Source organism: Coptis chinensis, chromosome 8 (assembly GCF_015680905.1).
Source record: "Coptis chinensis isolate HL-2020 chromosome 8, ASM1568090v1, whole genome shotgun sequence".
In the NCBI taxonomy this organism is placed as follows: domain Eukaryota; kingdom Viridiplantae; phylum Streptophyta; class Magnoliopsida; order Ranunculales; family Ranunculaceae; genus Coptis; species Coptis chinensis.
Genome location: NC_141463.1, coordinates 32,978,294 through 33,122,472, shown reverse-complemented (window position 1 = coordinate 33,122,472; position 144,179 = coordinate 32,978,294). Strand labels below are relative to the sequence as shown.

Sequence of the window (144,179 nt, the reverse complement as noted above, 5' to 3'; positions counted from 1 at the left end):
GATGAAATCCAACAAATGTCCTTGCATGGAATGTATAGTATTTGGCTGCGTGTCGACTGTCGAGGTAAGGTTTTGGCCAAATGCTCGATTCTATATTAAGTACAAATATGGCTCAGAAAGAAAATGAGGACTTCCTTATTGTTACGTGAAAAGATTAAAAGTATAGTATCATTTGCTCATTTGACTTCCTTATTTTTTAAGGAAGTGGGATATTTTTGTGGGGGCTGCTTTCCTATTATACTTGACTTGAATCCATCCTGCTATAGTACAATGATATATCAACAATGCCTACTGAAGCTTGATTCATTTATGGCTGGCAAGAATGTATTACAAGATGATTGGAGCCTTAACTTATTTTTCATCCCTTTTGAAAAAAACGACTCCAGCTTGAACATAGTTTTTTTTTTAGATCATAGAACATAGTTACTCTATAGTACGAATCCTAGAGTTATTTTTAGCCAATCAATTAACTGATGTATCCATTCTATCTGCATGTAGCCACTTTAAGCGTGTGTGCCCTCATGAGACATGACTAAGTCAAGCATTAAATGATAGACTGCCCTTACTCCAAGTCAATGGCCCTCATAACTATTGGCTGCCTTCAGAATTCAGATCACCTTAAAACATGAAGAATGAATAGCAGTAGCATAGTAGCTACATAGAATTCAATTGCAAAAGGTCACACAGAGATGGCAATAACTGATTTAATTTCTTCGTAGGAGAACTAACAACTAAACTTCTAAAACAACTCATCTTGCCAATCACAATGGGTATGGGCTTTGGGCGTGGGGATGAGGAAAGAGTGGTGCTCTTGGAAGTGGTAATACAGCTAACAGTTTTGTTCCCTGCAGTGTGATGTGGCCATCACTGGATGAGGACTTCCAGGATGCTTTGGAGATTGCTGGTCAAGAAGCTAGAATAGCATATGAGGAACCAGGACGGTTGGCAGAGATAGATAAAAAAAATTGTCTTTGGCCATGGAAGAGATTCAACATCTTCGATCCAAGTTGACTCTAACTGAGCGCTATGTTAGCATACTACATGGCTCTATATTTGGTGGAGTATCGAAATTCTTTAATCATTTGTTTTAATTATGAAAATTCATTTACCATTTCCAAAGGAAGGTGAAAAGGACCTGCATGACGATGTCAATGAAGTGAAGTTGATTGGTAAACTAAATTGTATTTGCACAACATAATGATGTACCTTTTCAATACAAATGAAAATCTCCATTCATTTTATGCTCTTAATAAACAAACTTGTACATTTTGTAGTCTTATATATAATGTTGGTGAAGCAGTGCCATGATGGTACAATCGTTCATATTAATAATGAATGAAATATCTCCCTTTGCAAACTTTCAAAGTACTCTATTGCTTCACATTAACATTATCTTACTTGCATAGAAATTCAACTCTAGGTTGATCCTTTTGATGATTAAACTAAAGCCAGGAAAGAAAAAATAAGCAACAATCTAAGTTAACTGTGAAAGCTTTCTTTCTTGATTTCAGATATGCGTAACTACAAAGCCTCTACAATGATTTTTTGAATCTCTCCCATCATATTTATCTTACCACAGATCCTGCAGCCTAGCTCAAACTTAATCCCTACTTTTTTAAAGCTCGAATGAAAATTGCTAATGGCAACAAAAGAATGAAGAACAACCAATGAAGAGATTTTCCACACTCCACATTGATGACAAAATATGCATAGCTTATATGTTCAAGCAATTACTAAACCCTTTAATTTGTAACCTCCCCTCTAACCTGATACGTACTAAGTCTACCAAGATCACTCCAAAGTACTGAGTTGTTTGTTTTCATGATGCTCAATTATACAACAACCAAACTTATCACTGAAGAATAACAAGGGATCTGCCAAAGGTACTCCACCCAGATTGCTCGGTTCATCTTGCACCGCTTTCACTTTTTCTTCGGCAGCAACCAGTGCAGCCTCGGCCATAATCAGCTGACTATGAGCTGCTTCCACAGCTGTCATTGCCTTAAATTTACAAACAACTTATCAAAAACCTTGCAGCCTTTCATAAAAAAAAAACTCTTGGTGTGATTAAAAACAAAAAACAAGTGGAATAAACCAATGAATACGTCTATACTTTCACACAAAAAAAATCATAAGCAAAGATATCTGAGTGTTTATACATCTTTTCCTCATAAGTTCATACTAAACAAAATCTCTCCAAAAATCTCTAAGCAAACTGTTTTTTCTTGACAGAGGTTGCAAAGACTTGTGCTCATAAGCTCAAGATCCTCTTCAGTGTTGTCTCCTTTTGCAAAAGCTCGACGATAAGAATTGTTATTTAGAACAATAATATTTCAAAAAAAATTAGAAAAACATAAACCCATCAAACAAAGTATATATATATTTTAAGCAGTGAATCATAAGCCATCAATATACATATATTATTTATTCAAGTGGACTTTAGGTTTTTGAGTCATTACCTATTTATGTAGCAAGTCCGGCCATAGGCCGGGCCAAATGGCAAGTGTTGTGTGTATCAAGGCTCGTTTTGGGCTCGGTATTAACTATTAAGAACATTTGTAGGTGGGTAATTGTATTTATCCAAATTGTGTGATTTGTATTTTGTAGAGTGGTTCTAAATATGAGACGTCTCTCACGGGACAGAGGAAGTATATGGAAAATGAGAAAATGTGATGGATGAGTATATGCCAAAATTTTAAGGATCGCTACTAATACAATATTAAGATTCTAGAGACTTAGGAATTGTTTGTTTTTTTTTTTTTTTTAAGCATTCAGCCCCGCTGAAAACTAAAACTAACTTTTCAATCTTCAGCAAAGGTAAGTTGTTTGTTTTTATTAGGGTCTTCAACATTCAAACATACCAAACCGACTTCAGCATTCTGCGTTTCTTTTCTTATTGAACGCTGAAGAAAGAGTCGCTCAAGTTAGGTTTTCACCTCTACCCTTCCATAACTTGATAACTCTTCCACAACGTAACTCATCTTCTCCCACTTTTGGTTGATGCGTTATAATAACTAGGTACATAAAAGTCGTGTTTTATCATTTTTTTCTAACAAATACAGATTTCTCTACTCTATTTATCTTTGATCCATTCTTAATATGTGTTGTGTGTACCGTTTATATATATGTTTGCTTTTGTGTTTTTGTTGTTCTTTTGATTGGCAAAGATATTTGAATGCGTTGGAAACAATTCCTTCATTGTAATATGTATTGATTAATCAACATGTTTTGAATGATGCATATAACTAGTACAAACTTGAGTGTTATTGACATACTGAATGGGCATATTCCTTCATCCTTCATGTTGTATTAGAGCTTGTATAAGACGACCTTCTGGTTTTTGTTTATGGTTTAGAAGATGATCACATCTTGTTATTGCTTGGAGATACTAAGATGATGGTCTTAAAATTTCAGAGGCATTGTGTCTACAAAGCAATGGCAGGCACACGATGTTCTAGTCGAATATAGGGTGTGGAGAATATCCTTTTGTTATAGGTTAAGAACCTTTAGAAAGTAACCAGGAACAAGAACTATCAGATCACATCTTGCTCACTAGTGGATCAGCTCTATTGGATAGTAATTAAGAAAGCGTACCAAAGACAACCACAATAGTGGTTATGAGAGAAACCCTTCTTTTGTATTAAGGACATCTATCTCTGGTCTTCTGAGTTAAGGACAAAATTTTTAGCTCTTTCGTTTTGAGTGTTTGACCTTTGACCATTGACTTTCACTTTGACATTGAGTTTAACTTTTTCAGCACTTTTCCACAACAGCTTGAGTTTTCATAATAAGCATTAATAAGGCTCCAATTGGCGCTAGAATGCAACTTTTATGGTAAGTGGTATGAAATAGCCTGTAACCTGGAAAAGACAATAAAAGTTATGAGTTGTCTTTTCATTATGTGTAAGAAGGGTTGTAATGTAGTAATGTAAGGGTAATAAAACGCACCTTTGGGAGCTGATCAACCACCCGCAAATAGCATTTTGCTTGTCCTCAAACAAAGATAAGAGAAAAAACTAGGATCACAAATGAGTGATTTATTATTATTTATACTAATCCCGTTTTGCAGAGTGCGATTGCATTGTGATAATCAGTAATTTTAGGTTTGTTTTTTTTAGTCCAAAGTTTGTAAATCGTCCGACTAGTCAAGTTACCTTATTCACTTGGGTTGGTAGCATAGATCGAGTAAGGGGTCATCCAAACCTTAGGACTAGGCAAAGTTCACAACTGAAATTACAGCTTCAAGGGATTTAGTGAGTAGGATTTTAGGTTATTTCTTATGTTGCTCAATTAAAACTTGGAATGCAAGTTAACATAAAATTACAAATATTGATTTCTTAGTAAATTAAATAGAGAGAGAGATACAGGAAGAAGGTTAATCATAATCATGCAAGGTCAGTTACAATTTTTTAGAGTACCTTATCACTATAGCTCTAATCCGTCTTGAGTTCATAGACAAACCCAAAACGACGTCGAGTATCAATCCCTAATAAGATGCACTCATCTCTGAGTTCATTTCACTAGCATGAGGAGTTGAATTAACATTCCATCTCTGGAATATCACTTCAGCTCCTGGTTTAATTATACACCAGCTGGGCAAACCAGAAGGTTAACGTCTACTATAGGGTCTCGCACGAGACTTGACCTAGAGTATCAACACTCTAAATTTGGTCAGACTCAGTGATATTGGGACTGGATGTATAATCAAAACCTATTTTCCTAAGTAATGATTCTGGACTATTCACCACAGCCTGATCCTCACATGAGCATCATTAACTCTCCCCTTGGGAGGGTTTTAGCTCATGGTCCTTGGATGGATTTTATGTCTTGCATGTATGAAATGAAAAGTGAAAAGAAGCAAATGAAAAACTGGAAATTTAATTTGAAGAAAATATATTTTATTAGAAGTTCAAGACTTCCTGTACCAACCTAATACAAAAGCTTCAAAATGATAAAATACTATGCATGAAATGTAAACAACAAAATGGAATGCAAGAAGATCCCCTTTCTTTCTCTAACATCCCCAAAATATATATCCCCCTCCCACACGTGAAGCCTTCCCACATTTATTATAAGTTTGTCTTTTCCTTTTCAAAACATCCAAACTTATTTTTTACAAAGTTTGTCTTTTTTCTTTTCAAAACATCCAAACTTTTTTCACACCTTTTCTAATCAACAATCTAGTCATGTATTTTCTTGTCTTATCTTGTTTTGCATGGTGTCCAAGAGTGCCCATAACTTGCCACTTGTCTATGCATGATGACTCATCATTTTTTGTGGGCCCGCAGAGTGGATCCACATGCTGTGCGTGTCCAGTGGCGGCCCAGATTTTGACAGTTTTACAACTTTCTGTCTTTGCGTAGAGCTCATCGCCCTGGTCGTTCTGGTAGTTTACTTGTTGAAATCGGAGTCCAGGTTTGAAAGATGTGAGCTTCGGAAGTTTGTTGCTTCTTTACACGTGGTTCCGTTCTGCACTGGTTTTGTCCCTTTGGAATCTTCGACTTTAGTCAAGCTTTGTTGGGCTTCACTGGGGTTGAGTGGGAAGATTTCAAGTATGCACAGTATTCCCGTACTTTGATGCATGTTTTATCAGCATATTCACGTTAACTACAAAAACCTGCAAAAGTACGAAAATATAATTATTTCATTATTATTAAACACATAATTAACCAAAATTCTATGTCTCTATGGGGTTTAGTATTACAGTTTTGGGTGCTTATCACATTGACCATATGCAATAAGGCCTTAAACCACTAGGAATTCCCTAGTGGACGAGCTTTAAGCCTCGTGAGAGTTTTCCAGATAAGGTACTCACAAACTTCTTCTATCTAGCACAAATGGTATTGTTTTCTTATTTATTCTTAGAAGTATATACATCTTATTTAGCGGGGAAAAAGGACAAGCTCCTTCAAACTTAGAATAACATATGTACAATAATTTAATCATCTAAAGATAAATGCACAAACATGAGCAATGAAATGCAAAAGTAGAGTTGTTTCCGAAACTTTTGGAGAGTGTCCTTAAGGTAGGTTCTCACAGGGATGTGTTAAAACACAAACTCTCTAATAGATTCACTTAAGTTTCGTTCTCTCAAATCCAGCAGGCATTTATATTCCTCACATACACGAATGACGTTCAAATTAAACCGTGGTCGATTGATCATACTTGCCACTTACTATTACACCATCTTATTTCCAATCGAGCTAGATGTATTTTATTATGAGTTATGGGGCTAGGGTGATAGTTTAGAAAGAAAAAGGAAGGGAAAAACAAAAATATGATAAGTTGAGAAATTAGGTTTTCAAGATACTTGTAACCAGAGAAGAACCTCGTTTTGTTATTTGTTTCCAAATTGTGATTCATTCTTTAACCTTTTGCCTTTGTGACTCCATATGATTTTGAATTTTGGGAATTCTAATTTTGCTTTTGTTTCCTGATATCTACTCTTTTTTATTTTGAACTTTTAGGAGATTCGATTTTTTACTCCTTTGAATTTATTTTGAAGTTTTGGTTTTTGATGGGTCTTTATTTTCTTTTCGAAACAACTAATTGATCTGTTTTTGTACAAGATCTTCTCTTATCTTTTTATGATATTTATCAAATTCTCAACTTGTCAGCTGGGTAAACTTTTTATTATGTGTTGTAATGGGTCAGGAATTGATGGTGAAGAATAAAAAGACTTTTAGAAATTGTGATGGCTCAAAAGGGGTAACTAGAGGAAAAACTATCTTTTTGTGTTTTTAATGTTTATTTGGCTATATCGATCCAAAAAGGGCCTAAATTCTCTCCTGGGATATGATGTGGTGATAAAGCAAGTGAACGTGTGATCTTTCTATCTGGACATCCTTTGTGTCATCACTTAATAATAATTTATATGAGATTTTTGGCTAGATTCTCACAGGATATGGAACTTAATTGTTCTAACCTTAGTCTCGAAAACTCACTACTATATACAATCAAATGCTTATGCATATCATTCATGAAAAGATCCAGAAACGATTGTGCGTATATTAGTCTTAGTTCGAAGAACAAATCATTACTCTGTTGCTATAATGAGACTTTTAGACTATTTATTCGTCATAAAAAAAGGAAATAAGACCTTTAGTACTGTTTCGGCCACCACAAATGTGGCATAATAAAAGCCCAATTCAATACAAAACCACACTTAGAGCCCACGCTCAGAACAACTTACTTACCTACCTACAATAAAACCCATGCTCAAAGCCCAAAAAGCCCACGCTCAGAGCATATCTACAATAAAGCCCATGCTCAGAGCCCAAAAAGCCCACGGTCAGAGCCCATGCTTCGAGCTTATCTACAATAAAACTCATGCTCAAAGCCCAAAAAACCCACGCTCAGACTCAATTTATAGCCTACCTACCCACATAACGCAAAGTCTATTCAATTAAACACGTGTCTTAAACATTTGTGAGGAAGTTGTTTGACCGAATCAATCAACTTCCACAACTTCCACAACTTTGTCCACATTCAAGATTCACTTCCATCAACTTCAGATCGTGTGACGATTCTCCAGCAAGTTCTCCAGCTTCATCCCATGATTAGAATATTAGAGAACGAGGAAGTAACCATCACTAATCCGACATATAAAATCCAACATTGGTCATTATCCAGAACTACGCAATCGAGACTTGATCCCAAGCAATATCTTTGTGTACGTAGGCAACTTCAAAACCGAAGTCTAGTCTCAATTCTCCCTAACAAATATCTCATTCGCAATCTCATCTGAACAAGATCACTTCCGACCCAACTTGTGTGGTTTGGCAAATCTTGTCGAAACATATTTGGCGCCGTCTGTGCTCCTACCCTCAACCACAAAACAAAAGTTATGTCAATGACTTCTCGAAAAACAAACAACGGTGAAAGTTTCCCTCTTGCCGCACAAGTTCAGTACTCACCTTCTGCTGGGAATTAACTTTCCAAGTTCGATGGTCCTCGGCCATCTGCGACTAAGAGAGTGTGTAACACCCGTATTTAAAATATGTATTTATTTATTAATTAATTTATTTATTTAAAATTTGTTGGATTGGATTTGGGATATGTGGGCTTGGTTTCTGGGCCCGAGTCTGTGTTGGGCTTGGATTTCAAACCCAAGTATATATTCATATTTTTCTAGAGAATAGGGTTTTTTAAATAAAAAATAAAATAAAAATGGAGGCAGAGATAAAAGCTCATTGGCTAGAGCATTGGAGCGCGAGGATTCGGATTAGGAGGGATTCGTCGTCGAGCTGTTAATAAAGGTGAGTAGAGTTAACTGATAAGCACCCAAAACTGTATTATAAAAACCTGTAGAGACATAACATTTCGGTCAATTTTGTGCTTAATAATCATGAAATAATCGCGATCTTCGCTGCTTTTTGCGGGGTTAGAGCAACTAATGTAAAAATTATGATAAAGCCAAAGATTTAAGCACGGAATAGGGGAGTATACACATGCCTTCCGATCAAGCCCATATGAAGCCCAACAAATTCGGACTAAAGCCCAAAGACTCAAATAGTACGAATCCAAATAAAAACGGGATTACGTGCGTAAGCATCAAACTTCCGGCTCATATCTCTTGAACCCGGGACTCGAATCACGAGTGAGCTGCTCCGACGATCAATCGATGAACTCTACAAATAGGCGGGAAGTTGTAAAATGCCAAAAGACCGGACTGCCACTGGACACTATACGTGGACCCACTAGGCGGGCCCATAAGATTTGATGAGTCATCATGCAAGTCAAGACAAAGGTGCAAATAATTGGTGCAAATTTGACACCTTGCATGAAGTTAATGAGTTAGTTGGATTTAGGTGATGATTATCTAAAAAAATAAAAGGTGTCAAATGGGGGTTAGTTGTGGATAAGTGAAAAATAAATGAGAGGAGAGTGTTTCACGTGGGAGAAGAGAAAAAGGTTCTCTTATGTAAAGGGGGGCTGATTTTAGGAGTTGGAAGCTTTTACTTCCTTGACTTTTACTTTTCATTTACATCCATGTCTTTAATTTTGTTTTTTAAGTTCTTAGTTTTTAGAGAAAAGCTTGTAACTTGTTAATGGGGGAACTCTCTCTAGTTTTTAAAAACTCTTCTTCATTTAGGTAAACAGGTTGTAGTTTTCTTGTTTCATTCTCTTTCTTTTTCATTTCACATATCTTCTTGTAGTTTAATTCAATCCTAGGATCATGAGCTAAAACTCTCCCAATGGGAGGGTTAATGATGCTCATGTGAGGATCATGCTACAAATTTAGGATTCCAAAATCACTACTTAAAAGACTTAGGTTCTATTTTTCATCCCGTCCCAAAATGACGAGATTGACAATTATCCGATCAATTGTTGTAAAAGTAGAACTAGGAGTTGGAATGATATTTCGTAGATGAAATATCATTTCAATTCTACATGCTAGCATGATATGTTTAGAGATAGGTATATTATGTTAGGGATTTGAGATGGTAGTGACCTGTTTCTAAAAGACTTGTAGCCAGGCCTTGCTTGAGTAGAATTAATCCTTCCCTATCTCTCTCTCTCTTTCATTTAACTATAAACAAACTTACAAATTTTAGATAACTTGTGTAAAAAAAAAAAAATCTATCTATAAAATCCTTCTCACTTAGTTCTCCAAAGTGTAGATTCCAAAGTTGTGATCATTTAAATTCTTGTCTTAGAAGTTGGAACGAAAATCCCTACTTTCGAACTAGATTGACATTCTCAAAGAAAAAAAAAACAGTGAGTAAGGAATTATTGAGTTTTAGCACGTAGTAAGTCAACTTCTAAAACACTGAAAAGTGCTAAGATCAAATGGCGCCGCTGCCATTCTAAAGACCCAAGGACCTGTGCTTGCAAAAACCTGGAATTGCTCCAAGGGGAAACCCCCACGCCATCCTTTCATATATTTTTTTTTCTTATGTTTTCTTCGTTTTTTAAATTTCCCGCAATTTTGCTCTTGATAAACATTCGGTTTTGGTTGAACCGATAGGTTCCAAATGCTAGGACACGGAAACTAGGCTACAACAATCACTAAGCTTATTGTGAACCATTTGGTGCATTTGTGCACGTTTCTTTTATTTGGTGGACTTCTTGGGGAATCTTGCGGTGTTCCAAATTTTAAATATTTTTGCATGCTTCACATGTATGTAGTTATTATGTTGTAGTTAATGGACTATATTTTATATTAGGTTAGTAATATGCATGAATCATGTGAATACTCCCGTGAATATATATATGCGGTTACTCGGTCATGAATTACATATTAATGTATATATACATAAAAATAGAACTGTTTCATGGTTATATATATATATATATATATATATATATATATATATATATATATATATATATATATATATATATATCTAAGTCACATGTTTAGCATATATATTAATCTTGAGTGAGTGATTATTTGCATGTTAGCATCTATAACTTAGGAGTTATACATAGTAATTAGGATGTGTTTTGGTATTTTGGCCATAACTTTGGCTACGGTTCTCTGAATCACGCGTGTGAGCTCAATTCTGAAAGATCTCGACGGCGCGCACGCTGTCTCCACTGTTTTCCCCTCCAAAATCTCGAGGTCAAAATCAACTATTTTCCCCTCCAAAATCATCATTTTAGAAAATGGTGTTGTTTAATAAGTCGATTTTGTCATGAAAGAGGAGAACATTCCAGCGAGGGTTAAAATCTGAGTTGGGTAAGTTGTTTCTAAACCCTAAGGGGTGAAGTTGCTCTCTATATGACATTTGCAATCTCAATGAGTATTGACGAAATCGAATTATTATGCAATACAAAAGTCGTATTTTAGTCTAGGTAAAATACGTTGCCTGTTTAGTTTATGTTTTCACATTTTAGTATATATATGCGTACGTATAATATTTTCACATGCTACAATATCTAAATACGTGTGAGTAATTCAAATTTGCTCAGAATCGTAGATATCTGACTTCGCAATATCGATTTACAAATTAGCGTACATATATATCGTATTATATCGATGTATATTTGCTTGTACGTATGGAAATATTTATCAATGATACAACCTTGCCTATTCGTATAGCTATACGTATGAGTAGAGTATCTTCACATGCTACTACATCTAGTATAGTATGAGTAGATCGTATTTGTATGTTTGTATTTTCACCCTTGCATAAATCGTAAAAAAAAAAAAAAAAAGAACGACCTTGCATAAATTTTAATTCCATAACTCTTAATCATATTCCAACGGTGTCTAGGAAACTTGACAGATTGAGGTTACTTAATTAGAACCGTGCTTGCACGGAAAGCCTCCCTCATATCTCTCTTGTGACCTGGTGTTGGTTTATGTACACGTATTCCTAGTTTCATCGCTACGTTAGCGTGAACTTAGGCCTACGTTGTTCAACTCTAATGATTGAACATAATTATAAAATTCAAGTAATAATAAGTTCCTTCAGTCAATTAGATCTAAGTTTATGCTTGCATGAGATTAAGGTCTGGTTCTACTAAAGAATTTGAACATACTTATCGTAGGAGAAAATACGATAAGCAGTTGCGTAAGTTCTCACCTCCACAAAGTTCTTCATCTATTAATCAACAAGATTCCTTGTCACATTTTCCGTCATTCATTATGGCTGACGAAAATCCAGAAATTTGAAGCCCCTTCGGACTTCTATACGACCTTCTGGGAAGGACCTTCTTCCTGCATCAAACTTGAGGACATTGTCGGTGATTTTCGAATTCCGCCAAATATTTTTAGTTTGTTACCTATGTATCATGGTTTGGATCATGAAAAACCGTACAATCATCTTCGTAGGCTACAACAAGTAGCCACAACATTTCACCATCCAAAATAGTCTCTAAGGAACAACTCTTGCTTCGGCTGTTTCCATTCACTTTAGCGGATAAAGCGTCAATTTGGCTAGCAGGACAACAGCCACAATCCATAGACACATGGAATAAACTTGTTCAAGCTTTCATGCTTCAATTTTACACTCGAAGAAAACTACTTGAAATGCTTGAAAAATTCAATTCTTTTCGTCAAAATCCTCATGAATCCTTTACGGAAGCATGGAGTCGCTTTACTGATCTTCTTTTAGAATGTCCTCATCACCAACTAGACAAAGTTGTCCTTGTTCGTTCATTCTTTAATGGACTTTCTGATCATCAAAAAGAAACTCTTGATATAATGAATGAGCGGCGGTTGCTTCATGGACAAAGGAGCTCTTGAAGCATATACTTTTCTTGACAAACAAGCGAAAAAAAGGTACACATTGGGGTAACACTGATTCTTCTAGGTCATCTAAGGATAATGTTACAAAAGCTACGTCTATTTTTTAGGGTAAAACCCGATCCCGACTTGAAAAAAAAGGATAGAAACCCTCACTAAAAAAGTAGATGCTTTTGTAGTTCAAGTAAACGATCAACTTCCACAACAGGCCATGAGCGTTAACACTTCCCCATGTGTTCTATGTCTTAGTCCGACCATCTTGATGCTTATTGTCCCTTGTTACATGCTACCCTACCCAAACATCGAGGAGGCATGTGCATTCAATATTCCTAATGCACCATGGAGACAACATCCTAATTTAAACTTGCTTGGCGAATAACCAACAAATGGCTCCTCCGGGTTTAGCAAAATCCACCTGCTCGACCAATCAACAATTTTATTCCATACCGCCAAGGAAATAATCAGCAATACCAACAAAGTCAAAATCAATTTCAAAGTAATTCAAATGCTAACTATCAAAACAACCGCGGCCTTGTTCCAAATAATCCAAATTTCGCTATAATCAACAACTTCTCGGAATAATCGTGAACTAGTAACTGTTGCACAACCTATGCCTCCTGCTACGATAGGACAAGTGAGATGTTCTTCGCTTACATGAACCAACAATCACAAATCCTAACGCCTCTATCCAACAATCAATTCAACAATTAGCACAAGACAAGAGCCGAAAGGCGTGTTTCACGCCAAGCGGTTCGAAACCCTAGCCAAAAAACACCGCCTTTGAACTCACCAATATACCTGGTACAAGTACTCCAACCCAAGGTGAGGTGAATGCAATCACTACTCTTCGATCCGGGAAAACCGTTGATAATCAAATCCATATGCCGATGATAAAACAAACGATACCGGAGGTTCAAAGGAATCTGTTTGGATAATGACCCTCAAATGGACACACCAAGTTCAACAACGTCACAATCTAAACAATTGGGAAACGAACGGGTGGACCCTTATGCCAAATTCATACTAAGGCACCATTTTCTGCCCGTTTGGCAAAGAATAAACCGGATGAAAACTTTGATGAAATTAGGGAAACCTTTAAAAATTTGACAATAAACTTACCTTTTCTCGATGCCCTAAAGCAATTACCAAAACATGCAAAATTTTTGAAAGACATGTGCACCACAAAAAGAAGAACAAATGTGCCTCAACAGGCTTTCCTTACTGAACAATTTTCTTCCATCACTAAATACAATGGTATAGTAAAATACAAGGACCCCGATAGACCAACAGTTCCATGCACATTAGGTGATAAGTATACGGCTACGGCATTACTAGACCTAGGAGCTAGTGTGAACTTACTTCCTTATTACTTATTCAAACAACTAGGTCTACATGAGCTTAAACCTACCACGATGACTTTACAATTAGCCGATCGATCCATTAAGCATCCGAAGGCATTGTGGAAAATGTCCTTGTAAAAGTCCAAGATTTTTTTATCCCGTAGATTTTGTCATTTTGGATCACGTGTTGCCCGTGACTCCATTCCTATCATATTAGGGCGTCCATTCCTGCATATTTGCTAATGCGCTCATAAAGCTGTAGGGATGGGTCCATGACCATGTCCTTCGAAATCTTTACGTCGAGGTTAATGTGTTCAAGTTGATGAAACAAATTCCGAGAATGATATTGATGGTGAGATTAACATGATTGACACCCTCGTGACAAGAATATTTCACAAACTCTTTTCGTGAAGATGAAGTACACCAATTCCATTCTTTTGGCGGTTCTGAATTTGATGTTGATGATTATTCAAAGGAGGTACATGAGTTTTAGAATCAATACCACCAATTGACTCTACTACCATCCTATCAAAGCTTACTTGGACCGAACATAAATCTGTTTTCTCGTGGAAGGCGACTTTCCTCAAGAATCTTTAATACCCACTCCTCCCACCCCCGACTTAAAAGCCTATTCTTTCTGGGACTTAAAATACGCATACAATTAGATCCGGATGGTAGTCACCCAATTATCATATCATCACAATTGACTGCTGATTAGGAATCACGTTTAATTAAGGTCATTCAAGAACACCGTTATGCTATTGGATGGTCTCTCGATGACATTAAAGGCATTGACCCTACTGTGTGCACTCATCGCGATACATCTTGAAGACAATGCCAAGACATCACGTGAACCCATGGCGTCGTCTAAATCCAACCATGAAGGATGTGGTACGGGAAGAAATTTTAAGGTTACTTGATGCAAGTATTATTTACCCCATCTCAGATAGTGTTTGGGTAAGTCCAGTCTATGTTGTTCCCAAGAAGTCTGGAATTACAGTTGTGCGAAATGATAAAGATGAATGCATATCCGCTCGTATTCCAGTGAAGTGGCGAATATGCATTGACTATCGAAAACTTAATGCAGTCACTCGTAAGGATCATTTTCCACTTCCATTCATTGATCAGATGCTTGAACGGTTAGCGGGTCATGCATTTTACTATTTTTTTTATGGCTTTTCAGGATATTTTCAAATCGTCATAGATCCTGCTGACCAAGAAAAAACAACGTTCACCTGCCCTTTTGGTACTTTTGCATATAAACGAATGCCATTTGGCCTTTGCAATGCACCCGGTACATTCCAACGTTGTATGCTTCATATCTTCAGTGATATGGTTGAACGTTTTATGGAAGTCTTCATGGATGATTTCTCATTATATGGTAATTCTTTTGATAACTGTTTATCAAATCTTGAAAAGGTTTTAGTACGTTGTGAAGAGAAAAATCTCGTTCTTAATTGGGAAAAATGTCATTTTATGGTTACAAAAGGAATAGTACTAGGTCACATTGTTTTGAAGGATCCGAATCGGGCGATAAAGCAAAGATTGAAAAAATTGCTTCCTTGCCTATACCAACTTCAGTTCGGAAATACGTGCATTTTTAGGACACGCAGGGTTCTATAGGAGATTTATTCAAGATTTCTCAAAGGTTGCCCGACCTTTAACAAATCTCTTACTTAAAGATGCCGTGTTTTGACTTCACTTTCGATTGCAAACAAGCTTTTGAGACCTTAAAGTGCATACGACTACGACCGATAATTCAACCACCGATTGGTCTAAACCTTTTGAATTAATGTGTGACGCGAAGTGACTATGCTATTGAGTCGCCTCTTAGGGCAACGCCGAGAAAACAAGCCAATTGTCATTTACTATGCTAGTAAAACTCTTAATGACGCTCAACGTAACTATACCACCATTGAAAAAGAATTTCTAGCAGTTGTATATGCCCTGGATAAGTTTCGCCCTTACCTAGTTGGTTCTTCTACAATAGTCTACACTGATCATGCGGGGCTGCGTTATCTATTAGCAAAGAAAGATGCCAAACAGAGGTTGATCCGATGGATCCTCCTTTTGCAAGAGTTTACTCTAGAAATTAGAGATAAAAAGGTTGCGAGAACGTGGTAGCAGACCATTTATCACGACTCCGTTAATGATGTAAATAATGAGTCTGAACCAATCTGCGATTCATTTCCAGATGAACATTTGTATTCCATTTTTTCATCTCCTTGGTATGCTGATATAGTAAACTACCTAGTTACCGAGGAGGTCCCTTCATCTTGGACTCGAACGGACCGAAAGAAGTTCTTATCCACTGTGAAATTTTATTTTTAGGATGATCCCTACCTCTTTAAGTATTGTTCCGACCAACTGATACGCCGTTGCATTCCCGACTGGGAACATAATGACGTGTTATCCTTTTGCCATGAACAATCTTGTGGTGGTCATTTCAGTGGTAAGAAAACTGCAGCCAAGGTCCTACAATGTGGATTTTATTGGCCAACGCTGTTTAAAGATGCACACGAGCATTGCAAAGCATGCAACCGCTGTCAGCAGCTAGGACGCATTACTCAACGCAATATGATGCCCTTAAATCTAATTTTAATTGTAGAAATTTTTGATGTATGGGGGATCGACTTTATGGGTCCTTTTCAAATAGTCATGGCTTCCTATACATACTAGTAGTAGACTATGACTATGTGTCAAAATGGATTGAAGCGTTGGCATGTCGTGTGAATGATCATAAAAGCGGTCGATTTTTCAGAAAGGAACATATTTTCTCTCGATTTGGCGTTCCCAAAACTATAATTAGTGATGGGGAAAACATTTACGTAATAAAATTTTTGAATCATTAGTAAAGAAATATGGAGTTACTCACAAAGTGGCAACTCCGTGATCATCTTCGAACTAGTGGCCAAGTAGAAGTCTCTAATAGAGAGATTAAATCAATTTTAGAAAAGACAGTTAATCCATCTAGAAAAGACCGGTCTCTTCGATTATCCGATGCCTTGTGGGCATATAGAACGACTTTTAAGACACCTATAGGCATGTCCCCTTACCGCCTCGTTTTTGGTAAACCTTGTCATCTTCCGGTTGAACTTCGAGCATCGCGGCTCTATGGGCTATCAAAAGCCTAAATTATAATACCGATCGCGGCGAAAGCGAAAATTGCGAGTTAAATGAGCTTGAAGAGATTCGAGTGATGCCTATGATCTCTCGAATCCTATAAAGCCAACATGAAAAGAGTGCATGATAAGCACATATTAAGAAAAGAATTCAAAATTGGTCAAAAGTTTTGTTGTACAACTTCGAGATTACACATTTTTCCAGAAAACTAAAAACTTCGATGGTCCGGTCCTTTCATCGCTCTCTGTTGTCAAACCTTATAGGGCTATCTCTTTGAAAAATGAAAACGATGACAAATAATTTCAAGTAAATGGCCAACGCCTTAAACCATTACAATGAGTTGCGTTCTCCGGATGTCGAAAAGACTCTTCTCAAAGATCCAGTCTATAAAGACTAAAGATTCGCTGGTGTATTTTTTTCCAGGTGTTTAAAACAAGGAAAGTACACCATTAGGGTAGCCGGGCCCTCTTCTATTTTCTTCTCTAAAAACTCCTAGAGTGTGTGGTTGCAAGCGCCGGAACCTTAGTCCACAAAAACTCTATTTCAGAACTGAGTATAAATGTCTTCTGTTCAACGAGCAAACGTGCCTTCTGGTAAACAATGGGTACCAAAAATTTCCCAGCCTTCCTTCTCTTCCCTTTTCTATTCTCTTCCTCGCGAACTCCAGCTCTTCATTTGGTGTAAATCTCACCCATCTCGAATAGGTAATGGTCGCAGTACTTTTGCTCGAAAGTTTAACGTCGCTGAAGGATGGGGTGGTGTATGAATTGTCAAACACCTTTCTGTCCAGTCTTGATTTACTATCCGATATGAGCGGTATAAGGTATATTATTGTCTGACACCAGCTCAGCAGGATAAACTTCGTCGTCGTCCCGTTGCTCCCACAGGGTGGGATTCGTCTTGAGGATCTGACGTTAAAAGACTCCACATGTATATACTCGTGTATTTTATTTTCACCCGTGCATTGTGCACAAAGAGAGTAGTGATGAACAACATCGGATAGTCCCATGTTCGCACAGGCAATGGATTTCACCAGGCCAACCCCGAATAGTTTTCTATTTGATGACAGTTCGGGGCGGTTTGAGTCTATACCATATGTACTAAGGGTAATATTATTATTAGACCATTGCACATTGGTCAGGGATGGTACCGTCCTGAACCCTAGGCCCCCAAAACATAAAGGTTAAGCCACAGTCCGGATTGGATTCGGTTAAGCGAGCCGACATGACAGTTGCCTGATTTTACTGTAATGATTTTCTTCTTGTAGTCCGGTGTTGTTGTCACGTTCTTTTGTATAATGACACATACATCTTCCCTTGTACATTGCCACGTTCATCTCCACTTGTACATTTGTATATATATATATATATATAAAAAAAAAGAGGTTGAAGGTGCCTTCTTCATATTCCAGTGGATGGCATTTTTAATGCCGATCATTTTAGCATTCGATTCGTTTAATTTGGAATTGAAATGAATTGAAATTCCGTGTTTGAAATTTTGGGACATAAGCGAAATTTTCGGAATTCATTTGGGCTTGGGCCAAAAATTAGAACCGACCCAAATCACGTGTCTGGTCACAAAACCCAAATGTTATCTCCATCGTAATTATTTTTAAAAAAAAAAAAACGGTCAGATATCCAAAACGGTCAGATTTTTGCCTATAAATTCCGACACTCCTCATCACCCTTCACTCACCTCATTCTCTCACTATCCAAAGCTTAATCTTCACATATTATCTTTTCATTCAAAACAATGGATCCGATCGAGCGATTGGAAAAGGAGCAACGATGAACGGGTCATCACAAGATTCGTGATAACAAGTATTTGTCATTATTCTATCATCGATCATGCATAACTTCATCCGAATATCTAGATATATGTAACCTCCATATCTCTTTCCCTTTGTCGCTTTGTATATTACTATGGTGTGTTAAATAATTCTCAACCATTTGTGCGGGTTCACGTACTAAATGGAGGAGCATCCTTTTAATAAATTGGGTATATTAGTTGTATTTTTACCTTATCATAAACATAAAATAGTTATCAAAACCATAACAAATAAGAAAAATCAATAACGCAATAAAAATAAATCAAACTCAACTTATTGTTTTCAAAGAAGATTAAGACGCTTACACGGCACGCTTAACACTTGTCACGCGACGCTACTTTCAATTATTCTATCTATCTTCAATTATTGAGGTATATTATGTTAGAGATAGGTATATTATGTTAGGGAAAAGATGGTAGTGACCTGCTTCTAAAAGACTTGTCTTGCATGAGTAGAATTAATCCTTCCCTATCTCTCTCTCTCTTTCATTTAACTATAAACAAACTTACAAATTTTAGATAACTTGTGTAAAAAAAAAATCTATCTATAAAATCCTTCTCACTTAGTTCTCCAAAGTGTAGATTCCAGTTGTGATCATTTAAATTCTTGTCTTAGAAGTTGGAAACGAAATCCCTACTCAAACTAGATTGACATTCTCAAAGAAAAAAAACAGTGAGTAAGGAATTATTGAGTTTTAGCACGTAGTAAGTCAACTTCTAAAAACACTGAAAAGTGCTAAGATCATTAACTCTCACCACTACTAAAACTATAATTTTCGTCTGTTTAGAATTTACCAATTTCATAAACTAAGATTTTCTTCTGTTTAGAATTTACGAATTTACTGTCCAAAATATATAAGTTTTGTTCATTCTTCCGGTTCATTCAATATTCTGCCGGCTGTCCATATAAACTGCTATTGTGAGTATTATGTAGTTGATTGAAGTGGGGAGATAGTGTTGCTGGAGGCACGAGCCCCAAACATCCTCCTCTGTCCGGTATGCGTTACTGTGATACTGTGGGTTGATTTTATTTCGATTTGGTTGATGTCGGGGGACGTCGAGATTGAGATTTGGGTACTGTTGGAAGCTTGAAGCTTCGACAGGCGTTAATGGCGTCGCCCAAGAACCAACGTTAAGGGCGTTTGATTTGTTTGAACTTTTTGTGGTGAGGTTAGATTTGTTGGTTTGAGGTTGGTTAGGGATGTTTGTATGGGTGCTGGAGAGTGGGGAAGAGCCATTGAAGCTTTATGTTCATTAATGGCGCACTAAGAAAAATCGCCAGTAATATGTATTATACTGTTAGTGTTGTTTTTGGTGTTGATTGAAGATTGGTGGTAGTAAGGGGTTGATGTTTGGTTATTAATGGTTGAATGTGTGCTGGTAAGGAGTAAGATTGAAGCTTGAAGGAGCTTTAATGGCGGCGGGAATTTGTCTCAGATCTAGTTTTGGTTGAAGATGTTGAATTCAAGAATTGAGGATTTCGTGTTTATTAAAGTGGTAGGGGTTTTTACCCTCTTCATTTTCGAGTATGTTGGGAGTGGTGGCGATCGGAACTGGTGGTGGCCGATTTGGTGGCTGCTAGAGCTGAGGAAGATGACCGGCTGGGCCTTGGGCGGTTTCAGTTTTTGGACTTTAGTTTTTAGTTGTTTGGGCCCGGTTTTGTTTTAGTTGTTTGGGCCCGATTTTGTTTTAGTTGTTTGGGCCAACATTAGATTGTTTTGTTTGGGCGGTCCACATTAGTTTAAGTTGTTGGGCCAGTTAGTTTAAATGTTTGGGGCCAATTTCTAATATTGTTTGGGGCCAGTCCATAGGACTTAATAGAGATCCAAATGGGTCTTTCCACTTTTAGACTTTTGGGTTCTAAGGTTTGGGGTTTGGGCTCGGCTAGTTGGGTCCGAACCGCTTTCTTAGTCATGAGCCCATGAGTCATACACCTTTGACCTTAGCCATGAACCATGGCTATGACCCTGAACCTGTTGAACATGGAAATGACAGGTTGACTTTGATATTGATCGTTGACCATTGATAGTTGACTGGGAAATGTTGACTTTTTCCAAATTTTCACATATTTAAGAATATGGACAAATGTAGTAATAAAATGTTGTCGAAATTGTATGGACAAATTTAAATGCTAAAATATTGTGGAAGCTAGTATAAATTTGGTTGTCATTATCTAAGAAAGATTTGATGTTGATATTGTGTATATTTTGACACGTGACGAGATAGAAACTTTAGGAGATATAATATTTCTAAAACGCTATAAATATGTTATGTGATACGTTTGAAGCAATTGTGACATTATATAATATATTGGGATATATATATATATATTAAATGCAATAGTTTTGGAGAAATAAATGTATAAACGCTCCATTATCTTATCTGTGAGATGCTACTATGAGGTAGTAGAGTATTTGTGGATATTTCCCACGGGATTGTGGCATAGTACAATAATATATTGGCACGTGGCAGAATGAAAATGGTTATGAGATATATTGAGATATTTCTAAATATTGTGGCTTAGTGCAATAAGGTATTTGACCTGCACGTGATATAGTAGAATGATTATAAGATATAAATGTACGACACTTGAATAAATTACGTAACGAAAATCCTAGAACCTAGCTACCACAACTCATGTGATTTGGCCTTTGTGATGGGTGTATGGGATATGATTGGCCCTTCGGGCGTTTTAGTGAATCTGAATGGCCCTTCTGGCGTAAGTAATGTGATTGGCCCTTCTGGCGTTTTAGTGAAGCTGAATGGCCCTTATGGCATAGCCGAATGGTGGCTTGATTATTCCGTTTGCAAAATTAGAACGAGATGCGTGATATTTTATGCCGTATAATGGCAGTACTCACATAATGGCTTTCGTGTGAGGGTTACTTGGTGTGCGGCATCCCGCTCAGGGTAGTTACGCATGGAGTGGTTCATTATGTGAGGGGAGGCAAGTGGATGTACATGTTCGGCATTGGGAAGCGATTGTGGTAGCCAGGGAAACTAGGTAAGACATAGATACGACGTGATTTTAGGGACACGCAAAGAAAACCTTAAATAATATAATTATGGTAATGTGTTGGTTAATGATATATCTTTAAAGATATGATTGTATATAGTTTTGCAGAAGGATGGGTCAAACTAATTACTTGTGCAGAGACGACCCACTCTGTAATTGAGCATGAAATGCGGTAAGTATAGAATATACTTGGCTGATTAGTAGTTTAGTTAGAACCTAAGGCGCATCGGTAGAGGAACTAAATGCCTTTGTATTATTGTTGGGAAGCTAAGGCGCCTCAGTGGAGGAACTACCTGCCTTAATTATGGTACTTAAGGATGTTGTATTATTCGTTAGATGTTAAGGCGCCTCAGTAGAGGAACTAACTGCCTTATTTATTGGGTATATATATGTATTAGTATGATTTGTATTTTAGAGCTACTCACACCAGCATTTTTATAATGCTGACCCAATTTGCATGTTTGCTTATCGGGTGTGTTCATTAAATGAACACAGTTGATAAGTCTTGACAGGTTTAGTGTTGAAGAAGGTTGGTTGCTACTTGTGGTTTGCGATAGCGTTGCAATTCAAGATAGGTTTTGTTTTCCCTTGAGGTGATATAGATTTTTAGTTAAGACAATGTTATTTGTATTTTCATTTGTAAATTTAAATAAAGAGTTATTGAAAAGAGATTTGTAACCTAATCTTATTTGTAAATTTTTGTAATGAAGAGGACTTTTGTTTAAGTTAAAATTCTTATTGATTTTTAATTATCCGCATATTTAAACTGTTTATGGGTTTTGGGAGTTGAAAGTGCGTCACACCTCGAAGATCGAAGAGTCGGGAACAAATATTGTTTTTCCGAATTCTGTCGAAATTCGGGGTGTGACAGAGTGGGTATTCATGTATTCGATCCATCAACTGAGGTCAACCGTCGTCTCCGACAATTGGAGAGCAAGAATAAAAATATGAAGAAACAGCTGCGTCAACTTCTCAAAGATAATTCAGGGTCCATAACAAAAAGTGTTTGGGATCATTTGAACTCTGAAGCATCTCTGTCAAAGACTCAAAGCACAAACTCCCGCACCAAGAGAAATCGTGCGAGTCGCTTACGAAAGGCTTCGCGCAAATAGAATATGCACTTTCCAGTGTAATCATAAGCGAACCCACAAACTCCTCTGCAGACCACCCTGTGAGGAATCACCAACTCACAAAAGATCTCATGAAGAAAACAGGTTTAGCCGATTCGAACCACACTAAGGGAGATAGGTAAAATATCCATATAGGTCGGCAAGGTAGACTACCCAACCAATGAAAAACCAATAAAGTTCTAACCCCAAGCTTTAGGAGGGGTAGGCAAGCCACTGCAAGTCCTCATCACAACAGCAGTATACGCCGATCTCGACAGCAGCACTATTCACCAAGCAGTTCCAGTTCACAACCTAATCGCTCAAGTTGTAGTCCCAATCCAAGAGTTCATTGTTGGCCAAAGTATGTTGACAATGGTAGCCATAGAGATGGAGACTCACTTGCAACAGATCAAGAAAATGGTTGTAACAATCCAGCACTCCGTCCGTATTCTCCTGATGTTCACCATAAAAGACGAAGGAACCGATCTCCAGTACTGGCTCAGTCACCTTCATCTACATGGACGGGTCGACGAGAACTCACTCCACCTCCTCTGAAGAAATCTTGGCCAAAACGTCCACAATTCGGTCGTGACCATCGTCGAGAGAATGTTCCATTTTCTGAATGACGTCTCCATGAGATGATACTGAAGGTTGTTAATGATAAGGAGTCACGAGAAAACAAAATTCAAAATCTCGCTATAGAGAGTGGTATTGATTCTCCCTTCTCTCTCCAAATCCAAACAATCGTTCATCACAAGGACTTCAAGCAGCTAGAATTCGAGAAGTATGATGAGATTGATGGAGATCCTTTGATGTATCTTGTTAATTACAGAAACAAGATGATCGTATGGACTTTCGACGATGCTCTTCTTTGCAAGTTATTCCTATCCACACTCATTGGAACTAAGTCGATGAGATGGTTTAACATGCTTCTAGAAAGATCCATCCACAATTTTATTGATCTTGCTTACAAGTTTGTCGAGCATTTTCGTCACAACTGGAAAGAACCGAAAAATATTGATTCTCTATTCAGTATTAAACAACAAAAAGACAAAAAGCTCAATAAGTTTGTTGCAAGATTTCGGAAAGCAGCTGTTGAAATTCCAGATGCATCTGATATTCTTGTCATTTATGCTTCAAGGAAGGCATTAATTATGATAGGGACGGTGTTTACAACTTTATAGTAAAAGACGTCCCAACAACTCGTTATAAACTTTTTGCGCAAACTCAACAGTTTATTTGAGTTGAAGATGATGCATCGGCATGAGTTCATAGAGATAGGGATCAAATAAGCAAGCCGCAGGAATAGAGCCAAAAACTAAAGTATCAACAGACAACCGATCAAAAGTCCAAGAGTGATGGTAGGCCACAACAATGGAACGACAAAGAACAAAATAAACTTCCCGAGTTAAAGCTTACCACCCTCAACAAGAAGTATGATGTTATCTATGAGAAGATTAAGGGAAAGACTATCTTATCTCCATCTTTTCCACTCTCCAAAGATACCAAAGCTACACGTGAGAAATCATTGTGGTGCAAATTCCACGATGATTTTGGTCATGAAACTGAACAATGCCGATCTCTAAAGGGTAGAATCCAAGGTTTGATCGAGAAAGGTATGCTCCAGGATTACGTGCTGGGTAGAACGAAGCAAGCTTTAGTCGTGACTGGACACAATGTAACCAAAGTTGGTCATGCTAGAGTTGATTCAATGTCTAACACCCAACTCAAGAATTTCAATCACTCCAAGATCACTGATCTCAGCCACCACTATGTTTATAGTGGATATGATTTTCTCCATGGTATAGGTACTGAGACGTATGAGGAAGGACCTCTCTGTTGGACTGACAATGATCTGATATGAGTGCACTATCCTCATTATGATGTTGTTGTAATACAAGCTTTTGTTGGAACTTATCGTGTGTAGAAAATCATGATCGATACAGGTAGTTCGGCAAGTATGATCTACAAATGTTGTTACAAAAGACTCAATCTCCCTGAGAAAATGATAGTTCCCGATCCAAATCCTATCATTGGCTTTGATGGGACAGCAGGAAAATCAATTAATAGATGCTCTCTTCCAGTGACATTAATGAACAAGGAAGTTGCAATTGATTTTCTTCTCTTAGATTGTAACTCATCCTACAATGTCATTCTGGGAAGAGATTGGATTTACTCAATGGGAGCTGTCGTTTCTACTTTCCATTAGGCTATCAAGTTCTGGTGTGAAAGTGTGGTATGCAAAGTTTGAAGTGATCAGATAGCAGCTCTGAAGTGCCATGAGTCTGTCCTCGAAGATTACAAAGATTTAGAGGTCAAATGCAACACCATCCTAAATGCCTATGCGGTTAAATAGCAATTACAACATTCCATTGACCGGGTAAACGCTATGGAGCAGCGTTTGGGTGGGCCCCCAACCATCGACAAGCTCCTCGAAGTACAGATCGGTAATAAGGAAGAAGAAACCACTTTTATTTATGCGGAAATTTCTAAGAAGGAACAGGATTAACTCATTGAGCTTTTGAAGAAAAATTGCACAATGTTTGCATGGACGATCAAACAAATGCCTGGGATTGATCCTTCACTTGCATGTCACAGGCTAGATATCAACAAAACACAAATGCCAGTGCGTCAGAAGCCTTGCCAAATGGATCCCGATCGAAAGCTCAAAGTGAAAGAAGAGATCGACAAACTTCTAAGTGTTAATTTTATTAGGCCTATACTATATCCAAAATGGATATCCAATGTAGTAGCAGTCCCTAAGAAAAATGGAAAACTTAGGATCTGTGTTGATTTTACTGATGTCAATAAAAAATGTCATGTTCACCCGTGCCCCTTGCCTCATATTTCTGAAATGGTTGATTCCACTTTAGGGTTTAAACGATTTTCTTTTATGGATGCCTTAATGGGATTTTATCAAATTGTATTAGCCGAAGATGAACAAGAACTTACAACTTTCATAACAGACCAAGGCTTATTTTGCTACAAGGTAATACCTTTTGGTCTAAAAAATGCACCGGCAACATATCAGAAATTCATAAATACATCATTTTCAGACTTCTTAGGCAAGTTTATAAAAGCTTATATTGATGATATGGTCATCAAGTCGCATGAAGAGTTTTCACACCTTCATCACTTGCAAAAATTATTTGATCGGCTTGTGAATATTCGAATGCGTCTAAATCCATCAAAATGCGCATTTGGGTTAGCATCGGGTAAATTTCTTGGATATCTTATGACCAAATGAGGCATTGAAGCTAATCCTTATCAAATCCGTATAATTACCGAAATGCCCTCACCAAAAACCAAAAAGCAGATCCAACAACTTACGAGTAGGATAGCCGCTTTGGGTAGATTTATCTCAAAATATTCAGATCAGCTCCACCCCTTTTTCCAAGACATTAAAGGATCTCCGAAATGGATAGATGAGTGTGATGTAGCTTTTCAGAAAATGAAAGAATACCTAGTACAGCCGCCAATTCTTGCTAGTCCTACCACCGGACAAACAATTGACATCTATTTGGCAGCATCAGAAATAGCTGTGAGTGCCGTCTTATTCATTGATGATGAAAATGAACAACCAATTTTCTTCATAAATAAGACCCTTACAACTCCAGACTATAAGCAAGGTATTCAAAGATCGAGAAAATAGCTCTCTCACTTGTCCATACTGCACGAAGATTGAAGCCTTATTTCCAAGGGCATATCATAAATGTCTACACTAAATACCCCTTGAGGAAAGTGTAGGAACCGTTATTTTCAGAATGACTATTTCTACAAACCACGAGAACCCACGCACAGCGGAATCAATGGGGTTCTCACGATTTTGAATAGAGAACATTCCTTTGAGAATCGGCTTAGATGTAATCTTTGAGAATCAAAGCTTTATCAAATCTGAAATCAACCCCTTGATCTTCTGTTGTATTTCTTTAGAACAGATTGGACGTTGTGTGGGCAACGATCTACCAATCCCTTTCTTTCTCACAAAGCTAGATCCAATTTCCTTGCCTCTTTTTCTAATCCAGTGAATAGTGAATTTTGGCCAGAGAGAGATTATTCTATTTATAGGCTACAACAGGGACCATGAGGAGAAATTAGGGTTGGGCCTCTTAACAGGCTTGGGCTTCCCATGTTCGCCTAGAACACACGGCCCAAGTCCGTCAACAAATGACTTATTCAACTAAAGGCCATTGTTGCACTACCACCCTAATCCCAAATTACGTGTCAGCGTTTATGGGCTCCATATTATATGCTCGTTGATCTCCTTGTGTTTAAGATATTGAATATCCGTTAATTAAGTCAAGTTACTGACAACTACATTAATCAACTTCTTATATCCTTGAGTAGTACCACTCAACCTCATTGTCATGTCGGAATAAATCCACCTGCAGGGTTTACATGACAATCTTTTTGAGCTCCTCAAGGGGACATCATCAACCCGACTTCTTGTGGACGGATTCCTTCTATAATCAACAGCACACCTTACAGACAATGTCATTACCCAATCTATCGAGTTTGTTGATTCACAAATGAATCTCACTCATTGATGATTTAAAGCAATGTACAATGCATGTAAGTGCCCGTTATTATATCCGGATTAGGAGGACAAACATCCATAATAACAGAGGCGTTTGTTCTCTTATATAGTCAGTATAAAGAGAAACAACCTCAATTGGTCCTGTTCAATACACACAAAGTGTACTAGTGTAATCCTATAATCAAGATAGACTAATACCAGATTATACGACAACCGTACCAATGGTTTGTCCAAATCCATCTAGGTTGTGAACGATTACTTATACTCTATGAGGTACTGATGATATGATCTTATGTGTGTTCACACCATATCATCTACAACATAAAGTATTAGACACATGCATATAACTAATAACATATATAATATGCATAATATTTGCCCATAAGATTCTCATTCAAAAAATGAAGAATTAGAGTTAATACAAAAGTAATGTTTTTAGTATATAACCTTATCAGAAAGTTCTTCGAAATGCTGATTCAAGCTGATTAGCAGAATGGGAAACATATTTGAGTGCCTACAAAATTATCTACAAGCCTGATCATCTGAGAAAGAGCACTCATTGGCATCACTTATGGCAGATTATCCTGTCGATGACATACCAACCATGGACGAGCAGTTTGAGGAACCCCCTCTTAATCTACAACAAGGATCGCCCGATCCTTCCACAAGTGCCCGATCCTTCCACAAGTGTCGACCCTTCTTTATGGATTCTACACACGGATGGTTCTAATAACAAATTAGGTTCAAACCTTGGTTGTGTTTTGATCCGACCTGATGGTGAGAAAATTGAAAAATCTGTTCGCCTCGGATTTTACGCATCAAACAATGAAGCTGAATATGAAACGGTTCTTTATGCAATGCGAACAGCACTTTACTTGATCGAGTTATTCAATGACTCAAAGCTTGTTGCGAATCAATTTGGCGGATCTTTTGTTGTTTGAAATGATAGGATGGCTACATATGTCCAAAAAATACATGAACTATCCATTCATTTCAAATCCATTGCCGTTCACCAGTGCTCTCGCAATGATAATCGTCACGCCGATGTCTTAGCCTATCTCTCTACCGCAGTTGATGTTAACAATGAAAGAAAAATCTATATTGATTTTCAACCTTTTCCAAGTATAACTGTTATAGAAGAATATGTTCAAAACTTATATATTGCTTATCTATGCTATTTCCAGATGACATCTCGGAATTTCGAATTCGAGCAAGTAAATACTGTAACAACAAGGAAAAGAAAGAGAAAAGAGCTAGCTCAATCGATCGGCACAAGTACAGAATCTCACTTAGAGGAAGCAACTCAAGAAGATTTAGCCAACCATCAAGATTTGGCCAATCATAATGTTGAGAGTGATTCTCCACTCACACATGATGCCGACCAAAGCAAAGTTGATATGGAAGATGAATCCCATGAAGCAGATAATTCTCCAGAAGTAGCACATTTGGATCTCCAATCTATCGACAATGATTCTTCACCAGATGATTGGAGACCTACTTATTTAGAATTTCTGCAACATGAAACTCTACTTAAGGATTCGTCACTTTCCTACAAAATTAAGAGAGATGCATGAAAATTTGTCATAATTCCAAATTCTAAAGGCAAACTCCTACTTTATAGGAAGGCAAACAATTTTAGTCCTCTTCTCAGATGTCTTTCCAAAGATCAAGGTCTTCTAGTTCTCGAAGAGATATACTCCGGACTTTGTGGAAACCATTATGGGGGACGTAGTCTTGCACATAAAGCCATGACTCAAGGATACTGGTGGCCTAGCATGCAAAGACACTCAGCGAAATTTGCCCAAAAATGCATACCATGTCAAAAACATGCAAATATGGGCAAACTTCCAGCAATGGAACTCCATCAAATTCTAAGCCCTTGGCCTTTTGCGAAATGGGGCTTGGATATTGTGGGACCCATACCAAAGGCTCCTAGAAGTGTACGATTCTTATTGGTTGCGACTGATTATTTCACTAAATAGGTAGAAGCTCAACCGCTTGTCAACAATAGATATACGGTGCAGTGTTTCTTATGGAAATACACTGTTTGTCGCTTTGGAATTCCATCTAACATCGTCTCTGATAATGGTAAACAATTTGATGAGGAAGAAATTCACAAATTTTGCGCTTCACTAAAAATTTAGCATAATTTCTCCACACCATATTATCCACAAGCAAATGGACAAGCAGAATTAACCAATAAGACGATTCTCTCGACTTTGAAGAAGAAGCTTCATGAAGCAAAAGGAAATTGGATTAAAGAGTTGTCAACAGTGCTATGGGCTTATCGTACCACTCCAAAGCATTCTACCAATCTTTCCCCTTTCAACCTAGCTTATGACATGGATGTTGTTCTCCCGATAGAATTAATTGCACCAACTACAAGGACAGAAGTAGTACAAATAACTGGAAACAATGATGCTGCTCTAACTTTGGTGACATACTCAATTGATAAAACTCGAGAAGAAGTTTTACAATGTCTAATCAAATATCAGGCAGACATGAAACACAAATATGATAGAAAGCTTTGCCTCAAGAGTTTTGAACCAAAAGATTGGGTACTTAACCGCAACCAGAAGCTCATTGAATCTGGGAAATTGTCAGAGAATTGGGAAGGACCGTTCATCATTGATAGGCTAGCAACTAAAAGGTCTTATTTCCTTCGTCGAATCACTGGAGAAAAATTTACCAAGCCATGGAATGTTTTTCAATTGAAAAAGTTTTATCGTTGATGTCTTTTCCTTATTGAATGTTTGTTTTTCATTCATTGTAATCATTTCATAATTCAATAAAATTCGACCCATCTTTCGTTTTAAGTAGGGATTAATATCCTAAATGTCATTATCATTACGCTATGGGGGTGGTGTCACCCCAACTTTCAATATATATATATATATATATATATAGCTTTGCAATTTTGAACCAAAAGATTGGGCATCACCTCAACTTTTATTATTATTAAAAGGTCACCTATATAATCAATGGAGAAAAATTTACCAAGCCATGGAATGTTTTTCAACACCCCTTAAATTTTGTTTTCATTCATTGTAATCATTTCATCATTACACTTTGGGGGCGGTGACACCCCAAATTTAATTACGTTATCATTATATTATGGGGGCGGCGACACCCCATATTCCATTACGTTATCATTACACTTTGGGGGCGACACCCCAAATTCCATTACGTTATCATTACACTTTGGGGGCGGCGACCCCCCAAATTTCATTACATTATCATTACAGTATGGGGGCGGCGACACCCCAAATTCCATTAATTTATCATTACACTTTGGGGGCGGCAACACCCCAAATTCCATTACATTATCATTACACTTTGGGGCGGTAACACCCCAAATTTCATTACGCCGATCTATCCAGTTTGTGTTTTAATAAACCAACATTAAAAATTCAGTTCCTGATCAAATTGCCTATAAAGTGCAATCCAATCAGTTTATCCAATCCAATTAGTTTGTATCATTGCCGATCAATCTCTGTATACCTTAGCCCAGTTTGTATAATTGATCGAGAACTTGTCGATGGGTCTGTAAGCTAACGATCAATCTCAACAAAACCAATCAAATCACAGTATAAAGAAAACTTATCAATCTAGCTGAATATTGTCAATTAATCCAATTTAAAATCTCTTTGTTTTTTCGTACACAATCAATCAAGTTCCATGAGATATCGACTGAACTTAATAACTAATCCCGATTGAAACAAAAAATTCAACAAAGTACCCACATCACTATTTCAATCAATCTATTCAAATTGAATTTGAATTCCAATTGCTCTGTTTTCTACCCAATCCCCTATTACTACCGACTTCTCTTTGATAGGTAGTTATATATATCTCAACCAAAGGCGATAGAGAACTTGCTTTTTCTTTTTGAGCCTTGCAATTTGTATAACTCATTTTTGCCGATCAATTAATTTTCTGCCGATCCTCTAATCTATTTTAGCTATTCAATTCCGTTAGGAAAAACTCACTTCAAGTGCAGACCCCTAAAAATAATTGACCGACCACTTTAAGTTGCCGATCAACGACCGAATAATATCCAAACTGATCAATAGAGTGATTCAACATATAAACGCCGATCATACAAGCCTATCATCAAGTTGCCGCTCAATACTATTGTCGATCAAACATTTAAGCCGATCGATTTTTGAAAAAGGAACTTCGATCAAGTTGCCGATCAGAACTTTTTGATTAACCGAACTTCTCTCTCAATTTTTAAGACTAATGAAGAAATTTCAACCCGCAAGCTCTCTTTTTATATCTAAGCCTCCAAGGACTCCCATTAGTAGCATATACCAATAGGTTTCAGTTTGTTTCAAACACAAATTTCTATTGGTCTGGCCTCAATATTACAAACTTGTCGCTCGTGCTGATAATCTTTCTTCAATTAGAACTTTAGTTTCCTATCCGATTGGTATTACTAAAGCTTAATACTATCTTAACTAACCATCATTTTGTCACTGCCAATCCCTCTTTGTATTTTGTTCCTGATCCTTTTATTAACTACATACATACATTCTTTCTTGCTGATCCTATGTTGAATTTGATAAATCTCTTGTGAAATCAAATTCTATCCAAACTCTTGCCAAAAGTATTCCTAAACCGATCACATTTTGAAACTTGGCTAACCACTTAACTTTAGCCGATCAATTCTAACCCCGATCAACTTGCTAATCAATTCAAAATCGAACAAATTCAATTACTTGCAACTCATAAAATATTGTCGATCGATTAGTCAATTGCCGATCAAAATTAAAAGTTTGAACTTAGCCAATCAATTCAAAGAATAAATTCAATTACATGCTACTCATTAAATATTGCCGATCCCTTTGAATTACCGCTGGAAGGAATTGCCGCTGAATGTATTGCCGATCCCTTTAAATTGCCGCTAGTTTGAATTGCCGCTGAAAAAGTTCGAACAATCTGCTATTTTTTCGAATGTGTCTTCAGTCAATCTTCTCAGAATTGCCGCTGGTTTGAATTGCCGCTGAAAAAGTTTGAACAATATGCTATTTTTTTGAATGCGTCTTCAGTCAATCTTCTCAGAATTGCCACTGAAAAAGTTCGAACAATCTGCTATTTTTTCGAATGCGTCTTCAATCAATCTTCTCAGAATTGTTGCTGGTTTGAATTGCCGCTGAAAAAGTTTGAACAATCTGCTATTTTTTTGAATGTTTCTTTAGTCAATCTTCTCATAATTGCCGCTGGTTTGAATTGCCGCTAAAAAAGTTCGAACAATCATTTTTTCGAATGCGGCTTTAGTCAATCTTCTCAGAATTGCCGCTAGTTTTGAATCTGCTATTTTTTTGAACAATCTTATCAGAACAATCTGCTATTGTTTTTTAACCCTAGTTTTGAATTCTGGAATCGAATTACCGCTGGTTCCAAAACAATCTTCTCAGAACTTATGCGCCAAAGATATGCTATTTTTTTCATTTCTTTTTTCCTGATCCTCTAAGTAAAGTTGATCAACAAAAATCCAAAGGCCAATTAGCAAAGCCCAATAGACCATTTTCTTTTCTTTAATCCTATTATATTTACCAAACTACCATCACTAGCCAATATTGAAACTGAAAAAAAAAAAAAAAAAACTGTCGATCCTTTGATCTTTTCTTACCCACAATTTACCAAACTGCCATCTATATTTTACCAACCAACTTTGATTTTTACATATCAATTTAATATCCAACTGTTCAAATATTTGCTTACCACTTCTACTTTACTAATCAATTTAATAAAAAACCTACTACATGCCAAAAATTCAATTACATTTTCTTTGCCACACGGGTCGTGCCCATATAACAAAGAGAGGGCGATGTTCCGGCCACTACAAATGTGGCCCAATAAAAGCTCAATTCAATACAGACCCACACTCAGAGCCCACGCTCAGAACCAGCCTACTTACCTACCTACAATAAAGCCCATGCTCAGAACCCAAAAAACCCACGCTCAGAGCTTATCTACAATAAAGCCCATGCTCAAAGCCCAAAAAAACCCACGCTCAGAGCTTATCTACAATAAAGCCAATGCTCAGAGCCCAAAAAGCCCACGCTCAGAGCCCATGCTCCGAACTTATATACAATAAAGCCCATGCTCAGAGACCAAATATCCCACGCTCAGAGCCCATGCTCCGAGCTTATATACAATAAATCCCATGCTCAGAGACCAAAAAGCCCACGCTCAGAGCCCATGCTCAGACTCAATTTATAGCCTACCTACCCACATAACGCAAAGTCTATTCAATTAAACACGTGTCTTGAACATTTGCGAGGAAGTTGTTTAACCGAATCAATCAACTTCCACAACTTCGTCCACATTCAAGATTCACTTCCATCAACTTCAGATCGTGTGACGGTTCTTCAGCAAGTTCTCCAATTTCATCCCACGATTGGAATATTGGAGAACAAGGAAGTAACTATCACCAATCCAACATTGGTCATTCTCTAGAACTACGTAATTGAGACTTGATCCCAAACAATATCTTTGTGTACGTAGGCAACTTCAAAATCGAAGTCCATTCTGAACTCTCCCCAACAAACATCGACTTCGTAATCTCATCCGAACAAGATCACTTCCGACCCAACTGGTGTGTTTTGGCAAATCTTGTCGAAACAAGTACTAAATAGAGAAATGCCTAGTTTTTGCAAAATATTAATATATCACCCCCAAATAGAAATATATTTTGTCCTCAAAGTATGAAGAAATAATTAAGGAAAAAGATTACCATAGAAACATGAGCAAAAATGGCGATACACCTGTATTCTATTATTCATGATGAAAATATACCAAAAGTGTAGTTTAAACCCTTTAATAGTATTCTATTTAGGCCAATTATGTTTATAATAAAAAAGAGTTAGTATTGTTTACGTGTTTTTGTGTATTTCAGGTCTTGAAGCTGTTTATGTGTTTAAAGATGTCATTTTGCATGGAAAACGAGACAAGATGATTGCTAGAAAAGTTCTATATTTAAAGCCCAAGAATCAATAAGAAAAAGTTTTTTCAAGCCTAGTCAAAGCTGGGAAGTCAAAGTCAATTCGGGTAGAAAAAGAACAGAAAAGTCAACAGAATTTCAAATGGGCGTATCTTTAGACTCGGGCCTCAGAATTGGGGCTACTTTATGTCAAAACGACCGGCTCGGAATAAGATTTCAATTGGACCTGGCTTTGCCCAAATCAAAGCTATAAAAGTAGATGAAATGGTACTTAAGTAATTTCCAGCAGTTGTGGCCTCTTCAGACTTAACCTAATGAACTTTGGGCTCACATTAGAGACCCAAAGTCCTCCTTTTTTACCCATGCATGAAAAGGTAACCCTAACCCTCTCCTATTTAAAGAGGGTTAAGGTTACACACTTTCTCTCCTCTTCTTCTTCCCCTTCTTAGTTAATAATTAGTTTAATGTAGTTGTAGTTTAGTTTAGGGGTTAAAATTAGGTTTAGCTTGTAGCCTCCATTAGAAACCTTTCAATAAAAGCTTGTTTATTTAATTCTTCTTTACTTTATTATGTCTTATTATTATTATTTAGTTAGTATGATTCCGATGACACAAAGGTAAACCTCCATTAGAGGGGGTTTATGAAGCCATGTGAGGATGATTGATTAATTAGAATGGTTGTTGTTTAGAATAGAGTTTCAAGTTTGACTCTCATGGTTGTTTAGAGATAAAATCCATAAGAGTTGAATTAGAGTTTAGAGCCACTATCAAAAAGATTTGTGATGGAGTTAAACTCTAATGCTAGTGGAACCTTGATCCGAGAGGACTTGGTGTTCACTAGGGATCAATAGGTAGGGGTGCAAACGGATAGGTTCGGATGCGGATATGGCTGTATCCGAATCCGAATTCGACGTATATTAAAAAAATTATTCGAATCCGATTTCGGATATCTGAAACGGATATCAGATAATATCCGATCCAAAAATTAAAATTAATTAAAATTTTATTTGTTTTGAATAATTTATTTTACCACTATAAAAACTAGTATAAATATTATATTTGTCATTTATTATTATTATTTTGTTATTATAGTTTTATATTATTAGTTTATGATTTTATATAATATTTTGTACAATAAAAAATGAATAAATTAATTATATATAATAACTATTAATTTTTTAAATTAGATCGGATATTATCGGATGCGGATATGTCAGTATCCGAATCCGTATCCTTCGGACATAAAAAAAATATCCGAATCCGAAATTTTCGGATAATATTTGATTTTTCGAATACAAATTCGAATCGAATTCGAATATTTGGATATCCACTTGCACCCCTATCAATAGGCAATTCGATAATCAACCTAATGGTCAATCGAATCGTGTGGTGGATTACCCCTCTCTAATCTTTTTTACCATCTTATAAATTACTATTTCGTATGTATTATTTACTGTTTTCATATCATTATTACTCTCTCATTAGTTAATAGTTTGATTAGTCTAGATTCGTTACAAGTATGTGCAATTAGAGCCACCATCAAAGAGATTTGTGGTGAAGTTAAACTCTCATGCTAGTGGAACTTAACCTTAATCCAAGAGGACTTGGTGTTTGATAAGCACCCAAAACTGTATTATAAAACCCCGTAGAGACATAACATTCCAGTTAATTTTGTGCTTAATAATCATGAAATAATCACATTTTCGTACTTTTGCAGGTTTGAGCAACTAATGTACAAATGATGATAAAGCCAACATATAAGCACAGAATATGGAGTATACATAAGCTTTTCGATCAAGCTCATGTGAAGCCCAACAAATTTGGACTAAAGCCCAAAGACTCAAACAGTACATAATCCAGTCGGAAACGGGATTACGTGCACAGAAGTATCAAACTGTCGAAGCTCATATCTCTTGAACCAGGACTCCGACTGCGACAAGTGAGCTGCCCAGACGATCAGTGCAACGAACTCTATGCATAGGTGGGAAGTTGTAAAAATGTCAAAAGACCGAACCGCCACTGGACACTGCACATGAACCCACTAGGCGGGCCCACAAGATTTGTTGAATCATCATGAAAGCCAAGACAAAGGTGCAAATAATTGGTACAAATTTGACACCTTGCATGAAATTAATGAAGTGGTTTGATTTAGGTGATGATTATCTAAAAAATGAGAGGTGTCAAATGGGGGTTAATTTTGGATAAAAGGAAAGTAAATGAGGGGGGAGTGTTTCACGTGGGAAAAGAGAAAAAAAAGCTCTCTTATATATGTAAAGGGAGGGCTGATTTTGGGAGAGCATTTACTTCCTTGACTTTTATTTCTTTTACATGCATTGTCTTTACTTTTTGTTTTTTTTAGCTTTTGTTGTTTTAAGAGAAAAGCTTGTAACACTTTAATGGTGGACAACACTTCTAGTTCTAAATAAAAACTTATATTTCCCTTAGGTAATTAGTTTGTTTTGTATTCATTTCTTCTTTCTATCTCTTTTTACTTATCTATCTTGTAACTTTCATTTTAACCCATGATCATGAGCTAGACTCTCTCTTTGTGAAGGGCTAATGATGCTCATGTGAGGAATAACCCTTTTAATTTAATTCTAGTAGTTGTTTAGAACCGTAAGCTAGACTCTACATCCTACCCCAAAATGGTAGTTGGTGTGGAGTTTAGTTAGGAACTAAGGTGATGACTTAGAGATAAGTCATTGTCATTGTTTTAGTTTTTCATGCTAGCAACATAATCTTAGAGATGAGTTATGTTGTTAGAGATCAAAATATAATCTTATTTAAAATTTGTATAGGAATTTTAAGAAAGATTAATATGCAATAACTAGAGTCAAGCAAGAAGGGTGTTTCAAAACATGAGTGGATTTACTCCCTCCACACTTTTATAAATCGATTTTCATTTTATTGTAGTTTGCATGTTAAGTAAACTTAAAAATCTAGAATGAACCCAAGTAGTTTAGTATAACCAACCATGTTTGTCATAAAGTAAAATAAAAACTTACTCACTATGTTTCCTAACTTAGAGCATTAGAAATTTGAATGCTGTCCTAGACTTTAGGTGGAATGAAATGTATGATCACGTGAGTAGGGATTTGAAATCTACACCGAAAAGAGTTATTCGAGTTATTCGTATCTTTAGACCGTAGAAGTGTAGAGATCAGTGTTCACTAGGGATCAATAGGCAATTCGATAATCAACCTAATGCTCAATCGAATTGTGTGGTGGATTACTCATCTCTAATCTCTTATATCATCTTATGAATTACTGTTTCATATCTATTATTTTCTGTTTTCATATCATTATTACTCTCTCATTAGTTAATAGTTTGATTAGTCTAGATTCGTTACAAGTACGTATAAGCAAAAGTGGTTCGAACACGACTACTCTCATCTTTATCACATGATATTTGAGACTATTATTATAGATTGATTAGAATGATTTTAGCATGTTAGAACTACTATTTTCACATTTAATTTATTTCTCTTGTCAAATGGCGCCACTTGCCATCTTGTTTGCCTACGTATTGCGTGTTTAGGTAGAAAAACTGTTTTCACTATTCACAAAATACAAACTAAAAACACTGTTCGTAATTTCTTCGAATTTTTCTGCTACTTCGAGAACATACAAGTTGTTCAACCAACTCCCTGCCCTCCCGTGACCTGACTCTAAAAATTTAAAACCCTCACGAGCGCGCGCGCCCTCAAATTGCCTTCACTGAGCGCGACCCACCTTCTACAACTTAAGTACGACCCGCGCCCAATATAACTAAATTCTAAATGTGCACGCACTGTAGGTTAATTAGCTTAAATTATTTTTTTAATATTATTTACAGTCTTATCTCACGAGTACAGTACAGTACTCGTATGCTTTCAACTACAAAATTTTAAAAAATTATTTTTCTTCATTCTAAACGGTGTCTAGCAAACTGAAATAATTTGGGGTTCTCTAACTAAGGAACATGCATGCACATACAACCTCCCTCAAATTCCTAAGTGACATGGTCGTTGGTTTGATACAAAAATACAAAAAAATTAATTAATATTAAATTAGTAAGCCCACCAAAACCCGTTTCATAGGCATAACATCAAGGCCCAACACGAAGCTTATAGTAAAAAGCCTTACCCTAATTCTTAAAACTCTTGAACTAATAAGGTTAATCTTTTTACAGGACTTCACCATTCACCCCGTGCACCTGGACTAGTACCCGTATAATTGTTCAAGTAACACTAGACGTGCTTCAAGGTTGTTGAAGGTGCTATTTATACGCGTGGCAAGGACGCTCCATGTAACACCTCTTTACATCCTCAAATCTACTGTAAGAGGATTCTATTTCTAGTAATAATCAAGCTATTTTTGCATGCTCATTAAGAATTGCATATTAGACTTAAAACTTGCATGAGATTAAGATCTGGTACGCATAAACCTGCCTTATTAGTTTATCGTAGACGCAAAAATAATCGCCTATCTAAAAATTCACACATCACCACACACACACCACCTACACCCACTACATTTGTAGCAATGGGTGAAGAAATAGCATAAAGACCCTTCTCTAATTTCTATAAGGTTTTAAACGATCGACCTAAATCCTGCATAATTTTTGCAGATACTATGGGAGATTTTAGAATCCCCCATATATTTAATTTACTACCTGTTTTCCATGTGTTAGACCATGAGAAACATTATCAACACTTACGTAGGATACAACAAGTTATTACTATATTCCATCATCCTAACGTAACACCTGAACAAATAAAGCTAAGGGTGTTTCCTTTCACCATAGCTGACAAAGTAGCAGCTTGGCTAACAGCACAAAAGCCAAACTATGTTGACACATAGGAAAAACTAGTTGAATTATTTATGGAACAATTTTACCCACCACAGAAGACTGGTGAAATGCTATCACATATTCATTTCTTTCGCCAAAAGCCTAAATAATCATTTTCTGAGGCTTTGAATCGTTTCACTGATCTTCTAGTAGAATGTCCCCATCATAATCTTGGTAAAGACACACTAGTTTGTGCTTTCTTCAAAGGCCTATCCCAACACCATAAGGAGACTTTAGATATAATGAACGGAGGTACTTTCTTAAGTAAAGGAGCCACAGATGCGTATAACTTCTTAGATAATCAATCCAAGAAAAGTAACAACTGGGGAGGTAACGATTACTCCCGCTCCACTTCGTCTTCTTCAACAGTTAAGGCAACCAGTATGTTTGAGGTAAAACAAGATCCTGAACTCAGAACTTTAATTGAATCCCTCAATCGCAAGGTCAATGCCCTCTCTGTCAATAAACAAGAAGCGAAACCCACTCCTGTCATGAACATAAACTCTCCTCGTTGTAATTTCTGTTTTAGTTTTGAGCATTCTAACTTCTATTGTCCTCTTGTCCATGAACATCCACCACCACAACCTGTAGATAATTACGCTTTCACCAACCCTAACCCACAATGGATGCAAAACACTAATTATAATCAACAACAACAACCTACACCCCCAGGAATTAATAATTAAAATGTTAGGCTCAATACAAACTTCCACCAATTTAACCAACATCATATCTAGGACAAGGAGATTTAGGTGACCAGAACAGAAGTTTAGTGCACGTACCTCAGTACTATCAAAATCATAACATAAACACTCAACAAACATTAGTTCCAGTCACCCTTCCTAGCTATTATTGCACAACCGACTAACCCATCAAAAGATGACTTATTATTAACCATGATACAAAACCAACAACAACAAAATAATATGATACATGCATTGTGCCAAAAGGTACTTGAGTTGTCTCCTAACCAAAATAATAACCAAACAGGCGTGTTTCTATGTCAAGTTGTGCCTAATTCTAAGTCAACAAACACTACATTCGAAGTAAACAGTATTCAATGTAATAATAATATAAACCAAGGGGACCTATATGCAGTCACTACCCTTCGTTCGGGTAAAGTAGTTGATAACCAAGTGACTATGCCTAAAGATCACCCGCAAACTAAGAATGAAACCATACCAAGTACTATCATAGAAACTGAAGACCCTACAACTGTAGAAATAACAGTTGAACCACAACCAAAAGGGAAAACCTTACAAGACCCCATAATAGAAATTGATGATCCTATACTTGTAGACATTCCAATATGGAAACCTAGTTGGAAAACGACAAAAGATAAAAATAAGGTTAATACTACTGTTGACCCTTATGCTAAGTATAGAGAAAAACCATCGTTTCCCCAGAGATTAGTTGTGTCTAAAAATGACGAGAATTTTGATGATATTAGGGAAGTGTTTAAAAATATAACTATAAACCTACCTTTTTTAGATGCTATAAAAAGTCTACCTGGACACGCTAAGTTTCTAAAATAGTTGTGCACCACAAAAAGGAAAACCAACATACCCCATGAAGCCTTTTTAACTGAATAATATCCCTCTTTATCTAAACATAACGGAATTGTTAAGTACAATGACCCTGGTCGTCCTAATGTACAATGCACTTTAGGAGATTACTTCATAACAATTGCACTATTAGACCTAGGGGCGAGTGTTAACTTACTCCATTTTTATTTATATAAACAATCATGTCTCCATCAACTTAAACCAACCAAAATGACTTTGCAGTTAGCTGATCAATCTATTAAGTATCCCAAAGGCGTAGTTGAAAACATTCTAGTTAAAGTTCAGGATTTTTACTACCCGGTTGATTTCGTTATTCTTGACATAGAAGTTGTTCATGATTATATTCCTATCATCTTAGGGCGCCCTTCTTGGCAACTACCAATGCCCAAATTAATTGTCGGGATGGATTAATGACTCTTTCCTTTGGAAATCTTTCTGTGGAAGTTAACATGTTTAGACTCAACCATAGACAACTAGGTTTGCCTGTAGAAGGAGAAGTGAAATCCATTGAGAGTTTTGTATATCACATTAGTGCTTCCGACACTTTCCTTCCCACTTTAGTAGATACCCATATTAGGGAAGAAAACAAAGATCACAATTTAGATTTCCTTAATATAACTGAAATAGAGGAAGAATTTTCACCCTGCCTTCCGACCTTATTGGAGATGTAGTCAATCTCACAATGGAAGAGATAGATGAATTCCTCAAAGATGCATATGAATACCACAATTATGTGGATGCGAACAACCTAGATAAGGAATTCAACGAGTTTCTAAGAGCCTGTGATGATCCACCTTCTCAAGAACTACCTAAAGCACCACCCGACCATCATCCACTTGAGCTAATCCCTAATAAATACCAATCATTTACCACCACCTCGATTCCCCTCCCTCCACCTTTTCAAAGACACCCTCAGTTTGCACTTGACCTTCTTGTTTCTCCTGTACTTCATAACTTTCTAAACCTATCTGGTGAAGAAGTAATACCCAAGGACAAGTCACTTAACACTTTCTCATTTTTTCCATCCTTTCCTTTTAAAACCTATCCATATCTCACGTATCTTCCACAACTGTTATACCCCAAATTTCGACAGAATTCGGAAAAAACAATATTTGTTCTCGACTCTTCGATTTTCGAGGTGTGATGCATTCTCAACTCCCAAAAACCCATAAAGAGTTTAAATATGCGGATAATTAAAAACCAATAAGAATTTCACATTAAACAAACACTACACCATAACAGGCTATTTGCAACGGCAAAAAAGCGTTGCTAATAATTTTCGCAACGCTTTTTAAGCGTTACAAATATGGCGTGGGTAAAGTGTTGGAAATATTTGCAATGCTTAAAAAGCGTTGCAAATAGAAATTTCCAACGGTTATTAACCGTTGCAAACAGAACTTTCCACCGCTTATTATAACTATTTCGTGCACAAATTTAAAACCTTTGCAACGGTTTTTTATTTCACAAACGCTTTTTAAGCATTGGTAATTTGTTAAAAATTTTACCAACGGTTTGTAACCGTTGCAAAGTTGTTAGTTAATTTTTAAAAAAAATAATTTAAAATTCGTTTGTAACGGTTATAAACCGTTTGATGGGTTGTTAATAAAAAAAAAAAAAAAAATCTCATATTTTGTAGCGAGACCAGCTAAACCTACAATAAACAATGAATACAAGAATGAATACAAGTACAAGAATACAATAAACAATGTATCATAGTTGCCAATTGAAATAACTGAGTCCACAACCATAAATGTTAAAAATTCTTTTTCACCACCAATCAGCTTTGAAGAGAGTGAGGTTTTTCCTATCAAAAAAAAAAAAAGCTTTGAAGAGAGTGTGCGGTAGCAGCACACTTTGCCAACAAACTCTTCTTTTCTTCCATACTTTTCCCCTCTATACTCGCAGCAAGTTCCTTAATTTTGCTAATTGCCTAAAATACAAGTAGCAAACTTATGGCTTCTAGAACAATTTGTCATGAACATATCCATCCAATCAAACCAAAAGATCAAAATTCCTTACCAAATTGGAAGCAGCTCGAAAACTACGTATAAGACTTTGAGTGGACACCATCCTCAATGAAAGGCTTGGCCTCCTTTAAAACTCTCCCGCAAAAAGAACTACTCTAGTGGTTCCATCACCCACCTGTAGACAAAAAATCCGGTCATTAAAATTACAAGTGAATTCCAAATTTATCCCTAAAACCTAACCAATACAATTATTAATGATACCCTCTCAACTTTTTCTGAGACAATGTCCTTGTTAATGTCATTATCTTCTCTAAAGTATAAGCTGTTAAATGTTGTAGTAATGCAACTATCATAACCCACTCTAAGATAAATATAAACTTTAGCATAAAAATTTCACTCTTTTAGTCAGCCAATCACTAAAATTAGTAAATTTGTTTTCTATTGTATACCTCAGAATCTTGAGGCTTGGCAATATCGACAAGAATCTTAGCAGCAGGATGAACAACATCAAGAAGTTTCATAATAGTAGCACCATCATTAGAAATAGTAGCATTGCCCTTGTCATCATGAATCAATTTATCCATTCCTCAATAAGAAACATATACATGAAGCCGAGTTGCATAAAAGAATCCGACATAATATCATAAATATGAAAGAAAATAGATCTACCTCGTTCCCAAAAGTTTCAATGAATCCGCCAGATAAGTCATATCGAAAATGTACTCTTCATGGGCGTCAAAAGAATTGCAGCAAGTACGTTGCCTTGTATCCCAAACCTATGGAATGAAATTTATAAAGCATCAGGATAAAGAAAAATAAGTAACTAGTATTTAATCAACAGGCATATAAATGGAGTTTAAGATTAGTAATGACTAAATTAGATGATGAAGTCTAACAACAAGATAAGATACTCCACTTTGGTTCTTCTTACCAATTGAATCGTGGGATTTAAAAGAAAATTTCGTCTTTAAAACAACTTTAGCTATCATTATGCATCCAAGGCCCCAGGTTTGTCCAGAAATTTTTTGCAGTTGAATTTGACAGGCAGTATTGCAAACGTGGCAATCCAGAGTTACAATAAATGTCCATGTCAAACACCATCATATGTGTACACACATTTTTTACATGCTCTATCCTATGTACCTGTCACCGCTCACCACCTACACAAATTTTGCTAAACACCCTACTCAAGCCCATATCTTAAGGTAGTGCGCGCTCTTATGGTATTTACTCCTAATTCAACCTACACTCTAATTTGAGAGCCCAAACTAGCATTCATGATGACCTACTGTAAACCCAATAGAAATAAGATGATTTATCAGCAGAAACTACCAATTAAAGAGTATCATCACTAATCTTGACGCATCATGCTTACTGCTAGGCAGAAAAACCACATGTGTCGCCACATTTCAGGGACACAACAAAGTTTGAAGGGGAAATTTAACAAGAGAAGAGCATATAAGGTCCATTTGAAGTGGCATGTAACTCCTTTTTAAGTTGTATCATATGTTCTGGAATCTAGTGGGCATGTGACTCATGTTAATAAATAAATAGCTGTTTTACTTGCAAACTGTTTTTAGGAATTTAGAATTGACCTCTGTTGCTTACAAGTTCTGCCCATATCCCACCACTCCGCGCGATGATTGATCTCCCTGCATGAAGCATATCATGAACCAAAGTGTGTAAGGTAGGAATGAGTCAGGGTTAAGAATTTATCAATAAGCCATGAAATAGCTTTTTCTTTTTCTGATTGGCAGCCATGAAATAGTTCACCTCAAAGAATATGCCAAATAGTGTTTGAAAGCCTTCTTGCTCAGTCCTTCGAAGCATCAACGACCAAGTATGTCATTTGGTTCGTCTCGCTTCTATAGCGTAACATTTGTACAAAGCACCGCGAAAGAAGAAGACACAAGAAAGTAGTCTGAGGATGACCCATTGATTCTTCACCTCATCCAGTCTTTGTGCACACTGATGAGAGAATAGACATTATAGACTTTAAACATACTAGGTCAATGACATCAGATCATCTGAAGATGAGGTGGGAGCAACTCAGAGATGACATAAAGAATCCATCAAATCCCGAAAGAGCATTTATGGAGCCCATTGGATTGTCGACAGCGAACTTCTTCTCTGCCATAACGGCCGAAATTGGACTACACCTACAATCCAATAGACTCCTCTCTTAAGAGACATGGATTGTTTCAAACATCAAATACAACTTTTTTTCTGAGATGATTTGTTATGTCTATTAGTCTATATATAGAAACATGATACAAGCTCTTTACAAAACAAGTGACACAATCATGTCATTATTGTTTCTTTTGGCAAAAGCCACCTAACTATCAAACAAAGACAAAAACATAAAAGCGTAGTCACTCCAAAGATGGGAGACATGGAGTGTTACAGATATATAATGCAGATGGAAGTTTTTATCAAATAATATGCCGTGTCTAGGAATTCCTCATAACCAAATTTTATTAACGACGCATTTGTGTCAATTCAATTACAGAAAAAAAAAAAAAAATATACACTGCATTCCAACTTTTTTTGAACTATAGAGGATCATCATATCATAAAATATGAAAGCCACTGATAGAACATGCATACCTTGAGAGAATAATGGAACCTAGAGATAAAAGAATAAGAACGGGCAATGTTGGGCAATATAGTTTCCATCACTTTTGCTCATAATCCCACCACTACACCTCTCCCGTATAATTGGTTCCCATAGTGTAAGTCTTTCCAAAACCAGTCTAATCCAGACACCCAAACACAAAACAACATTTTAATATCATACAAATTAATAAACAGCACAAGCTACAAACTCAAAAAAAAAAAAAAAAAACTAACTATACCTGGCCATAAGCAAGAACAGTGGCATTGTAACCATGGAATAGTGCATCAACCAACGGAGCATAACCGCAGAACTGTCCACCATTCTCCCTCCTCCTTTATCCGGGGTTGGGACTGGCAGCGCAAAGACTTTCATTACTTTGCACTGTTCAGCTTGCGGTTGCTATCATCGTCATCCTTGCATTAGTTGCATATAGGTGATGATCAATGGTGCAGTGAACAAAACATGGGTTTACGTATGAAAACAAAACTAAAAAACAAAAACATCCTAGTGGTGATGGTGATTGCCTTTCCAAAAAACGAAAACAAACAAAACAGAAAGTTTTCGGTGGAAAAAAGATGAGTGTTTATATTGGCTGTTTTCCTTTTTCTTCCTCTCCCTTTTCAACGGTTTAAAAGTATTTCATGTACTGTATTGCCGATTGCCCTCGCCATAAGTTTTCAAATGGCGACTGAAGTTTCTACTTAAATTACGCCATTCTATCTAGTATCTAATATGCAAGTCACAACTCACAAGTATACAAAGAAGGGTAGGCCCGTAAATGTCTTACAAATCCGAGGCTCCATAGATTAATTAGTGAGACAACTATCCTAATCAAGTTCTATGAAATGCAATTTATATAGCCATCCTAATCACCATTAATATCTCATCCAAGTACTGAACAACTTGAATTATCTGCTTCCTTTTATTTCCTGATGCCCAGTAGAGACAGTCATTTGCAATTTACAATGTAATAGAGAAGCAACAGGTTCAAAGATGTGTGAACTCACCAGTTTCTTGCATAATCTTTCTACTCTCATGCCGCCTTTCCTCATAGACTCGGGTACCACCTATTTCCTTCAACAGATCTAGTCGCTCCGAATCTTTCATTAATGTCAACGATGCTATCTACGTGCATTGATAACAGAACATCAGGCTAAGGAACTTGAAGTTATTTTATAGGAGAATAAAACAGTAATTTACCTTTCCTTGCTGAACAACATAATAAGGATTTGAACGAGAGAAACCAACACTCTCCAATAAATTCATAACTTCTGTTTTCCTATAAATTTACCATGCCAATATTTACTTCCAAGAAGGGATAGTACAGTATGGGAAGTAACATTGTACATTTATACCAAAACAGAAGAATAAATGAAAATAATAAGAGAATGAAACAAACAGTATGCTGCTAACAAACTTACGTGATATGTTTTCCATCCAAGAAATATTCATCCTTTTTCAAGCCAACTGTTCTCCGCAATCGAACCTCTTCTTTATCAACCTAAAAAATAAGCGAAATGAAAGTAAAAACTTGACCAGCTTATAAGAGATGTCATACTTTAAATGGCTTTCAGTGTGCTCCAAAGTTCAAATATGTAATATTCCATCAATTATGTGCAAATTTTCCTAACTAAGAAGTATCTAGCAGATGAAAATTTTAACCCAATGATCACTAAAATTTGGAAGCACAAAAAAGGGGAATAGCACTAGACAAACAACACAGATAACAAATAATGTAAAATTACAATTAATAATGTTATCCTACCAAAAACAAATATTTATATACAATTTTAACAGTTAGCAAAAGTTTATTAAAGTTATACCCCCTGATTAGGCGAACTGAAAAAAGTAGCTTAAGACCTAACCCCTACTTCATGCCATGGTTGAGATTGGACTTCAAACCAACACATGACCACACTCCCTCAAATCCAATATTTCAGTATTTAGTAAACGGTGTCGAATTTTTACCATGCACAACCTATGACATGGAAACTACTCATCCCACTACAAACTTAGTCCTATCAATTACCAACTGTGTTTAGCAGCAACGTGTTTTCTTTTCTCTTTGAGAGGTGTCTTTAGTAATATAGGTCACAAAACTTGGAAAGAAAGAAACAGTAAAAGAGAGAGAAGTCAAAAACAGAATTTTAGAGCCAGTAAAAGAATGTTGTTAAAAGACATTTTTAAGAGAATGATAGATGAAAGTATGACAAATTATAATTATTAAACCTTCAAGAGAGATGAATTTTAAAGTCATAATAGCAAGAAAACAAGTCCTCAAAACTAATCATCACAACAATACATTTTTTTTGTCGACCAATTTCTAAACCGAACCAAAATCACCACCCCAACTCTCAAACAACGACTCAACTCCATTATCAACACCACCACTAGCTACAACAGCTAGTAATGGTGAAGCATCCCCAAAAAATAAAAAAAAAATACCCCAATTAATTCAATTAAACTAATGTTGGCAATTTAACATACAATAAATTGAAACAAATAAATACCCAATTCTATAAATTTAAAATCCCTTAAAAGTTTTGAAGAAAGAAAAATCTTACTTTAATGAGAGAGACAAACCTGGTTACTTTGTTCCAGCAAAAATCCACCGAAAATTTGAAGAAAGATTATAATATCAAAAGTTTCAAGGATTTGAAGAGAGAGAAGTAAAAATTTGAGGAGTGCGAGATGATACTATAAAACTGGATTGGATCGAGATGATGATTTTGAGGAAAAATAATTTCAATTTAGGGATCTGGAAATGCGGTGGTGAGAGAGAGAGAGAGGAGAAAAAGAAATTTGTGTTTTATACTTCGACCCGAAATAATAGAGCGCGATTTTTTTTTGTTTCTCTCTTTTGTGAAATTTTAATTTGTAACACTTCTCCAACCATTTTTAAGCGTTGGCAATTAATTTCAGAAATTCACCCAAATAAAGCAACGCTTTACAATATTGCCAACGCTTATTAAACGTTGGTAACTTACTAACGGTAAATAACCATTGCAAAGCAAAAAAGGGGCGAGTTGCAAATATCCTATTATGGTGTAGTGAAAAGTCCCCTTCGTTACAAAAATTCACAAATCTGATTAAGTTACAAATCTCATTTCAACCCTATTTAGTTATAATTATAACTGAAAATATATAACAACGTTTGTCTCAACTAAAATCTATTACACCTTAAGGGAAAACAAAACATATCCTGAATGCGACTCTAATGCAAACCACAAGCAGCAACCAACCTTCTTCAACATTAAACTTGTCAAGACTTATCAACTATGTTCATTTAATGAACACACCCGATAAACAAATATGCAAATCGGGTCAGCATTATAAACAATGCTGGTGTGAGTAGCCCTAAAATACAACATATACTTATACATATATTTACACACTAAATAAGGTAGTTAGTTCCTCCACCGAGGCGCCTTAACATCCAATGAATAATATCACATCCTTAAGTATAATAATTAAGGCAGGTAGTTCCTCAACTAAGAAGCCTTAGCTTCCTAACAATAATACAAAGGCATTTAGTTCCTCCACCGAGGCGCCTTAGATTCTAACTAAACTAATAACCAGCCAAACATATTCTATACTTACCGCATTTCATGCTCAATTACAGAGTGGGTCGTCTTTACATAAATAATTATTTTGACCCACCCTTCTGCCAAACCTTTGTGTATGCAACATAAATTATAATAAAACAACCATATCATATACCTAATTCCAATCATCTCATTGAACCAAATTCCACAACCACCATCAATCATTTATTATAGATTTAACATACACTTTGATATATCATCACAATTATTGTTTAGAGTTTCTTTAAGTGTCTCTAGAACCACGTCGTCTCTATGTCTTATTTAGTTTCCCTGGCTACCATAATCGCTACCCAACGCCGAACATGTACATCCACATGCCTCCCCTCACATAATGAACCACTCCATGCATAGCTACCCTGAGCGGGATGCCGCACACAAGGTAACCTTCACACGAAAGCCATTATGTAAGTACTGCCACTATTCGGCATAAAATATCGCGCGTCTCGTTCTAATTTTACGAACGGAATAATCAAGCTACTATTAGGCTACGCCATAAGGGCCATTCAGATTCACTGAAATGCCAGAAGGGCCAATCAAATTACTTACCCCGAAGCCATTCAGATTCAATCAAAACGCCGGGAAGGGCCAATCATATCACATACGCCCATCACTAGGGCCAAATCACATGAGTTGTGGTAGCTAGGTTCTAGGATTTTCGTTACGTAATTTATTTAGGTGTCATACATTTATATCTTAGAATAATTCTTGTTCTTGATAGGGTTATATACTAAAAGCATTACTTTCGTATTAACTCTAATTCTTTATATTTTGAATGAGAATCATATGGGAAAATGTTATGCATATTATATATGTTATTAGTTATATGTATGTGTCTAATACTTTATATTGTAGATGATATGGTGTGAATACACAGAAGATCATATCGTCAGTACCTTATAAAGTATAAGTAATCGTTCACAACCTAGATGGATTTGGACAAACCATTAGTACGGTTGTAGTATAATCTGGTATTAGTCTATCTTGAATATAGGATTACACTAGTACACTTTGTGTGTATTGAACAGGACCAAGTGAGGTTGTTTCTCTTTATACTGACTATATAAGAGAACAAACCCCTCTGTTATTATGGATGTTTGTCCTCCTAATCCGGATATAATAACGGGCACTTACATGCATTGTACATTGCTTTAAATCATCAATGAGTGAGATTCACTGGTGAATCAACAAACTCGATGGATTGAGTAATGACATTGTATGTAAGGTGTGCTGTTGATTATAGAAGGAATATGTGTCCCGCAAGAAGTCGGGTTGATGATGTCCCCTTGAGGAGCTCAAAAGATTGTCATGTAAACCCTACAGGTGGATTTATTCCGACATGACAATGAGGTTGAAGTGGTACTACTCAAGGACATAAGAAGTTGATTAATGTAGTTGTCGATGAACTTGACTTAATCAACGGACATTTGATATCTTAAACACGGGAGATCAACGAGCATATAATATGGAGCCCATAAATGCCGACCGCGTAATTTTGGGATTAGGGTGGTAGTCTGCAACGATGACCTTTAGTGGAATAAGCCATTTGTTGGACGGACTTATGCCGTGTGTTCTGGACGAACATGGGAAGCCCAAGCCCGTCAGGAGGCCCAACCTTAATTTCTCCTCATGGTCCCTGTTGTAGCCTATAAATAGAATACTCTCTCTCTGGCCGAAATTCACTATTCACCTTAACAGAAAAAGAGGCAAGGAAAGATAGATCCAAAATTGGATCTAGCTTTGTGAGAAAGAAGGGGATTGGTAGATCCTTGTCCACACAACGTCCAATCTATTCTAAAGGAATATAACAGAAGATCAAGGGGTTGATTATTGATTCGGATTCATAAAGCTTGGATTCTCAGAGTTATCAAACCGGATCTAAAAGGTATGTTCTCTATCACAAATCGTGGACACCCATTGATTCCGCTGCGGGTGGTGTTCGCGGTTTGTAGAAATATTTGCATTCTGAATAACGGTTCCTACAGTTCTATCTCATGCCAGTATACTTAATTGTACTGAAGCTCAACGTTTCTCGTTATAATACAATCCACATTATCACGTGCCAATACTATTTATTGCATGATATCAAAGCATCTCTATATCCAATCTCAAAATTTATTATTTCACGTGGCAATCATATATTGCACTACACCATATGGAATATATCAAGCCTTCATAAATACTACAATTCATTTAAGTAGCAACTCATAATAGTAATCAATCATGTAATGTATTTGTTCAATATATTTATGTGAACTCAATTCCCCATTAAAGGCACGTATTATTTCTATTTGTGCACCATACAAATATTAAATAAATAATCAAAATATATGTCAATTTTACCAATGTCAAAATGGAACGACTTTAAAAAAAAAGAAATAACAACTCAAGTCCAAACATCACGCATAATTATTCGAGTCCAAATCATAAGTCAAGTCAAACTGATTAACCGTCAAAAGCCCAATACTAAAGTCCATGAATCTGAGTCCGTATGTAGTTTAATTCTCATAAAAATGTATATATCTAAGTCTTATAAGAACTCCCCTCTTGTTACGTGCCTATATCTGTATGCTTTACACACTACTCACGTCAATCTTAATTAGACAATGACAAACAAATTTATACAAGCTTCTATAGCATTTTAGCATTTGATTTGTCCATACAATTTACAACATAAAACGTAGCACAATTATACAGCCAAAAGTCCACAATCAAAGCCCGAAACCAAAACCCAAAAGTCTAAATATTTAAAGACCCCATTGGATCTATTTTAAATTATATGGAACCGCCCAAAACCAAATTAGAAACTGGCTCAAAACACAAATGGGTTCTGCCCAAATAATTAAACTGAAACCGGCCCAAAACTTAAACTAAAACTGGTCTAAAACAAAAGATTAATCCGGCCCAACAACTAACTAGTGTTTAGGCCCAAAAACTGAAATCAGAACTGGCCCAACCAAAACAAAATAAAATCGAGCCCAAAGAAACCAACTAAGGCCCAAACAACTTAAACTAATGTGGACCGGCCCAAGGAAAACTAATTGGTTTGGCCCAAGCCCAACCAAAACAGACACAGGTCGTCTCTTCCTCCTCCTTCTTCCTCACAGCAACCTCCACCACCGGATCGACCACCACCAACTCGTCTCCTCTCCATCCCATTTCAACCCAGTGGTTGGGCTCCTGAAGAAAACCCCTAAAACTTTAATACCTACAACAATCGAGTTTGTTAACTTCCGAAAACACTCCCTAACCGATCTTAACCGCCATTAACAGCCATTACCAACCCTTCAAAGCTCCAAACAACACCCAATCTCCAGCACGCCCTCACCCCACTACCAATCATCCATCAACCAACCCATAACACCATACAATAGTTCAATTACTATACCACCACCACAGCAGTATCACAGTATCACACTCGCGCCCCCATTATCGCACATTCAAGCTTCAACAGCCTCATCCAATAAACCAACAACCCACACCAAATACTTAACCCCCAACATCAATCAACAAATTCAAAACCACATCAAAGAAAAAGAGTTCAAATAGAAAACATGACGATTTCTTTATGTTGGGCTTTAACTGCCATTAACGGGCCATAAAGCTTCAACAGCCAATTCAGAGTTTCAGATGTAACAGTTTATCAATACAATAAGAGAAAAAGATTATCGACAGTAAGCGTACAAAAAAAATACATTTAATGGAAACAAAACTCTGACAGCAGTAAAGCTTCGTCCCCTTAGGTTTGGTGAAATAGATAAAAAATGTAGCTACTCACCTGTATTAAAAACTCGATGAATCCCTTATTGTCCGAATCGTCGCGCTCCAACGCTCTAGCAATCAAGCTTTTTATCTCCGCCTCCATTTTTATTTTATTTTTATCTCAAAACCCTATTCTCTAGAAAAAATATGTATATATACCTGGGTTGGAAACCTAAACCCAATACAGACTCGGGCCCATAAATCAGGCCCACATATCCCAAATCCAATCCAGCGAATTTTAAATAAATAAATAAATAATTAATAAATAAATACATATTTTAAATACGGGCGTTACAACAACCATCTATTTTTTCACGATCATTCACTAAGACACCCTTTCGTTGGAGGAAAAAGAAGAGCGTACACGCTCAATTAAGTTCTAAATCCATCAGACTTCACTCTTATTCCACTAAGCCACGTTGTAGAAAATCATGGCGCTTAATTCTGTTTGGAGGTGCTTTTTGTGATAATTATTTATGGAAAGACCTGCAACTCTTTAGATTGTTGATATATGGTAAATTGCATGTTAATATATATTAGATAAAGTTTCGAGTATCTGACTATAAAAGACTCGTAATATTCTTTGGTATACTCCATTCCAACATTATATTATGGGAATACACCATGAGTTTCATTTTCATTTTGTTTTCTTTGTAATTTTGTTTTTCCAAAAATCAAACATATATATAAAAATTAAAAAATTAAAACATAAGCATATATTAGTAAGTCTAGGAAATTTGACTTTAAAAGACCCAAATTTTGTTTGGGGGTGACATATTTTGGTCTTTCATTTCAAAACTTTTTGCCACCATTTTGCCTATCATGTTTACTTCGGTAAAGTCTATGTTAGTTAGTTAATTACCCCCTTCTCCCAAATTGTTTGGGGGTGATGTATTTAATTTTAGTACATTGTACGTTCACGTATTAAAATTGCATGTATAAATATCAAAATTTGATTTAATTGGAATGCATAATGTAATTAGGTACCTTAATTTCGTAAAATATCACTATTTCGTGAAATTTTAGAAGCTAATCCTATAGGATCCCGATATGCGCATGTTTGATTTGTGAACAATGAGTGTTCATACCTTATGCTGATGTATGAACAATGATTGTTCATACTCTAATAGGTGTTTTTATTGATCATACATTATGTTAAGGTATGAACATTGATTGTTCATATCCCAAATAGGTATCAACAATAAGAACAATCATTGTTCATACCTAAAATAGGCATGAACAATAATTGTTCATACTCCAATAAATATTCTTATTGATCATACATTATGTTGAGGTATGAACATTGATTGTTCATACCGGCCTATATACAATGATTGTTCATACTCCAATAAATATTTTTATTGATCATACATTATGTTGAGGTATGAATATTGATTGTTCATGAACAATGATTGTTCATAACTCATGTTGAGGTATAAACAATGATTGATCATACTCCAATAGGTATTTTTATTGATCATACATTATGTTGAGGTATGAACAATCAACATCAACAATGATTGTTTATATGAACAATGAGTACGTGTTCATAGCTCATGTTAATGTATGAACAATGATTGTTCATACTATATATACCGGGTCGTTTCGGTTGGGTCGGGCCATTTATTATTTCGTATCAGGGGTATATTTAACATTTCATCTACCCAAGCCGTTTTTAATTTCACGTCAAGGGTATACTTGAACTTTCATCTACCCGGTCCTTGTGAATGATTACAGAAAAAATGTCCTTACGAGTTACTTTCTTCCCCGATTTGTCCTGGAAAGTTTCTCTCTGTATATTTAAATTCAATCTTATCAATAATTCAAGGAGATACGTACATAACCCCCCACATTTTCTAATTTCTCGTGACAAAGTTAATAAATTGGAAAACCATTTAGATGTATATTTTTCAAGTGAGACGTATTATTAAAGAATGTAACATATCATTTATATATTGTTTAAACACTTCTAAGACCACATTTTTGCTTATAAGTATATATATTGTTTAAACACTTCTAAGACCACATTTTTGCTTATAAGTATAATAACAGAACAATATTTTGTGCAATCTTCTTTATTGACATACTCTTATGGTGTAAGACTAAACAAATACATCTTACAAACAATATAATGCTTTTGAATCCTTTTAGCACCTGCCATTTCCTAACTAACTGTTGGAATGAAGCAAGGATTTTGGGAATCCTCACAAGTGTGGCATTACCACCACCTTGTTTGTAGTCAAGAAGTCTATTCCAAGAATGACTTGAAACTTGTCTAAGCGAGCTACCGAAAGGTTCACCTTTCCTCACCAGTTGTTCATCTCAATGTCAACTTCCAAAGCGAGTCCTTTCACCGGTTCGGCTTCTTGGTTCAAGCCTCTCATATAGCGATTATATTCTACGAGTTTCAATCTAATATGCTCGGATACATACTCTGAGATTAATGAATATGAGTAGAACCAATCTCTACCATTGCTAGTATACACCCGTAGTTGTTGAATTTCACTTCTATGAATATAAAGGTCTTTATCGGGTACCGAAATGATCATAGTATTCAACGAACTAGCTAGTGGGTCTAGCAAGAGAAATAGCCTCAACAACTTTCTCTTTCGTGTCCAACGACACATGATTGTATTCTCGTTTCCTCATTGAAACTATTGGTTCTTCTAGTTCAAAACTAACATTTGGTTGACAATGCCAAATAAGATACACTCACAAACTAATATGTGAATTGTTTATGCTTGAGAGAGAAATGATATAAAGGAATAAATTGGGCAATGGGAATATATAGCGTCGAAACTATCCTGTTATCAAGTTTCCTTTGTTTCTATTCAATATTGGAACCAACACCATGCTTGTTCACTAAGCATTGATAGATTCACCAATCAATGACACCATTTCTTCCAAACTAATCAGCATCTCATCCTTGATCAAATCTGATTTAAGTAATTTATTACCTTATAGCGTTGCTTTGTCTCTTTTTCAAATGGTTCGGTTAACATTCAACTAGTAAAGGTTTTCGTAACCAATGGAAAGTCTCTTTAACTTTTGCCTTTTATTGGTTAATCAAACCATGAGATGGTGCCAAGACACCATTCTCAAAATACATGTTAGGAAGAAGACAAAACAATTATCTTCTATAATGTTTCTCACCAAGTGTGAATTACTGAAGTGTTAAGAAACTCTTTGTTTTGAAGGTTACTTGCAGACTTGAAACAACTAACAATTCTCCATGTGAGTCAAACTCATATGTATATATACTAAACCGATGTCATCCCATAGCTTTTTGTGTTTATGCAATTGCCAATTGCCACTTGTCTCTTGAATTGGTTTGGGTTATCAACAAATTATAACTGTCTTAAAAAAAAATTAACCCAACTGACACATTTTCTTCTGGTGAAGACCGCATGGCAAAACTAATAGCGCACACATAGCAAGGTTTTATGTTCTTCTCCCTCCAAACAAATTGTATGCACATGAACCTGAACCGTTCCCACCTTTTACACCTTTTCGACTGACATCCAGGAAGAACTGCCCCATGGCCACGCAACTGCCAAAATATAATTTCTGAGTGTGTAATTAACTAGAAATGCATACCTATCCCAGTGCATGGAAAGATCATAATGAGGAACTATAACAAGAAAACGTTTCTTCTCAACGAAACGTGAACAAAAACCCGCTTCAAGATTGTTAGTGCATTAACAATAAGTATAACCAAAATTAATTCAAGGCGAAATTCAATTTTCCAACAGTTAACACGTGTCCTATCATATTTTCTTGATAAAACTTGTTCTCATGAAGTCAAGGGGACATAACGGTCAAAATACATTGACTGACGACGGCAAGTACAGTGAGACGTGGGAGTACCGAAAAAGGATATTTGTTTTAAAATTCTAATATATATCGGTCGTTATCAGCTTCACCTTATCTTCTACCTCTCCCCATTTCTCCATTTCTCCAAACCAACTGAAAATGGCGGTAAACTCATTTGTTTCACCTATTTCACCATATTCTACCAAAACATTCCACTTAAAAAACAACTACTACTCAAAACTTGACTTGGTCGGGGAAAGACCTCAAAAGGCATGTGATTATAAAGGGGGGAGAGCTAAGATTAAGACATGTACAGGTGGGTTGAGGAGTAGGAGATTGTTTCCTGTAGCGGCACTGGGTGGACTTTTAGGTGGGATATTTAAGGGGAATGATACTGGGGAAGGTACAAGACACAAGTATGCTGGGACTGTTAGTTTGATTAATGGTATGGAAGCTGAAATGTCGAGTTTATCGGATTTGGAGTTGAGGGAGAGAACTTCTGTTTTGAAGGAGCGTGCTAGGAAAGGGGAGTCATTAGATTCTTTGTTGCCTGTAAGTTTTATTATCATCATGGAGGTTGACTTTACATTTCGCGTATATGAACCGGAAGTTTCAGTTGGTGTTTAGTTTAGATAGTTGTTGTATATCCTCTGGTTTGTTGCCATATACATGGTGATCATGGAAAACAGGTTCTAATAACTAGTTTCACAAGGGAAAGAAAAAGAGGGTGGACCTGTGGACCAAAGATATTGTGAAACCCTGAAATTTCAAATGAAGTTGTATGGTAGCGTAAATGCACTCAATCCATATACGAGTTCTTTCAAATTGCTCGTGTCATTTTTTTTTCATGGATTGTAAGAGGTCACACAAGGTAAATTTTGTAACCCATACTCTACTTGTCAGAGGCATACATTGTGAGAACAGAAGGATGAGGGAGAGCAAATAGGAGAAGAGGAAGACTGAGATAGATAGACGGTGTTTTAGCCCCCTCGTTCAGAAAAAATGATAGGACAGCGCCATTGTTGTGTTGCAATGAAATAATAAGCTAGTTATTTTACTGGAAACATTGTGCATACCGATTTATGTTTCAAATTGTCTTCCATTTAGTTGGCAACAAATTTATTTGTCTTGTATGACACTTTTCTCGGGCCTATCAACTACTCAAGAAATAATTGTCCGCTTTTACTTACCAAAGAGACTGGACCTTTATTGGCAGGAAGCATTTGCAGTTGTAAGAGAGGGTTCAAAGAGGGTATTGGGCCTTCGTCCCTTTGACGTACAGTTGATAGGTATATCCATATGCTTGCGCTTTATATGGTCTGGTTTATCTGTGCTAAAGTTGTGTTAGATTTGTACTTTAGTGATCATACTTTATTAAAATGAAATATGAGGTATGGGGCATTACTTTATAGGTTTTTTGAGCTTGACAGGAATCTTCATTCATTCTATTAGCTTATTAGTTTAGAGGGTCGATGAACTCACTGGATGTGGAATGATAAGCTTCATTTTTCTTGGTCCATAAGGTGGCATGGTTCTTCATAAAGGAGAAATAGCTGAAATGAGGACTGGGGAAGGAAAGACACTTGTTGCAATATTACCAGCTTATTTGAATGCACTAAGTGGGAGAGGAGTTCATGTTGTCACTGTTAATGACTACCTTGCTCGCCGTGATTGTGAATGGGTTGGTCAAGTTCCCCGGTTTCTTGGATTGCAGGTTGGCTTAATACAACGTATGTTTCAGTCTTTTAATAAGTGTCAATTGTTTTGCATTTCTTGAAAAGTTCCATACTTGGGAGTTGAGTCTTACTTCATTTGAGTTGTGATCAATTTGTATGGATTTGATATGAATTGCGTTGGTCTTAATATTAATAATATTATGCATGTTTCCAGTTATTGCTGCAATCTGGGGCCGGAGGGGGGGGGTGGAGGTTCTCAATGGTTGAGATCTATCTGTGATTGTGACGATCTATTTCATTCCAAATATGCACACGAGTGTCTTCCTAGAGCCTACAAAGAAGAAGAATCTATATCCATAGAGCTTTTCATTTTTTGAATAATACAGTTCTCCTCTCATCTCCTTTACCCTATATATATATATATCTTGATATAAGCGAGGCTGGTAGAGAGGTCCCCTACCCCTTTTCATTAATAGAAAAGCTTGATTACATTCTCAGATACTTTGTGCCTATTACATCCTCATAGACTATTTTCCTTACATCTTTAGAAAAAGAACTTGGTACAATTTCAACAAAACTAACAGAAGGGATATTAGAAGCTAATTATCTGCCAGCCTATTAGCTTCCCTATATATATGCTTCAAAGAGAAAACTTCCATCTGTTCAATGTATCTTCTAATTCTTCCCATCATGTGCTTGGCCTGCCATGGGTAGTTTCCCTTTGTGACAAAGGATACTACATTAGTTTGTGCTCTCACCTTTTTCATACTCCTACTGCTTGCTAGCCTCAATCCTTGTTCTATTCCTTGTATCTCTACCAGAGCAATAGAGTTATAATCTGACTTCCCCTTTGCTGCTACTACCACTTCACCTCGATCATTCCTTATTGCTACTGCGCATCCACCATTAGTCCCTTGAACCGTGCCATCTGAGTTGTGTGTGTGCTCTCCCTCATTTGCTTTCTCCCAAGTGCAGTAAATCTGCTCATGCACTTGTTCTTCAATCTCTATGTTCCATTGCTGCATTAGTCTTGATCTCTCAGGTCCTACTTCCATTTTGATATTCAAAGACTGTAACTTAATCTTTACATCTTGAATTATCAATCTTGCTACTAGTTGTGAAATGCATTGTTTGTTGCTGAATATCCTTTCATTTCTCTCCCTACTGCTATATTTATGTTTACTGTCAGCTATATCACTGTCCCATGACACCATCTCCCTTGTTAATTTCCATTTAGTTTTCCTTCTTCATCTTTTATACCTCAAAACATTAAGATTTCTCTCTTATTCTCTGTTTAGAACTACCCTTTTGGTCTTATGTCTTTGATATATCCTATCAGTCACCAAATATTCTTGCACCATATAAAATGAAAAATTATGGAAAAATGGAAATGGAAACTTGAGCATAATGGAAAATATAGTGGAGAAGAATGAGATGAAAGATGAGTTTAGTGCAGACAGTAAGAAGGAAAGATTAAAATATCAACTACTTCAGTAATTAAGGGCGTGTCTGATTTTCATAAGAGAACTGATTCTTCCCTTCTTGTCAGAAAATAAAGTATTTTTTATGAAATATGTTCCTACCAATTTTCATATTATCTTAATTCTCATTTCAATTTTTGATTGAGGATTAAATTCAATATGTCTTCATGCTTCGAACTGGGAATAGTAGATATGTCTTTCTTTTCTTTTCCCTTTCTCTACTTAGTATTCGTAAGTTCAGCCGTTCAAGTGGGGAGCATAATTTAACAGTAAAATGTTTGCTCTGGCAGAGAACATGTCAAGTGAACAAAGGAGGGAAAGTTACTCATGTGACATCACATATGTCACCAACAGTGAGCTTGGTTTTGATTACTTGAGAGATAATCTTGCCACGGAAAGTAAATTTTGCTTTGCCTTGCTTTTCATGTGTTTTACTTGATGGCTTCATTTATGTCTTTTGATTCACAAGAATTTATCTGAAATATAAAATTAAAATGTTTGATATCTGCAGAATGTTGACGAGCTCGTCGTGAGAGGTTTCAATTTCTGTGTAATCGATGAGGTTGACTCCATTCTCATTGATGAAGCAAGAACTCCGCTTATCATCTCAGGACCTGCAGATAAACCAAGTGATCAGTACTACAAAGCTGCAAAATTAGCATCAGCTTTTGAGCGTGATCTGCATTACACGGTAAAATCAAGCTACTTCTAAGCAGTTTTTCTACTGAATTCAGTCAAAGGATATGGGTATTTTTCAAAAAAATTCTTCCTTGAATACCTTCAGTTGATGTGTTTAACTTTCTGAAGTTATTCCAGTTGGCATGAATAATGGTTTATTCTAAATCAAAAGTTTTATGTTTGTACACAGTACTACACACACTTGGCCGAGGTACACTAGTGCAGTCTATTAAATCATCAAGGCACAGCAAATTTTATTCCATATACTAACATATATTATCTACGTTCTAATTATGGAAAATGTAGGTCAAAGTCGACGTCAAACTTGACTTGAAAATATTGGTGGAGTTATTTTCTTATGAGCATTACTTTAATGCTCCAAAACAGAGATGAGGCATGTCTTCACCCTTGATATCCGTGGGCCTTCGGCAAATAAGTACTGAAGCATAGTAATATTAGGTTAATATAGCATACTTAGGATTTTTTTTTTATCGATGGCATACTTAGCATACTTAGGAATTAGGATGAGTGCACAACAGAGATGAATGAAAGGCAATTACCTTAGCTGAGGATTTGTTATTATAGTAAACACTAGTTATTCTAATATAGCCCCTGAACCCATAAGTCCATAAGCCCCCTGTTAACTACGTGAATCTACCATTTTCGATGTGAAACCTGGGAAGTATAGGCCTTCAGGTGTCTCCCATAACAACTGAAGACAAGTTAACATTTTTTCTCTTTGGTTGCTATATCAGGTTGATGAAAAGCAGAAGTCTGTTCTACTCACAGAACAGGGTTATGAAGATGCTGAAGAGATTTTGGATGTAAAGGATCTTTATGATCCCCGAGAACAGTGGGCATCATATCTGCTGAACGCAATTAAAGCAAAGGAACTCTTTCTTAAGGATGTTAACTACATTGTCCGTGGCAAAGAAGTCTTCATTGTGGATGAATTTACTGGACGAGTTATGCAGGTAGTCTTTGATTCTATGGTGCTCCTATTTCCTTAGTAGCATTCCTTTTGAAGCTCTATTTTCCTTTGCATATTGGCTAGTTAGTTCACTCAGCCTGTATTTTGTATTTTATGTATTCCGGCAGGGAAGACGATGGAGTGATGGACTTCACCAGGCAGTTGAAGCAAAAGAAGGCCTGCCCATTCAAAACGAAACTGTAACACTGGCGTCAATCAGCTACCAGAATTTCTTTCTCCAGGTGCACAAGTTTACCCTTTTAGTCTTTTTGTGCCTCGTCACTTCGATTTTTTTTTCTTTCTTTATTTTCCGCATTATAAGTCTCTATTGTTGGTTTCTTGTGATGATACAGTTTCCCAAACGTTGTGGGATGACTGGTACTGCAGCTACGGAAAGTACTGAATTTGAGAGCATATACAAGCTTAAAGTTACAATTGTGCCTACTAACAAACCCATGATAAGGAAGGTATGTACTAGAGTTTTCCATTCAAGTGGAAAAGACGTTTTGCTTAGGTTTCAGGAACTGTGAAAGTCAAAATTTTCATTTATAATTCGAGCTGTATATAAAGAAAAAGAAGAAAGAACGGAAAAAGAGATACTGTAGAATAACAAAAGTAATGGAAGTGGGTATATCAGTATATCACTTACCTGCTCTTTTATGAAAGATATGGACTACTCTTGCCTAGACCTTTATTCATTATTGCATACATTAAATATAAATAGCAAGTTAGAGCATTATGATCGCTTTTACTGTATATTCTCTTTTAGTATTCTAGATTCCTTTAATACCAATTCGTAGGACGGTTTGTCCATTCTGGTGATTGTGGGATAGGAAAACTTTAGGGTGACAGTGTTTTATTTGGTTGTTGGTTGGTGGTAAATATTGGAGTTTAATCATTTCGTTCACTTTATCTCCATTTTAGGATGAGTCAGATGTAGTTTTCAAGGCAACAACTGGAAAATGGCGGGCAGTGGTGGTAGAGATTTCTAGGATGAACAAGACAGGCCGCCCTGTGCTTGTTGGTACAACTAGTGTGGAGCAGAGTGACTCACTATCAGAGCAGTTGCGTGAAGCCGGGATACCCCATGAGGTGAGCTTAAATCTTTATGGAGGATACTACTAAAAGATATCCTCTACTACTAAACTTTAGGTTACTCCATAACCAAAAATAAATATATATTAAGTATTGTTTTTGCATTTTTTTGTTTTTAAAAGTATTAACTTTTACTTTTTATCTCAAGGTTCTCAATGCAAAACCAGAGAATGTGGAGAGGGAAGCAGAAATCGTAGCTCAAAGCGGTCGTCTTGGCCAAGTAACAATTGCAACCAATATGGCTGGCCGTGGTACAGATATTATCCTTGGAGGAAATGCAGAATTTATGGCACGCTTAAAGCTACGTGAAATACTTATGCCAAGGTGACATCTGATCTCCAAATGAAAGTGTTCATTGTTCATATAAATTTCTGTATAATAATAATATTATTATTATTATTGTAACAATTATATTTATCGTTATTGTGGCTCCGTATATAACTGCGATGCAGTGGGGCCGTGGGGGCGTGAGCGGAGGGTGGAGAAGAAAGAGAGAGGGAGAGTTGGGGAAGAGAGAGAGAGAGAGTTGGGTTTGGTTGAGGAGGGTTATGGGCGAAGGAGAGTCATGGGAGAGGGAGCAAGTGAAGAGGGGTGTACGGGGGGGGGAGTAGTGGCGGGGAAGAGGTCGGCTGGGGAGAGAGAGAGAGAGAGTGAAGTTGTGAAGAAAGAAGGGGGGCACAGACAGACAGAAGACAAACAACATTTTGCCTAACTTTCCAAACCCAACTCAAAAACGTTCGATACCGCTCACTTGATTATTATTGTAACAATTATATTTATCGTTATTGTGGCTCCGTATATAGATACTGTTCTCATCCCGCATCTGGTTGTGTAGATGCACTCTTAAGCCAGCACAGGGTTCTTGTTCTGTTTTTCACCATAATTCAACTATTTCTGTTTTAATTTTTTCCCTTCCGTTCTTCAAATAGATGAAAAAGAAAAAATAATCTTATTGGAACTGTGACATCTGCCTATTGGTGTTTTATATGCACTTGTATTTCCCTCGTTGATCATAGCCAAATATATAGGGTGTAGACTAGTATTTGAAATCTTTTTGATTTCCGAGTGTCCTATAGGCGCTTCAACTGCGGTATAGGTAGAGGGAGCTGGTAGCGATTGCTCCATTGTCTGTTAGATGAACTCATAAGCATAGTAGATAAACAATGTCTAACAATTGTTGATCTGCACTGTTCCTTTACGTGGACTACTTGTCGGTGTTTTTATATCAGTATTCATTACTCACAAGGGCCACTTGCATCACGATGACAATTACAAAAGAAGCCATTCTAATTGTAATTGCGTACCACTGGACACATGCAAGGGGATTCAGGATTGCCAGATACTTTTTAGTCATGCACGAGGGCTCGACCAATCAGATGAATTTGCACACCACCAAAAAATATCGAAAAATAATTTTCTTTTAGTTAATTATACTCTTACTGGACGAGGTTCTTTATATTCCTGAAGGTTATCTGTTTTCTCTTCTTGTCGACTTGTGCACCTTATCTGCCACAGTTCCAGTATACTATAGAGGATGGCTTCTTTCTGTTCTGTCCCGTCCTGTTACTGGCTCTTTTACATGTGTGTCACACAGCTCTATCATTTATAAGACGCAAACATCTGCTTTTAAGTATACCTCTAAACATTTCTTACTTGAAATGGGTTTTGCAGAGTTGTTAAGCTTACAGAAGGAGGCTTTGTTTCTGTGAAGAAGAAACCTTCTCCAAAAAAGAATTGGAAGGTTCAGTTCTTGTATTCACATATTAAAGACTGTTATAGCTCTCAAAATCATGAAATATACATGTCTTACAGAAGTGCTTTTTATTTTTCCAGGTGAATGAAAGTTTATTCCCATCCAAGCTATCTAAGCAGAACATTGCATTGGCCGAGGAAGCAGTAGACTTGGCTGTAAACACATGGGGCCAAAGAGCATTAACTGAACTTGAAGCAGAGGAGCGGTTGTCGTATTCATGTGAAAAGGTGAAAACCCATTTCGATTCTTCTTTAGACTTCAGCTAATAAAATTGAAACTTGGAGGTTGTAGAATTGAAAATGAATGCTGGTCATCTGGTGTTAAATAAGCCTGATATTAGGCTATCTGGAAACCAGATCACACTATTGATCAATGATTTGAGGCATTTGAAAAAGGGAACAAAACTAAAAAGGACAAAAACTCCGAAATAATGAACCTTGTCTCTCTTAAAGACCTTAGAAGCTTAAAAGCCTTAAAACTCTTGGTCATTCCCCAGCTTTGATGATATCAAGCTGTTCTCACACTAAACCTGCTCTATAATTAGGCCTTTTCCCTTGGTTAAAGAGTTAGTAGCAAGAATGATGCAAGTGAATCTGGATTAGATGGGGATACTTTAGAGTTTTGCGTTATGCACTCAACATTTCAAATATCAGAGATTTATTGATTTGACTATGGAAATTACAGGGCCCTACTCAGGATGAAGTCATTGCAAAGCTTCGGGAAGCCTTTAAAAGCATTGTTCAAGAATACAAAATCTACAGTGAGGAAGAAAAGAAGCAGGTCCTTTTCGGTTTCCTGATCACACATCATGTAGTGATCACATCATTAACTGCATCCTGTAATTAGTTTGTTGCTGATTATCACAGGTTGTGTCAGCTGGTGGACTCCATGTAGTTGGAACAGAACGCCATGAATCACGTCGAATTGACAATCAGGTTAGGTTTCCTGTTACATTAAGAGCATAGAGAATGTGGCATGGCTTAGTTTGTACTCATGTAATGGGATTCTTGTTTCTATGTGCTCAATGCACTCAACAGGGGAGTGAAGCGATGCTACTTATTGATCAATCAGATAGAAACAAATAAGAACTGAGCTTCCCCATCCGCATCACTTGGGTTTACACTGTGCACACGGAGACACACATAATACATATATAATCTAACACATGTTGTTGCCCATGCTTAGGACATCCTAAAAATACTTTTGACATGTTTATATGCATTTGGATTGGCTTACATGCCAGGACATGTTGGACTACAGATACACTTGTCATATATAGACATGCATATGACATGTAACTTTAAATTTTTTATATCAACATATATTTGGATTTTGTATTCATTGAAAACTCCAATTTCATTAAAAAACCGATTTGGAGATAAAAATTATGAGATTGTGAAATTGGAAAGAGTTCCGATGCCATGAGATGCGTGTCGTGTTACACACTAAACCTCATATTACACAAATATGAGGTTTAATTCTCGATTCCCATTTCGTTTCCTTTGTTCCTTTCTCGCTCACTGGCATGAACTATAGCAGACAATCTCTCCTATCTGCTATACCTCCATTAGCCAGAGCAGCCAAATCAAGTTGAAACATTTTCATTTTTGACATTCATGTTGTTGATTTTCTACTCATATTTCAGATCTCCATCTCTAACAGTCAAAAATAGAAATTAAATTAACATATTTTTTGTTTTTTTAGAGGCAAACCTGTTTTGAATGAGATCAGTAACTCATTGATGATAGCGTGGTTAGATCCCAAATTACATAAACATTGATCTGGAGATAACCACGAATTTTCACTTTATAAGTTGGAGAGCTGTTCAAACCATTATCAAGATAGATAGTGAATCCTAGTGTTTCCAATTATAGATTGCATACACTTCGTGAAGAAGAGATTGATGAAGAGGACATTGATTCTTTCATATAAAACATCCAGCCCATATGAAGACTCAAACCCCCTTATATGAAGACCAATTGTTGTTGCCTTCATTAGATCTCAGTTTCTCACACAACATCAGGGTGCCTTTGGCACCTTTCAGTGCGCCAACCTGTGGCTATGCTACTCATGATATTACAGGTGCCCTTGGTAGCCCTTGACGTGCCCAAAATGGCCATGCTTTGATCACAATGTGACTAGCCTACAAAGACTTATATTAATGTTTTTATTTTTATTTTTAGTTTTTTATTATTTTTTTTGGAATTTGGTTTCTATGAGTGGCCTTATTCAAAATGTCTCATAGAGATGACTCCACCAATATAAATGCTGTCTAGAATCAACTAACGGAGCTGAAGTTATGGCTTTTAATATTAAAATCCAAAAGTACTACAAATCCTTTCTATTGGCCACGCATGCACCTATTTCTTACGCATTTTGACTTTTGATTTTCCTAGTTTGCTTAGCCCTTTCAAATCCTATTTATTTACACATCACATCATGCCCATCCACATCAACTACTTACGCATAATTGGAGAAAACTCCACTGCAGGTTTGCACAATCTCAACTCCATGTCCAAATTGTATCTGCTAGAAAAAAACAAATACTTAATTACTCTTTGGTTGCAAATGAGATGATGCGAAAGAAAAATTGGGTGGTGAAGGTATGGTTCTCAAGGTGGACATAATGAAATCTTATGACCATGTTTTGTGGAATTTCTAGGATTTTGTCATGGAAAATTTTGACTATATATGTGGGCACCTAATATCTATAGATGGGTTTTGGAGGTAAACGGAGAAGAGGGGTTTGTGCATGCATCTCTATGGTGTGGTTTTCCACTCATTAATGGAATTCTAAATGGATTCTTCCTTAGTTCTAGAAGATCGCGATAAGGTGACCTTTTATCATCATGACCAGTATGTTCGTAGGAGTTGTTGATGGTTTTAGAGTATCAGTTGTGGTGGAGTCTATATCCATCTTAGATCTTCAATTTGCGGATGATACCATGATTTTCACAAGTGTTATGATGAAAATTGCTAATACACTTAATGATTTGGTTGGTTTGAAAACTTACTTGGTCGGTTTGAGTTGGAGGTTTGGGGTGCAAGCACATCTTACTCATGAATCAAGCATTGATGACAAAATGGTTGTGGAGATTTGGAGAGGAAGAAGAGCATTTGTGGCGGAGGGTGGTGATGGACAAATATGGTGAGGGGGATACCAAATGGATTGTAAAGGAACCTTCAAATTCTTATGGAAATACTCTTTGGAGGGGCATTGTGGATGGATGGAACAAGTTCGTCAAAGATATCACCTATACACCCAGCACCGGAGAATCTATTTCATTTTGGGAAGACGTTTAGATAGGTGAAGTATTATTGAAAGAGATTTTTAGTGATATCTTCGTGTTGGCCACTAACAAGAAAGCATTGGTGTCGGATTACATGGAACAAAGAGTTGAGTGAAATGTGACTTTAAGAAGAGATTTAAATGATTGAGAACTTGAATCTTATGAATCATTTTTCTCTAGTATTTATAAGGAGAGGGAAAAGTTTGGCGACGTGGATAGAAGGAATTGGTTATGGGACAACAAAGAGGAGTTCTCGGTGTGGAATTGGTTGTGGGACAACAGAGAGGAGTTCTTAGTGTGGTTGTTCTATCATGTGTTGGCTAAAGAGTATGTTTTGCACAACCTAGAAGAAGAAGAGATAATTCATGACTTTCCTTACAAAAAGATATGGGCGGATTCGATTCCATTTAAAGTGGTTTTCGTTTATTGGCTTGCTTTCTTGGGGAGAATTAAAATCATTGATGTCTTGAATAGAAGAGGTATGGAACTCTACAATGTTTGCCCACTTTGTAAATTGAGTGAGGAGAGTGTGGATCATCTCTTTCTTACTTGTGCCTTTCCGAAGAACATTTGGGACTCTTTTTTTTCATCATTCCTTAAACCTTGGAGGGCACCTTCTAACATCAAATAAGCACTAAGTAGTAAACTCATACTACAACCACTTTCGAACAAAGCATCATGGATTGCGGATCACCTCCTTAGAGCTATTGTTTGGAACTTGTGGAAGGAGAGGAACACAAGAATATTTGAGCAACTAGAAAAAGACATCCACAAGGTAGTGGAAGGGATCAAAGAGGAGTTACACGATTGGGCATGTGTTAACCAATGTTTCAAAGGGGTGACCTACCAAGACTTTATTTGTAATTGGGATACCCTTGTACTATAAAAGGGTTTGTAACCCGGGCATAGGGGATCCTCTTGGGCATTGAGTAGCTCCTTGCTACTTAGCCTATTACTTGTAACACTATATTTTTATGTTATTAATGAATTGATTTTTACTGATAAAAAAAATCAGGAGGAGGTGCACCTTGGTGAACTCTATTTTTAGCGAATTACGATCTTTCTTTGTTCCCCGATCCGTAAAAGTATCACTATGCACATGTGAAATTATCTGGAAGATTCTTTGGGGAGACTTAGATGCACATGGTTACAAGAGAGACGCTTTGCCTACCAAAGAAAGGAGATTTGGATTGCAAATGCAGCATTTTACTAGCTAAGTGGATTTACAAATATGGTGAGGAAGGAACATCAATAGTCTATGGTGGAGAGTAGTGGTGGACAATTATAGAGAGTGGGAGAGTAAGTGGTCTTTGAAGGAACCTAGAAATCCCCCTTTTGGACGAGTATTGCTAGTGGTTGTCACAAGTATGGACCAAAATATCGCCGATATATCGTCGATATATATCAGTATTTTGGTACACCGACATCAATATTTCCGATATATATCCACCGAATATAGAACCCTTTTTTTCCCGATATATATAAAAATTTCCGATATAAAACTTTATATCGCTGAGATAATCGATATATCCGATATTTACGATATATATCGTTTGACTTTTTGACCATTTTTTAATATATTTCCGATATTTCCGATATATCCGATATTTTAAATAGTTTGAACTGGTCACAAAAAAAATGGATGTATTCGATATATCCGATATATATCGATTTTTTGGTACACCGATATATTAACTGATATCGATATTTTGGTCCTTGATCACAAGTTCAAAAAAGGCGTGACTTTTCTACTCGGAACCAGCTAAACCATTTCATTTGGAAGGATGTTTGGGTAATGAAGGGGAATGTGCCACTTAGAGGAGGCCTATAAAATGAAAAGACTTTCTTGAAATTCATTTGGGTTATTTGGGGAGAGGAGTAATGAAGGGGTGGTGTGGAATGTGCCACTTAGAGGAGGCCTTAATGATTGGGAAATGTAGAGCGTTAAGACTTTCTTAAAATTCACTTGCCATACGGGGAATTAGATTTGGGGAGGTGGACTCAAAGAAGTGGATTGGGGAGGAGAAAGAGGTGTTTACTGTGAAATTCTTTTACTTGGTCTGGGCCAATGAGTTTATCTTGGAAAATCTAGATACTATGGCAACTGTCTTTAGTTTTTCACAAAAAAGGATTTGGAAAGAATTTGGGATACCTATATCCTCTTCAAAGTTGCATTCTTTTGTTGGCGTACTTAGTTAGAAAGGACAAAAAAACAGTTAATAAATCTAATCCAAGGGGTATGAATCTACAAAAGTACAAAACCATTGTTCGCTTTGCAAAGGGGTGGAAGAAAATATTGAGAAAATTGTTGACCACTTTCGAGCCAATGGTCCACTTGCAGACAATGTTTAGAATTTTTTCTTATTCTTGTTCTATAAACTATGGGATTAACCATTTCATGCTAGAGAAGTCTTGGTGAAGGAATTGATTGTGGGTCTTTTGTCTAGCAAATCCAAGTGGCTAGTGGATCATATTCCTAGTGCGATTGTATGAACTCTTTATAAGGAGAGAATCTTGAGGATATTCATGCTCAAGGAGAAAGAAATATACAAGTCTGTGTGGAAGAGGTCAAAGAGATTTTGTTCGATTGTGGTAGTGGGTGTCCAAGTTTCCGCGGACTGGGTTATATATTGTCATATAGATTTTATTTGCAATCGGGATACTCTTGTGACTTAAGGATCTGGGTGGTAGGACCTAATATCATTTGATGTAATTTGTAATATGTGACTTTTGAAATTGAATGAACGGTATTGAATTTATAGAGTAAAAATAAGTGATGTCAGCCTCACCCCCAACAACCATACTACACAAAAGTGTTTGCAATCAGTGGATAATCCACTGTATCTCACACAACTACCCCTTCCAAAACCGGCCTAAAATGTATTATAAATATATGTTCGTTGATATGGATCTTGATAGCATATCATTGATTTCTTTCTATAATGTTTTCAATATCTGTTCAACAGCTACGTGGACGTAGTGGCAGGCAGGGGGATCCTGGAAGTTCACGTTTCTTTCTCAGTCTTGAGGATAATCTTTTTCGAATTTTCGGCGGAGACCGAATTCAGGTATACCTTCCTTTCTTGGATATAATGTGTCAATGCCAAGTTATAGGGATCAACCTTTTAAAACTTAACTTTGTGAAATGTAGGGTTTAATGAGGGCCTTTAGAGTTGAAGACCTGCCGATTGAATCCAATATGCTAACTAAAGCACTTGATGAAGCTCAAAGGAAAGTGGAGAATTATTTCTTCGATATCCGGAAGCAGTTGTTTGAGTATGACGAGGTCCTGAACAGCCAAAGAGAACGTGTGTACACGGAGAGAAGGCGTGCTCTTGAATCTGACAACCTGGAATCACTTCTTATTGAATATGCTGAATTGACAATGGATGACATTTTAGAAGTAATACTACGCCAACTTGACTATAACCTATTTTGGTGAAGTTAGTACATCTGATACATTATTATCTTGTGTATGCTTTTTGATGTACTTTTGTTTTATCACATGAATAGGCAAATATTGGTCCTTCTGATACTCCGAAGGAGAGCTGGGATCTAGAAAAACTTGTTGCCAAAGTTCAGCAGTAAGCTACTTTCCTGCATTCTCTTTCTCTATATTGTTTTGTGTTCAAAGTCTAAAAGCAGCTTGTGGGCTTTTATTTTCGACCTATAGAAGTCAGTTCAACTCATTGACTTCACAAGAGTTGCAATTAGTTACAACAAGCGAGTCTCGTAGCAAGATGCTACTAGACATTCAACAGGTGTCTCTTTACCCAAGTACACCCACATACACAACAGTATCCCAGTTATACATAAATCTTGGTAGGCCACCCCTTTAAAGCAAGGATTAACACATTACATTGCAATAGTATCCCAACTTGTAGCCTTCAGTGGCAAAAAGCATGGACTTGTTATCTTAACCAAATAATAGCCTATTTATAACAACTGTTTATGTTATACGTAATGACCATTACGCTACTAATGGTATCTGAAGTTAGCTTGCTTACTTCTCTTTGTATTTGCGGTTGTCACTTTTATTTCAATATAGTTGTAGAAGAAATATTGCATTTCTTTTTAAAATTGCATATTTTTCTTTTTTAGAAAAGATTGGAACATGGGTATTATATGCATCGGGATGGAACTATTATTAGAATTATTTCTTTCTATTTGGGTCATACTTTTGAAATGTGAAAACATTTTGTCAACCAATGTCGGGGAAAAACTATTGCTTATACACATATATAGTAACAGTTTAACAAAATCCAGTTTTAAATCAAATCAAAACAAAAAAGACCTAAAAGTCTTTTTTATTTCTTTCTCAAAAATGCATAAACATCTACTCTAATTGAAAAACCCTAATTACAAGCTCTTATTTATATTAACTGACAACAAAGCAAAGCCAATAGGATTAAGACACCTGGCCGTTACTAATTAAAATAAATAAAAATAGACCAAGCAAAGCCCATGCGTGCGCACCCATGGGCTTGACCTAGACCATGACTTTGTCCACATCATTTTCTTCTTAATCTTCACCATATTTTTTTCCAAATGGAGTGAAGGGTTGGATGGTTACCTTCATTTGATTTGCTCAACATTTTCCATATTTCACCTTTTATCTCCATTTATTTGTTGACTTGAATCTTCTCCTTATTTCCTCGCCATTAAAAAGAACTGAATAGAGGTTAATTTGCAGGTATTGCTATCTTTTGAATGATTTGACATCAGAGCACTTGGCAAGCAAAGCTTCAAACTATGAGGACTTACGGGATTATCTTCATTATCGTGGCCGCGAAGCATACCTGCAGAAAAGGGTGATTTTTCCTTGACTCGTAAACATTTTGAACGAATGCGCTGAAGTGTTTATTTTAATAGCATGAAATCAGGGCATATTTTCCTTGCTTCACTAGTCCAAAAATATATGTATCAAGTAACGTATTTATTTTACATGAGGCGCCCTCTGAAACTTCATTGAGTTTTAAAACACATTGAATTACTCGAAGGTGGATGCTGGGAAGGCACCTACGCTAAGAGAGGTGATGGTTGTGCCAGGTGATTTAATTCACATGGTTAGGATTCCGTCAGAGGCTCTGAGTGTTGATTCATTTGGTAGGATCACCCTCTAATCTGTGCAATGGCCTTTTGAGCCCCACCTTGAGTGGTTATTAAATGGTTCAGTATTTGCAGTAGGAGTGCCATATTGGTATTAGTTGCATACCTTTGACTCTTTGAAAAATTGAACGACATAGGCCTACCATTTCCATGTGTCGCACAAAATATTAATTGTTTTTGTTCGCCATCGTTAATATCGATGTTGATTTTCTTTCGTTAATATCGCTAAATTAAAGTGTCTCTATTGTTTTCCACTTATATATGAATGCATTAATGTCCAAGGAAAACCTAAAATATTTTAGCTTCCATAATAATAAATGATACAATTAGGAGAATCTAATCGCCCAGTTGTGGTATTATTGTCGAAAAGGTCTGCTACAAAATTGTAATGTGAAGCTTATCAGTTTGGTTTTAGGGTCATGTTTTTGGGTGGTATACTCTTGGCTTGGACCCCTTCGAACATTAATTAAAATCTTTTTGCTGACATATCATTGCAATGTGAAGCTTATCAGTTTGGTTTAGGGTCATGTCTAATTTTTTTGGTGTGTCAAATTGCAACAATTGATGTGGGTGCAAGCGATGCCCCCTCTCCTTGTGTGATATACTCTTTTTTTTTAACACACAAACATACTTCCATTAGCTTAAAGCAAATAGTTCGTACAACTTGTCACTGACTCGATTAAAACATAACTTGACAGACATAGGAATAGAAAGATTACAACCCAGATCAATATTACTCCTTCCAAGTTCAGCCAACAAGTGTGCATGTTGGAGAAGATTTCTGGGACAAAAGACTACTTGACAAAAAGCAAAAGACATCTTCAAATCTACTAATTCCAGCAAGGTACTTTCTAATTGCCAAGATACATCATCAGACCGACCATTGACTCCATTAACTAGACTTCGGCAATCAGAACAAACTAGGACACAACTAAGTCCTTCCTGGGAGGTCTTTTGGAGTGCCTACTTCAGTGCCTGAAACTCTGCTTCCTCTGCTCCATGTACATCGCTTTGCTTGCTTCCTGCAAACAATAAATCATCATTCCATTTGTTGATGGTGAAACCAATGCCAGATTTCTGTGTGGTTGGATCAAAGCTGCCATCAGTGGCAATGAGGTGCAGATTAGGTGTGAGATTGTTGGGGATGAAGTATTGAATTAATGGTGGTGGTTTAGTGGGTAACATGGAGTGTTGAGCTTGACTGAGAAGACGTGGTACATCGATAGGATGGAGATTACTTTTGTAAACTATGTTGTTTCTATCAGTCCAGATGAAGTGGGCAATGTTTAGGAGGTGAGAAAGGTTCTGGATAACAGTATCTTTTGTATGATTTTGGGTTATGATGGAGATGATCAAATCTTTAGTAGTTAAATGGGGATTCCAGGTTTCAGGTCTTAAGGATAGGGGACCGGTGTACCATAATATCTGTAGTTTAGGACAACTGAATAGGGCATGTTCAATTGTTTCACAATGCTGGAGACATCTAGGGCAGATGTCTTGATCTTTTATGTGTCTATCATGTAGGATTTTATTAGTAGGAAGAATATGATTTAAGGTTTTCCAAGCAAAAGTGATTTAAGGTTTTCCAAGCAAAAGTTTAATACGTAGAGGTGAAGAAATATGCCATAGTTTTGTCCAAATACTTTTGTTAACATTGTAATAAGTAGTATTGAGATTATAGGAAGAAAACCAGTTATAAGCAGACTTAACAGAAAATTTTCCATTTTTCTCACAAGACCAAAAGAGTTTTTCTGGGGTGTTAGGTGAAAGCTTAATCTGCAAGATAGCCTTGACTTCCACTTCCAAGAAAAGACTATTAAGCAGATCAATTTTCCAATGGTTGTCAGTGATAAGATCAGAAACAAAAGTAATGTTTTGGTGATTTGGTTTAGGACCAAAGGGTTTTTTGTATGGATGGAAAGGAATCCAGTTAGTATCCCAGATATAACTACTTCTACCATGTGTAGTATCTCATTTTTTTATTTTTATAATGTTTTTCCACCACTTTGAAGAAGAACTAGTGGCTTTGGCATGCAAGAAGTCAGTATTTGGAAAATACTTGGCCTTTAAAACAGTTACCCAAGACAAATGGGGTTCAGTGAGAATGTGCCAACAAGTTTTGGCAATGAGTGCTTTGTTTTGGAAGTATAAGTTTTTAAAATCATAGCCTCCAAAGCTTTTTTTCATGCAGCACTTGCTCCAGTTCATGTAATGCATCTTTGGAGATCCATTAGCATGAGAACCTCACCAGAAATCATCCTGGAGTTGATCAATGGGATGACAGGCCTCCTTGCTAAATAGCTGGGTTTGCATGTTATAAATAGGTATGGAAGTAGAGACACTTTTAATCAGAGTCCCTCTGCCTGCTTTAGAAAGCAGTTTGTTTCTCCATACACTTATTTTTGAAGAGATAGCTTTAAAAATCTTATTGGGACTATAGAAGTTAGGTTTGTTAGGGTCAAAATCAATTGTATTATTACTGTTAGATAAAGGAATATGAAAGTTTTGCAACTAGTTTTTGAAAACGATGATGCATATTATGACTAAAGATTATAGAAGATTTACTGAAGTTCACAGATTGACCAGATAGGTTACAATAGTTAGATATGCAATCCATCGTGTTATGGGCTTCAACTAAGTTAGCCCTCATGAAAAGAAAACAATCATCAGCAAACATGAGGTGAGTTATAGGGGGTGCATGTTTTAAAAAATTTATACCATGTATTTTCTTGTTGGATTGTAAATTAGCAATGTATCTAGAAACGTATTTAGTACAAATAGTAAAGAGGAAGGGGGAAATTGGATCACCTTGGCGAATGCCACGTGTAGATGTAAATCTACCAAAGGATAAGCCATTCAAGCTAATAGAGAAAGAAGCAGTGCTTAAGCAAAGGTTTATCCATGATATAAAGGTATCAGAAAACCCAAATTGCTCTAGCATTTTTTGAATAAAAGGCCATTCTAACTGATCAAAAGCTTTATGCATGTCAAGCTTCACAGCCATACAACCTTGAACACCTTTTTTTATTTATTTTTATTTCTTGAAGTAAAATAGTATTATCAGTAATCTGCCTATTTTTAACAAAAGCTGATTGAAAGGGAGATATTATTTTATCTAGGACAGATTTTAGCCTATTGGCCATAATTTTGGAAATAAGCCTATAAAGAATATTGCATAAGCTAATAGGTCTGAAATTTTTAATAAGGTTAGGTGATGGTATTTTAGGAATAAGGGAGATATTAGTATGATTAAAATCTGAGGGTAGCAAGCAAAGTTTAAATCCTTTTGCTGACATATCACTATGTTCCTTCCGCTTTTTTCCCAAAACGGTTCTACGCATAATTAGTTTTTGTTTCAAGACAGTGTAATTAGCAATTGTCTCCTATTATGTAAGTGAAAATCCTGTGTGGTTGTTAGAGTTCAAATGTTAAATTAATAGGTTATATATCTGATTTCTTTTTAGTCTTTTTACTTATTGGCTCAAAATTGTGTTTGTCATTGAATCATATTCAGGATTTAATTGAGAAGCAAGCACCAGGCTTGATGAAGGAAGCTGAGAGGTTCCTAGTATTAAACAACATTGATCGGTTATGGAAAGAACACTTGCAGGCAATCAAGTTTGTCCAGCAAGCAGTGGGCTTACGTGGATATGCACAACGAGATCCACTTATTGAGTACAAGCTTGAAGGTTACAACCTCTTCTTGGAGATGATGGCACAGATCAGAAGAAATGTCATATATTCTATTTACCAGGTTCGTCACATTTGGCTAGCTTGCTTACTTGGCAAAGTACTCCCTCTCCCTGACACATAATTTCATCTATTTCAGTTTAAGCCAGTGATGGTGAAGGAACAAAAAGACGAACAGAAAGGGAGCAAACTCAAGTCAAATGGAAAGGCAGCTGAAAGCAATCCTAATCCAGTTGGCATTGCAGGGGAGTCTTCCTAGGCTATTTGTTCAAAGTAGATTACAAGCTCAATTCATTCAAGATTACATTCTATAAAATCAAAAGGCTTTCATTGGGCATAAAGATCAATAGAGAAGGTTAAATTGAAGAAGCTTTCTGGAATATGGATTGGTGAAGGGGAGAATAGATGAGGCGGACTTAATTGAATGAAGGATAAATGAATGGTATGGTATTTCCTTTGAATGGCAGTATTTTGACCAGTTCTGTTGGACCGACTGTTTCCAAGTTGGAGCAAGACATCCAGCACTTTCATGCTAGTCAACTCGGTCCGCTCTTGAAGGACAGGAATTGATGGTTTTGTGGAGGTATGAATGTCCGTGTATTGTATGTCACATCTGATGTTTCACACTATAAAACTCCGATTATGTGATGATATTACGTGTTAATACCAAAATAAAGTTCAATTTATGTTACTGATCTGAATGCTTCCTTATTAGGATCGATTCATACTTTGGTTAAAATGTGGTTGGCCTTGAATCTTTGATAGTGGCACAATAAGCAAGTATAGTTACTTTGTTAACTCAATTTCAATGAACTGGGTTTTAATGTTATGTTATGTTATGAAGGCCATTGCGGAATTTGTAATTTAACTGTCATAGTCTCCATTAGTACAAAGACACCTGGGGAAGGCCCAATACTGGTGTGACACTCTAACAAATGAGCGTGGGATCGTACTTATCCAATTACAAGAGACTTGATTAGTATACGCACACGTCCCATCTTAAAAAGTAAAAACTATGCTTAGTAGTAATGGGCTTCTCGAGTTTGAATATTGAGACATAGAATCTATTTAGTGGGGATCATCAAAATCAAATAAATAAAAATCCATCCTCTTCTCTTTCCATTGCCCATTAACAAAACAAAAAAAACAGAAAAAATGGATGAAAAAGAAACAAACGGCATAGACAGCAACAATCACATTTCGAAGAAAGCGAAAGTAATAAGATGCATAACCCAATCCGAAATCCAAAGCGAGTTCAGTCACCACGATTCATCGACAGCTCGTATAAACAACGGCAGTTTCGGAAGCTGTCCAGATTCAATAATGAGTTGTCAGAAGAAGTGGCAGCTAAAATTCTTACGTCAGCCAGACGAATTTTATTTCAACCATCTCCAAGCCGGGATACTTAAATCAAGAAGCGTGATTAAAAAGATAATAAACGCAGACGACGTGGAAGAAGTATCAATAGTTGATAATGCAACAACAGCTGCTGCAATTGTGTTGCAACAAATTGGTTGGGCATTTACAGAGGGACATTTTCAGAAAGGTGATGTGGTTGTAATGCTACATTACGCATACGGGGCTGTTAAAAAGTCTATTCAGGCATATGTAACTAGGGCAGGTGGACATGTCATCGAAGTGCAGTTACCGTTTCCTGTTGTGTCCAAAGACGAGATTGTTAATGAGTTTAGAATGGCGTTGGAACAAGGGAAGAGTAATGGGAGGAAAGTTAGGTTGGCCGTTATCGATCATATTACTTCCATGCCCAGTGTTATTATTCCTGTTAAGGAGTTAGTTGGTTTGTGTAGGGAAGAAGGTGTTGACCAAGTGTTTGTTGATGCAGCTCATGCTATTGGGAATGTGGATATTGATGTGAAAGATATTGGGGCGGATTTTTATACTAGTAATTTGCACAAGTGGTTTTTTTGTCCGCCTTCGGTTGCGTTTTTGTATTGTAGGAAAATGGGGGAGATGTCAGATTTGCATCATCCGGTTGTTTCGCATGAGTATGGAAATGGATTGGCTATTGAAAGCGCTTGGATTGGGACTAGGGATTATAGTTCGCAGTTAGTTGTTCCGTCTGTGTTGGAATTTGTTAACAGGTTTGAAGGTGGGATTGATGGGATTAAGAAAAGGAATCATGATGCTGCTGTTGAGATGGGAGTGATGTTAGCTAAGGCTTGGGGAACGAGTCTTGGGTCACCCCCGGAAATGTGTTCTAGTATGGTTATGATTGGCTTGCCTGCTTGTTTGGGGATTTCAAGTGAGGCTGAGGGTTTGTTGTTGAGAACTCATTTGCGGGACTCGTTTAAGATTGAAGTGCCGATATACTACCAGGAACCGAAGAGGGGGGAAATGGAAGACATGATTGATAGTTCTTGTGTAACAGGGTATGCTCGCATTTCTCATCAGGTTTACAATACAGTTGACGATTACTACAAGATGCGGGATGCCATTAACCAGCTCGTGCAGGATGGGTTTACTTGCAAAATGCTTCACTCTGGCTAAGAAGTATGCTTTTCTGAGGCACAGTTATTTTAATATTTGTTTGCGTTTTCTTGGTGTTGATAACTGACTATGCTTGGTGACCCTTGTTATGCTGCTTATGTTTGTACTCGTTTTTCAATAACTTGAACACCTGCATGCTTTTATTCTTTGTTAAACGGTAAATTGATGTAGCTTAACATTGTTTACACTTTACAATACACAAAGAGAGGGGTGGTGGGGGGGTTGGGGAACAAAAAAATCCACATCATGGACAGAAGCTCAACCAGTTTGCTCAGAATAGATTCCCATGTAAACCCAACATGAGAGGAAAACTTTTCCAATGCTCTTGTCTAAGTTTAGGCAGAAACAAGACCCTCTTGACTGAGATGATGACTTCCTCCACGTAAAGCCACCCTCAGTCAAAGTGTTGCATGCATCTTTCCAACCAAATGCCTAAAAAATATGACTATAAAGCAGCCATTATCTTTAAGATGGCTTCTTTTGAGGAACACTCTCTAAAGAACCATGAGCCCTGTAATGGACCTGGTCGTACTCAGCATAAACCCAAATCGTAGACAACGGACACTGAATTTACCATAAAAAGGGACAGTGGATGATGATATGAGTATATTGACTAATGCAACTTTGCGCAATGCTAGTTATATGCTAATATGCTATATGACTTGTGAGACTTCACATCTGACAAATCTTTTCAATGAATAAGTGGAAGTATGTATTACCTTGCCCATTATGCTTGATAATTTCTCTAAATAGTTGTTGACATGGGTTTCTGAACATTATCATTGTCTTTACTTTGTTTTTTTTTTTTGGCTTTTGGCTTTTGGTTCTTGTAATAATGCCATATTTGGGCTTTGGGACATAATTACTTGATTATTAACTTGTTAGCATTTGGTCATTTTTCTGTCAGATGACCAGTTGGCTGTGAGTTGACTGAAGTGGCATTTCCACTACTACCTAGGAGGCCCTGGGACCAAAACCTTATAAAGTTATAAATAAATGGTCCATTTTCTAAACTTATTGTGATATTTTATCATCTTCATCCTGTTTTCTTCACAACGATGACCACCAGTCTATCATCACCTCCTCCACTATCGTCAAAATCAAACCAAAAAGTCAGAAACGAAAGTGGTTCAATCACGTAATACGATCACCAGATCTTGACTAAATTAAGAATATTTTCGATGCTCATTTATTCAAGCAATCTCACATCTCAAATTTTGAGTAAAAGATTCTAATTTTGAGATCAAGAAGATGATAAGAGGGACCCTGGATTTAACTAACCTCCTAACATCTCAGCCAATCTTTTGTCTTAAAGTTAGTTTGAGTTCACAATTGCTGGACCGAATTGCTTCATGAGAGCAACATGGAGATGTTTGGACTGATGAAAGTTATTGGTGATGTGTACACGATGGTACAGAAGAAGTGGGTCTTGGTTATGGATTTAGAAAATGGAGTTTTAGTTTATGACAGAATACATAGATGAGTTGTTACTGTAGCAAATAAAACACAAAATGTGAGCGAAAGCGGGAGTGGGAGCGCGAGAGTGTGTGTGTGTGTCAAATCGCCTAACTTAAAAATTCACAATAATGAAAGGGTGTATATAGCAGAATTTAAGTATATATAATTTAAGGAAAAAAAAACTATATATATATCAAAATATGTTTGTAGAACTATAATGTAGGGGCATACTGTTCTTTATGTTAAGGAAGGTGGATCTAATAACAATCTCATGGGTCTAGACGTATGTAGTCTCGCTAATGGAATCAGTTCTTCAGTTCCAAAGACTTGGGCATTTGGGCTAGGCATAGTTGCTAAGCTCCAGTGGCACATTTTTTATTATTTATTTTTTCGGTCTAAAGAAAACATAAGATTCTGTATTTAGTATCTTGGGCTAGTTGCCTAGTGATGGTCTAGTCTTAGGTTAGGCATAGCCGCATAGGTCTAGTGTTGTTTTTCCTTCTCTTGCTTCCCAAGTATTCTTTTTTTATTAGTTTATTATTCAAACTTACAAGCAAGATTATGTAATACCCAAAACTTAATTCCTTCACATTTCGTCCTTCATCAAATCTAGAACACCAAACACGTGGATCTGTTGTTGCATGTATAACTCGGTTTAAGTCCAAGATTGACAACACATGCTTTTCGATACAGGTAGAACGCGTTTTTGTTGTTGGCTGAGTGAGGTTTATACACGTTTATCCACAAAAAGTCAGAGAGTTAGATTGTGAATCAAGTGTTGTTCATTCTACTATTCACTATTCAAACTTTTTAGATTGCTAAGGGTCTTACAAGAAGAACAAGATGATACAAATAGAAGGTTCTCACCAATTTCTTTCTAAAATCCCGAAATCTCATAAACAAGATTGTTATTGTTAGAGTTCTCTGTGAGTCATTAGATATTTGAATAGGTGGGACAGTTCGCCCACTCTTCAGGCAAAGTGTTCGTCCTGGGGATTAACCCTTAATCCCCATGACGCCGATTTTTTTGAGGTTTTCCATATGGTAAACATACTATTTTCCTATATAAGAAGTGTGAGAGAAGGCCGGAACTATAATATAATTTTACTGTTATAATGAGATGGAAGATGGTGTCTGGTTGGGAATGGAGAACAATGACGATATGGTGAGAAGATGAAGATGCAGTTGTTAGGTCATGGTGTTATAATCAGATGTGTGTGATAAGGGCAAGGTTTTAAAAGTAACACTTAGACGCACAGAAGCTTCGATGCGCTAGGCCTCCTAGGCCTCCTAGATGTTTAAGATGGGGGTTAGCCTCAATTGCAAAAAAAACTTAATTTCTGGTTTTATTTTGAAATTGAACAGTATTTAATATGAATAACATTTTCTTTTACGTAAGACTCTTGGTGGTTTTGAGGCGAAAAAGTAAAAACGATTGAAGAAAACTAAGTTAGTGTTTTAGGTTGCTCTGACCTTGAGGCTATAGCCTCAAGGAATTTTTCTGCCAAAGGCGCTGAAGCTCCTCCTCGATGCGTTTTTTGTAAACACATTGGGTAGGGGTGATATGGACACTTGAGCATCAGTCAGCATAGTCAACTGACTAAAAGAGACAAATTATTAATAAGCAATATGTTGGAACCAAAGCCCAAATCTAACGTTATTACGTGGATTAAATGCTAAAATCCCCTCGTGGTCAGTTAGAAACCATCCCATTTCCTTTTTTTCTGATTCATCTATTACACATTGGAACTATGTTACATGGACACACCATATTTTAAAACAAATCCGTGTCGGATACGTATCCACGTGTCCCACATGTGGACACATATTGTATGTGATATATCTCAAATTTTTTATATTTCTTCGACACTTTGTGTCCGTGTCGCGGTGTCGGACACAGACACGAACACCCGTATCCGTGTCAATGTAATTTAGCGTTGGAATAGTTTCTTTTCCGATTCATACAAAAATCTCAAATATATGTTTATAATCTCACTAACCAACACCATTGTACAATTTAAGTTTAATTTATAAGATCCGCCCATCTGCTGCACAACCCATTTGCAATATGAAATGTTTATAATGTGTAGTCTTTTGCTATTAATAAGAATTGATACTTTCTATTGTGTCTTTACAATTATAGATATGCATCACTTAGATCACAATAGCACAGTAGAAGTTTCTAGTAAGAAATGCCTGTTTTTACTTTTAATTGGTCTTGAAATATGTCAATGCAATTGAGTGACGTCACATTTTGAGCTGAGAGAGGTATTACTGGCTGCCTACATTCCCCTTTTTGTTCGTGTACCTAGAAACTCTCCATGAAAGCATCCTGTCAATGTTTCTATTAGGGAATCCTCTCCATCTTTAACTCCAAAAGCTCAAATTTCTACTCTTTCTGTTGCTAATAAACAATTTCTTGCAAGGTTTTAAACGCCTTTAAGCCTTGAGGGGTAAGACCTGATTGAGGCCTGAGGCTAGCCTCCGAGTGGTACAGTCTTCTAAAATGAATTTGAAGACTGTATCATTATAGAAAACTATCATTTTTTCCCCGACTTGACAAAAAGGAAGGATGAGTTTGTTTTACATAAAAGAAAAGAGCTGAAAAGGGGTTCCATCGGGGGCGTAGGTATCGAGCCATGTTACATGGACACACCATATTTCTAAAATAATCTGTGTCGGATACGTATCCACATGTCTGTATCGGACAGATACGGACACATATTGTGTGTGATATACCTTAGTTTTTTATATTTCGCCGTGTCAGACACTCCATATCCGTGTCGGATATGGACACACATGTCCGTGTCAATGTAACTTAGGTATCGAGGCATACACCTCATTAGCGTGAGGTGCAAGCCTCTTCAACTAACAAAGAGGTTTTATCCTCAGTGTCTCTTTTGTCTATGAGGCCTGAGGTGCGCCTCCAGACATAAGCCTCGTTGCGTTTTTCAAAACCAAATATCTTGTCCTTTGTTACCAATTTGCCATCACATACCTGCCACCATTCATGATTGTGTTAATCTTTCTTGGTGTTTAATTGTATGAAAACTTGGAGAACCATTAGGAATTTAGGATGTTGTGTGATAAATGTTTGTTTGTTATAGTACCTGCAACCGGCATGCGGTGCAAGTGAAACCGTTAATTAACTAGAATAGTCGCTTCTCCAATTTTGCTTACTAGTTTTCAGGAGTCCAGTAGTGTAGTTCATTAAATGTTTTTTTTCTCCCTTGTTTTCTCTCTCATTGTCATTTATATAAGATATCAATTGGAAAATTATGATTTTTCTGAACTTTTGTAAATGACAATTAGAGAGAAAAGAAGACGAGGAAACGTCTAATGAATTAGACTGCTAGATCTTTCAAAACCAGTCAGCAAAGGTGTCTTCTGGGGATACTCAGCAACTATCTTGGTCAATGCTCATTTATTTTTTCAAAACTCTTAAACTATTACCTTCTGCCAAGTGTATTCCACAAGGTGTATCAACTCATATCCATATGAAATGTTCCTGCTTCATATTAGGCATCAACATGTTAGCAGCAGTACTTAGACAGTGGGTTCCTTGTTTTCTCCACCTGATAAGGTGGACTCATTTAGAATCAGAGTGTGGGATAATAGCTCGTGTTAAATAGACAGGGGAGTAAGAGAATTTTTGTGAATTTTTGGTGCATGGGTTATTATCTTTTTATACTTTGCTCGATCTGTTTAAGAGTGATGATACAAAAACAATATGCAATTAGACTGGGAGTATGTTGCCTTTACATAGACATTTCCAATTGTATTTTTGAACCAGTACTTGCCAGATTCTACAATTTCACCATTTCTATTGATAAGCCTCTTTGTGCTTTTGCAGATTGATAGAATTGTTGGAGGAGTATTCCTGGGACTCCATAGAATAAGATCTATGTTTCTGAATGAGCAACTTCCCTTGTGGTAACCTTTTTCTTTGGGATATTGCAATTCCATGTAGAAATATGAGTGCAGACCTTTCCACTCAGAGCAAGATAATTTTCTTGTTTTTTTTTTTGTATGGAGTAGGGTACCTCCCAGTTCGCTGATAGTGTGATGTTTTTCTTGTAACTGGAACGTAACAATAAATGCCAGATTGTTTTTCGCAGTTCGCAGATAAATCAAAATTTATTGACTTTGGTTTTGGGATTTGGCAGTATAATCTCATCTAGCGTAAATCTTGCAGGAGGTCGAGTTATGTCTAGGAGGGTCAACATTGTATATATGAACCCCCCTTTGACAGTGTTCCAAATACATATAATACATACAGGTTTTGATGAAAGACAGTTTCACATTATGAGAATGAAAAAGTACAACATCCACTCTCTGATTTGTGTAATACTAATTCCTCACCACAGCCTCCCCCCAACCCTTCCTGAAATTTCTTAAAATTTTGAGCATCCAAAGCAAAACCAGTTGGCAATGGGTGGTGTTTGTTCCCATCATTGCGGTGACCCCAATGCCAGGGATAATTTTGACCCAATCTCTCCTGCCAAACTAAGCATCAACTTTGCACTCAGAAAAGCAGTTGGTTGGGTGTTGGTCTTGTAGCAGGAGGTGAGACCGAATAGGATAGGGACCTCCTTTAGTTGGTCCTTGGAAAAGGATCTTCCCAGAATTGAGATCCTTCACAAGAAATTAACAAGTTGTAAATTCAATGGAGCAATTATTATCAGTAGCAAATTTATTTACTGACAACAATTTGGTAGAAATATTTGGCACATGAAGAGTATCTTTAAGAGTAAAAGCGTGCGTTATGTGTATTGCAAGAAGAATAACAAGAATGTAATATAGGCAAACCTTCACCACTCCCAGTTGGCACTCTGCTGATATGGAGAATATGAAACCATATGTGAAGTATCTGATGTGATGTGATGTGATGTGATTGTGGCTCCTGAATCAGCTATCCAGTGACTGTCCTTAGGTAGTGAATACCTTGTAGAAGAGTATCCTGCATAGTTTGAATCATTAGAAATTCCAGCAACTATTGCAGATGGTCTAGATGGTGGAATCTCCCCAACATAATTAAAATTCATCCTTTAGATTGCTATATGACCATACTTCCCACAAATCTGAGAAACTGGACTTGTTGATTAGGCAGATGTAATTGTGAATGAGGTGTAAGAATATTGATCGACAACAATCAACTCAAACTCAAGAAATTCGATTAACAATGTTGAACTATCAAGGTGGCGGCGAGCCTCAGTCGTTGTTCACAGCAAACTGATATGACCGTCCTGTATCAGGTCACAAGGTCACAGGTAGCTTACTAAGGTTATCGTTCTGAATTGAGGTAGCTGTAATGGGACAACCATGTGTCTGGTAGTCATTGGATTCGAATTTCAGGTCTTGCATACATTTTTTAACATTCTGCATCAGTGCATCTTGCCTCAGTATTACCTGTGATCAATCACCAATTGTACAGGTTGACGCCACTAACAGCAGAATCAAGAGAAGTGGAAGCCGAGAACCTATTAGGTGAGGCCCTTTGTTCCGATTTGACACAGATGTTTTCTTGATCGTTTAACAATTTTGTAACTGGGGGCTTTTGAGACATTGTAGATGCTCTAAATGTTGAATACACGGGATAGGACAATCTTTATATCACGTCTCTCTATATTAAAACGGAATACATCTTTTATGGCGGACAATTTCTTTTCAAGGTGGGCATTCTCTTAATAGTAAGATGTTTCCTAATACAACACAACTCTAATAAGTCAATCAACATCTCACAAGAAAATGTTATACGACTCTATAGTAGGCATATTCATAGATAGGTATGTATTGGTCCAAGAGATAGGCCTAAGACCATGGGATATAAGTAGGCAGTAAACCTAAAAGAAGAAGGGGTGGAAAAAGAGGAGAGAGAGAGGAAAGAGAAAAGGAGAGAATGGAGGCACAAGAGAGGGAGGAAAAAGAGAGGTCTAGAGGGAGGAGGAGGGAGGAGACAACCAAAGTAGGAGAGAGGAGGAGGAAGAGGAAGAGAGAGCTAAAGAAGAAGAGTAGGGAGATGACGTCCAGAGAGGAGGATGAAGAGAAAGAGAGAGCTAGAGAAGAGGAGGAGGACGAGAAGAAAGATCTAGAGAAGAGGAGTAGGGAGACGCCGTCCAGAGAGGAGGAGGAAGAGGATGAGAGATCTAGAAAAGAGGAGTAAGGAGACGACGTCCAGAGAGGAGGAGAGATCTAGAGAAGAGGAGTAGAGAGATGACGTCCAGAGAGGAGGAGAGATCTAGAGAAGAGGAGTAGAGAGATGACGTCCAAAGAGGAAGAGGAAGAGGAAGAGAGAGCTAGAGAAGATGAGTAGGGGGACGACATCCAGAGAGGAGGAAGAAAAGGAGGAGAGATTTAGAGAAGATGAGTAGGGAGACGACGTCCAGAGAGGAGGAGGAAGAAGAAGAGGAGTAGGAAACGACGTCTAGAGAGGAGGAAGAGAGATCTAGATAAGATGAGTAGGGAGACGACGTCTAGAGATGAGAGAGAGAGAGAGGAGGCGACTCTAGGAGACACAAGAGGGAGGAGATAGGGGAGAACTACGGCGCAGCTTGATCTCCCCGTAAGGGGGTACGTAGGCAACCCAAATGGGTTCAGCTGAGAAATTCAAATCATGAGTATTTCTCGTTTTCAGCATCAAAAAGAGGAATCGAGACTTATAAGAACAAAAAAGTATGAAATGGGTTCATACAGACTCCAATAAGAAAACCTTGCTATATCAACTCTAAAAACTTATGCTAATAATTATCAATCATTGAATTTCCCACAACACAACTCTAAAATGTGCAAACAGGAAGATTTTGGAGGACATCCAGACCCCAACCTGACTTATGCGAAGGAGTGGTTGCACGTATGGGGTTGGATAAATCAAAGCATCAAAGTGACTTGCCAGAGTTTAGTGCTGCTGCTGATGGTGATGCAGATCGTAATATGGTCCTTGGTAAAAGGTATGGTCTAATTATATATTAATATTTGTTAAAAAGTCAATATATTTGGTTGGTTTGGTTTTTTATTTTGATTCCTTTCTATGCCAGATTTTTTGTTACCCCATCAGATTTTGTTGTTATTATTGTTGCAAATGCAGTACAAGCTATCCCTTACTTCTCTGCTGGTTTTATAGGAGTTGATAGGTACCAGTTTACACTTGAACTTGCTTTTCCTTTTTTAGCTTTTAAATTGGACATGAACTGAATAAAAGTTGTGTCTAGATCTACTCAGGTTCCCACTCTGCTGAAAAATTTTCAGAAACTTTTTTGAAACTGGTAAGGTTCATAATTCTGATGTCCTTTGGAAATGTCTGTTGAATTTCTGACCAATGTCTGTAATAAGACGTTGGTGTTTCCAGTAGGTGCCTGACAACACAGTGCATCGTACTGACACATTATTTTGGATAGAACAATATATATTTATCTTCTTCAGATGGTTCTATTTTTATTATTCATAACAGTTAAATAAATCAGAAATTTATTAAGTAAGTAGTAAAAATGTGTAAATGTAGGATATTACTCCACCATGTGTCTTATTTTTGACACTGAAGTGATTAGTATTGTACAACAGTACAACGCAATTGTAAAGTTATTTGAGAGAGGAGGAATGCAAAATATAGATGATCAGAGATGTTAGGATTTAACGAATATAATTGTCTGCCTTTGGATAACATGAAAGCTAATGGTTGTTATGTTGTTTCCCTTTTGTAGGTTTTGACTGTATTTGTGAGGCCAGGAGGGCTAATAAACTAAAAAAGAGTCAGCCAAGGAAAAATGCTACTTTGGAAGATGAAAAAGAGTCAGGAAGGAAGGAACTTGAAGAATCAGGAATTTTTTTTGGTGATTACAATTGTATAGTATTGACAGATGCCTAATACAAAAATGTGGGGGAAGGTGGTACGGTTGCATTTGTCTACACCAATGATTTCAAGCTAGTAGTTATTTTAGTTGGGGCAACCAAGGAACTAAGTAACAATACATGTGAAATGCTCGGAATTGCGAGGATTTCAGCACAATCAGAGTTTTTACAAGAGAGTTTGGATTTGGAATGATCACAACCGACTGTTCTAGATGCGTGGAAATTCTGACTGGCAGGGCAAACAAGAGTGAATTCAGCGTGACTCATTGGAAAAATATGGAATGGAAAAAAGCCGAGATTGAAGCGTATAAGGGAAATGGGAGGTAGTGTATGTTCCCTGAGAAATCGTATGCGATTGCGGTTACATGGCCAAAAATTATGGTTAGTTTGTACGTGATCATAGATGGATATAGGGGGTGCGTGTGGGGGCGGTAGTGTACCTGATATTAGAAAAGCTCCACTACCACATAACTAATTGCCTAGAAAAATCTTCAAACTATAAAGACTCGTACCCCCAATTATTTTAGCAAACTTCCACTACCACACCTCCAAAATTTTTACAACTATAGTGAGAATATAATCAACAAAAAAAAAAAAAAAAAAAAAAAAAAAAGACTAATAAAACACATTCCAATAAACCAACGTTTGTTTTTTTACTTATCTTTTTGCCCTTACAAAATTAGCATTTATCATTTATTTTGAGTCCAAAACCATTAAATATGGACAAATGTGTCTTTGAATATTTGATGGGTTAATGAGACTAAAATAAATAGCCCAAGGCCCAAAGCCCTATTGGTTAATTTATAGAATTCTAATCACCCATAACAAACCAATAAGCTCTCCATCCTTTCTTTCCCTCTCAATTCTTAAACAAGCATCAGACCTCAAAAAAAAAAAAAAAAACAAAAACAAATTCAAAAAGGACTTACGGTGCAGCTTGTATATATTATAGCTCTACCCTCTTCAATTGAGGAAGCGTTTCTAGAATGTCCACGTGCTATGGCTAATTAAGAAAAAATATGAGAAAAAAAATGTGTTAAGAGACCCACGAAATTAAAACATTGCGAAAAGAGACCCAAAGAAAACCACAAAATCTCTTTCTCCCACCGAAACCCTTTCTTCTCCTCACTCATTCAAGACAGTTCATATCTTTATCCTTAGATATATATATTATAGATATACCCTCACCAATCTATTTTTTGGAGCACTCGTAGAGACTCTAGATTTTTCTAAACTCTATTACTAATTATGAAAAAGTATGATATAAATAAGGAAACAATCTCATCTAGAGTTTCACAGAGTCTCTAACTTTTCTTAAACACTATAGCTAATTACGAAAAAACAATCCCATCTAGAGTTTCACATAGTCTCCAACTTTTCCTAAACACTATAGCTAATTACGAAAAAATAATCCCATCTAGAGTTTCACATAGGCTCCAACTTTTCCTAAACAATATAGCTAATTGCCTAATTACGAAAAAAATAAGAGGTAAAAAACTAAATTGCTAAAAACAATAGTTTCCACCAAAAAAACGATTCTCCTAATAAAACCCTTTCAATTTGATGCGCCATCCACGGTGGAATTTAGACATTTATTCATACTTAAAGATTCCAAAAATCACAATTCCGACCACAATAATTACAACATATTCCAATTAACTTTATGAATTTATAATTTTTTAACACTATAATGTAATTTTCAATTTTATAAAATACACACACACACACACACACACACACACACACACACACACACACACACATATAGTCATTTTCTAAAAAGTAGTTACTTAAGTTAACTTAAAATAACTACGTAGGTAAAACTTCACCTAGAAAATGAATTCAACCCCACTGTTTTGTGGATATGATATACTCACTATAAATATCATCTCTCTAAAATTTCAGCTCATTTGGAAACCTCCAACATTGACAAAAAATTATTGCAAAAACTCGACATTTCTGGACCATTAGATTTTTTTTTTAAAGATTACAACAATTTTTATCTATGTTAGAAGTTTCCAAATGAGCTAAAATTTTGTGGGGATGATTTTTATGGTGAGTGCTTCATAACCACAAAAAATTAGGTTTTAATTCATTTTATAGGTCAAATTTTACATACGTATTTATTTTAAGTTAACTTAAGTAATTACTTTTTAGAGAAGATATATATACATATATATTTGGAGGAATAACGAGATTCAGTTAAAGTGAACGTTGGGCTTAAATAAATTATATACCAAACCAAAATAAATTACATGCAGAAAATTAAATATACAAAAAATAACATCACAAAATATATAATAGAAAATGAAAAAAATAAAATAAAATAACGGCAAACCAGTAGTGACAAATATTTTAAAAAGTATAAAATACTACATGAAACTAACGTCAAAGAACAATTAACGGGAAACCGAAAACTAGATGCAAATGCATCGTACTAACCTCAAATAATATTTAATGGAAAATCAGAAACTAGATGCAAATGCAAGCATTAAACTAATCTTAAAAAGTAATTAATAGAAAATTAGAATATAGATACAATTGTATTAAACTAACCTCAAAGAATAATTAACGGAAATCAAAACTTCGATGCAAATATATCAAACTAACAGGAAAAAAAAAATTGTCGGAAATCGGAAATTGGATGCAAATGTATTGAACTAATCCTCAAACATTAAATTAACGAAAAATCAGAAACTGGATGCAACTGCATTGAACTAACCTCAAAGAAAAATTAATTATAAATTGAAAATATGATGCAAATGCTGGAATTAATCTTACAGAATAATTAACAGGAAATCGGAAACAGGATGCAACTGTACTGAACTAATCTCAAAAAATAAACTAGATGCAAAAACATTGAACTAACCTCAAGAAATAATTAATGGAAAATCGAAAACTAGATGCAAATTCATTGAACTAACCTCAAACAATAATTAATGGAAAATCGGAAACTAGATGCAAATACAACCTTATCAAATAATAAACGAGAAATTGGAAACCGATGCAAATGCATTAAACTAATCTCAAAGAATAGTTAACGGGAAATTGGAAACTTGATGCAAATGCATTGAACTGACCTCAAAGAATAATTAACAAGAAATTAGAAATTGGATGTAAATGTATTGAACTAACCACAAAGAATAATTAATGGGAAATCAGAAACTGAATGCAATTGCATTGAACTAACTTAAAAAAATAAATAACGGGAATAAAAAATTGGATACAACTGCGCGCATTGAACTAACCTCAAAATATAAATAACGAAAAATCAGAAACTGGATGCAAATGCATTGAACTAACCTCAAAATATAGTTTTGCATTTAAAATAATGTTTATCTTATCTCTTTTCATATTATTGGGAACTCCTTGCTATTCAAGTAACTTCAATATGAATTTTGTCTTATTAGGCAATCTCACAAAATTTCAATCAAACTTCTATTATTAAACAACAAAATAAAATTGAAGGTTTTTTTTTTTTTATCAAAGGTGAGTTTTTTTTTTAATGGAGAGTGAGATTTTCAGGTTATAAGAAATTTGGATGAGTGATCAATATAATATTAATATATAATAGTTCTGCATAGTTGCAAATATTTTTCAGAATAATTAATATAACAACACCTGCTCGTTGATTATCTTTGAAGATTCTACATAGTGAGTTATGTATAATTTAAAGAATAATTAACGGGAAATCGGGAACTGGATAATCTTCGGTGATCCCAAATAGTAAATCAAGCATAATTTATTTTTATGTCATGTTTGCAAGGACACTACAGATGGATCAGTAGAAGTTGGTATTACGCACTACATTGGATAATTAAAAAGAAATCGGAAACTAGATTCAAATACATAACTAAAGCTCAAAAAGTAATTAACGGGAAATCGAAAACTTTATGCAAATGCAATAAACTAAACTAAAAAAGTAATTAACTAGAAATCGGAAACTGGATGCAACTGCATTTAACTAACGTCAGTGAATAATTAACAGAAAATTAGAAATTTGATGCAAATCTTTGAAAAATATTTAATTAACGAGAAATCGAAAACGGTATGCAAATGTATCAAACAAACCTCAAATAATAATTAACGGGAAACTAGAAACTGGATGCAAATGCATTGACCTAACCTCAAAAAATAATTGTCAGAAAATAAAAAACCGTATGCAACTGCATGGAAATAACCTCAAAGAATAATTTGTGGGAAATCGAAAACTAAATGCAAATGCATGGAAATAACCTCAAAGAATAGTTAACGGGAAATCAGAAATCAAATGTAATTGCATCGAACTAACCTCAAAGTATAAATAATCAGAAACTAGATGCAGATGTATTGAACTAACCTTAAAGAGTTATTAACGGGAAATCGGAAACTAGATGCAAATGCAATGAACTAATCTAAAAACTAATTAATGAAACATTGAAAAATGGATGAAATTGCAATGAACTAACCTAAATGAATAATTAACGGGAAATTATAAATTTGATGTAACTGCATTGAACTGACATAAAAAAATAATTAACAGGAAATTATAAACTTGATGCAAATGTATTGAACTAATCTAAAAAACACTTAATAGAAAATCGAAAATTGGATGCAATTGCATTGAACTAACCTGAAAGAATAATTAACGGAAAATCAGAAACTGGATGCATGCAATTGGCCGGATTAAACTAAAATTAGAGATTAACTAACGGGAAATCATAAAGTTGATGCAATTGCACTAAACTAACCTCAAATAATAATTAATGGGAAATTGGAAATTGGATGCAACTACATTGAACTAACCTCAAAGAATAATTAATGAAAAATAAAACAAACTTAATGCAAATGCATTGAACTAATAACCATGAAACATATTTGTATTATATGTAGGGGGAATAGAATGTCTCGACAAATATAGTTTTGTATTTTAAGTAGTGTTTATCATAATTCTTTTATTATGATTGGGAATGTCTTGCTATTCAAGTAGCTTTCATATTATCTTCGCCACATTGGGCATTCTCACAAAACTTCAATCAAACTTCAATTATTAAACTTAACAACAAAAAGAAGTCGATGAATTTTATCAAGGTTTGGTGTGTCCTTTTTATAGAGAGTAGTGCAAGAAATTTGAATGAGTGATTAATATAATTTTCATATCTCATAGTGCTGTATAGTTGATAATATTTTTTAGAATAATTTAATATAACGGCACCCATTCATAGGATTGGTTCGAAAGCTACTGGTGATATATATATATATATATATATATATATATATATATATATATATATATATATATATATATATATATATATATAACCATTATAGTCAATGTATCACACTAGGACACTTTCTTCTTCTACATTGTTTGAGCTCACGGTGTGGTCAGTTGCCACTATTGTTATGTGGTTTAGTGGATGCTGGCAGGGCCGACAACCCTAGGCCAATGTTGTCTAAGGCCTTGCATAGGGACCCCAATATAAACCAAAACAAAAGGCCCTATTAAGCTCGAAAAATACCACTATAGTGTTAAAAATCCACACAAAAAGCCCATTATCTGAAAAAGAAAAAGAAATAACATAAATTGGGCCCATATGACAGAATCGGGTGAGAATTATGTCTCTAGGCAGGTGCAGCAGGGAATTATGGTTCAAAGACAAAAATGTAAAAAGACAGTTTTACCCTTTTAAGTGTTAAAAAAAAACAAACATGTAGCCACTCTCTCTCACTTGTTTCTCACTCTCTCCTCTCTCACACTCTCTCTTTCTTCTGCTCTCCTCTCATTTCTCTATGTTGTACACATGCATCGTGGTGTTTACATGTGTGTTGTACACATATTTAGTGGTGTGTGCATGTTTGTTGCACACATGCATAGTGGTGTTTACATGTGTATTGTACACATGCATAATGATGTTTGCATATGTGTTCTACACATGCATAATGGTGTGTGCATGTTCGTATATACATGCATCGTGGTGTTTGTATGTTCGAAAATACATATATAGTGGTGTTTGCATGTGTATCGGACTACTACTCCAAACTTAAAAATATCATCGATGACAACAATATCGAAATTGAGATAAATCACACAATTGATTAACACAAGATTAATTAAAGGATTTCAAAAAGAAATTCAATTATTGTTCAATTGCTTGTCGATCCGATACTGAAATCGACCAAATTATTCTTTAATTATCAATAATCTAGAATTGAAAAGTCCAAAAGTAGATTGCAAAGTGAGAAGTGTGCTTGGTATGAGAGAAAAAGATGTTTTATTATAGCTTAAATCACTAATCGCAACACACAAATCAACTAGCTCAAAGATGGAAACAACTAGATCTCAAAAATATTTTATAAGTTTTAATTGGAGTTTGTTTTGCTATATGGAAAAGAAGGTCATAATTGGTATTAAACAAAAATAAATTGCTGACGTCAGTCTAAAAATGTTCTAAAACCGAAATTATTAATGATAGTTGCTGATGTCAGCCTATTTTTATCCTAAAATTGAAATTACTGTTCATCCGGGCCTAAAACCGAATTTTTTTGTCAATTTATGTGTTTGGGCCTAAATTTGTGAAGAAATAAAGACCTCATTTTGCTTACCTTGCATTGGGCCCATTCAAACATAGGGCCGGCTCGGGATGCTGGAACAGGATTGGCATGCAAACACGTTGCAACAAACATGGTATTAAACTATGAATGCCAAACAAGATGCAAGAACAGAAGACTTGAGCCAATGACCTCTTAGAGCAAGTCCAATGGAGGGCTATATGGGCTGCTAAAGGCAAATATAGCAACCCAACCACAAAAATGTCATTCCAATAGAACTGCTAAAAGGGTCTTAAATTTGGAAGGAGTAAAAAATCCAGCAAAAGTTAAAACATTCGCTAGCAGTTGTGCTATAATAAGTTTGGGAGACGGATGACATAGTTTTTGCCGTTTGTGTGTTAAATTTCGACGAACGGTAGAAACTATGCCGTCCATCCAAAAAAAATTCAACTTAAGTTACAAAATAATGGACGGACCACGACCGTATCATTTAGCACTTCAAAACAGAAAATGCAATTGGATTGGTTTTTTGATTTTGGGGTGACAAATTTGGCTGGGCAAGCTAAAAGGCTTATGTAGCACCTTTTAGCAGCCTAATTTAGCAGCTCTCTATTGGACTTGCTCTTAGGAGTAATTAACTAACATACCTACATCTTGGTTACCATTTGAAACTTGAATGCTGAATTGCACTCTGAATCGGTTCGAAATTCATGGGTTGCAAACTTTCATTTATTTCTACTATATTTCAGTTCTATAACTGGAAGTTCTAGCACCATTTACATGCAAATCAAGCTCTTTTAATGGCTACCGCTCTTGATCTCTCTCAATAGTGAGGGAGTAGAGAAACTCTCTCCTGCGGGAAAAAGCAGTACATTTCCTTGTCAAATCTCCTCTTCTCAACCTCCATGTTAGCTTCTTTTTCTTCTCACCCCAGCCGCAATGAAAAAGAAAAAGAAGAAAAAATCGCTTCTTTAAGTGTTCTTGCAACACATAGGATGATCGACATCACGGGTCATGCACTTCATTCAATCTGGTTATGGGGGCTTTGGTTTTCTCCTTTGGTGAAGTCTTATTTTCCAATTTTGCAAATCGTTTCTTCTTTGAAGACCTTGTATAAGTTAGATCTAGGTTTGTGGTTGTATTTTTCAGGTGGTTGTTGCTTTAAGCTGGTTCCTTTTGATCTAGTAGCTCACTATATCTTACTTGACTGAGACCAAGGCTCTGGATTGGGAGTGTAATACTGCAAAAGAATTGCTAATCTACCACTTGTGTTGTGGAGTGTAATACTGCGTGATTTGAAGGCTTTGGAGTCTTAGCTTTGGGAGATCCAACATGATATTTGGTTAAATCTCCCACATGATATTTGGTTAAATAAGGTTGTAGCTGAATCGGAGGATGTTCAGTACTTGTTGTGGTAGTTCTCTTGTATTGTTTTCATTTTCTTGTTTCCAGGTTAAGTTTGTTTATCGAAGAAAAAAAAAAAAAAAAACTATAACTGCTCACCAAAAAGAAAAAAAAAAATGAAAATCATCAAATTAATTTGAATCAAACCTAAGTATATTAGTTGATTTTACAATGTAGTAGGTACTAGGTACAACTTATCTCAAATATGCACCCCACAAAATGTACAAATCCACCCACACAAATCATAACTAAGAGTTAAATTTCATTATGGAGACAAAGATAAGGAAAATCCTTCTCAAGCTACCATGAGACCCAGATCCTGTCTTTCCTGTCCAAGGAAATTAGCGACAATGACACCCACATCCTCCAAACCTACACCGATGCATAGAGGATTAGTTTGAGGTCGAACAGGACCATCTAAGTTCTCTGCAAGATCCGCATTGCATTCATTCACAATTCTCACATTAGGACCATCTCTGCATTTTCCCATACATTTGCACCCAACTACTACACCCTGTACACCAACCTTATGCTGAAACTCTTCCAACAACGCTGAAGCTCCTGATTTCTTGCACTTTCCCCCCATACAAACCTCAATCTTTTCAGCAGATGTGCCTACCACTACACTACTTTCACTACTACAACTCGGCAAATTTCGATCTTGGATCCTATCTACGGTAACAACTCTTTTTATTTCCTCAATCACCAAGTCTGGACTGGTTGACACTACTTTTACAGGGAGTTCAATTTGTGGTTCAGCGGTAGCTCCATTTCTCAAACTATTCATGTCGATCACTTCCCCACACTCGCTATCGCTTGATTCGGATGAAGAAGTCGAAGATGATTCACAAACAGTTGCTATACTGAATTGAGCAGCCTTTTGTTTGGCCTTCTCTTCTTTTCTTTTTCTCTTTAATTCCTTTTCCTCTGCTTTCAACTGTTTAAGTTGTGCAAGTAGAATTTCAGTTGCTTCCTGCACAAACGCAACAATTATACACAACGTAAAATTCATATCAATTCAAAGCATTCACCCTATCGATATCGAAAACCGCAAACAGTAACCAAAACTTGATAGTCTTTGAATAAAAAAAGCAGTACCAGGCAGAGTTATAACATAATAATACCAAATAAAAACATTGAAATTCAAAAACTTACCGAAATCCTCTTCCCCTTAATCTCTCCATCCCCAACACCAAAACCCATTGAAGAAAACTTCAGCAAGTCCTTTGACATCCCTTTCATTAATTTCAACTTCTTTTTCAAACCAACTGCCTCTAAATTCTTCTTCTCCTTCTTCATGCCCGCTTTCACGGATACATAATAATCTGAATGGCCACTATTTTCAAATCCAATACATAACTTTCTTGATCTTAAAACTTTATGTAGCTGGACAACACGTTTAGAAGACGAAAAAGAAAGTTTCCAAGGTTGGGTATCTAGCCCAGAGCCAGGTAAGCAAACTTCCATTAGCTCTGGGGAGGGGGAGGATAAAAAAGTTGATGACAAGAATGAGTCTTTCACGACGGTTTTATTATGGAATGCCAACTAACTATTTGTATACGTGCACATTTGTTATTGGTTGAGTATGCTGGAGGTAATTTGGCGCCTGGAGGCTCGTGACCGTTTTCAGTTGAGCACACTTTTTGCTTGAGATTAACCGTTGGGATTTGTGGGTTGAGATTGTGTGGTTGGGATTTTGACATGTGGAGACATGTCATGTGCCACGTTGGTAGAACTTTTTTGTTTAAGACGTGTGAAAGACAAATTTTTCTTTTTGATTGGTTGTCAATTTCAATTGAAGAAATTGGCAACCCTGTCGCTGTGTCAACGCATCTAAAAGGGATTATCCCCCCAAAAAAAGGGAAGGGCAGAATGCGAGAAATAATTGAGATGTTCCCAAAATAATGGTATGAATTGATAACGAAAGTTTATCTTCAAACGTAGAAAATTCAGTTTTCTAAATGAAAAACTTCAAAATTATCAGAAATGCTGTGCCCTGCTCAGCTCATATGACTTTACACTTTTACTTTGAAAACATTTAGCACATACTTGAATGTAGTACTCACAATGTATAATTACTATCATACAAGTGGCACCAGAAGCTCCAAAATACATACCATTGCTACACACACAGTTCTGAATTCTCGGCTGCTCAGCACCAGAAGTTCTAAATGTATTCAATTCGCCATGTATTTTCATAGAAATTCTATCAACAGTCACTCCAAATTTAATCACATGGTTTTGTTTTGACAACACAGCACATAATTGGATGTATTATTTGTAGTTGAAACGTGAAAGTATAAATTACTAGTCAAGTGATACAATGGACTACAAGACATAGAACTCCATACAGTGCATGCCAGCGGGGATAGCTCAGTTGGGAGAGCGTCAGACTGAAGATCTGAAGGTCGCGTGTTCGATCCACGCTCACCGCAAATTTTTACACCAATCCATATCAGTGCTACTGATTTCTCAAGCAAAGAGCCATTATGCAAATCGTTCAGCAAGATGTTCTACAAATATTTCCGAAGTAAAGAGCCATTATGTCAATCGTTCAGCACCAGATGTTCTACAAATATACAATCCGCCCATATCCCCATTTGTCAAGCCAACTCAATCCATGTGTATATCTTCAATCTTGTTCCGAGTTCAAGATCAAGAACACTCTTCTTCAATTTAGCAAACACTATCCACACTCTTCTTTTCCTCCCCAACAAAGTTAGCAACAATAGTATCAACATCCTCCAAACCTACTCCAAGGAATAGAGGGTTCTTTGTAATTGTAACAGAATCGTCCTGGCCTTTATTCCTTTTACTGGAAACACGCACATTAGGAGCAGTTTTGCACTTGCCCATGCATTTGCATCTGACAACAGCACCCTCCACACCAATCTTCCTCTCTAGTTCCTTCAACAATGCCGCAGCTCCAAATTTCTTGCACTTGCCCCCCATGCATACATCAATTCTCTCTGCAAATGACTCGACCGCTGAGCTATTTTTCTCAGCACTGCTACTTTCAGTTCTACTTCTACCACGAGTACAACATTCTTCTTTACTACTCATTAGACTGTGATCATCAATCTCTTCTAGCTTGTCATATTCTTCAGCTGGGAGGCTTGAATTAGTTAGTGTTACATCTTCTTGGACGGATACCTGGTGCAGCTCATTCACTCTTGCCGCTGCAGTATTTGTGCATATTTGGCTCAACATGTTATCCATTTCTTCACACATTCTAGTTCTTGGGCTGGTTAGCAATGACACCGCTGGTGCTGTCTCCAGAGAAGAATCTCTTGTTAATTGAGAAACATTAGAGCTCCTAAGCCGATTTATATCCATCACATCTTCGGATTGGATGTCACTTGATTGAGAGGAACTTGATGATGACTCACAGTTCCTTTTCGTGGATTTTATCTTCATTGCTTTCAGTTTCTTCTTCTCTTCCTTTTTCTTTCTTTTCAATTCCTTCTTCTCTGCTTTCAGTTGTTGCATCTTAGTCAATAAAACCTGAGTTACTTCCTGCGCGCATTACCAAAAACATATGTCAAACATTGTTTAATTTGAATTTCTATAGGTGTACACCAAACAAATATTCGTTCAGGATCAAATATGTAATTGTAGGACACAAGTTGGAGTACAATATTTCACAAACCATAAAAAATTCTTGCAAATTTGCAACAATGTAGACTAATTTGAAACCTTAGTAGCATATGTTAGTCCATTGCAAGACATTAATGTATGGGACATGACAATAGTGATTATCCATTTCATTTTACAAGAATGTACAACAGATCCTTGTGACTTTCGATCACTACTTGCTTCACAGAGGTACACCAACAAGAGCCTTCTCATTCTAGTAAATTTCGACATTATTCGTATCACGAGTTTCTTGCATGTCTATAAAGGACAAGGAACATAATACTGCTCAATTTTTGTAAGATATATCAACCTAAAGATTAGACTATATATCATGAACGTCCTAAACGATGTGAGTTAATTAAATTCAATATTACAAAATATGGGCTAATCACTTACCGAAAACGTCTTTGTGCTAGGATCAACTGATCCACCGTCACAAAAATCAAGAAGACCCATCTCAGACACCATACATAAATTATTGGATAACCCTTTCAACAACTTCAGTTTCTTCTTCATCCCAGTCGCATACTCCTTCTTCTTTCCATCACACCTCATAGACAAACCATTACTGTAATACTTCAAATGACTATTATCCAAGAAGAACCCATCACCCTGCTTCTTGGCCCTTACACAAATATTCTTACTCACATCTCCATAACAAACCTTCCTTCCACCACCACCAGCATAGAACTTCTGAACTGGACGGCATAGAAAACTTGACGCAGAAGCCAGCATTCTTTTTCTTAACTTGTAATGAAAGCAACAAAAATATTTCTAAACGTTTTTTGCACAACTACTTTAAGTGCTACGGTAGGTGTGAAGTTGGAGTTGGATAGGGAGAAGGAACAAAGTGTCGAGACCAATTTTACACGCGGACGCATTCCTTTTCTTTTTGCCTTTGGAGACTACATGACAGATATGGGTGTTACACACTCTTGCATGATTTTAAGTGTTTCTGACACACGTTTTATGTGTTCGGTAGGAACCACACTTCTCAACTCAATAACTCAATAGTGTATTTATAATCTCTCAATTTTAAAATTTTAGAGCCACCTCTATACGTTTATTTAAATTATATCTCTTCTATTTATTAATTACAATTGGCTCCATGATCTCTATTAAAATTGAACCACTTTTTTCTTCAATAATTTTAAGATAGTCTTTTTAATTTAAAAACTAAAATTTATGTATAGAAATTGTATATCTTTTCTATTTTTAGAAAATTGTTTCTCTTTTCTTAATGAGAGATTCACAAAAAATTGTCTCTTTAGTTTTTTTAACAATTTTCATTTTAGTTCTTTACAATTTAGCGAACTGATGCCATACATGCTAGTAGTACCATGAGAGCGAAACTAGGTGGAGCGAGTGTTCTGATGCATTCACAAGTTCGCACGTGCTGACATATTCCAATCAGTCAAATGACTTTTACTTTTTCTCATTCATCCCTCTACTTCTTAGTCAACAACTCAACACATTGGTCGGTCAAAATTGAATTTTCTTAGTCAACTCTACCTTCTTAACTTCTTTGATTGCTTGACTAAGATACTTATTGGGGATAGATCGAGCAACATCCATATATTATGAATAAAGGTTGTTGATTAGTGTTCTGTTTAACGTGTAAGATTTGTCACAACTAGTTATTTACAAGGACTTTAATTCCAAATTCCTTTATGAGATAGAACAATACTAATGTTTAACTCGTAACAAAAATGTGACAAGTATCAAAATGGAAAGATTACAGTGGAACTATCATTTTCTCAAGATCGATGTAAAAACAACCTGGTAAAGAGGACCAGAAAAGAGTACACCTATATTAATGTTAGGCAACATAGAAGATTTTTCTCCACTTCCATGACAGTGTGCAATCATGAGTTCTTGCGCAAAGTTCCTTGGTCTAGTTCCAGCTTACTCTTACTTTTCTTTATTTTCGCTTTAACCCTGGACTTTGACATCAGTGTCTGTACTGTGTTTGCAAAGTTCCCAACTGCCATCACAACCAGAAGGATGCCACAAACTACTACCTAGAAAAAGTAAATAAAGCTTTTATAAGTAAACTCGGATTTTACTTAATCAGCACTAAAGGAATATAGGATCACTCTACATCTATACGTAAACATGAAAAGAGAAATTAACCAACGCAACATATAATGTAAACAATATAACATGAACTTTTCTTGCCTGCCATTCAGAGCCAACCCCAACTAGTGCAGTCTTAAGTAGTAAGAGCCCAATGAATGCTTCAAAAGCCTGAAACCATGGTCAGAAGAGTGCATAAATAATGAAGTCTGTGCTCATCAATAATGTCAAATTACCACTTCGCTGCAGTTTGTTTCTGTTTTCACTTTTCAGATAATTACAAATTTTACCATATACACAGTTTAATGGTTAAACACAAACATTTCAGTCACATGCTACAATCTTGGTTTACACATGCACTGGATCACCAATTTATACATGTACTCAAGTATTCAACACAGGCGTTACTAGTAAAGAGGCAGTGAACTTGACACAGATTTACTAAAACTATGAAGATGACAGTCCCATTACTGTTGAGAGAAATTTCTGAATTACAAAAACACTTGGTATATATTAACTATTAATGAGCTTCAAGATTCACACACCATCATTGAATGCATTTTAATTTATACATAGAATGCTTTAGCAAACAGATTGAATTCTGAACAAGTGTTCTTTATCACCAAACCCAGATTACCAGATCTTATCAGAAGGGGTGCAATGGAGAAAAATGTAAACAAGAGTACGGAGTTTTCTTTAAATCAGAAGGAAAACAAGACAAAGCTGTAGCCAATCACACACCTGCAATATAAAAAGTATGGGGCACAAAATCCACAATTGACCTTCTACACCAGCAGTTTCTCCCCATACGACATCCATTCTGTTGGCCTGAGAGTGTTAGAGGAAGAAACCAAAACACATGAGAATTCTAGACCCACCAGATTTTATCACAGAAGAATGTCAAAGATGAGAACAATGGGATGTAAGCAAGTGTTAGTGGAAGTGTTGAAATCTATGGAGATGCTGAAAAGTATAGTGAAATCAAGTGTTATGTCTGGAGTCTGGACAGGGAATTTTTGTTGGGCAAATCCCCATCCCCAGCGCCCAGAGTGATATCAAGTATGTGCGTTGGTGTGCCTAAGCAAAGATAACTCTAGTTAGCAGTAGTGGTGTTGGTGGAACAGTAGTAACACAAATAAAAACACTTTCACTGTCATTGATAGTTTGATACTTTTACTGAAAAAAATGGTTTGTGACCCATATAGAATTTTTGATAATTTAAAAAACATAGCTCTGACTGTAATATTGTATACATATATATAGCATGCATAAATTTTTAAGTTTGGTTCCTCTGAACCTGGTTGACCTAGACCATATTTTAAGCACTAGGGGTTCCAGTCAAGAAGTACGGAACGGGTGCAGGCAAAGCTTTTCCTACATCTATATAAAATGGAGCGCCTAAATTGAGTGACATGCAAGAGAAATAGAGTACTTGCAAGTAAGTGAACATCATGGCATGACTGCAGATAGTTGTTCAGTAATTCTAAAGCCATACCTTTCCCAGCGCGATGCGAGTATAAAGTCTTTGGCGTTGATATCTATTTTGTAGAAGCATTGCAACTCCTTGCATAACAGCCCATAGGAGGAACAGTTGTACAGCGCTCTGCTCACAAGTCACATACTAAGGGTGAAAGAAAACAACAGTTGGGGCCATCCGGTCATAGTACAAAATATCGCGATATTTATCGAGAATATAGAAAACAATATGATATTACCGACGATACGCTAAGGGCATTTTCTACTGTAAAAATCGTGGATAAAATGACGATAACTTGATAAATGAGAAATATCCACGATATTTTCAGTAGATGATAAATTGATAACAAAGCATATTCACTTTCTTGTTGACTGTAGATGAGATTCATTTTTTTTTAGGCAAAAGACAAAAAAATAAGTGTGATACGTTCTTCGAGGCATTTATGTACATCTAAAAAAAACACTTCATCTTCCATTCTTCATCATTTCTTCTCAACTCCTCCTTAATCCTTTCTTCTCAACCCCTCCTTACTTATTTCAAAGAAAGAGTGTGAGAAATAAAATCAAAGAAAAGAAGAAAATGAAGGTGATTTTGTGGGTTGAAAAAGGGAAAATAATAGAAATAATTAAGAAAGATTAAGAATTGTTGAATTTGGGTGCTTCATGTGTATGATATCAACTTGTAAAATGGAAGTATGAATTTGGAGCTTTATGGGCTTATTTCTTCAATGGATTTGTTCTTCATCATGATTTCTTCAATTGATTAATCCTCTACCTTCTTCTATTTACTTAAATATATCAACCATATCGACATTTATCGTAATATCTCCAAAATATCGATGGATATCGAAAATCACTGAAAATATCGACAATATTTACAGGTCTCCTTATGTTAAATATCAACAAAGAGTGGGAAATATTGACTATATATATTGTGATTTCGACAGTTGATATATCGCCGTTTTGCAATATTTTGTACTATGGTTGGGGCCATGTGAAACAAGGAACACATAAAACTTCATTAGAAAATAACCTGCATGTGAGAACAATCAGGTTGCCCTTTGATCTCCCATGTCAGACTGACAAGTGCCATAACCATAGCACAATAATGATGATAAATCCACCATGAACGGATATCACTTCCATTTACTCTTAATATATTCTCTCGCAAAGCCAGACTCGTGTAGAGAAACAACAGCCAAGCCTGAAAATAAAGTGGAATGTTCATTATTAATTTCAAAATAACTGCATTGTTTTTATACATAGAACTAATAAATTATGATGAAAAATCAAGAAAAATATGATCTAAGCCTTATAGAACAGCATAAGCAAACATTTGGTACCTGGTACAGCTGAACTGGTAATGCTGGTAAACATCCATTCCAGACCCATGACCTCAAAAAAAGTAAAGTGGATGGGAAAAGAAGAAACAGAAACGCTGTTCGATCCTGTTGAAAGAGGGTATAGATCATTAATCCATAATTAGTCTCCATACAATAACAACAAGGAACATAAAAGAATATCAACAATAATAAAGCATCGACGCAGGAATGTTGCACCCTAAACCTCTTAGAAAACCATAATCATTGTTTGCAACTTATTTATTTTTGAGTTCTTTTAGTCTCCTAATACACACTGAACAGAAAACTTAATGCATTAGCAAAAGGAAGTATATAATCATGTAAGGAAGAGTGCTCGCAGATTATACAATCATCTCCAATGTCAAGAACATAGTTCACATACTTTAGAAACATAGTTCAATAGATATAGAAAGAAGGGGAGGGAAAGAAGGAATAAAATCGATAATATTAAAGGGAAAAAAATCAATAATTTGGGACTTATCTTCAATCGTTCACATCTGGGAGGAAGGGATGTTAGAAAGGGCTCAACAGCCACAGATGGGATTCGGGTATATAGTGTCACATGAACTTAAGAAATCCTCACAAATTCATATTTTGGATTCCAAAGAATACGTGGTATCCCACAATACTGATCTTCATCAGGAGTTTGATCTCTAAATGTTCTTCCCACGACTCAAGAACTTTTACTAGTAAATGAAACTATTTGCATGAGAAGTAGTACTGAATATTATGGAAGTGAAGATACAACATTTGATCAATTACAAATAACAACAAAGGGAAAGAGAACAGGCATCAAATGTGATTAATACTTGGTAAGGGTCTTTGACAGAGAAAAATCACTCCTTACAATATAAACTCCCCACCTACTTTGATCCTTAATTTGACATTCTCTTCGCATTGATTAATTAATATAATAATTATGTTTGGCCGGTCAAAAAAAGAAAAAGATGAAGAAAACCCACCTCCCAGTCCTTCACGAGGTCCAAAACAAAGTCTAGGAAACCAGGTAATGGTAGATGAGATTTGTATCGAGGTGAAGGACAAACGTGAAAGATTGTGAACCATATTCCCAGAAGAACCACCCTTAAAGCGATAATGCCAAACAGAAACCATTATTCAATGTTTGAACTTTTAAGATGCTCTTCAAGCTAAAAAGGTTTACTGTCTGCTAGTGGAATTTTGGAGTTTTAGCGTCAACACCATAACATCTATATGAATCTAATATTAACGAGAAGGTAATAAAAACGTGAGCCCAAAGTAACACCACTTTCACTGCTAACAATTTTCCCCCCGCACTATTGATCAGTTGTATATACCCTAATCCCCTTCACTGCCAAGTCATAAAAAATCAGCTAAAAGTGTACACTGGTGAAGGATAATCAATACTGTGTATAATACGGGTTTTTTCCCGTTAATGATGCATACTACCGTTACTAAACAAATGAATACTACCACATCCCTGTAACAAGAAACTACTTTATGGAGAACAATACACCAAACCAATAATTTAACAATATACTTACTCTATATTTGTTGTATTCCTCCTTTACTTTTAACTGAACGTCTTTCCTGGTAGCTCGAACATTAATTGGACCAAGAAACATTTTAAGGAATTTACCTGTAAACAATAAATATTCCGAAATCATCAAATGTTGAGATAAAAAAAAAAAAATAAAATAAGCATACCATGAGATTTGTTAGGAAGAAACGAAGCAGCATCCCCATCGGTCAAAATGCATTTCGCTCTGAATAATTCTTCATCCAGCCTTTCAGCTTCATGTGGATGAAGAGCAGCGGTTCGAACAGTGGAACGGAGCTTCTGAATGTTGGAATTTATGGAAAGAGCACGCTGACGAAGTGATTGTTCTTCAGTGGTAGTTTTTGAGATGAAAATCGATGCTGATTCTTGTAACTCTTTTGCCAACTCCCCTAATCTCACTGCTTCTTCCTCCATCTTATTATGGGACTCCGACTCCCCCATCTTCTGAAAATAAAAAACACAGTTGATCTAAATCTGATGATAAAGCCGAGTAGGTATTAAAACACGTGATTGATAGATATAATAATATAATAAGTGAGTACCTGGGAACGGTAGGTTTTGTTTTGGTTGCCGCTGTGAATCAGACCGAGACTGAATTGAAACGTGTGCTTCTTTATTGTGTTGCTCGTCATCTTTTTTTATGGGATTGGGGTGTATATATTAATAAATGACCCGGCTCACTGCACCCACTCAGCCATCGTAGAGAACTCGATCCATAGTGCAGCCTTTGTGGATCGAGAAGAGAAATAAACTCACCGACGGTTTTTATTTGGTACGTGCAGTCTACACGTAAAAGTAAATTTATGTATTTGTTAAAAAAAAATGTTCAACATATTAAAAAGGCTAAATCTTTGTGGATCACATATTTCAAATTTTGTGATAGGGTCAGCAAGGTAGTAAAAGGTAAATATGAAGTTTTCATATTCACAAGTCATGAATATGAAAATTAATCTACGTAGAGAAACCAGCACAAGTCAAGTTGCATTATATAACTCACAAAAAATTTCCAAAAGAACAACACTACAATAGAGATATTGTGTTAAGGCTAATTATAAGATTCACAAAAAGCTTAGGTCTTCAAGTTTCAACGTCTCCAAACTATTGAGCCAACAAAAAAGACGCGCAAACTTCTTGAACCATACATTCTCCATATAATTTATGGGCGCAGTTTGTTTAGTTTCGACATTACCATTGAGACGGCAATGTGTTGTCGGAAATAAGGCATATCCTCTTACAAGTTCATATACAAATCCGCATGGTTAGTCAAAATAAAGATGTAAGTTAACCAAACTATAGATAATTAATTGGATGATGAGAAAGATACTAGATTGTGTGAGATAATTACTTGTTCAAACCACTGTACCAACTTTTCCCTATCCCAAAGCTCCATGAATTTCATCATGAACACCTCACAGTCGAAGCTATACAGATAACAATCCCTAGTTACACTACTTTCTAAGATTGCACTAAACTAAAATTTGAAAATATAAGTTATGGCCATAAGATAAGTTATATACCCATTATATTGTTGTGGCACATCTTTGCATTTCTCAATAACTCAGTCTTTCACACCACACTTTTTGGCATATTCATCTCCAATAACAGACAAAGTGAAGTGCATTTTGGTAACCTAAGAAAACACAAAAGTTAGTTATAGTTAAAAAAACATGAAGCATGGATTGTATATTCTCAAATGATCACAAAAGTAGACAAAATAAAACAAAACAAACCATAGATTTCATCGACTTCATCCCTCTATAAATGTAGGATGCGCTACTTGCAAGAGAGTCCAATATCACAACTTTGCGAGCACTAGGATCAAAGACATATAACCACCAGTGATTACCCTCGACGATGGGCACAAACCACTACACAACCAAAAGTAGTTCAAGGTTGCACTTTCTACCAAAGTTGTGAACTGCCTTATAAAACCATGAGTCATTGTAGAATTATCTTACCCTTCGATATTCGCTAATATCATTGTCCAAATGAATTGCACAAGCAGCGAAAGTTAGCTGCATCTCATTATTGCTTTTATCCTACAAAAAACAACATTGGATACTGAAAAAGTACATCATATGAATAAAATTATGTTAGCATTTTATTATAGAACACTACACCATAACAGGCTATTTGCAACGGCAAAAAAGCGTTGCTAATAATTTTCGCAACGCTTTTTAAGCGTTGCAAATATGGCGTGGGTAAAGTGTTGGAAATATTTGCAACGCTTAAAAAGCGTTGCAAACAGAAATTTCCAACGGCTATTAAGCGTTGCAAACAGAACTTTCCAACGCTTATTTTAACTATTTCGTGCACAAATTTAAAACCTTTGCAACGGTTTTTTATTTCACAAACGCTTTTTAAGCGTTGGTAATTTGTTAAAAATTTTACCAACGGTTTATAAAAGCGTTACAAAGTTGTTAGTTAATTTTAAAAAAATAATTTAAAATTAGTTTGTAACGGTTATAAACCTGCTTCTGGCGATGGGTTGCTAATAAAAAAAAATAATTTCTCATATTTTGTAGCGAGACCAAATAAACCTACAATAAACAATGAATACAAGAATACAATAAACAATGTATCATAGTTTCCAATTGAAATAATCGAGTCCACGACCATAGATGTTAAAAATTCTTTTTTTTCACCACCAATCGGCTTTGAAGAGAGTGAGGTCTTTCCTATCCAAAAAAAAAAAAGCTTTGAAGAGTGTGGTAGCAGCACACTTTGCCAACAAACTCTTCTTTTCTTCTATACTTTTCCCCTTTATACTCGCAGCAAGTTCCTTAATTTTGCTAATTGCCTAAAATACAAGTAGCAAACTCATGACTTCTAGAACAATTTGTCATGAACATATCCATCCAATCAAATCAAAAGATCCAAATTCCTTACCAAATTGGAAGAAGCTCGAAAACTACGTATAAGACTTTGAGTGGACACCATCCTTAATGAAAGGTTTGGCCTCCTTTAAAAACTCTCCCGCAAAAAGAACTACTCTAGTGGTTCCATCATCCACCTGTAGACAATAAATCCGGTCATTAAAATTACAAGTGAATTCCAAATTTATCCCTAAAACCTAACCAATACAATTATTAATGATAGCCTCTCAACTTTTTCTGAGACAATGTCCTTGCTAATGTCATTATCTTCTCTAAAGTATAAGCTGTTAAATGTTGTAGTAATGCAACCATCATAACCCACTCTAAGATAAATATAAACTTTAGCATAAAAATTTCACTCTTTTTTAGTCACCAATCACTAAAATTAGTAAATTTGTTTTCTATTGTATACCTCGGAATCTTGAGACTTGGCAATATCGACAAGAATCTTAGCGGCCGGGATGAACAACATCAAGAAGTTTCATAATAGTAGCACCATCATTAGAAATAGTAGCATTGCCCTTGTCATCATGAATCAATTTATCCATTCCTCAATAAGAAACATATACGCAAGCCAGAGTTGCATAAAAGAACGACGTAATATCATATATATGAAAGAAAATAGATCTACCTCGTTCCCAAAATTAAGTTTCAATGAATCCGCCGCATAAGTCATATCAGAAATGTACTCTTCATGGGCGTCATAAGAATTGCAGCAAGTACATTGCCTTGTATCCCAAACCTATGGAATGAAATTTATAAAGCATCAGGATAAAGAAAAATAAGTAACTAGTATTTCATCAACATGTATATAAATGGAGTTTAAAATTAGTAATGAATGGAACCTATGGAGGTTTTGTTTCATGGGTGAAGAAGAACTGAATGGAACTTCTGATGCCCAGGAAGCCACTATGAAAGCAAATCCAAAACTAACACTTTTACCCCTTATTGCTCTTATCTTCTATGAAGTCTCTGGAGGACCTTTTGGGGTTCAAGATTCATCAAGGCGGGGGGGGGTCCCTTTTTATCTTTGCTTGGTTTTTTTAATTTTTCCTCTACTTTGGAGTGTTCCGAAGCCTTAGTTCTGGTGAACTTGCTACAAGCTTTCTGAAAATGGCGGGTATGTTCTCTGGATTTCAGCAGCGTTGGGCCCTTTTTGGGTTTTTTTCGGAAGGATTCGGAAGTGGTTCAGTGGAGTTCTGGATAATGCACTTTACCCCATTTTGTTTATGGAAAATTCAAATAAGTTTGATATGGAGCCATTATTCTGGCACTATGACGACAATCTAAGTCAGGTTTTGTTTGGATAGAGATCCAACATGGTACTTCTTTTTGTGAATTGGAGTTTCATCAATTGCCTTGCCATTTGAACTTCCATGACACTCAGCAGCCAGGTGACCAACTTGACCGCATTGAAAACATTTCTCTTGTTGTCCCGGTAGGGAGATCACCTGTAGAGTAAGTCAAGAAAATCAAGTCCAATATATCCGAAAATGAACCATCAATAGAGATGTTTTCGGAAAGAATTGCCACTAACCTCTCTTAATATAGAAAATGAACTTCGTGTAGCTAAAGACAAAGATAATCGGATCAGCATCCCGAGCATAAGAAATCAAAGAGTTTAAATTTCATACTTAAAAAAAAAAACAACAGTTAAGTTAAATGTCGAAGTTGTAATATTAACAAGAAAAAGGATGTATCGATGTGCACTTACCAAACCATATAAACAAAGTGCCTTGTATTCAGATTAAAACCGGGAAGATTTCTTTGCAAGCGGATATATGACATGATCTTGTGTTCACCCTCACCAGAACGCGTTTGAATCGGAAAGAATAACCTTCAAATAACCACCCAATGCAACCCCATGAGGCCACGAATAAAAATTTAGACAGATGAAGTATCCGAAACCCAACATGTTTGGGAAAGAAGGATTACGATGCCGACAAGGAACTGTTTCACTCCAATGAAAACAAGATCGTTTTAAGAAAAGCTTATTCAACCTTAGTGAAACGCCAACCAAGATTGTGGTTCACCTAGAGTGAATGTAATCTTGAAGAGCAATGCACAATCTTGCCATAAATGTTGTGCGAGGGAGTAATGACATTTGAGTCGGATGTCTCGGGCTTCTCTTTTGGGTACGACTTTTCTCTTCTTCTTCAAACTCCTTCCTCAATCTTTCTTCTTCAGCTTGCTGCAGATAAAGCATTACAACTTTGTTAATACCATCATACAGGACACCTTAAGATAATAATAGATGACACCAAGTGATAAAGAAAGGAAAAAAATTAATATAGGGTGCAGTTTGTAATAGTAGTAGAGACGAATTGAGATTGATTTAAGCATTTTTACAGAGGTGTTCATCTTCCTTCTTTTTCTCTCCTCTCAAAGATCCAGATTTAATACCATTCCACATTATGAATTACTTCTAATCATGACTTTTACTAGAGACTGAACCAAGAATGCCCAAGATATATGTAGAATATATGAATATAACCAGTGTATTTTGAGCTCAGGAATGATGATAACTGGGATTTGATATAATTTGCGATTCATACCTTACTCCCACCCATTAGCATTAGGTAGTAATAGTGCCTATTGTTGTTCCTAGGCATGTTGTTTTGCTCTACGTTCAGGTACGCGCACCAAGCAAAGACAAACTACACCAAATATAACAAGTAGCAAGGTAAATTATTTTGTAATCCTAAAAACATTAGTAGTTTCTAATTTCAGAATATCACAACGATTGCGATCGTAACATACGAAACTAGATACTCTGTCGTTCCCAAGTAAACATTTAAATGTGGATCTATTCTCCGACCATCTATTGAAGTCCACGATGAAGTCCCTACACCAAAGAAAAGTAATTCAGTATGTGTTGGATAAAATTCTACTGAAATAAAGAATGTACAAAAGCCAACACCATTTACCCGGCTTTTCCAAAAGGAAAGTATATTGAGCGGAATACAGTTATTTCCTCCAGTGTTAGCACTACGTGAGGTTGTATCCAGTCTACCTTCACATCTTTAAATGGATAATGTTCAACCTCATTATCCGATTCAATCTAGAAAGTGAATAAATTATAATCATAAGGTGCTATTAAGGTAAAAATACATAGGGAACTCACACAATTACCTCTTTTTATTATCTTCCTCTTTGCAAATGGAGTGTTCGGTGAAGGGAAAAGATTGCATCTTCTCACAAGGGGAGGTGTCTTAAAGACATCTCTTTTGTAGGTATCGACATCGATTATCTCAATGCCTTCGTCCATCTCTGTCACTATGGTTGGGTTTCTTCCATTCAAAAAACAACCTAGTAAGTGTTGTAATACTTTCCTTCATTTTAGCTAGCGCCGGTTCGAAAACCCTTTTCATATCTTTCACATCCAATTTCATAAGCTCCAACTCCGATTGCAACAAATTCACCCGTTCATAAATGTTGTAGTTATTACTAGGTACTCGGTGGTGTTGTGCACCTACAGTAGAAAACAAGTCCATATAAAACAACTACCAAGGTAAGAGAGTACCTTGTATTCTTTGCATAATCTTGCACCCAATTTTGCCCTGACTTTTGTATCCACATGCATATGCTGGCTTCTTTGTCTAGCAGATCTGCAAACTTATTTTTCAAAATTTGTATTCTCTTGTACTTAAGTTAATCCATCTCTCCTGACATAAGTTTCTCTGGTTGTTTTTTAATATTTATAATTTTCAAAGCAACATTACCAAATCCCTCTTATTCCACACCTTCATTCTTTCTCTAGTTGCATTTTGCTTCTTTATATAACTTTCAGTTCATCATGCTCCCCCACTGATTCCCATGCATTTCTTATAACATTTGACAAAGAATTTGAGGAGCAATAGGGTACGTAGATTGGATCTAGGTTTTTTTAAAAAAAAAGAGGGGTTTTCAGTCGACGTTAGCTTGGCGACAACGTTTGGCGCCGCTGCCGAGGAATGAATGAACTCGGGTACTATATATATATATATATATTTTTTTTCAATATATGTTTCATTAATGAACTATGCACTATGTTTAATTAATCGAGATAATTCATTCCATTAAAATACAATTACCAATAAAATAAAATTAAAATATATAGTAATATAGTCAAATATATATGAAATAAACTAAAAAGAAATACATCACACTTTGGAACTTTATAGTTCACTTGTTTGAATTACATAAAACACAACTGAAATTAAAAGATAAACTTGAAGGACATAGTTCACTTCATTCACTTTCATTTCCATTTCCCCTCCCTCTTCTTCTACATCCGACGAACTTGGATCATAAATTTGTGTTGGTGCATTGGGAATGTTCTCTTTGAAACCAGTCCAATTCCACACATGTTGAACTAAGCCCCTTTGAAGATTATATTAGTATGTGTAACTTCATTTCTAATTCTATTTCATGCTTTGATTATCTGATATACAAATGAAAACCACCTTCTTCTTGGTATAGCTCAGGTACTTTTTCAGTCCTCCTACCTCTTCAATTTTACACTCCACTTTCACGTTCATTCTCAACAATCATATTATATGTATTATAATACATACTTTTATTAGGTCCTCAAGAACGACAACACTATGACAATGTGCAAAAGCCTGAATAATATGCTACATTGACTGCAAAACTCCAAATGTCAATTCAATATCTTTTAATAGAGAGAATACAGAACATTGTAGTTGTTCCATACTTTTAATAGGGAATGAAGCATCTGAGTACAAGATTTTGTTTGTGATTGAGGGGAATATTAACGTTAGGGAAATTATATATCATAAAGCCATAGGTTCAGGAAGTAAGTTTATAGAAGATGTTGAATTCTTTTCCAACATGGAGAGAAATGAAATAATTGAAAAGGTTATAGAAGGAGTGAACCAAACTATAGAAGATGTTATAGAAGGAATGAAATAATTGAAAAGGTTATAGAAGGATATTACGGAAAAAGGAAGTTGTAAAGGTTGCGAGCATATTCCCAAAAAATCTAGGTACGTGTTTTGTTTATAATATACATTTATAATGTATTTCTACCATATTTCTTATACCATTTTTTGGTTCTGTAGGAAGAAAGTGCATTGTCCAGTCTGCTCTAACTGTTAAAAATGCATGGTGTGTGGTGAAAGTGGAGTTAAAAATTGGTCTTAAGCTATGACTTTGCTGTGTTTATCAAAAAGAAATATGGGTAAGCAATACTTGGTCTCTTCAACAATTTAAGTATTGTATTTTATGATTTAACGTTCAAATATAATTAGGACATCTATAAGAATGCAAACTAGGTTCAAACTATATTTCCAATGTCTTTCAAGAATTTGATATCTGTAGTACTATTTGATATACTCGTGTCAGTTAATACTGTGAGCTATCATAGGCAGATCCTAGTTTGTTTTGTGAGCATTATGTGTTTTGCTCCCTATTAGAGTTGGTAAGGTTGTGCACCCTATATCTCTGTATCTATCATAAACCTATGTTCGTTCATAACAAATTTTGTTAGCCTCTGTGGTTCTTTTCCCTGCTACATGATCTCTTTTAACAGCTACTCCTAAAATCTCATTTTCTCTTTATGTTATGATATGGGTGAAAACAATGTTGTCATTTTGTTTATGGGTTTTGGGTCTTGAAAAGTTCATAAAAGAAGTTGTTTAGCACTTCACCCATTTCTTCTCTTTTAGACTTCCATTCCAAGAGAATATGTTTGTGGACAGGCAACTGTTTGCTATCCACAAGACCTCAGCTGGTGATTGGTAGAGTGGCTGCCTGTAAATACTGTTTTACTGCCCAAAAATTGTTAAACTGCCCAAAAATGGTTTTGACCAATAGAAAAGTGATGTGTCTGTCCACAAAATCAGATTCTTCAACTTATTAGCTTTGACACTGATATAGAGCTAATATAACAAGAAAAGCTAGTTTGAAGCAACAACCACCTAAACAATACAACCAAAAACCTTGATTTGACTTATTCAAGGTCTTTAAAAAAGAAACAGCCTGCAAAATTGGAGAATAAGGTTTCACCAAAGGATAAAACCAAGGCCCCTATAATCAGATCCCATGAAGTGCAAAACTCGTGATGTCGATCACCCTATGGATTGCAAAAACAATTAAAAGAGTGATTTTTTATTCTTTTTCTTCTTCATTGCGGCTGCAGTGAGAAGAAAGAGTAGCAAAAAGGGGGTTGAGAGAAGAATAAGGAGATTTGACAAAGAATTTGAGGAGAAATATGGTAGATTGGATCTAGGGTTTTATTATTTTTTTTTTAAAAAATGGTTTTCAGTCGACGTTAGCTGGGTGCAGAACGTTTGGCGCCACTGCCGGGGAACGAACCCGAGTTCTATGTATTTTCTTTTCAATGTATGTTTCATTAATGAACTATGCACTATGTTTAATTAATCGATGTAATTCATTCCATTGAAATACAATTACTAATAAAATTAAATTAAAATACATAGTAATATAGTCAAATATATAGGAAACAAAATAAAAGAAAATACATCACACTTTGGAACTTCATAGTTCACTTGTTTGAATTACATAAAACACAACTAAAATTAAAATATAAACTTGAAGGACATAGTTCACTTCATTCACTTACATTTTCTTTTTCCCCTCCCTTTCTTTCTGCATCCGACAAACTTGAATCATAAATTTATGCTAGTGCATTGGGAATGTTCTCTTCGAAACCAATCTAATTCCACACATGTTGAACTAAGTCCCCTCGAAGATTATATTAGTATGTGTAATTTCATTTCTAATTCTATTTCTTTCTTGGATCATCCGATATACAAAATGAAAACCACATTCATTCGTCCTGGTATAGGTCAAGTACTTTTTCAATCCTCCCACCTCTCCAATTTCACACTTCACTTTCACGTTCATTCTTAACAATCATATTATATGTATTATAATGCATGCCTTCATTAGGTCCCCAAGAACAACAACACTATGACAATGCGTAGAAGCCTTAAAATATGCTACCTTGACTGTAAAACTCCAAACGTCAATTCAATATATTTTCTTGTAGTTTTTTGCGGTTGAGTAAAGACCTTTTCAATTCCATTTGTTGGATGACGAATTGATTGAACAAATGTGCCCCATTTAGGGTTGGTAAATACCATGAGCCAAATAATATCCCATAGCATAAGCATTACCATTCACATTAAAATTAACAGCATGAGCTATACCTTGCTCTAATGATTCAAAAATATGAGAATGATGCAAAATATTAATATCATTATGTGAACCTGGTAAGCCAATGAAGCAATGCCATATCTAACAGTGTTTATAACGGCTTTAAGTATAAGAGTTAGTTCATTATCTTACCCCGCATGTTGCCCAGCCCATTCACGTGGATAATTCTTCCACATCCAATGCATACAGTTGATTGATCCAAGCATTCCTAGAAAACTTCTTTTAGCATTTTAAGCTAACATCTTGGCTGTGTATGCCTCAATTGGTATTCTAAAGTACTCTTTCTCAAATATTGTGATTATTGCAGTGCACCAACGCTTCAGAGATTCAGTTGTTGTAGAATCTCCAAGTTGCAATACTGATAAGTGGAGTCAGATAAACAACTAGTTGCTAATTGTTCATTGTAGCTAATCCCTTTTACGACCCAAAAATTGTTTGCCGACCTAATCCATCCAACTTGTCTTGGAAGTAGTCGACGAAAGCTGCAACAGATTTCAACATATACTTGAAAACCTTTCTTTCCATCATGTACATTTGCCTAAACTTATAAGGAGCCCACCTACAAGGTGTTGTGAAATAATCCCTCAGTATTGTTTGCTTACGTACATCGTCACCATCTCTAAACGTATATGATATTCCCAACATAAATCTACCTCGCTTGTCTATATCCACATCTTCAATGGATGCTTGAGATATTAATGCCTCAACAATATATAATAAATTAAATGCTTCCTCTTCCTCTTTTGCCTCACCATTTCATTATGATTTTCTCTTGCTTTTTGAATGTAGTCATCTTGACTGTTAGAACCAGAAGACGAACTACTACTAGATGCAAATAAATTTTGGTTGAATGCAATTTTCTTTTGTCTAGACATTTTTTTTTCAATATATAACTTATCACTTGGTTGTGGGGAAGAAGATGGTTGCTTGATTTGGAAGAAAAGTAAAAACGAAATATGTAAGGACACATGTGATAAGGTCACATATGATAGCTAGATTTTGAACCACTCTCCAATTGACAACACATTCTATCCAATGTACCATACTGATCATGGTGGATTTCAGATCTCCATATACATGACAACATATACATACCCTCAATAGTAGCATCAAATATTTCAATATATGAAATTATTTTAATTTTAATATAATTTAAGATTATTTTAATTTTAACATAATATAATATAATATAAGATATGAATATCAAAACATATGTGCTCAACACAAGTATCAAAGAAGCAAGCTAAACACAAACACACAAAATATTCTAGTTCTAAAATCATTTTTATTAGTTCAAGCAAATTGTTTTCACCATTACAATTATGTGCTCAACACAAGAAACAAAGAAGCAAACTAGACACAAACACACAAAGTCTTCTAGTTGTCAAACATGTTTCATTAGTCCAAGATCCAATTTTTCACTATTAAAACTAAGTGCTCAACACAATTATCAAAGAAGCACGGTAGACGCAAACACACTAATAAGTCTTATAGTTCGAAAACATGTTTCATTTGTCCAAGAACCAATCTTGTTTTCACCATTTAAAATGTGTAGACAATATGCCAATAATCAAAGAGGTTGTACAGACTATGTAACTGTTAGTGATTTGAACTTAGTAACAAATATGTAATTTGAGGTGATTTAATATTAATATATGTGCAACAACATATAACATATGCAACTCAGTGAAAATACCTTGTATTCCTGGCATAATCTTGCACCCAGTTCTGCCCTAACTTTTCTGTCCACATGCATATGTTGGCTTATTTGACAGCTAGCAGATCTGCTAACTTATTTTTCAAAATTTGTATTCTCTTATACTTAAGTTCATCCATCTCTCCTGACATAAGTTTTCCTGGTTGCTTTTTAACACTTATGATCTCCAAAGCAACATTACCAAATTTCATCTTATTCTACACCTTCATTCTTTCTCTAGTTGCATCTTGCTTCTTCCCTATACCTTCCAGTTCATCATGCTCCCACTACAACAGAAGGGATCTGTTGCAACGCAACCTTTTGCAACGCCTGCTTTTCGTTGGTAAAGCATAGCATTTGCAATGCCTAATGGCGCTGCTCAAACGTTTCCGTCTTATTAGTACCACCTGATGGGGATATAACTAGTGTGACGCTAGCTGGCGTTGCAAAAACATTTGTTTAAATTTTTTGTTTAACTGAAATTTTATTTTTAATGAAAAAATTGAGTACCAGCTACGGCACAGTGGTCGCAAAAAAGTATTTTACCTTTTGCAATGCCCTTGACGTCATTAAAAAATTTAATATTACAATTTCCTTTTTTCACCCAATTTCTATTTTTCTACACAATTGAAATTGGCAGCGCCATTGGTGTCGTAACAGTATTGGGCGGGATGATTTTAGCTGGTAGGAATTATTTTGGCGGTCACCTCGCTAACAATTTGGGAAACCAAAATAAACCCTACCCGATAAAAGAAAGTTAAGAATTGAAACTACCGCGCTACTCATAAAAAAAGGAAAAAGCAAAACCGAAAAACCATTCTTCATCGACTGAGGAGGCCGAGTGTACCACAGAAATTGTTTCTTCAAATTGCTAAAAGCCATTTCTTTGGTTACTGATTCTCGACAGGTACGTCATTTAAATTTAGAAATTATATACTTCAAGTTCTGATTTTTGGTTTTGTATTTTTCGGAATTAAAGTTTGAAGCTTTGGTTATTACTTCAAACTCGAATCTTTGGTAATGTAGTATACTAGAATCGCTACTTCTAAAGAACTAGAAATTAGAGAAAACAGAATGTTGTGATAGAGTGAAAGAAGTTGTAGAAGATTAAAACAATGGCGGAATCTTCATCTGTAATTCCAACACCACTTTTGAAAGATGAGCTCGATATTGTGATACCAACAATTCGAAATCTGGAATTTCTGGAAATGTGGAGGCCATATTTATCACCATATCATTTAATCATTGTTCAAGATGGTGATCCCACCAAAAAAATTCATGTACCTGAAGGATATGATTACGAGTTGTATAATCGTGATGATATTAATAGGATTTTGGGTCCTAAAGCTTCTTGTATTAGTTTTAAAGGATTCCGCTTGTCGTTGCTTTGGGTATATGGTTTCTAAGAAGAAGTATATTTTCACCATTGATGATGACTGCTTTGTAAGTATATATATATATATATATATATATATATATATATATATATATATATATATATATATATATATATTTTTTTTTTGTTGTAAAATGCCATCTTTTTGCAGTTTTGAATGATGGGGGTTGCGGGATTTGGGTTAGAAGTGATAGAAATTAGTGTATTTTGTTTTGGCGGGAAATGGATCTAGCTGGGTTTATGGGGGATCTTAAGTTTTGAGTAGATTTATTAGATTTTGATGGAATTGCATTTTTTTTTTTTTTGGAAATTTGGATCTGGTTTTTTTTTTTTTTTTTTTTTTTTTGCATCTGTTCAATTTTAAGTTACTATTTTTTGTTACTGTAATGCCTGCAAAATTAGCAAATAATTTGATCTGTTTTTCTTTTGGTGAATTCACGTTTTTGTTAACCCCCTCTTAATAGTTTGTGTAGTTGAAGGAGTTACCAATGTGTTTTGTCTTTTAGAATTATTATAATACTAATGGTAATTATTTTATTTTTATTATTTTGTATTGTTTAGCATTGGTATTGAATTGTACATTTTGGATTCTTCTTTCCTACATCTGTATGTTATTGCATCTGGCCTTTGAATTTGATAGCCGGCATTGGCAGCTTAAGGAGTGTTCAGATCACAATAGATCCGATGTCGTAATTACATGAACATATTTCTATTGTTAAATTTTGCGAGGTTTACATTAAACAATTTGATTGGGATCTAATGATAACAATAAAAAATAATGCTTATTGCATATAGGAAAAGAAAATGGATGAGATCTAGCTGTTGTGAGGTAGATTTTCTAAACTATATTTTCAACTATTTGATATGTCGGTGCTGATCTCTAGTTTGAAATTTGAATTGAAGATCAGGGAATCCAAAATTGTTTTGAGTTTGTTATTGTGTTTAAGAGCTGTCTAGATCAATCTCCTACTTTTTTTGATGCATCATGCTACTTTACATGATTAGTGGAGTTACTTGGCTTTTTGAGTTTGTTGCTATAAAATGTCAGTTCGGGTTATGGTCCCCACATTGTAGAAGTGAAATATCAATTTGTTTTGATTGGTAGTCTGCTGGCACCATCCCATCTAACTCACAATTTACATGAAAATGTTGATTGTGTCCTTAGGTCTTTATTGTGTCTTCATGTACTGGCTAGTCACGTATGCAATGTGATCTAAACTTTTAATTTGGTGATATAAACTTGAATATAGTGGTGATTTAAACTTGGGACCTCCATTGTTGTATAGGTTGCTAAAGATCCATCGGGCAAAGATATCAATGCTCTTGAGCAGCATATTAAGAATCTTCTTTGTCCTGCCACTCCATTTTTCTTTAACACTCTCTACGATCCATACCGAGAAGGTGCAGACTTTGTCCGTGGGTACCCTTTCAGTCTCCGTGAGGGTGTACCTACTGCTGTTTCTCATGGACTCTGGCTCAACATCCCTGACTATGATGCCCCTACTCAACTCGTGAAGCCTCATGAGAGAAACTCTAGGTATGTAGATGCAGTTTTGACATGCTTTCAGCTCTTGTAAGTTCTTGGTTGCATGCTTCCAACGGGCTCTAAGTGGCCATGGTATGTCATTCCCTGAGAATGCCGTGGACCGCCTTTGTGAATCTGCCTCTATCCATATTCTGTTCCAGTTCATGTCTTTAGCTTTCTCTGCTGCGTGAGACAATAGTCAAGACTCGGCTTGAAAAGAGGTAACATCACCAAGCCCAACCGCTAGAACCCCCATGATTGCCAAGTCCTTGTTTCTGAAAATTACGCCAAAGACTTCTCTAGATGGTACGCCAAGAACTTGTTGTACTTCTTCTTAGGAGTTTGCCATTCTCCTTCCTTTGTTTGTGCTTTCCTCATCTAGCTCCTCTGCCATGTCCGCCCGGTTGGGTGCTGCCTTGACAAGTAGTCAGCTTCAGCAAGGACTTGAAACATGTTCTCGATGCTTGGAGATCTCCTTGTCGCTCACTAGGAATAGCCGAGTGCCTTTGTAGCGGAATTACAACCTCTGGGGAGTTATACGTCGCGAGTGTTGTGACCTCTCCTTCCTGAATTGGGCTAGACTGTCCCTCACTCAGTGGGTCGGGTACTTTGTCCCTCTCCGCATTCTCCTGAACCACACTGATTGGCCTCATCGGTAGCCGCTGCCTTCAATGAAGAAGTATCATTATAGGCCCTCATTGTTGTTATCCACTAACTCCGAGCTTGTGTCATGAAAGACCTCACTGTTGTCAGGATTATTGTTGTGCATGCCTTGAGGATCCTTTGTGCCGCTGGGACCAGCGAGGGTATCCTTGTTCCTGTTTCTCCTTTTGTTTCTATTTTTTCCTTTCCTCGGAAGTTCTTCGCTTTGGTCCGAGTTTGCAGTTTCCTTGCCTGTGCTTCTGGTGTGGTTGTGACTTCCTTCTTTCTCCCTGCTGCGTCGCATGACTGAGCATTCGGCCATGATGTGCCCTACCACTTTGCAATGGGGGCAGAATTTGGGCAGTTTTCCTACATCCACATCTTGCAAGAAGGTCTTTCCTTCCTCCTCCTCTACTTCAAACTGCTGTGGGGATTGGTTTGGCGGATCAATCTCAATCAAAACCGACGATAGAAGCCAAAGTCCCTGTTCGGTGTATGCTTATCCACCCCCATCATGGACATGAGGATCTCGTAGTCCCAATATTGCTGGCCGAAGCTTTGGGAACTTTACCCAAACAAATGCCGTGGAGGTTCATTTGGCTAGCTGGATCAAAGTCCGAGTCCATCTAGTGAGTCGCAGAATTTGCTCTCCAAATCTCCATGGTCCTCCTCCCGCAATGCTCAGAAATCTTCTTCACATACCAACCTTATCATAAAGTATCCCTTCCCCAATGGCACTAGTTTCCAATCCCCTTGTAGCTTCCACAGTCAAGTGCAATTTTTTAACTTCTTCAAGCTTGATTTTGTTAAAATCTAGTCTACCAATGAGGCTTGAATTGGCGATCGCCGTCTCCCTCTTTCAACTGCTTGCTTAGCTAAGCGGATTGACGGCATGTTGCCTTTCATTTCTGGTCTTGGGAGGTCAGTAACATTTATTTGGTGTGGCTGGTCTCCGCGTACCTTGTCCGCAAAGGAGACTGTGTTAGCAGAACGCGTTTCATTCCTGTTTGGATGTGCTGCGGTGGTAGTGCTAATCAATGGTAGTGCTGCGTCTTTTCCTGTGTTCACTTCTTGCCGAGCTTGGATATTATCTTGTGAAGCCTTACAAGGGTTTTCCAGCTCATAGAGATCCATGATATAGTGTTTCTTTTCTCAGCGCAGTGAGAGTGGGAGAATCAACTGTCCAGACCTTTCAGAACTCACACTGTTAAACAATGGAGGATTTTACCTGAAAGGGAAGGAAGTATGAGTTTTGAGGAGATAAGACACGCTCACCAAACTTTTTTAACTAAAAGCGGCAAATTTGTAGTGCACTGGATCATAAAAGACAGAGTTAGAGTACTCTTAAGTTACTCCTTTTCTCAAACTTAAGATCCCCATTTCCTCAAACTTAAGGTTATCTTACAAACTCAAGTATGCCAAGTTATTGGTGTAGAAAATTGTTTGTTGGTTTTCACTGTCACATACCATGTAACCCGAATCATCTTGCTAGCATTTTTTAGTATTTGTAATTCTGTTATTCGTATCATATTAACTTGATGGATTTTTTTTTTTTTTTTGAGCTGGGATCATCGCCTACAAGCATTTGCCTTGTAGGATCATCATCCTCTCGGTTTTGTTCTTATAAGAACCTAAGGAGTGAAATTTGAACATGACGTCACTAAATCCCCTTTTGCACTTGCACTTGCATCTCCATCATAACAGACTCTTATTAGGCACTTGGTTTAGTTATATACAATGAGATTTCCTCTACTGTAGTGTATTTAATTTCACTATTTCTATTTTGATTGAAAAAGTTGTAAATCTAATAAACTGCGTTAGTTGTAAATCCTAGCCTATCCATCTCGCCCTTGTTCCTTTCGCGGTAGTGTTTGTTTTTTGAGCTTAGGTTCTTTCCCCGAGCCCCCTATTAAACAGTAGTAAAGGATAGATGGAATAGCTGAAGGATAAAGGTTAGGACAAAGGATAAAGGTTAGGCGTATTTCTGTTTTTTAGTGTCATCATTCTTTGCCCGAAAGAAAAGCTCTTTGCCTCTGCATCGTTTCGCCCCTCTCGCTTCCTTTGCGACCTCTTGACCAGCCATAATCCCACTCTCCACTCGACCACAGCAGTAATAATTTACTTAGAATAAGGATAAAAACATTACAAGTTCAAGGGGATAAGAGCGTAATCTATGACCCATACATTTATTGGCCTAAACCATACTAGAAAAAGAAAAAGCAATCTTGTTATAAGTCCTAAAAACTTCTCTTTCACAGTCTATAGTAATTATTACTTTGCATGACCGAACATAGATTTGATCTGAGAGATTGTTTTCTTGGGTTTGAGTTGCTAAGAGAAAAAAAAAATGTCAAGTGGACTTGTTAGTGGTGGTGGTGGTAATAGCAAATTGTAGTAGTATAGTATGGTTTAGAAGAGATCTTAGAATTGAAGATAACCCTCGCACTTGTCACGTGTAAGAGCAGTCTTTGTGGTTGCTGTTTTTATTTGGGCATCCAAGAGGAAGGTTATTATTATCCAGGGAGAGTTTCTAGGTGGTGGTTGGTGAACAATTCTACATACGAGTCTGTACAATGGCTTTGTGAATTTTCTTATGGTCCCCAAACTGTGTTTCATGTGTACCACCCCTGATTATTTGTCTGGAAGTGCCAACCAAGAATTAGTGTGCAGGGGAAAAACTTTAGGCATTTAGACCTATATACTCTAATTCCTGTGGAAACTTGTAGTGATTAAGATATGGTCGCAGTGGTTGGCATTGTCCCTAAGTCCTCTGATACTTGTGTCTTTGTTATAATTGGGAAAATGAATTGACAAAGAAGCACATGGCAAACTACATCATAACTTTTGTGACTTCTAAGTTGATGTTTTCATCAAGTAACTCTAGAATTTGTGATCCTATCAAAATAACTTACTTAAGAAACCCCCAACAATAGGATGCTTGCAAGAAACGTAGAAATGTAGACCTGTAAAACTTTAAGCATTTACATCAACATGTAATTCCTATGTACACATAAAACTTAAGAATCACTAATGAAACCAAAGGAGGTATGTCTAAAATTATAAAGAACAGTAGGAAAGTAGGTAGTAATATTCTTATTCTTCTTCCTGAAGTTTTATCTACTAACGACAAAAATATTTCCATAAAAGAGAGTAGAATCCATTTTTCGCTTTATCTTTGTTGGCTCGGATGCAACAACCTTCCAAAGCTTGATCCACTCCAAAGATGGCATCTGCAGTAAGTGCAAACACGGCATCGATGGCCCAAGTTGTTCCTTTACCATCTTCGCAATCTCAATGACACAGCCTCTCGGTGGATCGCAGACCTTGATAACTTAGTATTTGCGGAAAAAAGGGACCACCTCCTCCATTAGTTTCACCCCTTCCCATTCCTTTTTCAAACCGCCTATTAAGCGTTACCGTTCTCCTTCCTCCACACGTATGGCAATCCACTCTTTACCCCAAGCCCTAGGTGGTCGGACACAACCTTAGCACATTTCGGAAAGACGTCTTCAACAGCCCCACCTCGACTTTCCCCCCCCGCCTAACCGCATCCGGGGAAAAGTGCAGTCCTATTATCTCTCGATTGAATGCCACATTAATTCCACTTAACGGCATCATTGTCCTTGCAGGCAATCGTTAGGGACTGCATCCACATACCGGGAATTCCTCATTTAAAGCCCCGCTTTGAGTGGGTGCATCTAAATTCGGCCAAATTGAGCCACGTTTTCACAAGATAGAGTACATGTCACCCCAATCGCGAGGCTGAATGGGTATCCCCTAACAAAGTCTGCACTGCGCAGTAAGGGTCATAGAGTGTATTGAAGAAGAATGGCGTGGCAGAGTCCTTAGGTTCCGATGTCTTTGGGCCACCGTGATCCACTATTTGGCCCTTTATCATCTCTTGCGGAACACAATCATCATCAATTGATACAATATACTTTTTATGGGATACCAAATAACCGAAATACCGGCCGCGAATAGCCCGAAAAGAGAATGCTAGTCGTAGCGAGCCCACACGCTTGTCTATATCAGATTTGGTGTACACCTCATGATTGAAGCCATCATCGGTATCTTGAGGTCCTCCACAAGATCGAGGTCTTTAACGATTATCAAATGAAATCGTGAGAAGATTCTTCTCCATTCCTCCATGAAGGAAGTAAGGTCGAACGCTATCTTTGCTATAACGATGTCGACTTCGTCATCCTTGATAACCTGTATGAGAAGACATTTTCTAGAAGATTCTTTCAAAACCCAACTTTTGCTCCACCAAAACCACCGCAGTCCAACTATATCCAAAACTCTAAAACTTCTCGGAGCACCCTCAGTATAAACGTATGCGGTAAGAATGTGTCCTCCGGGATGGCCGGATAAAAGTAGTGAATTAAATGAATGCTTACCGGTGGGAAGGACGGGGAGATGATGTCTTTGGATATTAAGTCCAATACAAGACAAAACTTCGCCGCTTCCGGTAGCTATAAACACCTCCCCGAACTGGAGTCACCCATCCAAAGAACTTTGCAAGCTTGTTCAAAGTCCACATCACCTACTGAGCCTATAGCCCGACTTTCTACTTGGGTCATCAACAAGATTTGTACCAACATCAATAACTCCGCGCACCGGGTTTGATCCAAACCTTTAATCATATTTGCCCGTCTGCTGCGGCTATGATGATGTCGCTCCACGAATAATGCTTTCGGAATCGGTTAGTGCGTGGAGTGAACTTCTGATGCTGAATGGCATCTGCTTTGAGAAGAAGCAACGCGCCATCGGTAGTCCAACTATATTACCGACCAACTACCACCGCCTTTTGCTCTTTACACTTATGCCAATCTGCGTGATAGAAGTTCAAGGCAACCCTTTGGTGTACACGGCTGAAATAATGGATCTCTCGCCTTTCATACCAAGTTTGCCAATGTTCGTGAGGATGAAAACCATCTACATCCTTTTCAATGCTGATTTCATTTAAGACGTTTTCTTCATTGATATGTCTTTGGAAGAGGAAGTTGAACCAAGATTCCATGGATGTCGGGATGAAGCGTTTAACTCCCCGGACCTTTTGGATCAATTCACCGGGTACTTTCTCTGGGCATTGATATCATAAGATTTAATTCCAACTTCAAAGACATGCCTTTCTCTTCATATTCACATAGCTTTGAGAATCTTTCCTACTTCCCACAATAATAAAATAGCTAGCCCGGGGACCTTTCCATGTTTAGTGGAGAGTTGTTGAACTTCAAGCTATTTCGTAACGCGTATAGTATGAGCTATTGCTTTACCATCTATGATCGTGGCTTTCTTACGCTCTTCTTCCAAGAAGGCGCCATTATTAAATGAGATGGATAATGATGAAAGGCACCCATAGTTGATCAATAAGATGTAGACTTCGCTATTGATCACAAGCTAAAAAGCTTTGCAAGATGTTTTGCGTTCTAGTCCACCAATAGTGCATCTAGGCTGTTCGGTGGTCGATCATAACTATTAAGGTCCGCTATCTTTGCATTTTCAAAGATACACACTTTCAATTTTAAAATTTGTTTGAACAGATAGCTCCTTTTCATGTTATCGATCCAATTATTAAGGCTGAAATGGAGGAGAGTGCTTGCTTTCGAAGTGTGGGTGTTGGATAGAAAGGCTTCGCTTGTCCGTTCTTGACCCTCCTTCTAGCTCTGTTTCCGCTTCATCGATCAACCGCTCTCTGCTGGTTTAGGATCAATCTGGATGTACTTCCATTTGTCAAAATGAGAGTTTGAGGCACCTTGTGGGGAATCATTCGATGTCGGAACCATGTTATCCACGGCCGGGTCCTTTTCCTCTGCTTTTTTTGTCGAATGAAGCCTTTTTTCTCTGTTTTTCTTTTATTAATATTTGAATTCTTCATAGTAAAATGACTGATGAGGTGTACACGCGGCGGGGGCAAGGCACCTACTACAACTCGGCACAGGAACCCCAATCTATTATCTCCGTTCACTTTATTCCGTCTAATCCCTTGGCGGCGGCTTTGCTCCGTGAACCCGACCTCCCGTGGCATCGGCTTTTGCCGCCTCTTCGCTTCGACATAGCGGTTTCTACATCCGAAACGCGCCGAAAGCGGCAGCGACCTCCCGTGTGGTCATGTTTCTCAACTTTGCACTTTCTAATGGTTTCCCCAAACCATATGGGGCCTTTGTCTAGTTCTCATTGGAAAGGAATCACCAATATTCCTTCCGTCTCCGGCGACCACAGCTTTGACACACGGTCATACCCGATTGGCTCCAAATCTATAGTTGTAGAAAGAATATCAAGAGAACTATCACGGGAAAAGCAAGTGTATGATCGATCAATCAAGAGATAGTGGTTCGCCAAACAACTTTTTCCCTTCCAAAGAAAGATAGGGTCAATTTCGGCACTAATTCCTACACTTGATCGGTCTCATATGTTACCTTAAAAGAGTTGGTTCAACACATATGGCTTAAACGCTATTCTAGAGCCCACCTTTCCTTCGAGCATTTTTGTTGATGGTTGAGCTTCCCAATCCTAGCCTATCCATCTCGCCCTTGTTCCTTTTATGCGGTAGTGCGTGTTTTTGTGCTTAGGTTCTTTCCCCGAGCCTCCCTATTAAATAGTAGAAAAGGATAGAAAGAATAGCCCGAAGGATAAAGGTTAGGACAAAGGATATTCATCTGTTAAACAAGAGCAAAGGGATAGAAGGAATAGCCGGGGCGGGACTTCTTGACTCCTAAATGATAGGCGAGGGGGTTAAAAATCTCATTATAGGTTGGTCGATACCTTTACATCCGACTATGCCATCCATTGAACCGCTTTTGTAGTTGAGCTTGTTTGTTTGATTTACTTGATGTTTAGCCTTACTTATTTTATTGTTTCATTGGTGATAACTTTATGACACGAGGTTTTTTAATGGTTTGGCATTTACATGTACAATTTAGATCAAAATCTATTAGTTTTTTGCTATTTTTGTCTTCTTATTTGATCTGTACCTTCATGAATGTGATCGAGTTTTTACTTTGATAAGTTCTTTCTAAGCTTTTGGGCTATGGGCACCAATTTACGCATATAGGAGGTGCATAGTTTCACATGCATTGTCAACTTGAGTGTGTATTAGGTTTATTAATGTTTCTAATAAATTTACTAAAGAATCAAGGCGAAACCTTAAAAGGAGCGTCTTGGAATCATATGGGTTGTTAAGTGACCTTAATATTTGTTACAAGTAGTGGCTTCCTATTTCTGTATATTATATTGATTCCTTTTCGTTGTACATAAATTATTGCAGCTTGTTTTGCATGACTTTAATTTATATATGATGTCATGGAGGGTTGTGCATATATGTGAAAGACCGATCTGGGGTATGAGATTGGTTTTGGTATTTCAGCCTACTTGATTTAACCGCATTTGTCGAGATGGTTAAGTAGCCGGTGCCACGAATCAATATCTTTAGTAGTTGGGTTTACGGTTGAGGTTTTAATATGATATATGGAAGTGTTTTATTTGATTTTCAGGTTATGACAGGTTTTAGGTATATGAAATGTTGAAAATACTGAGGAAACTCTGCGGATTTTTGTAGAAAAAAAATATATGATGGTTTATCGTTGATTTTAAATTAGTATATTGAATGTGGTCTTTTAACTGTAATATTTATTTAAGATTTTGGGGCGTTACAAGAGTGGTTCTCAACATTGAATGAAGTTCATCGAAGAGATGATAAGGTACATGACCTGTAATTCATCATTTGAATTGGTTAGGCAATCGCAGTATATCCGATGGTTAACAACAAATGGACATACCGATAGTCCACAGCAGTGGGCATAGTCGTCGGAAAAGTTTACTAATGTTTATTAATGTTTCTAATAAATTTACTTAAGTGATTTTTATTGAGTGTATATTAGGTTTATTAATGTTTCTAATAAATTTATTTAAGTGATTTTTTTTTAATTTGTTTGTTGTTGATTGGTCGATTGGTGCCGTAAAGTAGTAGAATCAAGAAGAAGCTCAAAGTGGATCTTTGCTCAAAATTAGCATGCTATAGACATTATTTTTAATTTTTAGTTTTGAATAATTTGTCTAAATTTAGTTGAATGTTGTTAAGATTATGTGAGATGATGTTTTTTCACAAAAAATAGTTATGTGAATTCTTTAAGATCTTTTGTATTGATGATTTAGTAATGAAATTCATTTTGTTATGATTTGTGGTGAATTGTTATAGGGTTACTGTGTTCTATAAAAATTGTTTTGGGCAGGATTATGTAAATGAAAATGTATAGGTATATGTATGAATTGCACCATTTGTAATGCTAAATGCGTCCCAAATAAAGCGTGTGTTTTTTTGGAATTTATATCATTCGCAATAATTTCGGTGTAGCTAAAAGATTTGATTCTACGGTAACGTAGACACCTTTTGCCACACTTGGTGTGTCGCTAAATTTATAGACGTCTGTTGCCACGCCAAATATACAGCTAAAAATTCAAACTTTCTGCAATGGAAATAGTGTAGCAAAAGGTTGCCTTTTGCGACGCCTAGTTGTGCAGCTAAAGGTATCACTTTTGCAACGCCATCCTAGTTGTTACAAGCTCTCTTTTGCGACACCAAGCGCTGCAAATAGTTTGAAATAAATTTGTAATTAATTTAATTTTCATAAATGAAGTAGCAACGGAATTAGTGTATTAGCAGCGCCCATAGGCGTCGCAACAAACTAGGAACATTTGCCACGCCACTTTTGGCGTTGCATTTAAGTATTTGAGACGCACTTTTTAGCCACGCCTTTGCAACGCCATCTGGTGCGTTGCGACAGATCTTTTGCCACGCTCAAAGGCACCTTTAGCGATGGGGTATGGCGCTGCTAAAAACATGCTCTGTTGTAGTGTCCCCCACTGATTCTTATGTATTTCTTATAACATTTGACAAAGAATTTAAATAGAAAGAGGGTAGATTGGTTCTAGTTTTTTTTTTTTAAAAAAAAAAAGAAAAGAAAAAAGAGGGGTTTTCAGTCGACGTTAGCTGGGTGCACAAAGTTTGGCGCTGCTGCCGGGAAACGAACCTGGTTCTATATGTTTTCTTTTTAATGTATATTTCATTAATGAACTATGCAATATATTTAATTAATCGAGATAATTCATTCCATTGAAATACAATTACCAATAAAATAAAATTAAAATATATAGTAATATAGTCAAATATATAGAAAACAAACTAAAAGGAAATACATCACACACTTTGGAACTTCATAGTTCACTTGTTTGAATTACATAAAACACAACTGAAATTAAAAAATAAACTTGAAGGACATAGTTCATTTCATTCACTTTCATTTCCATTTTCCCCTCCATTTCCTTCAGCATCCGACAAACTTGGATCATAAATTTGTGTTGGTGCATTGGGAATGTTCTCTTCAAAACTAGTCTAATTCTACACATGCTAAACTAAGTCCATTTGAAGATTATATTAGTATGTGTAACTTCATTTCTAATTTTATTTCTTACTTTGATCATCTATCTAATAAAACACAATGGTGTGGGGCCCGAATGGCCCAATCCGATGGCCCAAAATATTTTTCATCAAATTATGACCTAGTAGAAAAAATGAATCCCACCTAGTATGCTGCTTCTATCCGCAACATCTAGGTCCATGTGATCGGATCTTATTTTCTCATCTCTCCCACATCACTCTTTCTTACTATTCGACTTCTTACTGCCGCCTCACTCGACATCTTACTGGTCGCTCTTACCTTTCTCTGTCTAGATGTTTTAAGGTAAGTTTGCTACCCTTTTGTTTATTCCTTTGGATTAGTTTAGTTCTTTTCTTTTTGTTTATGGGTTTTAAAAACCCCCAAAGGAACAAACTTTTCCATCCTTTTTTTCGTCCTCAGTGTCAAGGTCGAATTGTCTTACTAAAGAACAGTCTTTTTCGTCCCCACTTTCTTTACTTCCTTCTTTTTGTAATCACTGCTACTTTGTAATCACTTTTTAGGCGCTCTTTTTGTTATAAAAACAATAGCTCACTTAATTAATTGTGAAATGGCATATAATTGGACCCACCCCTCGATAGCAAAAAAACTGAATGCAATATAATCCTTGGTATTCGCATACTTGTGACCAAATTTTGAATAGAAATAGAATGGTTATTTTAATTTTAATTCAACTTTCTACGATTCCATGGTACGTACTTCAGTATTACTGCCATTGCAGACTCCAAACTTTTGTTTTCGTTGTTAATCTTTTTCTGTTCTACAAGATCGCGTGGATAAGGGTAAATGTCCAATGGACCCTTCTAAGGATCCACTGAACAAAAAAACCCAGATTTTTGTTCTAGTCGTAGATAGACTCTTCCTCCAACCACCTACTCCTCAATGACCTGCTCGCTTCCAGGTATTACTCTCACCTGGCTCCAATAAATGTTCTACTCAGTTGCACTTGGCCAAAAACTGCTTATGTTGCCAATTCTCATTATGTTTTTGAACTGCTTATTTGCTCATTATATTGCCAATTTGTTGGTTTCACATTACGTTTTTGAACTGCTTATTTGGTTTATATAGCTTCTGACGCAACCAATTCTCAACAAAGGGAAAAGCCCTTTTGACCCTTCTAAGGAGCCTTCCAAGTAGAACAAATATGCTTTTGTTGCCCCCTAAGATATGCTCAGTCTTCAACCGCCTCCTGGCTTATGGGTATTTACTGCTCCTATTTCTCTATATATTTCCCTGCTTACGTCGTCGTTATTGTTGGCCCATTTTTATGTTTGGTTTATTACCATTTACTGCTTTATTCATTTCCTTCTGGTCCCCACATTTTTAAAATTTAATTATAACTACCATTTACTGATTTATTCATATCTAATGTATTCCTCTTTCTCCCCATCTGTCTATGCGTAGAGAACAACCCCTTCCTCCGACAAAGAGACAGAACTAACAAAAGGAATACTAGGCCAGCGTGCTCGAAGGGCAAGAGAAAAGAGCACTAAAGAGAAAGGCAGCTCAGACTTCGCCAACCAAGCGCGTCGTGTAATTGGCCACTAGCTGATAGGTTCAGCATTAAATACCTCTCCTTCACTTCCCCGCACTCCATTTACAACTGACAGGCAGCGAGCGCAAGGTACTACAATTACGCCTTGTACGATACCATATAACATCTTCCTTCTTCTGAGTTTCTTCAGAAATCTCTATCATTCTTTAATCATGTCAGGCTGTTTACACTCCCCGAAGAACATGTCACATCAAGTACCCATGACAATGAGATCTTCGTGCCAACACGGTCTCACCAAAATGCAAGGTTAGTACTGGGTTCAATGAACCTTTCTCTTGGTTCTTCCTGGTTTACATTTAAAAAAAATCTATAATATTTTCTTCTACATTCTTCGCAGTGCGCGTAACTGCGTGTCTACTACCTCATCATTAGTTCATCCAATACTACCTTCAACAAATGCAGCTTCAACTTCTGCATCATCATCAACTAACTGAAATCCGCGGTATACTTCTTCACATTTATTAAAACAGGAATGCAAAAATATTGGCTCCTTTGTTTAAATAATGTAATTCTTCTCTCCTACAGACCACAACCATTTGGCGATCCTGCACAATACTGTGAGGATATTCACAATAATGGCTTTGACCGTTCACTTTCTGCTAATAATGCTGACATCAGTGATGATGAAGACGAAGTTGACAATATTGATGCTAACCGTCTTGTTGAACAAGGAAGACACTCCTTAGGGAAAATGGATGTTCAGTGCCCACTCTGTAATGCACTCCATTGGATGGATGAACGACTAACAAATTCATCGTTATCACATCCTCGATTTGGGATTTGCTGTTTGCAAGGGAAAGTCAGATTGCCTCCACTCTGAGCATTGTCGCCAGCCCTTAAAGCTCTATATGATGGAAATGATCGCAAGTCAAAGTCATTTCGCAAGGACATGAGGCAATACAAGCAAGCTTTCACATTTACGAGCCTTGGAGGAAATGAGCGTGTGTTTACTGGACGAGGTCCCCGACCTTTTACTATCCATGGTCAGCTGCGTCATAGGACTGGAGCTCTAATTCCTACTCTGGGCGGTAGCCTACGTACTCACAACTTTACATATATGATTCCAGTGCTGCGTTGGAGTTACGTCAACTTTGTAATCCTGGCTTGAACATAGATGTTCTGAAAATCATTCATGCAGCTATGCTCCAGTATAACCATTTCTCTGCTATTTTCTGCCACACATACGATGTTCTTAGATCTGCCTCTCTTGGCCATGGTGAGAACTTCAACGTCCCTGCGTATTTGCATTATAGTGCTACTACAGACAGACGTCGTTACAATTTGCCAACCGCAGATGAGATTTCTGTCATTTTACCTGGGGATGGCAGTGAATGGGGAAGTATTAGAGATATTGTGATATATCTTAAAGGAGGGCAAGAACTCATGCAATTCAGTGAATGTCATCCAGCTTACTTGCCTTTGCATTATGTGCTAATGTTTCTTTCTGGAGATCTTGGGTGGTCACCTGACATGAGACGTTCAAACAGTTTAACTAGGGTAGCCACTGATGACCGATTGACATAGATGGATTTTTATTCTTATTGGTTGTTTGAATGCCTTGGGGAATATTCTGCAATCTTGTGAGGGCACAAACTGTTCCAAGAGTTTGTGGTCAATGGGTGGGCAATGATTGAACATAACAAAATGAGATATTACAGACAACAACAAGACAAGCTTCTGGCCGAACTTTATCAAGGTATCACTGATGTCGCAGTTGAAGCTTTCGACCCAAACCAAATAGGAAGGCGAGTGGTCTTACCAACATCTTGTGTCGGTAGCCCAAGGCACATGTTCGAAATTTTTCAAGATTCAATGGCCATCATGCGTTACAATAAGCTTCCTGATATATTTCTCACTATGACTGCAAACCCACACTGGGAGGAAGTTGTTGATGCATTGTCTAAACACCAAACCACAACTCATCGACCTGAGGTGGTGGTTCGTGCCTTTGAACTAAAGCGAAGGGCCTTGATGAAGGAAATTTAAAAAAAAGGTGTGCTTGGTAAGGCAGTTGCGCATGTCTACACCATTGAGTTTCAGATATGCAGGTTGCCACATATGCATGCACTTATATATCTTCAGCATTCCGACAAGATCCGCGTACCTGCTCAGGTTGATTGCATTGTATGTGCAGAATTTCCTGATCCAAAACCGAGCCTGATTTATTTCGGACCGTCCTCACATGTATGGTTCATGGTCCATGTGAACTAAAAAATCCTAACTCTCCATGCATGGTAAATAGTAAATGCAAGCATCACTATCCCCGGACTTTTGCAAATGTTACCACCATGGACAAAGATGGATATCCTATCTACCGTCGTCATGACAATGGTAGATCATATATTGTGAGAAGGCATACAGTTGATAATAGGTATGTTGTTCCTTACACTCCTTATATTTCTAAAATGTTCAACTGCCACATTAATGTCGAGGTTTGTGCTGGGATCTGTTATGTTAAATACATTCACAAGTATATATTTAAAGGGCATGACAGGACAACAATGGTGTACAGTGACTTGGATGAGATCCAACAATATTTGGATGCGAGATACATTGGACCACCTAAAGCTGTTTGGAGGTTGCTAAGTTTCCATCTGCATGAGGAGATTCCCACAGTTGTGCGCTTGGCACTTCAACTCCCCGGAATGCACCACGTCATTTATAAAGCAAACGAACCAATGGTTGATATACTATCAAGAGCTGAGCGTTAGAAGTCAAGTTTGACTGCCTTCTTTGAGTGTTGTGCATCAGATGTACGAGCAAGCAACCTCACTTATCAAGAGTTCTCGGAATACTATGTTTGGAACAAGCAATCACAGACTTGGACATACCGGATACAAGAAGGAAGATTTGCTATTGGTAGAATGTATTTTGCCAGTCCTAATTCCGGTGAGTGGTTTTACTTGCGCTTACTTCTAACGGTTGTAAAAGGACCTCAATCATTTGATGATCTGAAGAGGATTGGAAATGGTCCCCTACTTCCAACTTTCAAAGATGCTTGTGTCGCACGCGAACTTCTAGAAGATGACAATGAATGGGTGCAATGTCTACATAAGGCTGCAGTCATGCAAACCGGATATCATCTTTGCAGACGATTTTGTGTTATTCTCTCAGAGTGCAATCCTTTGCAACCCCATACACTGTGGAATGATTTATGGGAAAATATATGTGATGACTGATAACCCGTAAAATCTCAATTAGATTACTCTAACCTTATTCTTACGGTATCAATTATTTATTTCATACTCTCACATATAGATTTATGCAATATATAGAGTACGGAATCGTTCCACTCCTAAACTACCAAGACATAAAGAAATCAATTAATCAACACAAGGGAACAATGATGAAAGCAATATTTATAGAGATGAATTTACACTATGAAACTAATTATATGAATTTACTTATAATAATTTAACTAAACAATTGAATATGAATTGAATAAAATATAGAGAAGAATATGGAGAAGAGATTAAGGGGATTTGATTTCACTTAAATAAATTCCTAATATGCTAGTGTAGATTATTGCAATCATAACCAATTAAGATTAATTGTGATCCCTAATTATTCATGGCAATCTCTGCCAACTAATAATTAACATGTGAGGAAGTTCAACCCATTCTCATGGCAAATCAACTAACCTACTAGAGTGAACTCTTAAATGCAATAATTCTAACTAACACATTAAGTCTTTATCCAAGCTTCATCAAACCCCTCTAATGGAGGTTTAACTAGAATTCATTAGACTATCATTAACATATGAATAATAAGAAAACATAATGAAGAACAATAACTTGACTTTTATTAATCTAATGAAGAATTATCAATGATTCAATAACTAAATTAAAAACAAGGTAATAAAACTGATTAATAGAGTCTAAGCTAATTTATTTTCTAATCTAGGTCTAGCTAATATAAATAATATTCATTCTTGTTCTAACAACTAATAAAATTGACAACTAACTAGATTAATCTATAAAAACTAATTTATTGAATTAAAACTAATTATATATTACAAAACTAAATTTTTATGAACTAGAACTAGGTTTGGATCTAGATAGCTTAAGAGCTAAGCTTTAGTCTCTTGATATAGAAGAGTTAGATCCCCAAATTCGTGCATGGGTTGAGGAGCCATGTTTTGAGCTGAAAAATCAAGCCCAAAACCCAATTTGTTTAATCTAAGACTTCCCATTCTGGTCGTGTTAATGTAGTGCAAGTTTTCACCAACTTATATAGCTCTGATCGAGTCAAGGTCTGGACCATTGGAAAGAGCTTTATGAGCCGGTAATTTTGATATAAAATGGGCCCAAATCCGAGGTCTAAGCCCAAAGATATGGCCTTTTGAAGTTCTGTTGACTTTTCTTCAGCTTTCTAATCCGGTTTAACTTTCACTTAACAACTTGATTTGGGCTTTTTAAGGGCTTTTTCTCCATGAAACTTGGGCTTTCTTCATAGAACTTTCATAGCAATCACTTTAGCTCCTTTTAGCGCCTAATTAGTAACAAATTTATATTTATTCAATTCCGAAGCCTGAAATACTCAAAAGCACGTAATTCGTGATAAACCTATATTATTAATCACATAATTGGTCTAACAGCTATATTGTTAAGGAGTTAAAACTACAGTTTTGAGCTTTTATCAAACCACCCCCAAATAGTATTTTGCTTGTCCTCAAGCAAATATGAGAAATTAGAATAAGTGACCAAAAATAAAATTCTAACTAGTCTCGTTTCGCCGAGTGCGATTCCATTAACCATATGCAACAAGGCATTAAACCACTAGAAATTCCCTAGTGGACGAGTTATGGCCTCGTGAGAGTTTTCCAGTGAAGGTACTCACAAACTTCATCTATACTACAACGACTAAGAAATAAAATTATTATTTCCTTATTTATGTCTCAATTATCTATATATCTCAGTAGTAATGAATACAGAATAATCAAGTCGAAACCTAAGCTAATATATGCATAATAATCAATCATCTACGAATAAACATATATACAATGAGTAATATTATGAAATGTACTAACAAGTCCGTTTCTGAAACTTTGGAATAACTTCCTTAAGTAGGTCCTTATATAAATGTCAAGACAAAAACACTCTGATTTTTCCGCTCAAGTTTCGCTACTCCAGTGTGCAGTGGGCACACTTTACCATACAAACTCAATGACACACAAGGAAGCCGAAGTCGATCAAACACATTTGCCACTTAATATCACACTAACCTATTCTTAATTGAGCTAAAGGTCTTTATTAGGTGTTGCGGGGATTAGGAGATGGTTTAAGAAGGAAGGAATGGATATTCAAAAAGGACAAGTCTGAGATAATAGGGTCTTCATATTACATAACTAGAGAAACCCTTGTTCTTTTGCTTCTACACTTTGTTTCCATCCTTAGCCATTTTTTTTCTTTTTCTTTGGATTTTGACTCCTTTGATTCTGTTTTTGGAGTTCTGACTCTTTATTTTCTTTTATTTATTTATTTATTTATTTTTATTTGGATGGAAACTTTCTTTTCTTATTTGAAGCTACTAACAAATTTTTGTCTACACCGGTTTTTCTGTTCTCTTTTCTTCACTCATCCTATTCTCAGACTCATTCTAAAATGGGTAAGTTGATTTTTTATTTTGTTTTGTTTTGTTTTTTTTTTTTAAAATGGTAAAGAATTTGCAGTTTATGAAAGGCTAAAGAAAGGCTCAGAGAGGTGACTAGCGGAAAATAATTCATAAGTTTGAATTTTTGGCTATATCGATCCAAATAGGGCCTAAATTCTCGCTTAGGATATGGTATAGTGATCAAGCAAGTGGACGTGTGATTTCTTTATATGGAATTTACTTCTCCCTTGTGTCATTTATCAAATATTTTACTCATATAAGGCTTTAGGCTATATTCTCACAGGATTTGTAGAATAAGTACTCTAGCCTAGATTTCAGAAATTTACTGCCAAACAATCATAGATACTCATGTAATATATTTATAGAAAGATGCAAAGATTATTATCTACTTATTAACCTAAGTTTCTAAAAACTATTCTAAAGCAAAAGCTAATGTGAAACTTCTAGATTATTAAGAGTATAGAGAAAGAAACCATACCAATATTCCTAAGTGTATAGCATAACTTTTTTATTTGTTTTTGAATTTTTGAAATTTTTACTAGAAAACAAGTGCATATTGTACATATCTATATCCAAACAGATGCCTTAATTATACATGTTTCTATGCCACCCCCAAACAAGAAGCATGCTTTGTCCTCAAAGTATTAAAATAAAAAGGGTAGAAAAATACTATGGAAATGCGTGAAATTTGGAACATCTGCAAAACAAAGTTAAAACATACTAATATAGAAAAAATAAAAACAAACGCAACTCTATATGAGTTCCACCCGTTATGGGGTTAACAAGAATTAAATTGCTTGGGACATAAGCAGACACTAACTGAAACTAAAAACTTACCTTATCTTTAGCGTTTAAGCATTGTCAACATTTTCTATAAAGAAATGAGGTTCCTTCGCATCCTACCATGCCATGATGATTTGCCAGGCTTCACGCCATTTATCATCTACAATCGCTAACCTGCTTAGCGCCACTTGGTCGGATGGGGTGAAGGGCGCAACCAAATGAGGTTGTAGCCTCCACCCTGGCTAAGTCATTGCACGGAAAGAATGAATAATATAGTTGGTGGGTCGCACAATGTCGACCCCCACCCAATCCGTGAAATTGGCACAAAAAACAGGGAAGAAACGTAGCATAATATGACAAACTAAAACATGCATAAGAAGGTACTTATGCTTCATGCTATGGGCTCGTGCTAAACTAGACATTAAGGTCTGGGGAATATTATAGAGCATACGTCCCCTAGCTAAAGCAAGGAAAATATCACAAGTTTTGTCATTCGCAGAAGAATAACGCCATTCCCCTCTAATGTTTAGCATTATCCAAAACATAATAGTGCCCACATTCATGGACAGGCTACCAAGGGCTAGATAGTCCCCTTGGTCCTCTATCCTAAAGATTCCTGCCCCATAATCCTCATGCAAATCCTCATAGTTATAGAGGTACATATTATCTGCCAAATAGGCCCATGAGTCTTGTATTTCAGCGGGCATAGCAAGTCCGAGAGCAAAGGCTAACAAGAACCTGGTAATTTCCATCATTTCATCCTCAATGGTGATGGAGAACACTTGTTCTCCATCCGGTCTATCAAAGAACTTACAATTATCATAAAAATAAGATATAAGTGTAGGAGAATATAGTTCATCAGGTCTTACCATTAGCGGTTCCCAGCCTGCTTGTATGATTACCTCATGAAATCACGCACCATAGGTGTCACTTTGGAACAAGTCTTCAAAAAACTGCTCCGGTATGAGTGTAGGAGAGTTCATTTTAATAAATGCACTCTAGAATTGCTGCAAACTACCCTGGAAAACCTGACAAAAAATCAGAATTTTTCGTGGCTACAAAAGTCAGGGCGCGGGTGGCGCTCAAATTTAGCCTTGGAAGGGAGCGGGTCGCGCTCAGGTGTAAATCGAGTTACAATGTTTTGGGTGTAGGGCACGCTCAGAATTGGTCTTGCTAGGGCGCGTGTTGCGCTCCGTGTGTTCTGAGCAGGATGAAAGGAAAAATAAAAGGAAAAATTTGGAGGTTTAAGGTGAGAGATGAAAGTGAGATGTGTGGGTTTTGTGTGGAGGATGAAGGGAGTTTATATAGGGTTTTAGTTTCTAAAATGAATCGACAAGTTGCCAAAAATCTTTAGGCAATTGCCAGAAACAAAATATTTCTAAAACCTAAAACGGAAACAACCCATATGCATTATTCCAAAACAAATCTAATATCTTTTAGATTGAATTTAGAATAGCAACTTCCTAACTCTTTGAAATTTCATCCTACCACAATATCTAATCATAGCCATGCTAATATTGGCAACATTCCCAACAATCATCGCAAAATTACTGCTAAAATTGTGGATCATATAAAAACAATGCTAAAAGAAATAATATCACCCCCAAACAATTCGGAAAGGTGGGATTAACGCAAAAATCATCGCATGCTTAGACAAGAACCAAATTAGATTAAAATAGAAATTCAAATAACAATAACTACTGAATTCAAATTTAACTACTGAATTTAACAACTTAACATCCAAACTACTAACAACAATAAAAACGACATCAACACAACAAACAACAAAAAAATCTAGCTATGAGATGAGGAAGGGATAAGAATAGGAATTTGAGTGATCAAGAATGGAAAAACCAAACACCCCACCCCCAAACAAATTTTTGAAAACAGGTTTTTGAAAATTTATTTTAAAGCGTGGGTCTTTTAAAGTCAGATTCCCGTAGACTTAATGTGGGGTCATTTTACGTCAAATTCTCCTAGACGGTGCACACCCCCAAACAAACAAGAAACTGGGGTGGCACAGAATAGATGATGCGTGGTCAACTATAAACTAGTAGTCGAAAGAGTTTGGGGTCTAGCCATAAAAATATGATACTAAATGCACCCTCAAACAGAATGAAGTTGTATAATTGGAAGCAATCATGTAGAAGAATAAAAAAAAACTTATGCAATCCCTCAAAAAAACATATGCAAACCATCATGTTGTAACTGTGTTAAAAAGTTTGAATGACCCAAAAGATGAATTAGCAATACTTTAGGTGAGAAAGGAATAAAGTCTAGATCCTGATGTCTTTCATAAGGCTCAGATGCAGAAAAATAAGACAAACTAGGTTTCTCACTACACTCGGTCAAAACTTGGCTCTCAACTACAGGAATGGTGTACTCATAGGATTGTGTGCTAGGCAAACATCTTCACTGTGAGGGTTGAAAAAATTATAGAGGGTCTCTGAGGCAATAGGCTCAAGTGTAAATTCGAGGTTCCTCTAAAATGGTGGGTGAATGGATGACTTAGTTGTGGTAGATGGTTGGATTATAGGAGGTGGTAACTCAGGTGGATGGTGGTTGGTTGGTGGTTCATCAGTTGGTGGATCTTCAGACGATTTTAAGAAATCATAGAAATCTTCATCTAGCTTAGCTGAATTCATAAAGTTGTGGTTCGTGGCTTTATTTTTAAGAAATTCATCTATTTCTTCCATTGTTATTTTCTCAACTGCCAAACTAAATTTAGATTCACATTGCACTAAAGAAGTTACTTCCTCTTTTTCTTGCACATTAACTTGTTCATGCCTTAGATTAGAGTTGTTAATCTCTATATCCTCACTTTTTTCCTCTAAAACACTATAAATATCCTCAATGGCATCATTCAAATGCGTCGAGGAATCATCCTGCCGAGTGTGGTTAGCAAACACAAAGGCCTGGACATGCTCAGCAGGAGGGTCCATATTAAGAGAATGCCAATAGTTATCAAATTCTTCCTTCATCACACCTTTATAAATATCTTCTAAAGTGTCATCATTATATTCATCGTCAGATGGATCAGTGGGAGGTTCCTCAGAGGCATCGCTTAAATTTGAGTGGTCATCCAAAACTAGTCCTAAAGAGTCGTCTGCAAGAATTTTCTCATCCAAGTGGGGTGTGGAGTCAACATAATGGTTAATGGGAGGGTCATGGATTGGTAATGGTTCATGAAATTCAGGGTAGATCTTAACTAGGTCGAATGGTGTGGTTATGGGAATAGATTATTCTACTTATGGGTCGATCTCTGGCAAGGTTGAAAGTTCTTTGTTAGGTGAGGGGATCATGGAAATCATCTGGGATATGTTTTGAAGCATAGTTTGAGAAATTCGGTCTTGGAAGGGTGGTGAACTAGATGGGTGGGTAATTTCTGGTATGGTGGAAATGTCTTGTTGGTATGGTGTTTGATAGTCATAGTTATTGGTGTTTGAGTGACTCTGGTTGATCTCGTATTGTGATAGGATAGGTTGAGGTTGAATAAATATGGGACATGAATGGGCGGTGTGGTCTGGATCTGAACAAATTGTACACGGAAAAGTGTTTGGTTCGTTGTACACACTCATCACGGAACTAGAAGTAGATGACACTAGTTGACTCCATGTATAGTTTGGATGACTAGAAAACTCTTGATTGTATAAGTCACTATAAAAATTTGAAAATTGAAGTTAATAATTATTATTATATCATATAATAGGCTCAAACTTTTGATATGATGGGCAATGAGAAGCCCAATGGTCAAGACTACCACAGCATGAACATGGTGAAGGGTTTGCATAATAATCATATGATTGTTGGTCTACATATTGATATGCCATATTGGTTTTACAAATATATTATAGGACAATTAATATGCAAACAAAACTCTAACTATACATATCTAGATAGGCATGTACGTTGACGTTTACGATAAACAAGCCTGATTGTACTAGAATTGAAACTCCTCTGACAGAAGAGGCGAGGAGTGGAAGAATGAGTACCTGATTGCCTCCTTGCTACGCGTATGAATAGCGTCTTGTATACGCAATCTCAGTGTATTGAAGAAGTTAGAAATACCGAATAACTTGAAGAAATGGAAGTTTGAACTGACCTGTGAAAATCGGGCTGCTCCATAAGAGGGCGCGGGGTGCGCTCAGAATTTACTTGTGAAGTGCGCAGGTCGCATTCGTGCCTGAGGCAATTTTCAGTGAGTTGAGCGCGGATGCTCAGAATTTTCCTGTGAAGGGCGCAGGTCGCGCTCGTGCCTGAGGCGATTTCCAGTGAGTTGAGCGCGGGGGGCGCTCATAATTTCCTTGACACGGGCGCAGGTCGCGCTCTTGCCTTGGGCAATGTCCAGTAAGTTTAACGTGCTCTAAAAAATTTGAAATTTTTACAGTAGTTTGCTAAGATGTCTATCAAGTAGTCTGTAAATTTTAAGATCAATCTGAGCTATGAAAGTCCTACTACCCTTCAAAGTTTGTGAAACAGTTTTCGGACATAATACAAACAACCGAATGGTTAACCAATCAAAACAGAGCCAAAAATCACCAAAATTTTACAGAAGACTCCTGACAGATCCTAAGTATTTCTGTAAAACTTTTAGAGCAATTGGAGTTCTACAAACCTTCCTTATCAGCTATTGTTCCAGAAATTAAGTGTTTGCAAAATGGCAGAAACACACTGAAAACAATCCACTAGTTATGTGGTCAAAACAAATCCAAAACTCGTAAAAATTTTACTGAAAACTCTTGACTTATGATAGATCCTCCTGTAAAAAATTTAGAATTTTTAGAACTGCCTAAGTAACCTTACTCGACAGTTTTTCCCGAGACTTACGGTGTGAAAGCTGAATTACAACGGTGTAAAGATGGTACTAGTTCAATAGGTAAACCAACTAAGAAAAAGCTGAAAATATTCCAGTAAATCAACAACACATTAAATATTATGCCTGAAAAGTTTCAGAATTTTCAAAAATTTAGAAATACCTTTACTGCAGTATTCGTCACTGTGATCCCGCAATCTTAAGGGAGCGCGGGCGCGCTTTGTGCAAGGCAAAAGGGAGGGCAAGACAAAAGGGAGGGCAAGGCAAAAGGGAGGGCGTGTGCCCCTGTGCTTAAAAAAGTGAACAGTAAAAAAAATATGAGAAAAAAGAAAGAAAAATGAAAAGGGTGGGTGGGTTGAGAATGGGGATTGCCCCTTGGATTCAAGCAATTGAATTCTTGTCCTGAAAGAGTTTAAGATGGCAGCGACGCCATTTGATAACCCGTAAATACACGACTAGATTACTCTAACCTTATTCTTACGGTATCAATTATTTATTTCCTACTCTCACATATAGATTTATGCAATATATAGAGTACGGAATTATTCCACTCCTAAACTACCAAGACATAAAGAAATCAATTAATCAACACAATGGAACAATGGTGAGAGCAATATTTATAGAGATGAATTTACACTATGAAACTAATTATATGAATTTACTTATAATAATTTAACTAAGCAATTGAATATGAATTGAATAAAATATAGAGAAGAATATGGAGAAAAGATTAGGGGGATTTGATTTCACTTAAATAAATTCCTAATATGCTAGTGTAGATTATTGCAATCATAACCAATTAAGATTAATTGT

General features: G+C 36.5%; 6 protein-coding genes, 3 long non-coding RNA genes, 1 other non-coding gene and 2 pseudogenes across 18 annotated transcripts; 5 read left to right on the top strand and 7 right to left on the bottom strand.

Annotated features, from left to right (window-relative positions):
• Window positions 1–42,291: 42,291 nt before the first annotated feature.
• Window positions 42,292–43,042, bottom strand: LOC147481173 (uncharacterized). The gene is made up of 3 exons (XR_015206921.1): window positions 42,909–43,042; window positions 42,512–42,634; window positions 42,292–42,422 (listed from the first exon to the last, which is right to left on the bottom strand). It is a non-coding gene; the product is annotated as an uncharacterized LOC147481173 (long non-coding RNA).
• A 1,321-nt stretch (window positions 43,043–44,363) lies between these two features.
• LOC147481172 (uncharacterized) lies at window positions 44,364–45,512 on the bottom strand. Its single transcript, XR_015205087.1, has 3 exons — window positions 45,315–45,512; window positions 45,067–45,212; window positions 44,364–44,427 (listed from the first exon to the last, which is right to left on the bottom strand). It is a non-coding gene; the product is annotated as an uncharacterized LOC147481172 (long non-coding RNA).
• Window positions 45,513–46,081: 569 nt separating this feature from the next.
• On the bottom strand, window positions 46,082–47,838 carry LOC147481171 (uncharacterized). Its single transcript, XR_015205086.1, has 4 exons — window positions 47,660–47,838; window positions 46,498–46,577; window positions 46,277–46,355; window positions 46,082–46,201 (listed from the first exon to the last, which is right to left on the bottom strand). It is a non-coding gene; the product is annotated as an uncharacterized LOC147481171 (long non-coding RNA).
• Window positions 47,839–56,301: 8,463 nt separating this feature from the next.
• AGY1 (Albino or Glassy Yellow 1) lies at window positions 56,302–76,686 on the top strand. 5 transcript variants are annotated; one of them, XR_015206094.1, is made up of 20 exons: window positions 56,302–56,805; window positions 57,470–57,542; window positions 57,777–57,983; window positions 59,701–59,804; window positions 59,922–60,101; window positions 60,844–61,062; window positions 61,187–61,300; window positions 61,412–61,525; window positions 61,983–62,150; window positions 62,302–62,477; window positions 63,825–63,894; window positions 63,987–64,133; window positions 64,591–64,686; window positions 64,773–64,841; window positions 70,163–70,264; window positions 70,348–70,599; window positions 70,710–70,780; window positions 71,890–72,025; window positions 75,820–76,059; window positions 76,135–76,686. XR_015206094.1 is itself a non-coding variant. In XM_086580578.1 (20 exons), the coding sequence occupies exons 1-20, from the start codon at window positions 56,413–56,415 to the stop codon at window positions 76,252–76,254; spliced, it is 3,033 nt and encodes a 1,010-aa protein (XP_086436704.1). In that variant the 5' UTR covers window positions 56,311–56,412; the 3' UTR covers window positions 76,255–76,686. The 5 variants fall into 5 exon arrangements, 4 of the variants coding, with proteins under 4 accessions (XP_086436705.1, XP_086436704.1, XP_086436706.1 ...); XM_086580578.1 differs by having other exon boundaries at window positions 56,311–56,805; window positions 71,890–72,007; XM_086580579.1 differs by lacking the exon at window positions 59,701–59,804 and having other exon boundaries at window positions 56,310–56,805; window positions 57,777–57,967; window positions 71,890–72,007.
• A 290-nt stretch (window positions 76,687–76,976) lies between these two features.
• Window positions 76,977–84,114, top strand: LOC147481169 (Pyridoxal phosphate (PLP)-dependent transferases superfamily protein). Its single transcript, XM_086580582.1, has 2 exons — window positions 76,977–78,506; window positions 83,815–84,114. Exon 1 carries the CDS (start codon window positions 77,151–77,153, stop codon window positions 78,501–78,503), a length of 1,353 nt encoding a protein of 450 aa, XP_086436708.1. The 5' UTR covers window positions 76,977–77,150; the 3' UTR covers window positions 78,504–78,506; window positions 83,815–84,114.
• Window positions 84,115–95,872: 11,758 nt separating this feature from the next.
• DGAT3 (diacylglycerol acyltransferase) lies at window positions 95,873–97,260 on the bottom strand. The gene is made up of 2 exons (XM_086576159.1): window positions 96,897–97,260; window positions 95,873–96,714 (listed from the first exon to the last, which is right to left on the bottom strand). The coding sequence occupies exons 1-2, from the start codon at window positions 97,206–97,208 to the stop codon at window positions 96,037–96,039; spliced, it is 990 nt and encodes a 329-aa protein (XP_086432285.1). The 5' UTR covers window positions 97,209–97,260; the 3' UTR covers window positions 95,873–96,036.
• A 655-nt stretch (window positions 97,261–97,915) lies between these two features.
• LOC147481166 (diacylglycerol O-acyltransferase 3-like) lies at window positions 97,916–100,357 on the bottom strand. Its single transcript, XM_086576158.1, has 2 exons — window positions 99,774–100,357; window positions 97,916–99,257 (listed from the first exon to the last, which is right to left on the bottom strand). The coding sequence occupies exons 1-2, from the start codon at window positions 100,110–100,112 to the stop codon at window positions 98,418–98,420; spliced, it is 1,179 nt and encodes a 392-aa protein (XP_086432284.1). The 5' UTR covers window positions 100,113–100,357; the 3' UTR covers window positions 97,916–98,417.
• On the top strand, window positions 98,104–98,176 carry TRNAF-GAA (transfer RNA phenylalanine (anticodon GAA)). The gene has a single exon. It is a non-coding gene; the product is annotated as a tRNA-Phe (tRNA).
• Window positions 100,358–101,028: 671 nt separating the features above from the next.
• LOC147481165 (uncharacterized) lies at window positions 101,029–106,639 on the bottom strand. 4 transcript variants are annotated; one of them, XM_086576743.1, is made up of 9 exons: window positions 106,373–106,639; window positions 105,977–106,274; window positions 105,814–105,908; window positions 104,273–104,377; window positions 103,963–104,133; window positions 102,949–103,056; window positions 102,195–102,281; window positions 101,556–101,624; window positions 101,029–101,398 (listed from the first exon to the last, which is right to left on the bottom strand). In XM_086576743.1, the coding sequence occupies exons 1-9, from the start codon at window positions 106,460–106,462 to the stop codon at window positions 101,243–101,245; spliced, it is 1,179 nt and encodes a 392-aa protein (XP_086432869.1). In that variant the 5' UTR covers window positions 106,463–106,639; the 3' UTR covers window positions 101,029–101,242. The 4 variants fall into 4 exon arrangements, with proteins under 4 accessions (XP_086432869.1, XP_086432870.1, XP_086432867.1 ...); XM_086576744.1 differs by having other exon boundaries at window positions 105,977–106,271; window positions 106,373–106,637; XM_086576741.1 differs by having other exon boundaries at window positions 102,949–103,074; window positions 106,373–106,605.
• Window positions 106,640–118,695: 12,056 nt separating this feature from the next.
• On the top strand, window positions 118,696–120,558 carry LOC147481164 (UDP-arabinopyranose mutase 2-like; annotated as a pseudogene). The gene is made up of 2 exons (XR_015204266.1): window positions 118,696–119,027; window positions 120,267–120,558. The product of XR_015204266.1 is annotated as a UDP-arabinopyranose mutase 2-like (transcript).
• A 3,921-nt stretch (window positions 120,559–124,479) lies between these two features.
• LOC147481163 (uncharacterized) lies at window positions 124,480–126,933 on the bottom strand (annotated as a pseudogene).
• A 7,512-nt stretch (window positions 126,934–134,445) lies between these two features.
• Window positions 134,446–135,336, top strand: LOC147481162 (uncharacterized). Its single transcript, XM_086578855.1, has 2 exons — window positions 134,446–134,863; window positions 134,909–135,336. The coding sequence occupies exons 1-2, from the start codon at window positions 134,446–134,448 to the stop codon at window positions 135,334–135,336; spliced, it is 846 nt and encodes a 281-aa protein (XP_086434981.1).
• The last annotated feature ends 8,843 nt before the right edge of the window (window positions 135,337–144,179 follow it).

Coding starts and splice junctions, on each gene's coding strand:
- LOC147481162 (XM_086578855.1), top strand. CDS start 134,446: ATGGACAAAGATGGATATCCTATCTACCGTCGTCATGACAATGGTAGA. Junction 134,864..134,908: donor TATACTATCAAGAGCTGAGC/GTTAGAAGTCAA, acceptor GTTGTGCATCAG/ATGTACGAGCAAGCAACCTC.
- DGAT3 (XM_086576159.1), bottom strand. CDS start 97,208: ATGGAAGTTTGCTTACCTGGCTCTGGGCTAGATACCCAACCTTGGAAA. Junction 96,715..96,896: donor TTAAGGGGAAGAGGATTTCG/GTAAGTTTTTGA, acceptor GCGTTTGTGCAG/GAAGCAACTGAAATTCTACT.
- LOC147481165 (XM_086576741.1), bottom strand. CDS start 106,462: ATGACGAGCAACACAATAAAGAAGCACACGTTTCAATTCAGTCTCGGT. Junction 103,075..103,962: donor CTGATTGTTCTCACATGCAG/GTTATTTTCTAA, acceptor TTTCACCCTTAG/TATGTGACTTGTGAGCAGAG. Junction 102,282..102,948: donor CTCGCATCGCGCTGGGAAAG/GTATGGCTTTAG, acceptor TAACACTCTCAG/GCCAACAGAATGGATGTCGT.
- AGY1 (XM_086580578.1), top strand. CDS start 56,413: ATGGCGGTAAACTCATTTGTTTCACCTATTTCACCATATTCTACCAAA. Junction 61,526..61,982: donor ACAAACCCATGATAAGGAAG/GTATGTACTAGA, acceptor TCTCCATTTTAG/GATGAGTCAGATGTAGTTTT. Junction 64,687..64,772: donor GTGAGGAAGAAAAGAAGCAG/GTCCTTTTCGGT, acceptor TGATTATCACAG/GTTGTGTCAGCTGGTGGACT.
- LOC147481166 (XM_086576158.1), bottom strand. CDS start 100,112: ATGCTGGCTTCTGCGTCAAGTTTTCTATGCCGTCCAGTTCAGAAGTTC. Junction 99,258..99,773: donor CTAGCACAAAGACGTTTTCG/GTAAGTGATTAG, acceptor TAATGCGCGCAG/GAAGTAACTCAGGTTTTATT.
- LOC147481169 (XM_086580582.1), top strand. CDS start 77,151: ATGGATGAAAAAGAAACAAACGGCATAGACAGCAACAATCACATTTCG.